Source organism: Accipiter gentilis, chromosome 9 (assembly GCF_929443795.1).
Source record: "Accipiter gentilis chromosome 9, bAccGen1.1, whole genome shotgun sequence".
NCBI lineage: Eukaryota > Metazoa > Chordata > Aves > Accipitriformes > Accipitridae > Astur > Astur gentilis.
Genome location: NC_064888.1, coordinates 37,436,899 through 37,579,309, shown reverse-complemented (window position 1 = coordinate 37,579,309; position 142,411 = coordinate 37,436,899). Strand labels below are relative to the sequence as shown.

The 142,411-nt window shown below is 43.5% G+C and overlaps 6 protein-coding genes and 1 non-coding gene across 9 annotated transcripts in view; 4 read left to right on the top strand and 3 right to left on the bottom strand.

Moving 5' to 3' along the window:
* Nucleotides 1-46,176, bottom strand: part of GRK5 (G protein-coupled receptor kinase 5) — a 161,175-nt gene extending 114,999 nt beyond the window's left edge. The window contains exon 1 of the mRNA XM_049810454.1: nt 45,997-46,176. Within this exon, the coding sequence (XP_049666411.1) occupies nt 45,997-46,048 (52 nt within the window). The 5' untranslated portion in view covers nt 46,049-46,176. The remainder of the gene's footprint in view (nt 1-45,996) is intronic.
* Nucleotides 46,177-54,180: 8,004 nt separating this feature from the next.
* Nucleotides 54,181-59,459, top strand: PRDX3 (peroxiredoxin 3). Its single transcript, XM_049810819.1, has 7 exons — nt 54,181-54,249; nt 54,325-54,406; nt 54,587-54,728; nt 55,500-55,635; nt 57,428-57,531; nt 58,583-58,748; nt 59,259-59,459. Exons 1-7 carry the CDS (start codon nt 54,214-54,216, stop codon nt 59,310-59,312), a joined length of 720 nt encoding a protein of 239 aa, XP_049666776.1. The 5' UTR covers nt 54,181-54,213; the 3' UTR covers nt 59,313-59,459.
* Nucleotides 59,460-61,084: 1,625 nt separating this feature from the next.
* On the top strand, nt 61,085-74,399 carry SFXN4 (sideroflexin 4). The gene is made up of 14 exons (XM_049810164.1): nt 61,085-61,185; nt 61,279-61,344; nt 62,930-63,004; nt 63,964-63,990; nt 64,084-64,138; nt 64,938-64,963; nt 66,996-67,046; nt 67,132-67,197; nt 67,313-67,381; nt 68,628-68,718; nt 70,383-70,498; nt 71,492-71,577; nt 72,683-72,797; nt 74,000-74,399. The coding sequence occupies exons 1-14, from the start codon at nt 61,147-61,149 to the stop codon at nt 74,075-74,077; spliced, it is 960 nt and encodes a 319-aa protein (XP_049666121.1). The 5' UTR covers nt 61,085-61,146; the 3' UTR covers nt 74,078-74,399.
* Nucleotides 74,400-79,146: 4,747 nt separating this feature from the next.
* On the bottom strand, nt 79,147-91,572 carry DENND10 (DENN domain containing 10). Of its 3 annotated transcripts, none has more exons than XM_049810161.1 (9): nt 91,428-91,572; nt 87,971-88,161; nt 86,659-86,738; nt 84,952-85,100; nt 84,649-84,760; nt 84,184-84,284; nt 82,921-83,028; nt 82,232-82,326; nt 79,147-81,562 (listed from the first exon to the last, which is right to left on the bottom strand). In XM_049810161.1, the coding sequence occupies exons 3-9, from the start codon at nt 86,712-86,714 to the stop codon at nt 81,386-81,388; spliced, it is 798 nt and encodes a 265-aa protein (XP_049666118.1). In that variant the 5' UTR covers nt 86,715-86,738; nt 87,971-88,161; nt 91,428-91,572; the 3' UTR covers nt 79,147-81,385. The 3 variants fall into 3 exon arrangements, with proteins under 3 accessions (XP_049666118.1, XP_049666117.1, XP_049666120.1); XM_049810160.1 differs by lacking the exon at nt 91,428-91,572 and adding an exon at nt 88,774-88,845 and having other exon boundaries at nt 87,971-88,167; XM_049810163.1 differs by lacking the exons at nt 87,971-88,161; nt 91,428-91,572 and having other exon boundaries at nt 86,663-86,738.
* A 100-nt stretch (nt 91,573-91,672) lies between these two features.
* On the top strand, nt 91,673-127,527 carry EIF3A (eukaryotic translation initiation factor 3 subunit A). The gene is made up of 22 exons (XM_049810206.1): nt 91,673-91,804; nt 95,618-95,808; nt 96,003-96,139; nt 99,279-99,442; nt 100,447-100,646; nt 101,648-101,856; nt 102,872-103,043; nt 104,081-104,185; nt 104,988-105,086; nt 105,789-105,905; nt 106,961-107,146; nt 109,926-110,273; nt 110,824-110,928; nt 112,730-112,843; nt 113,130-113,252; nt 114,253-114,406; nt 115,448-115,632; nt 117,367-117,455; nt 121,961-122,751; nt 124,051-124,225; nt 124,666-124,835; nt 126,230-127,527. Exons 1-22 carry the CDS (start codon nt 91,756-91,758, stop codon nt 126,469-126,471), a joined length of 4,125 nt encoding a protein of 1,374 aa, XP_049666163.1. The 5' UTR covers nt 91,673-91,755; the 3' UTR covers nt 126,472-127,527.
* LOC126043263 (small nucleolar RNA SNORA19) lies at nt 105,449-105,581 on the top strand. Its single transcript, XR_007507383.1, has one exon. It is a non-coding gene; the product is annotated as a small nucleolar RNA SNORA19 (small nucleolar RNA).
* Nucleotides 127,528-134,506: 6,979 nt separating the features above from the next.
* Nucleotides 134,507-135,629, bottom strand: NANOS1 (nanos C2HC-type zinc finger 1). The gene has a single exon (XM_049810405.1). It carries the CDS (start codon nt 135,543-135,545, stop codon nt 134,742-134,744), a length of 804 nt encoding a protein of 267 aa, XP_049666362.1. The 5' UTR covers nt 135,546-135,629; the 3' UTR covers nt 134,507-134,741.
* Between the last annotated feature and the right edge of the window lie 6,782 nt (nt 135,630-142,411).

Here is a 142,411-nt window from a genome sequence, read left to right as displayed (position 1 = left end):
TGCCCCTCAGCCATTAGAGACTAATGCTTCAGGCAGATGTCGGCACAGCAGCCCTTGGGCTCCTCTAATTTATTTCTCAGGACGGGACCAACACAGTGCAGATCCAGGGAGGGGGAGCTTTGAATCCACGTTGTACCCATCTCCACATTCTCCTTCTGCTTTAAAAACCCCTCAGCCGTAGGTGAGATCCTGTTTCTCAAGAACATGACAGATGCAGGCAGCGATAGCTGGAGGGACAGGGTGTCAAATGGGTTCCTCGTTGATTTAAAGAAATCCCGCCAGTAACTCGATTCACCAGGTTACACTTTTCATATTCTAGTTCTCTGGTCTTTGCACTGCAACTCTTGGCAGTGTAGGACATTCCTCATAGGGTTTCCTTAGCTCCTCTCCTGAGACGTTGGTCAGTGCCGTGAGATGTGCTCGCTGCAGAGCGAAGGCCGTGTTGGAACAGCTGCTCCACAGAAGATAAAGTTTCAAAGGGCAGAGCTGGCCACCCCACCCCGGTCAGGGGCTAGCAGGTACTGGATCATGAAAGTCCCTTCTGTGAATCACACAAATTTCTCAGGCCTTCAAAAGCCAGATGTTTCAATTCAGACTCATTCTCTTCTGTTGCTATAAATCAAAGAGAGAAGTGTAGCGGTGTGCAGCCAAGAAATAACTGTCTCAGAAAGTGGGAGTTACAGCACTTCGAGATGTACCTGTCTACAGAATCAAATACGCATGTATTGGGTATTCCCAAGCATTCTCTCGACCAGGACACCCTGAGAAGCGTGAGCCTTCAAATACTACCAAGAAGGTGGGACACAGCCATTGGGATGGCCTCCAAAGCACGGCTGTGATGGTCAAGAAGGCAAAGGGAGATAATGTATTTGAGGTGGTGACTTTGCTGGAAAGCACGGCTCAAAGCAAAAGAGGGTCTATCGGTTGCTCCCTGTCCAAGGGCTTGCTTTCCAGATGGCAGTGCCCCTTCCACGTCCTTCGGGCTCGCTTCAGGGGGCAATGCCTGACGGAGCAGTGCAGAGGTGTACGTCTAAAACCCCTCTGCTGTGATACCTTTCCCTAGTCACACAAGTACGCTTCTCATAGCTTGTTTATGTGAAATCCTGCAGGGCAACATAATTGCGCTCCTGTTAATTTCCTGTTCATCATTTATTAGCGTCTTGTGTCCCGTAGAGAGAGCTCTTCGTATCCCGTAGGCAGGATGCTGGTCAGTGAAGTGAGGAAGCTTGCAGGCTGCCATAATCTATCTCTGGCTGAGGCTCTCCCGAATGCCCTGACGCAAACCCAAGGAGGGCTATTTCAAGAACTTGTGTGGTCTTATTTGTTATTGAATGTGGAGATGACACTAGGTGTCATATTCACCTCCGGTGCCGCTCTCACCTCGGACGAGTGACAGTCAGGGTGGATTCATCCCCAGCCTGTCCTCATCTGAGATGTGGGTCCCACACCCAGACGATAGAGAAGCTGAAAGCTCTTTGGGGCTCTTTTCACACTTTATGTTAAGCAGCGGTGTCCCATCCTCTCCCAGAAGCTCTCTGGGGTTTTTTATACTCTGTTGATCTCTTCACACCAAACTCAGCCGGGCTGGAGCAGCTCACTGCAGCCAGACGCAAGGGAGACTTCCCACAGCAAGCTCCAAGAGGAGGTGAAGAATTTATGACAGCTCCCCCCTGAGCCCAGATAAACCAAGAGGGAGAAACGACTCGCACAGCCACTGCTGGATGGCAGCAAGTTCAGACAGACACGTGATGGGCCACAGCCACAAAAGGCTGGGAAGGAGAGCCGTGTTTCTAGCTCCAGGTGTGAGCTCTTTCCCCAGAAAACAGATTTCACGCTCCTCAGTGGTTTTTTGGCAGCCTGCGCCGAGGCCCGCTGGCAAGAACAGCGAGGTGCCTGGTCAGGAGCTGGCTCCGGGCCTGTCCCCGGCCAGGCGTGCCAAGTCGGATCTGACTGCTCGTCTCAGACAGCTCCTCGGCCACGGCACGGCCACGGCTCTTCCTCCACACGTATGCAGCAAACGTACATCGTTCCATGGAAAGATGCGTCTTCGGACCTCCCAGGCTGCGACAGGTTTGGCAAGAGGTGGTTTTCAAATACGGGACTCAAAAAAACCAATAAAGTCTCAGGTCTGAAATGGCAGGCAGGATGAATGCAGGTGGACCTTCCCTGGGGAGGTTTCAGGCTGGTTATGAAGAAGTGGAACACGTCGAGCAAAGATGGACCAGCTCAACCTGCTAAAATTGCCCAGGGATTTGTCTCTTCAGGCAGGACAATGAGGTTACCTACCCCACAGAGGTTACAGGGGTCGTTTTGAAAGGAAACGCTGTTGGTATACAAAGGATACCAGACATGAGACTGAAGACGACAGGCCGCTCGGCTGTTCCTCAACAGTCGTCTTGGGGAAGGGACACCACTTCTGCCGATTTGGCAAGTCTAAGGAACAGAGCGGTGCTTCCACGTGAAAAGATCAAGTGTGACAAGCTGCACCTAGTGCCCCAGCTCCCTCCAGGTCTGTTTTCATCCCTGGGCCTGAGGGGGAAAGCGGGTTCTTTGTGCTGTGTGGAACCAGCTCAACCTCTGCCGGCAGAGTCAGCACTTCAAGGATATCGTTTGGCTGCTGGTCCCCCATTTAGCTGTACGGCAGCAGGAACAGGTCCCAGACAAAGGAAACGTTTTTCCTACGGTTCTGCCTTCAACACCTGCTGAGATTTCAGCATCACGTTCCTGAACCAAAGGCACACACCTTAGGAGAGCCCACGCACCACAACGAATACGCAGTCACGGGGAAAGGGCGACAAGCACTTCAGACGCCGTGACTTGCATAGTACAGTCACCGCGTGTGGTGACTTTGGCACTTTGAAGTTTAAATCTCGGTGACAAGGAGGGGATGCGGGCTCTCTGCCTACGGAGGCACGTTGAAAATGTTGCCCAAAGCCTCAAAGATTATTCTTAAGAGGATTGGATGAGTCAGGGCCACCGGTGCTGACACACAACATCTTCACCAGTATAAAGCCAGTTCAGACTGGCAGACCATCGTTTTAATGCAGAGAGCCTCCTGCTATTGTCTCAGTGTCATTCAGAAAACCCAGGTGCTAACTTCAGCACTCATAAAAGCCTTATTCAATGACCAAAGGTGTTATTTTGAAATAAACGGGAGACATCATGAAGATGCTACGTAGAAAACACCCGAAACAGGCTTTAAGAATAGGATTACCTATTGAAACAGGCTAGATGGTATTTGGGGTGCTCCTGGTGTGTCACTCTTGGCCCTGCTCTGGTCTCGCCAGGACCACCACTACCCTTGATGAGCCCACTCATGCGGTAGAAAGGGGACGGAGGTTTTACCATTAAACTTCTAGTTAAGATTTACACAGAAGGACCGAAACAAAGAGAAAATTCACACTCACCAACTGATAAAGCACTAAAAAGCAATAAACTGTGATGTGCCAGTGGTAGGAATTAAGAGTGGCTGAAGAGAAAGAAAACATCTAAAAGGCAGGGAACAGCACTAGGGGAAGGAGACAGATCCTCTACAAAGACAGCGGCAGGCAAATTAGAGAAAGAACACAGAGGCGGATGTTAGAAAAATATAATGTTCCTGTGGGTGTATCACTTATCAGCCATTCTTGCACATAAAACACATTTTTTCAACATTTAGAAAAGAAAAAGAATGACTGATCTGTAATTAACAGAAATAAAGGCCTGGCCCAGATCCTAGGCTAGAATAACATTGTTGCAAAAGTGAATTTTGCTGAAATATCCGCATTAGACAGGGCAGGGCTGCTGCAGGAAGAGGGCAAATCCAGAATAATTGGACCAGTCTGCCCACTAAGAGCCACCCAGCTGGGGACCCCATTTAATAAGCCATTTAAATCCTATTTAACAAGCCATTTAACAACAATATGACCCCACTGAAGGGAAATCCTGGGGGAACAATTTTGCATATTTGATACGGGCACCTTTTGCATATCCTGCTGCCAATGTTTCCCTCTACATCCTCCGTCCTGGGGCTCGCTATGGAAAGAAATCCCACAGCATAGCCACAGACACGGTTTGGAGTTTAAACGGGAATTGCCTTGACAGTCTCCCTTGTCCTCCTCTCTCGCTGGCATGAACCCACGCTCCGTAGGAAGAAGATATCTAACTTTATAGTTCCTCTGTCTCTCTCTGCAGCCTGCAGCCTCACAGGCCTATTTGTTTTGATGGTCATCAGTTTATGTCAAGCCAAGTCTTTCCTACCGTTAATCTGCCCCCGAATCTGCTGATTCTGAATGACAAACGGCGACTCTAAGCACTCATGGCTCTAGATGACACCATCATCAGAGCAGCAGCACGTCTTTAATTACCGTGCCAACTTTACCTCTACTACATGGTCTTCTACCTCCTCCTCCTGTCTCAGCCTCCTCTTTTCATCCCCAAACAGTGTCAGCCGATGGAAAGCCAGGAACGCGGGCAAAGCTACCACCCCCTTAAGTGGGCTGATTCTTCAAAGCGACTAGAACAACAAAGGGTAGCAATTTATCAAGAAAATATCAGCTGTCAAGAAAAGCAAACGCAAATCATTTCTCTGCTGACTGTTCTTTTCAGGACTGCTGTGCAATTGTCTTGTTGATTCCCACAGCTGGATGCTGAGCTTTCTCCTTGGCATATGTAATTGAAAGCGACGCTAGAACAACTTGAGTAAATTGAAATTGATTTCATCAACTGTGTATGTGTGTGTCAATGACACATGTGTCCTTTTTTCGTCCCCTCCCATTGTCCACTAGCATGTTCCCCAGCCCAGCAGCTGTTGACATTTTGTTTGATGGCACATTTTCCCACTGGGAAACGATGCTTCCATTAAACTCAAGTTTTCCATGAGAAGGTACACAATTTGTCAATATTTTCACTAAAAATGATCAAAACAATTCAGACTTGACTGGTCTGGAATACTGCAATTTGATAAGGTCAAAATGCATCATCTTAGCTCCATCATTTAGATTTCTACATTATTATAAAGTCATATAACTGAACACCAGCTGATACAGGTGGAAAGCTAAATATCTCAGTCTCATCAAAGTATTTCACTGAAATACTAACCAAGGACAAAATATGAGAGAGGAGAAACTTTTTCTAAAAAGAAATTGCACAATTTGCGTCCGTGGGAAGTTTCACAGCTTTCAGTATTTGTTCTAATTGGAAATTCATTTGCTTCAATACTGCCCATGGAATAGGATTTCCGTGTTCCAGCCAGATCACAGCAGCCTGCAGTCCCAAGCATGGGATTACTAGACAGGGACATCTGCAAAATGGATTGCTGAAGAAACTTTTCTCTTGTTGCCCTCACACATAGACACAAATCTTCATTGCTTCAAGGCAAAAGAAGAATGGATGGACTCTATCAGAGGTTCTGGGCTTTGCTGCAACCAACTTGCCTGGTGCCTCGCTGCTCTTGTCCTTCTTTTGCCTCCTCATCCATCTCCTCCTCCATCCTTCCCTTTCCTGCCCTAGAAGCCACAGTCTATACTTGATTGTTTTGCTCTTTTCCAGTTCAGAAGTGGGCTGGGGGTCTTGCAACAGGGTTTGCGGTTGTGCTGTCTTTGTCCTAACGCACGCAAGGAGAAGTATGTTGCACAGCCACGTTCTTGGCTACCCATGCCTCAGGCTCAATAAGAGCCATGTATTTAACTGCACCCTTCTTTCATCAGCTTTCACTTCTAATTTCACCTTTCTACATCCATTTTGGAAATTCTCCACATCTTCAGAGGACACTCTCTGACACCACCACACACACACACACCCCCCCCCCGAAGATATTTGCACTTTCTCTAACAGTTTTTGCAAAAGTTTAAAGAATTTTCATTTAAAATAGTTTTATAGGCACCTACCTCCTGCTCCATTAACCTTTAGTGACTCCATTTTTTTCACCATGTTTTGTGAGTGCATGCATTGGTCTGGGCAAATGCAAATGAAAGCAAAGCATCTCTGTACCTGGGGGCTTCTCATATGGCAGTGTCAAGAGTCTAACTACCTAGGAGGGTCCTTCAAGAAATTTGTCTCTTATGAAAATTTTTCTTACAACTGATGTTTTAACATGTAATAGCTGTATTTAAAACAACAAGTAAACAAAGCACCAATTGTTTTGGTGCACCTGAGCAAACAATTGAAGTTTAACCTAGACCAAAAATTTTTAATTATGGTATTAAAAAAGGCATTATCAACTAAATACAGCAACTAGAAAAATTACAGCTCATGAATATGCAAATTACCTGACAAAACCTTTCTGTAAATGCTTCAGTAATTTTCAGAGATAAACCTCGAACAAGCTGCCTCTTTCCTTTGCAGTTTTATTTGTTGATACATCTCCAGTGCTCTCTACCTTATTTTTAGGAAATATTTTTAATGCAGTCATCAATTTAAAAGCAATTCTTGTAGATGAAATGCATTAAATGTACCTGAGGTTCTCCTCCTGCATTAAAGGGCATTTTGAAGCCTGAAGTACAAGAATTTTTATTTCCTTTTAATGTTCAATACAGTAAGTGAAGACGAGTCACTTCAGTCCTCAACATCTGGCAGTCCATGATGTAGCAAAAGTCATAAAACCAAACGAAATCAAACACCAAAATTTTATGGCCATCTAGGACAAAACTTGGGCAAATAAAGACCTCAGGGAATTTTAAGAAGCTGCGCTGACGTTGCCCCACAGACTCCAGCGGCAGCTTCACCTTTCTGCTCAACTGAAAGAGTGGGAGGAACCGAAGATGGGGAATATCCAGTGTCACAGCTCTGCTCAAACCCTTTGCTAAAACACTTCAGATTGCCCTGAAGATGAGCGTCAGGCTGCTCTCAGCGAGGAGGAGTGCTTTGGAGATGTCAGATGACTGTTTACTAAGTCAATGGGAACCTTTCAGTTGCTCGGAAGGGAGACTGGTTCCTACCTGACCCGCTCGCCCTGAGACTCCCAGCACTGTGGTCAAGTGCCGTATGTCCTATTCTAAGGGGATGCAGATAGTGTCCCCAAGATCAAATGTATGAGATGGCATCTCCCCTCTCTCACCCGCGACTATAATCATCCCTGCTCTTGACACAAGACTCATTAGAGAAGGAATTAGAAAAAAGTGACCAATTCATATGTGTTCCGAAGAGAGCTTGCTTTGCAATCCCTCGTCTTCATTTAAGAAGGTACTGAGCAGATCCCCACCTGCCCGCAGCATGGAAACCCGGTGCTGCTGAAGGAGAACCACCTCTTTTCTCCCAGCCGGAGCCGCTTTCTGTTTAGCTGCAGGAGCCTCGGCGGGGAAGTGAGAACAGCCAGAGTCTGACTCACGGCAACAGCCGCGGCGAGCGAGCGTGGGTCCGGTCTTGGTTTCACAACACGCATATTTGCGATGGCCGTGCGTGCTTCCACAGCATCGGCAGCGCTCCCTCGCCTCCTGCGTCCCACCTGCCCTTTTAACAGACTAGCCCTTGGGCTGGGCTTTGCCACGCGGGGAACATTTAATCCACCTGGTATGAAAATACAAGTGGATTGCCTAGCTCTCACCTACTAGCAGACTACACTGGTTTTTATTCTGGTCACTATAAGCAAGAAAACTTTAACATATCACCTAGATCTCGCCTGGGGAAAAGGAGCTTTAGCAGAGTTAGTTTGCCTTAGCACAGGGACTTCCCTAACGCGGTCCCAGGGCCTCCTTGGAAGCCGCTCAAGAGCCTTTTGTTTTCACGCTTCCTCCACTGCACCCCGAACAGCCGTCACATACGTAATCCCAGCCTGAGACCCAACATGACTATTCACATCCAAGGGTCCCAAGGGCAGCCAAGGCCAGGCTGAAGGGCGTGTGAATTATTTAGGTGGGATGTGTGTGATACTAGGCTGGGGACCTTTATCGTCTCTGGGCTGTAAGCCTACAGCCCAAGCCTTAAATTGCAAGGTCATGTCACATGGTGATTGATTATTCTGTTACGCTCCAAGTCTTGTTTTATCAGTAAAGAGGAAGCGTACCATATATATAAATGAATGTACGTATATTCATATATATACAAAAGGCCAAGTATTTATTGTTAGAATAACTGAAGTCTTAAGACCCTCATCAGTATTAGCCCAGATCTACTTTTTATTTTATTTACAGAAAAAGAATTAATATTAGCATGGCGAGGACTGTTACATACACACACTTAGTTTCTACCCTGTTTCCTGGTGCTATCCTCTCCCTTTCCCAGTCTCTCTGGGTCCCAAAGCCAGAGGTTTCATTCTGGCATTTGGGGGTGAGGGGATGTTCCAGTGAATCCCCACCACCTAGAGTCCTCCCCCAGCAGGAATATGATGTTCATGTTGATGGGTTTTTTTCTTCCTCACACTGGGATCCACTTAGGGTCATTTTTATATGTTTGCTAACATGCTTTTACACCTTTACTCTTTCTTCATTGGTCGCCAGCTCCACACTACATGTGCATTTACTATATATGATGGATTTTATGTGTGCTAGATACCATTTCTTTGTTACCCCTAAACCCAGTTTTGTCCAGCTCCAGGTCTGCCTTTCTTTAACTGACCATAGGGGAGTTGTTAAGGGCTGCGGGGTCTCCAGTGCCACCTCTGTGCCCTGCCGCTTATCATCCCCTGCCCGTACTCCTCTACACCACATCCTCCGTCTCCACTTCCCAAGGCTCCTGTTATCATACCAGGCCTGTATTTCTCTATACTACGTCATTATGGCAGAGTCATAAAACCACGGTGGTATCATACAAAGATAAACAAAAGTAAAACAGATTAGCCATAGGCATGTGGCCCATTAGAAAAATTGCTGTTAAAACTAAAAAAAAGTAGAAGAAAGCCACGGGCAGGTCAAGAAAAGTTCAAACAGAGCAAGCCTGGCAAGCCTTTGCCCTGAGCCCTTGCGAACTCAGTGCAGAGGACGTGCATTTATTAGGCCACGTCAAGGCATTGGAGGGAACCAGAAGAGGTTAGTGAAGCATTTGAAAACATGAGTCCTGGCCCAGAGTATCAGTGGGGTAAGCAAGAGGGGAGAGAAGGATGGTTTGAGTCAGAGGACGGTGCTGGCACAGGAACAAACGGGTGTGGAGTGGCTGTGGATAAATTCAGGTTAGAAAAAGAAGAAAAGCACTTAGGATCTGGAACAATAAGAGCAGTGAAGGAAAAAATCTAAGTAGTTTTAAGATGGACTGCCATCAGGTTAGAAAGGGAGGACATTATATGGTAGCAGCAGGGACTGGACACAGTAACGCAGGGAAGGCTTCTCCAGGCTTACTGATTTGAGGACGGGGAAGAGAAGGGGAACCAAAGACAAGTTTTCACAAAACATTTACAAAATCTAAGTAATGGTCTACCCCCCTAACCTGGATGATTTTTAACACACTCTTTGGAGGTTTATATATTCTGCATAATATGAGGAGCCCCAGGAACTGTAAGAACATAGAAAAGGGACAAAACCCAAGCACTTCAAAATGCAATTGAAATCCCTCTACCTAGGGACTGCTCTTCTGCAAGCAGGTATCAGGTACTAGCCACAGTTATAATGTATTTCATTTCACGAACCATATTTTTGCACAGAGGTTTTCCACCATTTCCTCTAGCATTCCCTCTCATGGAGTCCACCTCACCCCACCGCCTCCAACAAATGCATCAGTAAAAGCATCAGTGCAGCCAGAAAATATCACCAACAACCCACACAAACCTACAGCTTTGTCAAAGAGCTGCTGGGTTACACTGTTTTGGAGCTGAGGCACATAGGAAAGGATCCCAGGTAAATTACCCTGATTTCTGGAAATCTGTGTCTTCCTTAGGAGTATTTCTATATGCAACTATTGTGCATATCAGAAGCTTCAAACATGTTTGTTTAAGCTGCTGTTTTACAGCTTGACCGCAGCCTCGCTCTTTACAAGAGGAAGCAAAGCTTCAGAAGGTGGCAATTAAGCTCTGTAGCCCCAAGACACACGTGGCTTTGGTAATTTTGTAGAAGCTCTCCATGATCTGGAAATGCCTGTAGCCTGTACTGGCAGTTCCAGCCCCTGTTTGGTGGGTAGGGAGGGAAAGGAAGAAACTCTGGTCTAAAACAAGAATGGTAAGGAATGCTTTGGGATTTGAAAAGAAGAGAGGACAACGTCTCACCTTGCCTTGCTATGGTTTCAAGCCTTTGGATGATGAGGACATTAGAAAATTTAAGAACAAAAAAAAATGGAAAAAGGCAATATTTGCAATGCATCTGTTCCTCCTCTATGCAAACAAAGCATGCACACGTGCACATAATGCACAGACATATGGATGCCTGAACAGATCCTTTCCCTCTCCTCTACCTGTTATTTTTTTTTATCGCCTCAGACGGCAAACTATTTGGTCATAAATAGTTTATTCCTATGTTTTTCCACAGCAGCAGGACGGCAGGGCTCCAGTTTTGTTTAGGTCTTGGAGTGACAGCTACGATGAACACACTACACAAAATAAAAACCTCCATCATTTAGTAACGTGGCGCTTATGTAGACGCACATGTGAGATCCAGAGGAGACTCAGGCAGAGCCTGTGATACTCGTATCGCCGGAAACCGAGAATATCCTGACTATGTGCAGTTTCTCAAGAAAAGAATGTGTGTGTAATTGTCCTGCTGCCCAGTAAACTTATTTGTTCATTTTCCACCTCTGAAGTAGGATGTGCATTTCCCACCTCACAGAGATGGAAAAAACCCCCAGCGACTTTCTTTTCCGGCTCTGACTGCCAGGCGACTGTCAGATCGAGGGATTAAGATACATTTTCCCCAAGATCCAGCCAATCTCATCTGGCTTTGCACACAGTTATTTGTAATTACTTTTCTTTTCCCTTAAAGCCAACATAGCTTTCCCCTAGAATTAGAGTCAGTTATACATATTAACGCAGAAAGCAAATGTTTTTTAACATAAAGTTCATTCTGCTCTTAAAAATAATTTTCAGCACTGAAGGGAGAACAAAGGACTTCGTATCAGAGCGGTAACATAACAGAAGAGGACTACAGTGCTGAGGCAAAGGTCCTGAGCGACAAATAAAACAGAGTTGATTTTTTACATTCCATTTCAATATTTAGCATTTTAAGGCAGCACTTGGTACACGTCTTGAGAGGTATGCTAAACTCAGGAGGACTTAAAGATCTGGCTGTAAGTGGCACTGGCATGAAGCAGAATATCCCGAGCACTCCCTGTCTCCCAGGGAAGAGAAATGACTTTTCAGCCATCTTTCCAGTAAACCCGTCCCAGCCTGGCCCAGGCACGTGACTTTCTATCAGTGCAATGAGTATGAAATGCAGAGATATTGATGGGTAATTTTATGAGTGCTTCTGCCAATAGATGCTTCTACGGTGCATTTGATGGAGGGAGTGCTGAGCAATGCCGACTGTCTGCAACACCCCATCAATTTACTGGGATGAAAAAGCACTCAGGACCTCTCAGGATGTGTCCTCACTGACAAAGAGTGAAATGCCCTTTTCAGCTTGCTGGGAAGAAAAATAATAAAAGGCAAAAGCAATCTCCCCAACAGGGTAAGGTTCAGAGAATGGCTGTAAGACTGTGTAGTTAGAAGTCGTAATTAGCAGACAAGTCCTTGGCATCCACAAGCTCTGACTCCCTCTGATTGGAGACAGTGTTGTCGCTTACTCGTGACTCATTTCCTAATAGGGAAAAATAAATAACACCGGAATCCCCAAATATCTATTTTCAGCCTTCTGATTAAACTGAGGATGTGGAAGAAGAAATGTCTCCTCTCTTGAAAGATGACAACAAAGGAATGAAACGCTCAAATATCTAACACAGATCAGTTCTTCCAAAAAAAAAAGTTGAAAGCTTAATATTAAACAGGTCCAGCTGGCCCTGTCCCAAGCAGTGGGGATCCGCTATGCTCCAGAACAGCCTGAAGATCTATTTCTGCAAGCAGAAGATTTTTTTTTTTTATTTTTTTTTTATAGCTTTTCTAAAATCCTAAAATGCTCCTGGATGGAAGGACAACGTGAGTGCAACTGATACTACTGTGCTTGCGGGGATGGAGGGGGAAAGCGTCAGCAGAAATTGGGGGTCTCTGCATGCCCAGACTCAAAGGCAAAGCGATGCGCCAGCCTGTAGAAGATGTGCCCACCCCGGTGACTGCACCGTGGTTCCTTTGTGCCCACCCCGGTGACTGCACCGTGGTTCCTTTGTAGAGCAACAGACAACACCACATCAGCCGTCTAACACTGACGCAGGAACCGGCAGGTCTCTGCCTACATATACGTGCTCTGGTTTTGGGGAGGAGGGGTGTTGGGGGGAGGCAGGGTGAGTTTCCTGATGTACATAGACTTAGCAAATTAAGATTATTCAATCAAAATTTGGATTCTGATTTTAAACGCCGGATCTCCGCGCTGACCTAAATGAAAGGCATCCAAGCCTTTAAATTCACCTATTGCTGGATACAACATTGCCTTCAGGTCTTTTAAAAAAAGGCTCTACCACAAAGCAGGGAAATGGAAAACACTTAAAAAAAAAAAAAAAAAAAAAAAGTCTGCAGATGTTCTAAATTGCTCATTACCGACACATATAACCCTCCCCACTCAATCTGCGGGCACCATAATTTTCGTCCTCCTTCTCCCCCCTGGCTTATATAACGCTTCGCGTATTTACTTTCATTGAAGTCTGGTAGCAATAGAATTAACCCCGGGCCAGACGACCTTTACGTAATGTGGGGCCGGTGGTGGCCAAGCCGCTTGCACCTAGCAGCTTAACTGCAGGCAGAACCACACTCTATCCAGTCCCTCGCAGCCACGCACTCGAGCACCGGGCTGCTGGGTGCTTGCACAAAGGCGTTGCCGCTAAACACCGCTTTTTCTCTCCTCCGCCCTCGCATTCTCATTTTCCAGCGGTAACACAGAAGAAAGCACAAATAAGCGTTTAATACTGTCAGTTCAGCCTCACACTGCGGAACTTGAATATCTTCCTCCCACTCTTTTTTTTTTTTTTTTTTTTTTTTTTTTTTCAGTAATACTGAAATGTCCCTACCAGCCAGAGCTGGAAGGGTGAATTCATGAAGCGCTACCAAGCCCTCACCCAGCGCAGCAAGGGAAGCCTGGTGAGTAGCTCGCAAAAAGGAGCTGGGCATTTTGTTTCCAGTCTGGAGAAAGAATATGAGCCTGGATTGCGAGGCAGCTTGGTGTAAGGGAACTCTGGCTACAGAGACCTGGGCAGAGACAAACAACGGGGTGCACTCGGTTTTTATAATGTACAAATGCATAAAAGCACTCCTGTAGGTACAGCCTGAATCCCACCGGCAACGGCAGCCACAGAATAAACATGACAACTAGGACTTGACATTACGCACAAGCGAATATTTCTAATGTTATAAAGCAGTATCAGAGAGCAGCCGGACTGAGCTCAATCAGCACATACCACAAAGTACATATACACACCGTGCGCTCACAGGGTACGGCACAGCCTGCACCTAAAATATGGGCCATTCAGCCGAAAGGTTTTCGAGGGGCTGCAGATAATGAGAGAAAGGAGTTTAATGTGGCAGATGCTAGTTTGGGTCCCTGAGCGGCTGTTAAGTGTCAAGATACCCGCTCGGATGCCAGCGGAGATCGCGGGTATGGGAGGCACAGCCTCCTGTGAAGGCTCAGGAATGGTCCCTGGTAAAGCATCCCAGGACCATCGATGGGGAATGTAGAGCAGCCGAGGCACTGGTCACTGGAAAGCTGAGCTGGCAGGAAGGGGATTTCTGCAATCAAAGGTGAGTCAACAGCTCAGGGCTTTAAAATGCCAAGCTCTCCATTACAGAAGTGGCAAGGAGGAAGGATTTATTGCAGCTGGCATTTCTAGAGGAAAATAATTTACCTTAGCCTTTTAGTGTTAAGCAATGCATACAGAGCTTGCTAAAAAAAACACCCCAAAATGACGTGAAATATCACGCTATTATCTTTAGGAGGAGATTAGCTGACTGAGCCTTTGCTGTTTTGTTCAGACCCTAAGGTCTGGATGATGCATTAGGAAGCACGCTTTTGAAATCGTATTTTCCTCAGGCACGACACGTAAAGGTACGTCTAGAATGTATGCCTATGGATGTCTACCACCTCACATGATCAACACAATGTACTGAACTCTGTTTTGTTCCTTATTTTTACCTTTTTTTTTGTTCCAGTGCTGATAACATCAAGAAACTGGTTCAGCATTACAAGAAGCACTAACCACGGTCCCTCTGAGCTGATCTGGCTTTCTCCTGACAGGCCTCTAAAGTTAATACAGATATGAACCTCACCGAAAGAAAGAACACGGAGAACATCCTAAGCCCAAAATTGAGCTACGGATCCCCTCCCGGCTCAGGAATGTTTTGCATTTCTTCCAGCGACCCAGGCCAGGTCTTCAGCTGCTGCAAACGAGCAGCGGCGGGGCTGCTGTGCCCGAGCTCCCGTTCCCCGTCCTCTCCCGAGGAAAAGGCACGGAGCCAGGTCCCGCCGCGGGTCAGGTCCAAGCCCACAAGCCTCCAGCTGCAGCTCCGCGGTCTCTCCTGACCACGGAGCATTTGCAAGACTCTCTGCCGAATTCCCTGCCATCCCTGCCAAGGCGCCCGCAGAGCGGAGCCCACCGCGGGGCTGGGTGCCGTGCCAGCCCCGTCCCCGCGGCTCCGAGGAGGTGCGGCGAAGGGGACGACGCTGAAAGCCGAGGTACGCCGCGGCTGGGCACGGTTTTGCCCGCAGAGAGGCTGATGAGGAGGCTCTCGGTGGGGAGAAAGGGAGAACCACGAGCCGTGCTGCAGAGCCAGGCAGGAGAGAGGAAAATCAGCTCAACGTTCCTTCGCCTGCGCCAGCCCCGCGCGTCCCGGAGACACGTAAGCACGTTCCACCTTCCCCTTGAGCAGATCCAGTTGCTGTGGTCCTCAAAGGACTTCAACGTCAACTTCCCGGGGAGGCCTCTTTAATCTTTGTTTATAAAGGGGGTAAACAGAAAGGTTAAAGAGAAATGCCTGTGAGCTGACTTTTCGGAAAGGCAGAAGTTAGCTGCTGCAGAGGAGCGCTGAAAATGCTCGCACGCTTCTCAAAAATAAACAATCGGGGAAATTAGGCTGTCATCTGTCAAGGAACAAACTAGTATCAAAACAAAAAAGTTCACCACTGGGCCCTCAAGTCCTCCTCTAGCTATCTGGTAGCATTTAACGTTTTCCTTAAACACTGCACACACACTAGGGACTTCCCTATAACACATAGAGTCTGGCATGCAATGGGCCTTGTGTATCAAAGATTCAATAGCACACGAGTCTCCAAAGGGAAAGCATTAGATGGACACTTAAGATGTTTAGCTTCAGATGTCAGACCAATTTAAAATTAAAACCATATCACCAGTTATTTTTTCCAAGAATGGCATATAAAAGTATGCATCTCTCTCCGCAGGACAAAACAAAACAAAAAAAGGCTTGAAGCCTATAAACAAACTTTAAGTCTACAACTGCATCAATTCTTCGTCTCACTACAGAGGTGAAAACCAAAAATCAAAGGGGAAAATATCAGCTTCCTCCGTATTAGATACTCCATGAATCGAAGCCACATATATGAAAGGATCTGGGAAAAGAAAAATCTGTAGAGAAACCTGACTTGCATTTGCAAAGTCCTAAGAAGGGTTGCAAACAATGGAGATGAAAAAAAATGAAACTCCTTCAAAAGAAAGTAAAGCTTTTGACTCTAAAGGAGTTTTAATCCCAGGCACGTTCGGTTTCATTTCATTCAGAGCTTGAGCCAAACCACAAAATTTGGGTCTGACCATTTCCCAAAGTTCAGAGCATTTTGAATCCAAAGATTTTGGTTTGGACCCAGTGCTAATGCTGTTATTGTATGGGTCAAATATCTTATTATAAAGATAGTAAACAGCAAGAGAAAGCTCTCCAACTGGCCAGGGCTCCCTCTGCCAGTTAATCACAGAAAATGTTCACAGCAGTGGAATGAAGGATGATGCTGTGGATACCAGAACCGGCCACAAACACTGGAGCACTTACGCAGCAGATCAGTGAAGTAGTATCTGTACCTTACGTTAAGCAAATGCAAAGACTGAAGCAAAAATGCCTATTAACGACTGTTATCGAGGTGTCAAAAAGAGCCTTCGAGCTATTGTTGTATTCAAACCTACTCCTGACCCCGTCGATTTGGCCACCCGCTTTCAGAAGTTTCCATTCATATGTCTATGCAGACGAAGACATCTTCCATTCACCTCCCACTGCCTTACCAATACTGAGTGGAAGGAAGCTAAGATCATGCGCAATTGAACTGAATTTGAATTCAACTGCACATAAACTCTAGGGTGAATGGAATGACTGTCAAATGTGGAACGGCCCCGATTCCTGCAAGAACGTAAACAGGAGAAACAACTACAAGCAGGGACTGCCGTAAAAAGCATAAGAGAGGTACACAAAGCTGAAGAATGTACCACAGCAACAACCACATACAGAAGTAAATACTTTTTATTCTTCTGTAGAAGCGTAAGCGTTCCTATGAAGATCTTAAAGCACTCCTAAAATGCATTAGTCCTGGTGGGAAACTGGGTTCATTATCATCTTATCAACAGGGAAATAGAAGCAAAGGTGACAAGATGCCTTGCTACAGGCTCAGCAGGGCACGGATGGAGTTTGCACATGAAACACAACTGGACCTCTCCCCAGCCCCTTCACTGCATACTCACACTTGCCTAGATGAGACGTAGCTATAATATAGGTAAACCACAAAAATGCCAGTTGCCTGAAAACTTCTCTCATCACTAAGCCCAGCCCATGACTTCTAAAGCCTAATCACTTGGCTTTTAATTTAATTTTTATGCATCAGCAGGACTGCAATTTTTTAATCCTGCTTTAACTTGCGACGCTCCCCCTGCAATAAGCTGATTCAGCGGAGGGTCTCTGCCCGCACGCAAATGAAGAGCTTGACCTGGCGAGTACAAATGAGCCCAGGCTTTGTCTGCAGGAACAAGTTGTTATGGTTCATTTTAAAACCCCGAAGGAGGCCCAGGATGTCTAAGGAAAACGTACTGTAGGGCTGAATGAATGGGGCATCAATTTCATTGACAGAGATGTCCTGCCTGGCTGCTTTGCTCTTCTTGTATTTTCGATACACAGTTTGGTGCCTTCATTCTGTGATAGTGGGACCTCTGCCAGGTGTTGTTGCAGACATTCATAGGGAATGGTTGCAAGTGTGAAATCAACCCAGTTTTCTCTTTTTACAGAGTAGGGAACTCTCTTTGTGATCCAAATAAACCTTGAAGAAGGCTTCAAGCCAACTTCGTCACTGTTTGTTCTTACGTAACCAGACCAGGAACACTCAGTACCCAGAAGTAACAACAATTCTTCTATATAACTAAAAAACTGCATTTACTTTGAACTTATCAGCAGCAAAAGCCTGTCATCTTTGGACATCATCCACCAGAACTGCCCAAGACAACTTATCTATTATTTTTGGGTGCCAACAACAATGGACTTGATATTGTCTGCGTTTATCAGAACGGATTTGTTACCCAAGATGCAGATAATAAGAAACAATTCCTTGCCTAGTGGATCCAAATATTATTCTGCTGAACTAAAGTGACTTTTTATACTATATCCACACAAAATCCGTGGCTTTAGGAATCCAAAGCAATAATCCTCTGCATTCATTCCTCAGGGCCCACATGAGCACAGCCAAAACCTGTCCACGGGGATCAGCTCCCACCTTTACTTATGGTTAGAGCAAACAATGCAGAAGCCAGAGCCACCTCTCGTCTCCACACTGCTGTTCTTTCAGATGGCACCACACCCTAAATAGCTGCGTTACCCTCGGCACCAGAATCGCAGCCCATTTGCAGCAGGAGCACCTGAAGATTTCAAGCTCAAGGACTACGGGACTGAGGTCCTCCCGACGGAGCTCCAGAGCGATGGATCCTGCCAACATCAGCCCCAGCCCAGACAGTGCTGCCACTGAGGGACTCCCACAGCCAAATCCCCTCCCGTGCCCGCCAAGGTCATCCTGACCACTACAGGCTTAGCCTAAATCCTGGTTGGCATCCACTGCTAAAAAAATATAGGAGAAAATTAAAAAAAAAAAAAAAAAAAAAAAAATTGCCACCCATGTTGTGGAGTTATCACTGGAGAGTTATCTCCCCAGGGAAGGAGGGGCGGCAGGTCTCCCTGCTCCGACAGCGTTGCTCCTCCACATCCAGCCACAGGGACAGAAATGGGCTCCGGCAGCTCAGCGGAGGCTTCGCACCACCCGATTTAAGCATCCGACTTGGGGGGTCATTGGAAACACAGCCGAGTGAACAAGCTGTATTTGCCGTCAGGGAGTTCCCGGTACAGAAGTCCCCCGTGAGGTGGGGTGGGTGCTTCAAAAGACCTCAACGGGTGCCTGGCAGAGCCCACAGCGGACCGAGCGCCCTGCAGCGAAGCAGCCCTGATTTCAGGCAACAGAGAGCAGCTGCTCGCCAGGTATTGCAATTGCTCTTAAATGGCTGGTTTGTTTTTTTCCTTAGTGGCTTACAAAAATCTGACGAGCATCTGTGAGCAGCTGCCATCCTGAGCCAGCAAAGGCACTGCAGGGCGACCCTCGAGCACGGGCTGCTTCTGGGCAAGCTGCGAAGCCAGGCTCTCCTCCTGAAGCTGTTAACAAATTTATAACTGCTCCAGACCAGGCACAGAGGGAGAACTGTAACACGTACTCACCGCCGGGTTACGCATACACGGCCGAAGCTGCTGGGTGACAGTCAAGCACAAGTCCCAGAATGTCTAACCTGCATAAAGGGCTTTAAGTTTCAAATGAAATGGAATAAAAACAGCATTTTACTGCACATACAGCTTGCTACCACCTCTGGTGGCCAAGCCAAAAGTATTAGGTAGAGTTAACTTTGGCTGACACCACAGCATTTACTGTTTAATTTCCTGATACTTAAAAAATAATTTTTTAAAAATATCTGTATCTTGAATATATCTGTGTTACTGGGAACAGCTCCTTATTTCTTTAACAACAGCTGTGTTTTTGAATTCACATTTCACAGATATTTTTCTCCTTCTAAACTCAACTCCATACAGCAGCACCCACAGCATCTTGGCAAAAACCTCCCTCCCTCGGACAAATATGTCACCAGACATTTCTGGCAGGCTGTCCTCTCACAGATAACTAGCATGCCGAGCTAAGAATAGGATTAGCTGCTTCTCTAGCTACTTTGTCCAGGTGCCTGCAGAAGGTCTCTTGGTGTGGCAGTTCAGCTTCTCAGAGAAAGAACGCAGGACTGGGCTGTATCTCTAGCAAATTATTAGGAAGCATGCGGAAGCACGTGTGGGTGTTTGGGTCAAACACATCAAAAATCAGTGCTAAGAGTCAGACTTCAGCTGTCCGGTGACCCCTGGCTACTGTGACAAAAAAACCTCCCCAAATATTTTATTATGGGACAGTCAAAGCATTACGCCTTCCTCTGAGCCTCCTGGCTCTAGTTGTTGTCACAAAAAAATATATCCAGATTATAGAGATCAGTAGTACAGTCCAAGACGTGACTTCTTTTTAGGCACAATCACCTACAGTTGCTATGTGCCTAATACGATACGCAAGCACTCCAAATTTTATATATAATTAAAAAGTAAAACACTTCAGGCAAATAAGTTAAGCCTTCACTGGAGACCCAGATGTAGTGCAGGTGCGCTCAGAAGACTCCTGAGTAGTATTTATCATAAAACGTTTACAACAGGTCCTAAAGCTTTGTGGTCTTTTGTAGTATTCTGCAAAACATCGCTTTTTTTTTTTTTTTTTTTTTTTTTTTTTTTTTTAATTGTGAACGTATCAAGTGGCAGGAGATAAAAGAGGTCGCACTCCTTGAAGAGATGCCTGCGGGGAAATAAGGAGAGAGGGGTTTCATACAGGAATCAAGTGTTACGAAAGGCACAAAGCAAAGGAGAAGGTTACGTACATGTCGGGCTGTACCGTGAGGCAGACGAGAGGCAACGGCACTGGGGGAAGAGCTCGTGGACCTTGAGCTAGAGAAGTAAGAGCTGGAGTTTACCGTGGTGAGGCCAGCGCAGAGCCCTGGGAAAGGCTGCAGCGAAGGAAGAGGAATCACAGCTGGGAAAAAACAATTGGTGTCTCCCCCAGGAATTTCAAGAGGTTTCAGCAGTGCAAGGGGACTAATTCTCTGCAACTATCTGTTACATAGGTGGCTGCATATTTCTGTGTGCGCGTACGTATGTCTAACGCACATCTGTCACGCAGAGACAGTATGGAAACGCAGTTATTCAGTGATTAGCCATTTTGATTCCTTTCTTTACATTTACTTCCTCCGACTACTTTTAGAGACCTGCAGTCTCTTTGCCAATACTCAATGGCAGCACTGGAAGAAAATAACCGCATGCAAAAAATATCCACTTTGTCAAGTGGAGGCTTCCTCTCTCTGTGTGCGTGCGAGTACGTCATTCCCCTCCCATTGTGTCCCGGGGACATCGATTGTCCCCCAGCACAGCCGACTGGCCGGTCTCTGATTAGGCTCCAGCCACCTTATCAGCTTGCCAAGCACGCACAATTAAGATCTCAACACCAGCCTACGTCCTCGTCTTATCCCCGATCCAATATTTCCCTGATGTTTTTTTTTTTCTTACGTGACTGCCTGCCGCGCTTCAGGTCCAAAGTTTTGGTGGGGACACGAGCCCGCTTAAAGAGAGAAAACAAAGCAAAAGCTCCCTGCAGCTTGGCCCCGCTCCCAGCAAGATAAGGCTCCCCGAGCTGCGCGGGGATCGACGCGCCCACGATTGCCCTCACAATATCACTATCTGCTGCGGCCAGCGAGGCTTTCCTTGCTGCGGGGCTGCACACCGTGGCTGCTCCTGGCTTGACGATAAATTATGTGGCCGCAGCTGCTTCCACGTACACAAAGGAACCAAGGGCTACGATAAGGGACTGAAATTCTCCGCGCCAAAAGGGAGATGCAGACGGAAAAGCTGGAGGGGGCACCACTTCAGATGGCCAAACACACACAGTTAAACAACTGTTTCCAACAGGTAGGAGGAAGGGATAGAAAAATGACCTTTCCCATTAGGAATTACATGTTTGTTTTGTTTCCCTACAAGTTAATTTTTCTGGCATCGTGACACATAAAACATTTTGAACTTTCTAAGGAAACTGCTATTAAAGCACTGAACGTTACTGCGAGGGTGCATTTGAAAAACAGAACAATTAGGCATTACAAAGTTTATCTAACAGTCCCCAGTACCTTTCAGATTCGTCACGGCAAAACGCAGACAGTTTGGGGGCCAGTTTAACGATTCCTGTATACGATACCCTTGCCTATAGGAAGAAGAGACCTCTCGAAAATTTATCATTGTCTACAAGCTACCCTCCACCTCCCTGCTGCAGTCTATTAGTGCACATCTTGGAAAAAGGAAGGCTTTCCGAGACAAGGGCGTTTTGTTTGAGCCTCAAGAGCCCAAACCCTTAGGGACTCACTGAGAGCAGCCCTGCGGAGCTGGGGGTCCAGCAGCCCCAGGTATGCACACAGAGGCACAATGCTGGCAAAGCCACAGCAGAAACCGAGTCTCACGGGGAATGACGCGATGTTATGTTCTTTACTTTCATTATAATTCACCATTTCAGCTCAACTACTACCAAGTTCCCCAGAAAAATTTTGCAGAGCCACTGCCAGCGTTTAAGGCTCTCCAAAAATTCAGCCAGACAGAAGAGGAAATTCCACGCAGCGTGCAGAAAGTCTGCAGGAGGGGTTTCTGCTAGATAACGGGAAAGATGTGGCTGGGCTTGCGCTAGCACTTCCCTAACCACTTGCGTGAATTTCTCAAAGGTGTTCAAATAGGAGGTTTCCTATTGATGCCAAGGGACTGCCTGAACAGAAAGATAATTGCTAAAAAAGTACAGAAGAATTAGAAAGGAAACATGTTTCACTAAACGAGAAAATTATTGTCTTCTGAGTTGCTCCATGAGAACAGTAATGGGGAATTCCTTAGCTTGTTCCTACTGGGAGGGTATTAAAGGGTAGGATTCTGCCACATTTCAAGCAGTCTATGTAAGCCAATCCATCCTGTCTTATCTGAAGCCAGATCACCTTAACCTCTTTTAAAATAAAATGCAGAAAGTCTATTTGAATTTTATTCAAGGTCTTGAAGAGCACAGGGCAGCACGGTGAAGATCCTGCTATGCCTGGAACGTGAGGCATCTCTGACCAGAAACACGATGGAGGCGCAGAGATAAATGCCACGACGGCACTGCATCGCTTATTAGTTTCTCAAACCAGTAAACTCGCGAGTAACCGTAGCTGACGAAAGGACAGAGGACCTGATGGCATTTTTCACAGAGAAGCAGAAGAGAAACAGAACCGACGTGACTGCCAATGGCCCAGACCTGGTGTACAGCCAGGTTTGCAAGTGGGTGCCTGTTTTAGCTTGAGAAAGAGAGAGACGCAGGTGCCGCGGAGGAGCGCGCGGGTGATAGCACGGTGCCGAAAGGCACTGCTCCGAGCCTGCCAAGCCTCGCGTGCAACGCTGGTTTTAGGAACTGAAGCGAGAAGCTAAAATGACGGGGGGAGATAACAGCAAAAGAAGCTGGGACCTAGCTTTGATCCAAGGGATGGAAAGTCGTGAGTCATGGACGGAGGCTCCACGGCTGCCGGGAGGAAGGGGAGCTTTGATTCCAGAACAAGGGGTGGTTGCTGGAAGCAGAGCACACCGGAGACGTGGCCCGAAATCCACGGGAGGAGAAGGAGGCTTGGCACGCCGAGGGGCTGCAGCCGCCCGTGGGAGCATCTGCACAAAGAAAGGTTCCACCTGGAGTTGTTGGGTGGAAAAAAGTCATTGCGCTCCCAGCGTACGGCGCTTTCAGATAGACGATAAAATTCACGTCGTATCTGGCAGCCAGCTGAGTCCCAGCACTTCTTCGGCGTCGCTCCTCAGCGGGCAGCAGAGCCCTGCCGGTGGGCTGGCCGCGGGCTCCGTCGAGCGGCGGTGGGTTCTGCACCTCTTCGGCCAGGCCGGGGGTGTTCCAGCCCCCACGAGGAGCCAGCGTTACCGGCGCGGGCTCTTTTAAGTGCCATTTTGCGGGCACGGGGATGAATTACCTCCCGAAACGACCCGGAGGCAATCGATTCAACTCACAACGATTTCAGGATTTCCCTAATAACGTCAGGCAAATACCGGATCAGATGCCTCCGACTGAGGTTTGAGAAGGCTCAGGTTAGGGTTTTATGACCGTAGCTGCCTAGAAACGGGAACTTCAATGCAAGCTTTCCAGCAAGTAATGTGGCTACAGAAATCCAGAAATGGGATCCCATCTCCTAACAGGTTTAAACAAACACGTAAAACAAAAAAACCCCCAAGAAACCCATGGAGACGCCGCACCATGTATGGAACCACAAAGGGCTTTAGAGTGCAAAATCCAAACTGGGAACCCAAATAACTAGGATTTCCAAAGAATCCTGGTGCTTTCATTCCCATTCAATGCTAAAAGTCTTCTCCATACAGGAAAAGGATCTATTTATGTTTCATTAGTGCCAGTTTTGTATATACCAATAGACTGTGTGTATATAGGAGAGAGGGGAGTACGCTACGCAGCTGTGAGCTTTCTTGGCTAATTACTTGTTTTCTCTTTCTGAGCAAAATAAATACAACAACAAAATTCAACAGGGCATAACAGCACATCTATTAAGGCTGTACATTTTCCATCAGACTCCACTAGTATTTGTCTTAGCCACACTTAGGCTGAGAAACCCAGTCTGTGGTATCATTCATAAACAGGAGGTGCAATGACCTGCACAGATTCATATAGTAAACCAAATAAAATAATACTCTGACTTGACATGAAGCAATGTAACGTAGTGATGCCAGAATGCCAGTTAAAGAGACGTTAAAGTATTTAAGAAAGAATTGCCTCTTCGGCATCAGCAGCATCAAAACATTTTGTCCTAAGTCTGGAAGCCTGTTACATCCCCCCAGCTTGAAAGGTTTTATAGAAAACTATAGTCTGAGCTGGGTTACGTACTTTTTAAACAAAACAAAACAAAACTGTTTATTTCAGCATCAGTTTTGGTAATGAGAAATGTTCCATGTTCTGAGAATGCTTTTGGAGTTCAAAACACCTAAACCGCATTAAAGCTGTGACTTTAAAACAAAACCATTGCAGCACTTAATACCCTCAAGCTTAACAACACTCTGGGCAGCAGCCGAATTACAAAGTTTTACAAGATGAAACAAAAGCAAGTTTTCAGAGATGATTTGCAAACACTAACCTTCTAAATCACAGACTGTAGCATGGTGTACTTGCACAAAGAAGTAACAGATATTTCGGGTCCCAGGCTGCCAACTGGCAAAACCTCCTGCTGTTCATATATTTTGGAAACAGGTCCCAGACTAGTCCTTAAAGCAGACTGACTTGTGGATGATTGCCTCATGGAACAACGATTTAACACGAATTCCCGACACTCTTACAGATTTTGCTTGCGAGTTACCTTTCAGAGGTTGACTCCGCAGTCACATATGTTCTACTTTGAAGCTGGATGAACCATGCGTATGTACACATTTCCCCATGCGTAAGGGTTTGGGGAACTAATTCAGACTCATAGATGAAAATCAAATATCTTTAATAACCTGTCGATACACTAGTTTTTTTCCTCTGCAGTAAAGAACAGTGTCCCTAAATGTTTAAATTAAGTTATAAATCAGAAAACAGAAAAGGAAATATTTTCCATATGTTTAATTTTACGCCATAATTATTTATTAACAAAGTCTACAGATACATGTTGTTACCCTTATGGGAGTTCAAACAATATTCTTACTATTTAAAATATGTTCTTCAATTTGCCGCTAACTGGAGACATTTATTAGTTCCATATTTCACTAGCAGTAATTATTGCTGGGAGCCATACATTCACAATCTATACAGATCACAGGGAGACACCTGTGTGGATTTAAGGCTTAGCTAGCCCTAACATTACTCAACTGTCTGAAAACGTTCAATCCATTTAAAAGAGCAGGTTGCAAATAGAACTTGCTATCACCACTTCTTTTTTTTTTTTTTTTTTTCCAATACATGCTAGTATTTGATACAGCCTCACAGGAGCCAATGGGCTAACGAACTCTAACTATTAACAAGTGGAAACTGTACTTCAACAGAGGAGAACCCCGCTCTCTGCTCTGAGGACAGGCACAATCCACCACGTACCGGGACGCTATTCAATCTCCCAGACCGGGAACGGGTGGAGTTTTGAGTTTTCTCCTTTGAGAAGTCCCCAAACCTTCTCTCTTCCTTCTTTCTACTCCGTCCCCCTGACCTGGCCAATCTGACCTCCCTGGTGGACTGTGTGACCTGTCCCTAAAGGGACTTTCCTGCACAAAACAAGCTGCAGCACATGAAATAGCGGGACACTAGGTTACCTTCCTCCAACCCCAGGGGACGGGACATCCTACCCAGCGCTGAACCTTCCTCCACCTATTCCTCTCCTGGATGCCCCAAAGGCCGTCACTGATCCCATCGGCCGTGCTTTGCTCCAGCACCTCGCTAGGAAGCAGGAGAGAAGCCACGGCTCCCTGGCACTGTCCGGGCTGCAGGTTGGGATGTAACGTGGGGAGGGAGAGCAGGAGGGAAGCTCAGCGCAACTGCTTTGTCCCATACATCCTACTGCAAGAGAAGGCAAAAGCCGAGCATCGTGGGTCAGGAGAGAGCCGGGCCAGATCTGGCATGTTTAGTTGGCCTCGTACCATGCTGGGACTCGATTTATTGCCTGTCACTAGGTTTTAAATGTCCCGTAAGCGCATTACCACCAGGACAGTTGTTGCTCTGTGGACCCTGGAGAACACCATAATGCCTGATGGAAGTGAAAAACTCACTGTAACAGCTCCAGTCAGCTATGGCAGAGGTGATGTTGTTTGTCCAAAACCTTTCCCTCAGGACTTGCAGAGTCCTGGCTTTTTCCAGTGCCCCCTAAAGCCCCTCATGAGAGAAGAGGCTGTTAATGAAGCCAACCTGTTCTTCGTTTCCCTCTGTACCCTCCGTGTCTGATGCGAGGGGTCACCACTGAACTCGGTGCAAGCGTTTTGAGCCATCGGTCACATGCTGTGACCAGGAGAAATATCAGTGCGAGTGAAAAACCATGTCACAACTGTGATTCACTTCTGCATTATTAATCTTCAACTTACTAATTTTGCCACCAAGTATTTTGATTCCGATTTTTAATTGCATCTGAAAAGCCAATTTATGCAGCATGAGCCCAACTTAAGATGTAGAAATTTTAAACCAGCTGACAGTGAAAGCCTACATTACTATTTCAGTGTGAGACTTGTGTTGCTGGAATGCATGCACATCATCAAATTAAGTTTAGCTTTGAAACCATTTGTTTTAAACAGGGTACACATTGACTTTTTTTTTTTTTTTTTGGCTGGAGTGGTGATATTTCAGCTGGCCTTCCTGCTTGCAACAGCGTCCCAACGCAGTACTCATTTCTGCTACTCTGTATAAAAAGTTGAGATAACATTTTACCTGTATGTTTCCTACAGAGCCAAAATATTTAATCTTAGTTGGATGGGATGAAGGAGCATATGTTTGGAGCATAATATCACTGATGAATGATATACTTGGATAAATTTTAAGGTATGGATAAGAGGGAAAAAAAAAAAAAAAAAAAGGGTCCTGAGAAGGTGTGGGTTCCCACATAACAGTTACTTCTTCAATGCTTTCCAGAGAAGTTCTTTTGTTTTTCATGTAAATGGCTTTGTTGATGAAAACCAAGCATTTGAGTCCCACTGCTTTCATACGGGGTTGCCAACATGTTCCATCTCAATTTAGTTGTGAGCTCAATAGGTAGCTACCGTAGCAGCAGCTCTTGCTTTCCACTGTATTTTATCATGTTTATATTTTGGAAAATCTCAGATCTTACTCTGCTTGGGTAAATCATCTGTAGGAAACAAGCAGCTCTCTACAACCGACATAGACTTTTTTCCTACATCATGTCACGGCAACTATGGCAAAACTCCTTCACAGTTGCAGAAATAATTGCAAGAATTCAAACAAGCAGAAGTTTGCTGCATGAGAGGACAACTTTCTCTGCAGGTTGTAGCGCAGAGGTGAGGCGAAATAACATGAATTAACCTCATGGGCTGCAAACGCCTGCTACAACTGGGAGCTGAGGTCAGGAGTGAGTGTCTCAAGGGACCTGCTGCGTTCTGCTTGCCCAGACCCCCCCTGCGACCACACGCAAGGTGCTTCTCCTGACCCTGGTACTCTGCCTACCTGGGTCTGTAGATTAGTTCAGCTTTATGTTGCTCGGAGAAGAGACTGCATCATCTCTCACTGTGCTTTGCCAATACCGAGTAGCACTAAAGGATTCTGCATCGGCACTACTACTATCATCAGGAGTAAACAATGAATATTTTTAAAGTTCATAAGGAGGACAGGAAACACTAACGGCTACTTCTGTGAAGCTACTGAGCTGTCAACGTAGCTGCTAGCAGCTAACTTTGCAAGAGACTCTTAAGTCCCTATATAAGGATTTTCATACCTATATGCTTTTAACTATTGCTGAATGCAAAATATGAGAGTTTGCTGTGAGGTCGTAAACTTTGCAGGAGGATACTATCAACTTTAAGGCATGCACATATTTCTTTTCACATGTAAGCACAGAGCAGCCCAAAACTTAGAAGGCAAAGCAGGATTTTCAAAAGCTTTCAGAACACTTTCAAGAATTTAATTAAGCCACTCCTATAAAGAAACAATACAAATTTTGGTGATCAAATAAGGATACTTAAGAACACGTGAGGCATGCTTGCTTTCAGTTTCTTGGAAAGAACATGATATGCTACAACAAATAAAGCAGTCACCTTAAAAAAATATCATGAAGAAGCAGGAAGAATTCACCTGGATTACCTAACTTTGAGAAGAAAGAAAGATCTGGACAGAGTCCTGAGGTTTTCAACCAGCCAAAGTCTACGGTGACTTCGAAGGGAAATTTGCCTGGCTGTCAGCTATAGGAATGTTCCTTGATCTGCTTGGACACTAGTGTGGCATTAGTCATGATTCCTCCATAAGATAATTAATGATGATGATGACATGCATTTTTTTGCTTCATTACATGGCACAGCTAACGGAAGAACGAGGCTGAAAAATTAGTCATAACAATTAAATAGGGGATGATTCCTGAATAATTAGGGCAAGTTACTGTAGAATACACTGATCCATGTATTACCAATTACTACAAAACAAATAAAATACACTGATTTATACACAGAAAATAAAAAACACGTGCAGCTCTACAACAGAAGGGAACGTCATTGCATACTCTATGTTTTCCATGTAATAGGAACACCTGCATTAATACTCCCCTTATTAGATCCATAAGTTCAGCTGCTTTACAGAATAGAGGTCTGTTGCAGAAGAGATTTTGACTGTGAAAGATTAAACAGCTGACTTAGATGCGCAAAGCTAACTGGTGGTAGAAACCATTCTCCTGTTCTCTAGCCTGGTCTGTCACGACTTACAAGACGAAAAAAATAAAGTCTCGTATGCCAGTGCTGGGACACACAACTCAAAATGGTGCTTGGTGGCGTGCTCCCCCTCCCGTTTCAGTCTCCTGAGTCCTCTCCTCTTTCCAGGTGCAGGATTTACTCACGGTTAGAAAATTGCTCACCTTCTTACTGATCCCAGCCGCCTCTTAAACAGCTGCAGGTCCCTGCTACGTCTCCCAGGCCTGGAAGTTTCTTGTTCCAGGGGCACCAGGGACCCTCGGCTGCGCAGGAAGGGTGCTGAGCCTTCACCGGGGGGTACCCGGCACTGCACGTTAGCGGTGATGCAGCAGAGGGAAAGCAGTTTCCACCATTCACCCTGCCCAAAGCCCAGTTACAGCATCCCCTCAGGGAGCTTTACTCAAAATTACAGCAGGCTGCAAACTTTCCAACAACTCAAGGCACTGCACAATCCCCAGGCAGCTCAGTCTGCCTTGCGAGCAAAGCCAGGACGAAGAAACACAAGTTAGATCCACCAAGGACTGGATTATAACTTTAATATTCAGCTGCAGGAAGGGGCAGAGGAGGACAAGCCCCAAGTCACAGCTCGGTCTTTTCTAACCCCTACAGCGGCGAGAGGAGCTCACCCGAAACTGTATTTTCTCTGCCTTGCGGAGGCAGGGTAGTAAGTTATCTGTATTTGGCTCGCTTCTCTGCAAGGGACTGCAGAGGTGACGAGTCCACAGCACTCGGGAACACCTTGTAGCCCCTGCATGGCTGCACGGCAATGTGATTAACGTTTCAATTCCGATTAAACAGTTACCAGAGAAAAGACCATTTCCAAACAATTTCTAAGCAGAGCACAGCTAGGCAGAGGAATAAGCTCTGCAATACTAGAAGATACACAATATTATGTCTTCACAAAAAACACACGGAACAGCACCACAGGCAGACATAGATAGCTACAGACAGGAATATTTATAAGTGATAGCATGTTCACAATCACGGGTCGCGTCCCATCGCTTCTCACTACGTCGTAATGGTTGGTATGCAGAATACCCCTCGCCAGAAAGGGAGCTGCTGGTCAAGTAACGCTGCTTCGTTTTTAAAAACCAGGTAGAGTCAGAGCACAAATTACCATCAGGTCTGTGCCAGTTCTTACAGATTTTGTCACGGAAGCCTAGGCATGTTGACCAGTCTGGTCAACTAGACTGATTCTTCCCATAGGCAGGTTACTGTATAGAGATGAGTTAACAGATTCTTGTCTTTAGTCTAAAAACAGAGGTTCAAGACTCTGCAAGAATGGTAAAAACAGTAAAACAAAAAGTTGAGGAGAAAATTCAGAAATCCTACAGACTCACACAGTTCTACTGCTCTGGTTGTACCTGCCCACTTCCCAAAGGAATACAGAAAGGTATATTTAGGGTTTTAAAGAACATCAGGTGCACAAGCCAAATAAGACAGGGCTTCAGAGAGAGCCCAGAGGCTGAGCGGCCAAGGCTCACATCTGTGCCAGTGCACATCATCAGGTGCAGCCCAGGACAGAAAACTTGTAATGATCTTCACATTGTTCACGACTTCCAGCTTTCGATGAACTTCTTTCAGGTGAGTCTTTATACCTGCTCTGACATACCACCTGCTTGCTCCAGCCTGGAAAGGTCGCTGGAGACAGACCACAGCAAACTGTATTTATGATCTCTCTGCTTACCCCATTGATACAAAGTGATTACTATTATTCTTGCATAAGCAGTTAAGGAGGGCCTTTGGCTTATTTGTCAAAAGTGAAAGGAGCTGGCACCCAAATATGTTTTCTTGTGCTTTCAGCTAAAAAAAAAAAAAAAAAAAAAAAAAAAAGACATTCACGGCCAGTGATAGAAAACGATGGTGATTCTGCTGTGTTCCATTAAATAAAACTTAATATCATTGAACTTAAATTGAGCCTTTGGCTCCTGCCAAAATTTGGAGGCTTCCTTCTTTTGAAAGAAAACAAATATACGCTTCATGCAGAAGATCAGGACAGTGGAATAAGACAGGAGCTGTTGGGAAGATAGCCACAAAGCTGCGTCGAGCCAAAGAAAGCTTCTCTCTGATACTGAAAAGAATGAATAAAAATTACAAGACCTGAGGTTATGAAAGAGAAGAGGAAAGTCATTCCCCTTCCTTCAAATGAAGAGTGAAGTACAGCATCAGACTAAGCCTTAAGCACAATCAAAACTGGGGGGGGGGAGGAAAAAAAAATCACAAGATCTTTTCAGTGACTCACACCAAGGAGTACTTTCTAGACTGCAAAACCCTGAGGTAAGTAGGTAGAAAAGGAGGGGCATGTCAATTGTGGCTCCTTTTCTAATTGTTATTACTAACTGACTGCAGCAAATGTATCCAGCAGGGTTTGTGGTGTAGAGGATGGCTTAAATGGAAGAGATTAATATTTTATACAGTAAAAGTATCATAAAGGTATTACAAAGGATGGACAAAACATGCAAACAAAAATGCAACTGTGGCCACTTTTAAAATCTATTTAAAAATCTATTTAAGAGGTGAATTCGTGCCCACTGAATAGTGCCGTGGAGTGCAGTGGCATTATTCTCAGACTAAGACAAAGAGTACAAGACTCTAGTCCTAAAATTAATAGCTGTGTTTACAAGCTCTTTAAGATGCTGCCTATTTTTACTCAGTGAATCATTGCCCTTCTTTACGAAGTATATTTCATTAATCTTGGCGATGCACACAAATCTCAGTGGAGTTGCTCTGCTTACATACCAAATCTGAAGTTCTAAGTCTAAACTATTTGTCACAGTATTCAACTTTAATAAAATCTGTATTTATTGGAAGATGCCATTTCCTCATATTCTCTTAAAGCAAAACAACTGATTCCTGTCAAGCTGTTCCTTTCCCTCTGCCCCCTCCCCAGAGGAAAACAGTAAGATTTATAAAAAGCAAAACTCACTCCTGCGCAAAATTATGCACAAATTAATTAATCCTAAAAAAAAATTAATCCTAAAAATTAGCTTTATCCTCCAGCCGAACTGCATCTACTGAGATCAAATGAAACTTCATCTGCTGTGAGATATTAGAGAAGTTAATACATCACTTGTGTTTTTAAAGCCCACATTCATTATGATTCGCAATCAACCCAGATTAAAAGATCCAACACTAATAGTGCAGATCTACGCTAGTGAAGAGAAGTGTCTGCAAATCTCATCACGTTTTTAACAAAACAAGCAAAACCTTCTTAAAAAATGGTCTTCCCACAATTATCTGCTGGATATAGGCCCTCTAACTACTTAGGCAAAATGCGACTTTCTTTATACAAGCAGGCAAGAGCCTGGGATGTAAAGCATCTACTTTCACTGATGAGCAATTGCTCACACTGCTTCTGTCAACAAATCGTTCACCTTAGGGGACTGTTCACGTCTGAAATTTCTTTACCTGCGTTAGTGTTTCTAGGATGGCATCTTCAGCTTGCACCTGCACCAGCAGATTCATGCGGGCAGCGCTGCAGCCTCCTCCGCTCCCTTTTTGGAAACGTGGTGCTGCACCCTAACATCTGAGTGATAACCTCGAGCACGGAGATTAACCAAGGGCAGGGATCAAAGCTTCGCCGCCGGCCCTCCTCGGTATCTGGCCCTAGAAACATGCCAGACCTCTTACATTTGGCTCTTCCCTGCACAGAATATACATTTGAATGGAGCTTAATATCCAGTATTTCATTCGCAATTTTAGTTCCTTCTCAATTCATTGTATCTAAAAACCAAAATATATATTGAAAAAATAAAAATCACTAAGTATTTTCGAAAATTTAGGCCAGTGTCTCCGAACAAAAGCATGCTCTGTCCTCACCTTGTAAAACATTTCTGGGCTTCTAAACAAGCTTCATGCCTTCACACAGCTGGTCAATGTTTGCTTAAAAATATATTCAAACAATCCCTTTGCAACAGACTCGCAGCATATAGACTTGAGCTTAATTTTGGAAGGCTCATTTACATAGCACATCCATAAGTTTTAAAAAGCTGCCTTCTATTTATTCTAAACTTTCCAATTACCAGTTTGTTTATACCAACCACCACAAGGAGGTCTTAGAGAGGTCATTCAAGAAATAACATATTTCTCTATCTGCTTTCCCAACTATGCTCACAGAGCCAGAGCTCACTTCCTTCACTTGACTCCATGAATAATCCCAGTGTCATGGTATTATTCAACCTGTAAACTGCTAATAAGCAAGAAAAAAACCCGTTAGCAACTTGAAATCATAGCAAGGTTAAACGTTAAAGCGTTGTGCCATCATATTATGCCGTTACTTTTAGGCAATCTGTTTGCAGTACAGACTGCCGTGAAAGGGCCGCAAGCAGAGCATGGCTCATACCTGTGCTACAAACACTGCCAGTCGTTCGAGGCATCTAATATTTATGATATACAGAAAAAGAGATGTGTTCCCCATGAGAGCTGGAGGCAAACAGCATCGCAAAAAAGGAAAACAATATGCTGAATCCATCAAAGTTTGCTACTTCATAGACTTTTCACAGCCAAATAAACATTTTGCAGCTGGAGGTCTGCATGAGCCAGAGTGACAAACGTCCCGAGACCTGCTAGAGATTTCAGATGAGGCTGTCTGATGAGAGAGATTGATCCTGTGCACGTATACAGGACAGAGGCGAGTATTTAGTGTACAGGTCCTGAAGAATAATGACCTGAAACCACCTTTTTTTTTTCCCTTTTTTTTTTTTTTTTTTTTTTTTTTTTTTTTTTTTTCCCCCAGGATTGGCAGGGTTTGGGGGAAGGCTGGGAGATTTGGGTTGGGTTTATTTTTTTTGAAGCACATTGTGGCCAGCGGCCTACTGGCACGTATCGCACTCCTCCACGGCATGAGAAGTGATCGCTGACCTTACGACAGCTTCAGATGGTCAGAGATTTGACGGGTAAATTCGAGCAGCGCCCATTTTAACAGTGTTCACCTGGGAGGGACCTTCTCTTTCAGCCCTTGGCGCGACCCTGATTTTTTTGCCAATCCTCAGATGTCACAGGGATGGCTCCTTCGAATACTGCCATCAGCTGGCAAATTCCAACATTTCTCATTCACAGGTTTTTGCTTTTCTTCTCCACCCCTGGAACAAGTTGGCTGTGGTCAAAGCTGCTTAGGCAGGTGGGTTTTGACACTTTTGAACAGGTTTTTTTGGGCAGTGACCTCCACCAACAATTCTTAAGAAACTAATCTGTTTCTGGAGAGGAGACCCTCTTGTGGGTCAGTAGCAGCTGATGAGATGGGAAATCAGGGATAAGAATTTGACAGCGGAGCAAGGCCGCTAGTGGGGTGCTACGGATCTGCAATAGGACTTGGACTATTCAGTGTATTCCAAAATGGTCTGGAAAAGAGATAAATAGCAAGATGACATTTGCTGCCAAGATTAATTTCTTCAGGACAGTTGTAACAAGAGTTGCAGGAATATGTTGCAGTATTGAATCACTTAAGAGTTAGGAAGGAGAAAAAAAAAAAAAAGAGAGATTAAATTCTGTATCAGACAGCACAGTATCGCACATGAAGGAAAACAACTCTTGCTATATACACCAAACGATGGGCTCTAAATTAAACATTGCAGCTCGGGAGACAAATTTCTGAGGTTGCTGTCAGTAGGCCTAGTAATGAACACTTGTGACAGTGGGGAAAAAAGCAAACAAACATCAAGTTAAGGTTGTGACAACGAAAAAGTACGAAGTGGTCGGCATCACTGTGCCACTGCCCATGGTGCACACACACACTGTGTAGTTTTGGTCACCCGTTTCAAAAAGGATACAGAATTAGAAGATGCAAAGGGACAGAGACGATAGACTTGGACCTTTCTGCCTGGAGAAAGGCTACTGAGGGGATGTGATAAAGGGTTGTAAAATCATGAATGACCTAATAGAAATTAGGGCAGAAGCAATGAAATCAACATGTTAAAAAACAAACAAACAAAACCACAATAAAACCCAGAAGTATTTGACTGATTTGCAGATAATTCCCTTTCTTTCACCTCCAAGACACTTCCACATCTCCACGACGACTGCTTTCTGGGGTTGCCAAAACATAAGTCATACATCAACCCCCATGAAGTACACATGTGGGGAAGTTCGCAGGCTTTTGTTACGTGGTGGAACTCATTGCCACAGGAAGCTGCTCAGGCCAAAATTACAAGTGTGGTCAAAAAATGGATTAAATAAATTCTTAAAGGATAGATCCCTCTATTAAGTACCATAGGGCAAAGCCACCTTCTGCTCAAGAAGTCCCTAGAGCAGGAGGCTGAAAAGATGGGGTCGGGGAAGGATTGTTGTATCCATGCCTTTCCATAGGCACCTGCTGCTATTCAGTGTCAGGCAATGACAGGTGGCAAGAAGGAGCTTGACTCCAAACGCTTTTTTGTTCTATTTCCAGCTCTCCAAACCAGAGAGCTAGTGGTTTTTTTTAATTCCTGAACCATTCTTATGTTTCTCATTGAGCAAATAGTGAAAGGAGATGCACACTAAACGTGCAAGGCTTCCAGGAAAAGGTGGACTGTAGCCTTGAGAGAAGCTTACATCATACGCAAGTCATCCGGATAGCTCTTCCTAAAACTCGGCTGCTGGTGAAATAAACAAAGCACAAACTTTCCCAGATGTGTGCTTCATGAGGAATTCTCAGTCAACGTATGATTTATAACTTGGCATCCTCGGAAAACACAAAATCATGATTCAGCGATGAAGTGTAGATGTGGATTTGCTACGGAGGGAGACAGAAAGGGTTTGTTCATATATTAGTCCAAACTGCTGTATTTGTAAGCTTTTTCACTGCTTCCAAATGTTGCACTGGACAACTGTTCTTCCTTTAATAGTGGGAAGATTAAGGCTGAGTGTTCAGATTCGCTTAATTTTCCATAACTGTTAGCTGAGTAAAATTTCCTCTGCAAACCTTACAGGGTGAGCAATTGCATTTTTGCATCATGCTTCACAACAAAAGCGCAGAGGTAGGTTGTTCCACTGGATTTCTGCTGGAGAAAGGTTTGCCATGCAAGTAGCAAGATCAACCCTACAGAAAACAACCCTATTGATTTCTAGCGTGCTTATCACTAGAATCTCTCCTGCTGGACCAAGGGCAACCAACTTCATAGGGACCCAGAGCACTGGGGGAAAAAAAAAAACCCCAAAACAACTGTAACAACCAAAACTAAAGAAGATGGAAGAAGGCACATTGACTGAAAGGAATTCCCAATCTAACCTTCATCCCCAGTAAGAAACAAAACCAAACCTGTGAGGGAGCAGGAAGGAAAGCAATGGGAAGATGAAATCAGCAGAAACCTAAGACAAAAATCGAATGACAAGCATTGAACAGCACCCATAAGAAATATATCTATCTGCCACCAATATTTTGGCAACCTCGGCTAAATAACGGTTCTTTCAAACTCATCTGCTTTTTAAAGACTTCAGTTCCCTTACCCTGCCTACAGGAGTATTTTGACAGAAATGTCACTGGGGACTCATTGGTGGTGTTTTCACTTGGCATCATTGACATCTTCCCTTTGTTTCTGAATCTCCTCTTCTAGCTGCGTTTCTCTCTTTTTTCACTTTTTTCACAAGATGAGATTCTCCACCAGTGCCTTCTGCAGATGCTGCCAAGTGAACGCAACTGGCACAGAGTTTCTCCATTCTCCTGGCAGGTAGTCCCTTTTCTGGGACGCACTAGATGGCTAGACAGAATTGAGGGAGCACGCTCGGTCAGGCAGAGTCTAAAGCTTTCACTGTAAATAAAGACTTGCCATAGAATTATGGTCTCCCATAATACATGCAGAACAGTTTCAGTCATTTTAGATAGGAGTCTTGTCATATAGACTAAACACTGACCAAGGAACAACTGAGGATAATACAAGAAAGAAAATACATAAAGCCTTAGATGTGTCCGGCAAACTGACATTTAATCCAATCTAATTAAATATGTTTTAAACAGTACATCAAAGCCTTGTCAAATTCAAAGGTGGTGTCAGAAACAGAGGACAAGGAAAATAAACCAGAAAGATTAGAAGAGCGGGAAGAATAAAATATGGGAATTTCGGTCCAGAAAAATTTAGACTACTGCAACAGAGAGAGGAAACAAAATCATCCAAATTTATTCACTGACAGAACGATGCTAGGAAAAGGGGAATGGTCCAGGAGCATTGGGAGCTAGTAAACAGCATCCCAAAAGTCACCATGCTACATGCCCACACAAGGTAGAGATTGGCTCTTTGAGTAGTTAAGCAAAAGAGGTATTGTACCAAAAATAAGGTAACTTCTAGAACTTGTAACATAACCTCAGCCTACCAGGAAAAGCCAAGCTCACAGTGAAATCATGTATTCAATGGGACCCAAGAGAATACTCAACCAATGCGAAAATAGCTGCTACTGCTTATTAACTGCCTCTTTGGCATCCTCAGGACAACAGGGAACTCCATAAGCAACCTCACTGACGGAAACTACTCTGAAATACCCTGATGTATCCTCTTCGGTGCTGCCTCTTTCCTAGGGCTCCTCCCCATTTGACCAGCTATTTCAGCTGATTTTTTTGGTGGGCCAGGGTGAGGACCACATTCAACTGCCCGCACGGCCAACTCCGTCCCCAGGCACACCTCCCAGCACCCACCGCTGGGAGCGAGCTTGGCCTGAGGCCTGACCGCATAAAATTTGAGGTGGCCCATCCAAGCTGACGTGCTCGAAGAAAGAAGGAACAAAGCCTGTTAAACTTGGCAAGGCTACAGCCGGTGAGACACAGAAAGTGCCTGGAGAACGAAAACTGTACAAAAGGGATTAGACGAGTAAGGAGATGAGAGTAAGGAAAATTTAATCAGAAAAACCAAGATTTCTTGGACTGCAAAAAGACTTTGAGAGATAGACCCCCATATGGAGTCATTTTTATACCAAAACTGTTTCAAACCTCGAAAAGAGCATGGCGAACAAGGGACAAAATGACACAGCAGGCCTTTTCCGATGGCTGCTAGTAGTTTGTTTCACTTCGGTTATATTGGTGCAGTTTTACTGACTGGAACAGCAGTGCAGCAGTGAGAACAGACCGATCCCAGAGCGCAAACAAGCTGCATGTCCAACCACCAAGCAGTCCCCCCATTGAGTCCATGGGACTACTCATGCATAGCAAGCACACCTGTAGGTGCTGGAAATGATGGATATACAAATTTTTCAGCCTTCGCTGTGCCACTGAGAAGGTACTGTGAATAACTATTTTCATCCTAGAGCACAGACAGCCGCCCTTCCTTCATTAATATTATTTGCATTATTCACTCCCAGGTCCGAATTGAGTCTCGAGTACTTGTGTGTATGTCGTGGTTTAACCCCAGCCAGTAACTAAGCACCATGCAGCCGCTCACTCACTTCCCCCCCCTCCTGAGAATCGGGAAAAAAAGTGAAACTCGTGGGTTGAGATAAGAACAGTTTAATAGAACAGAAAGGAAGAAACTAATAATGACAATAATAACAATAACAAAATGACTACTAATAAAAGGATTGGAATATACAGAACAAGTGATGCACAAGGCAATTGCTCACCGCTCGCTGACTGATGCCCAGCCAGTTCCCGAGCTGCGATCCCCCCCAGGCCAACCACCCCCAGTTTATATACTGGGCATGACGTCCCATGGTGTGGAATATCCCTTTGGCCAGTTTGGGTCAGCTGCCCTGGCTGTGTCCCCTCCCAACTCCTTGTGCCCCTCCAGCCTTCTCACTGGCTGGGCATCAGAAGCTGAAAAATCCTTGTCTTAAGTCTAAACTCTACTTAGCAACAACTGAAAACATCAGGGTGTTATCAACATTATTCTCATACTGAACCCAAAACATAACACTAGACCAGCTTCTAGAAAGAAAATTAACTCTATCCCAGCTGGAACCAGGACAGTGTATTTCTACTCCTTTTAGCCTGCCCTTCTTCCCTGAATAAATGCTTGTGACAGTTGCTTCAGCTATATCTGAAGAGACATTATATGACCTAGGAGCAGCTGAGCTGGTTCTACAGACTTCGCAGCCTCATCCATCTTCCCCCTGCGTTTTGTTCCATCCTTTCATTTTAACAGGCAACTCTGGGGGGGGGGGGGGTGTCCCCAAAATTGAGTAAAATACCCATCATCTTTGCAATATTTTCTTCATAATGTTTACTGTAATTTTGGTTTCCCTGCCTAATCTTTCTCACAAAGCAGTATGCATTTTTTAAATCTTCCAACCAAAATAATTACAACGATAATCCAGCTGAGTGTAATCAAACTGCAGGGTTCTTTATTTTCCTGGCCTTTTAATTTAATTTCACATCCTGTGGTCTTAAAGAAATATTAGGATTGTATCATCTTGTTATTGTTTAGATTATGTGCCTGTAAAAATAAGGAGCAATAGATTCTCTTCTCACCCACTGCCACACAGAAAATGTATACAGCATATAGAATATTTTTTAAATAGATATCCAGGGGAAGATCTCATAGATGAGCACAAGTCAGATGCTTAGCTCTCATTTTCATTCACACACACACACACACACACACACAAAAAAAAAAAAAAAAAAAAAAAAAAAAAAAAGGAAGGGTAGTATTTCCTATCCAGAACCCTTGTTTACTTGGTTGGATTTGACTAATATTTTATAAAGACAGTAACTGCTTTGATTAAATAAAAAAAAATAATTTAAAACTTTTTCAATGCACCAACATGGATCCTGATGTGATTTTGTGGATATTTTAGCCATGGAACTAATCCCATTGACTTTAGCACCACTACTTGCACTTAAATTAGAGCTTCACTAGCTTTCTTTGGATCAATACAAACCAGAAGTCATTCACAGAGTAACACTGGCATAAGAATAGTGTAGGAGAAGAATCACCTACATGCCTAAACACATAAAGTCGGCCAAGCAATAAAAATACAAGTTCTATCTCTACAAATGCAGAAGGACCCTGCCTACATCCTAGCAGTCAGCTTTGGGATTTAGGAGGATCAGAGCACATCTGTATTAATAAGTCTGAATACCCGACTGGGGCTTCAGACCCTTCACTGCAAGCATCAAAGTCCTCAGCACGCAGATGTTCATCTTCGGAGTTAGGGAAAGAGATCATTAACAGATCGTAGCTAGCAAAGCGGTACCTGGAAAGGGAGATCGTATTCCAAGAAGTAAGACTGAAATGATGCAGGGGTGGTTTTGGGGTTGGGGTTTTTTTTTTGTTAGGGGTTTTTTGGTTTTTCTTTCAGTAGTAACCCATTTTACTGTCCACAGGTATAAAGGAAAAAGGAAACAAGGTCAGCCACCAAACAGGTATAACATACCCCCAGGGCCTAGAAACAGCAAAGTCAGAGCTGTTGCATCCCTCTTTCGCTCTTTCTTCTGCATTGCCCTCAAAATGGGGCAGCGCACACCCGTCCACCAACTCGCTGGTGACAAAGGCATGGACACTTGTGCTAGAGCCCATCTCAGGGCGAGACTGGGGTTGAGGCTTTCACTCTGGAGCTCTTTATCACAAAGGCACACGTGTTAGTTCGGTTCAAGTGCTGCTGGCCTGGTAGCGCTCTCAGTAAAGCATCCCTAAAACCACCTCTTTCAGACATTTTTCCCCAAGTTATCTCAGAATATTCTTAATTAATACAAAAAGCTAGATACAGTCACAAAATTATACCTATGTCTTGCATAAATACTGAAAATTCTTTTCTGAGTGGACAATTTCAGCAACACCAAGTTAAAACCTTCTCAGAAAAGGAACATACTGATAACAAAGACAGGCAGTCTCTTCCTAGATTTATTATTTTGCACTTGAGGAAAGCAATCACAGGAGATTAATGGAGCAGATGTAAGTAGCTCTATTCAAACCTCCATAGTTAACATTTATTCTAGAAGTTTTACTAGGTAATAGCTTCTATGTGTTAATAACCTGAGAGACCATCACAGCTCAGTACTAAATATTTTTTAAACACCTACAAACCCAACAAGCTAGATAGCAATTAGGCCATAACATCACAGTTCCACAGCAATAACACACGTGAAGGGGCACAGTCCTCTCTTCACTAACGAAGTTTTGGGTGGAAAAGGTCTCGGTTTCTCCAGCATTGGTACATCCCAAGACCTGCTGTCCGTGCCTGCAAACTGGTGTAGTTGGCCACAGAGAGAACCCCAGAAGAACAGTGCCCACCAAGGGCACAGCTACAGCAGCTCTAACTTGCTCTGCATCAGCCCTGCTACCAAAAAAAAACCCAACACGGAAAGGGATTTCAAGCCAGTTCTACACACACACACACACACACACACACATGCTTGCTCTAAGCCAGGTATGGCTACCAAAATAACTCCTTTCTGTAAAAAGGAGATCTTGAAGTCATTCAGACTTCCACATTCTTTTCACAAAGGCCTGAAGAAATCCATTTTCTGAATTTCCTTGATTAAAATAAAATGAAATGTTCTGGACTCTTCTGGCTATTTTTTTCTTCCAGAAAGAAATGGTTACAGGCTTGAAAAGGAATTTATTTTTTTTTTTAAACTACTGCTTAAAAGCACCCCATTGCATCTTAAGTAATGGCTAGTTTCATTCTTGAAATATTTTTTTTAAGCTATTGCAGTGGTGAGAGCTTCTCTTGAACTCCAAAAAGAAAACCAAACCAGAGAAACTGCATGCAAGCTTCCTCTGCTTACAGAGACAACATTTTCCTTACAAAGTACTTTGTTTTTATATCAAGAGATACGGGACAGGACCTTAGATTCTGCATTCAAAGCACTGGTTAACAAAGTTGCTAAAGTTTAAGTTGCAATAACCATATTCTCCATGGGGGTTCGGCTGTCACTACAGTCACCTACTTTCCTTCAAAATATGCTTTTCATTGTTCTACTGCCCCTTTTCCAATTGCTCCGCAGCCAAGTTCTTGGAAAGCAATCACGCTTCTTGTTTAGGATTTATTGCTAGTCTTTTGCCAATAAGGACACGCACAATCTCCCCTGTGATCATCCTGCAAGAGCAAGCTAAAAATACAGCAATTTATGAACAGGCACATTTTGCATGTTATATGGCATTCGGTGCGCGTTCATCAAAAAATTCCGAGAGTTATATATAAAAGAAGGTCGCCCCTTTTGGCTAGGGTGATCAAAGGCTCTGCTTGGGTGCCATAAATAAGCTTATTTTAGAATTCCAGTCTACCTAAAAAGGGAAAAAAAAAAAAAAGCATTTGTGTTGTGTTTTAGTGGTTGGAGAGGCTTTTTTTCCTTTTACCAGATTTACATGGTAACCTTTGCACTTTAGAAACCCGAGGTCTGAAAAAAACAATAGTTGATCTTCCAAATTGCCTGGTTTAAACCTAATAACTGTGATGACTAATTTAGCGACCTCTAAAACTTTAAAGTGGTGGGAATTGACTGTCTGTGCAAATTCGTAACGGATTTTGCGATTTCAGAGTCAAGTTGTATTCGGGTTTTGAAACGCGTTTCAGGTTGTCCGAGAAAGCTCGTGCACACAGAAGCAGCAGGTAGCGTGAGAGACGACTGATCCCTCCTTATAGACAGGAATGGATCATGAGGAAGAGTATCTAGGTAATCACCATGCCTTGGCCATGCTTATCTGACCATATTGTTTGTTTGTCATACAAACATCACCGTTCAATCATCAGCCTCTTTGAAAGACTTGTCTTTTATCAGCTTATTGCTTTTGACAGGCAGGGGTAGATTCATGACTCTCTGGATGTGTTTTAAAGCTTGTCTGGGTTAGGGCTGTTAAAGTTCCTCTGAAATGCCGGGAGACTCAGGCCTCGGTCTCTCCTGGACTCTGCCAGTGGCTCCGCGGTTCTGATGATGTCCTCTGTCACACAACCTTAAATTGGGATAATTAATTGGGATTCATTCACCAACCTGGAGCTGCTGCTAGCAGCATGGTGTATCTCCGTTACTAATGGCTAGATGATTCTGTGGTTCAGACCCAATTGCTGAGACTCAGAAACCAGAAGGCTAATGAAAAGATCTAGATAAATGTTTCACCACTTTGTAATTTGGGGTTCTTACTCAACCCGAAACAACTGCAACTGTTATTATTTTGCTTTTCTTTTTATGACTCTCACCTTTCTTGTCTTCCCTTCTCTGCTTATTTTTTTCCCCGGGCAACACAAGACAGTCCCAACTACCTATTTGGTTCCTATAATTAAACCAGAAGTATTTTCTGCTCAGTCCTAAAAGGGACTAGTGGTTTGTGAAATGGGATTTTGCATCCAAGAAATGAGAAATGATAATTGCGGAAACAGCATAAATTTATTCCTAATGAATTATAAATGAACTTTCAAATGCAATAAAACGCCATTTTTTACATGTTCAGACTGGCAGACTTCTGAGTATAACAAGTAACTTATGTGTAATTTTGTGTCAAGAACTTCATATTCTGCAAAAAGATGAAGATTTCCTGAACTTTATTCTCTGCTCAAAATTATTCATTGAGATACATTTTTGTATGTGAACTGCATTTACTCTTTTTGTTGCTCTAATAAGATTACTCATGTCTCACATGGCATCAGTTAATTCTGGGTGTGCTTCTCATTGTAATCATCGGGATTCGAGTGCAAGTATTTGTATAACAGTTATAAAACTTGCTTCCTGGTATTTCAGCTCAAAAGTTCACTTTGCATCGGGGGCTGCTTTAGTACAACTTAGTCACAAAGGAATTTACACAAGGGACCACAGAAAAAAAACGCTACCAAGGCCAAAGCAAATGAGTTGCAAAATTTAAACCAATATTTGCTAGAAAATGTTTGTGGTGGTCACTCAGCCCTACTTCTGAGTCCCTTACAAAAGTCCTCACCGCTGGACTTAACGTTGCAGATCTACCTAAACCTCCCTTTGAAACTAATCTGAAATTTCCCTTTCGCTACTGATATTGGGTTCGTGTTCCCCTTGCAATTATGGTAAAACTTCTGCTTCTGCTAACGTTTGCAGAGTGGATCCCATCGTTTTCCTTCTTCTGACATTAAGTACCACGTTGCAGGCACCAACCACCATGCAATTGAGCTAATATAGCTTTTACTTTTGACTTAACAAGTGGAAACGCACATGCCTGTACTTGGCTTTGGCTACACGTTCACCCAACTAAATGTACTGATGGAGTCTGCAGGACCTGGAACAAGCTTATTTTTAGATACCATAATCCTCAGTATATTAACTTGCTTTTGCTCTTGGTCTTCCATATGCTGTCCATCATCTTCATCTGCAACGAAATCCACCTAAATTACTCCCTGCAAATTTTAAAAACACTTTACTCACAGCGGCCTGCAATGATAACTCGAAATCTGGAAACGTACACGGTACAGGCATACTACTTGTGGCTCTGATGTCAGGTACGTAACTTGTCCTTTGTTCTTCATTTTAAAAACTTTCACGCCCCCTCCAAAAAAGCTTTAAAAATAAATAAGCACCAGGCCACAAAAACAATGTCGTTGGAGCTTCATACGTGGCTAAAAGAAAAGTTGGAGTATAGTTTGGAGTAAATCTTGATAAAGTTCTGCCATTTGGATCGTAGCTAACAGCGTCTTTAGTACGATTTTAACACAATAAAACAACATTACTGTTACCGTCTTGCTGAGGATGGTAGAAAAAGACCATAAAACTGAATGGCACATTTAAAATTACTTGCAAAATATTGGCTCTCTGAAAACAGCACACAATAACTGTAATTAGTACCAGTCCTTTAAAGTATTCCTAAAGTCTGCTGAAATCTAAAGCAGTACTGTATTGCCGGTAGCAACAACTGCATCCTAAACAATATTAAAAATGACAACCGAAAATAAAAATTCTCCATCCTAAGTCAGAAAGTTGTCATTCACTGATCTGCTGAATGGAATAACACCTTTGCCCTTATTATTTATAGAGCTTTTTTGGGAGGATCTCGGGACTTTACTCTTTAGCTAAGCCTCACAAGTTCAACAGCCCGTGAGTTATATAAACATTATTTTACAATTTGAACTATTTTCCCAGCAAAAGGATCGCTCCAGGGGAGGACCACTTGAATTATTTCTTTTACAAAACTAATATTGCTTTACTCGCGCTTCCTTAGCTTCAGAGAGAGCAAAACGCAAGTCCACCCGAGCGGTCCCTGGCCTCGCTAGCAAGGCGATTCCAGGCACCCCAGAGGACAGTAGGAAAAAAAAAGAAAAAGAAAAAGGAAAAAAAAAAAAAAAAAAAAAAAAAAGGCTGCAGGTTATACCGCACCTAAAAACGCCTAGCCAGTATTTTCAGGGAATAGAAACTCGAATAAAGGCGTGGGAAAAGGTCTTATTTTAAACGGCAACCAAGGGAAAAAAAAAATACACGGACGACCCGGGGCTGCAGCCGGCAGAAAACGATGGCATCTTGGCAGCGATGCTGCAACCGTGAGACGTGTTGCTTGTGCGTGGCCCACGCTCATCCTCCTCCAGCCGGGGGTGGTGGTGATGGGGGGGGGGGGGGTGGGAAGATGATGCTCCCGGCTGGTGGACGGGGTCTCCGCGGGGAAACCGGGACAAGCCCCGAGCCCGTCCCCGTCCCCGGCTCCGCGGCAACGGGAGGATATCCGAGCCCCCCCCCCCCCCCCCCCCCCGGGCACCCACCGCCCTGCGCGGAGAGAGGAAACCACGTCCCCTCCCGAAACGAGGAAAAAAAAAAAACCAAACAAACGAAAAAAAAAAAACCCAAAAATGCCCTCCGAGGGCGATCCGCTGGCGGCTATCGGGGTTCGGCTTTGCGGGTCCGCGGGGGGATGTTCGGGAGAGCCCCCATCCGAGCGGATTTTTTAGCGGCTGCTCCGTGCCGGAGGCACCGGCATCTCCCGGAGCATCCAGCTGCCCGTCCACGGCCGCGGCTGGCAGCCAGCTCCCCCCCCCCCACCCCCACCCCAACCACCACCAAGCCCCAGCCCCAGGTCGGTGAGACACCCCCCCCCCCACCACCACCTCCCGGCCGGCCCCGCTCCCCGGGGCACCGGCAGGCTGGGTGGTGCTGAGCCCCCGGTTCTTCTGCCCGGCTCCGGTTGGGGACAAACAAGAGTGTCTCAACAATGGGGCATGTTTGCAGCAACATGATATCACCTAATAACGCCGAATAAGGCAATGACTGTACGTTGAAGCGTATACGATCCTGCCGGTCTCACCACCCGGCGCGGAAAGCTATTTGCAGATTTGCTAAAGCCCTTTTTGAATGAATGCATCTGCAGCTGACCTTTAACAATAGACGCTGAAATAGCACAATCTGTGGGACCAGATTTGAAAGGGGGGCTGGGGGGGGGGGGAAGGGGGAAGGAAGAGATGGGTGAAAATTGTAATCTCTGCAATCTCATTCACTTCCTTTCCCAAACCTCCGCGCACAGCGGGGGAAAGCGGTATTTTCCTTCTCCCCGGGGCTCTTCTCCCAACCGAACCGCTTCCAACCCCGGCTCGGCCACATGGCACCCCGAAAAGCCGGCGGGACCCGCCGCGCAGCCCCGCCGGTGCCCGCCCGCCCCCCCCCCCCCCCCCCCCCCCGCGGGCATCGCTCCGCGGAGGGGCGACTGCGACAGGGATGCTCCGGTCCCGGCGTCCGTGTGTCCGTCCGTTTCCCCCCACCCCACCCCTCCGCTCCACTCCCGCCGCTCTCTCACCTTCCCTGGCTTTCAGCAAGACGGTGTTGGCAACGATGTTTTCCAGCTCCATTGACGAGCTCGGGCAGCGTAGGCAGGCGGCGGCACTGCAGCAGGACGTCGCTCCCGAGGTGCGGAGTCTCCGGGCGACCACCCGCCTCCTGCCCCTAGCGCCTTATCCCCCCGTGCATGACCCCGCTGCCTTCCTCCCTTCTCCTCCGCGCTCCCCCCCACCCCCCCCCCCCCACCCCCGGCGGAGGCGGCGCTCCCCCACCCACCCACCCCCCCCCTCCGCCCGATCTCGCCTCTCGCCTCGCCCCGCTTACTCCATCCTCCGCCCCGCGGGCTCCCCGCCGGTTTGAGGGCTCGGGCGCTCCTCTGCCTCCCTCCCCCGGGGGTGTGGCACCGCGGAGCGGCCCCGCAACCCCCGCGCAGGCGCCATCCCCGCCGGCTCCGCGGAGCCCCGGGCACGCCGGGACGTGTAGTCCTCGGGGCCGGCTCCCGACGCACCTTTACCGGCCGCCCGGTCCCCGCCGCGGACGGGCAGCGGCTCCGCCGAGGGGCAGGGAGGGGACGCGGGACAGGGCGGCGGGAGCCGAGCGGTGGGCGAGGGTGGTGGTGGGGGGGGTGGGGGGGTGGTTCGGTGCAGCGAAGAGGTGGGGGGGGGAGGCCGCGGAGCGATGCGCGGAGCGATGCGCGGGGCTCCCCGCAGCGCAGCCCCTGGTGCCGGGCGCCACCCCGCGGCGGCGGCCCCGGAGCGGAGCGGGACCCCCAGGGCTCCCCGGCCCGTCTCCGTGCTCGTCGCCGCCGGCTGACAGGTGCTGACACCCGAGGGAAGGAGACGCCGGCAACCGGCGGACTTTCATCCCCTGCCGTGGGATGCGCAGCCTCCTCCTCGGGCCGGGCTGCTCGCCTTTCTGGAGGGAGATTTGGGGGAGTCCCCGAGGGAATCCCATCTTTTCTGCCGCACCATTATTTATTTTTTTAATTCTTTTTTTGGTTTTTTAATCCCGCTAAGGGGCTGCGTGAGACGTCAGCCACTTGTGGAAAGTTTGTGAATTTTAAGCGCTAGATTGCAACATAAATTCTCTCTTGTCTATAGAGGACAGATGCTCGTGTCAGCATGATCCTGATTTTCCTGGCAACGGGGTAGATCGATTCAGCAGGTCAAGCAAAGAAAGAGGAATAAAAACGACCCGTTACTCTCACTAACACTTCCCCCATCTGTATTTCCATTGATTAAATCCACGTGAAGCGAACCAAATGAACATGCACCTCCCTGTAAGGCGAGCGCAGGCACTACTTTTTCATTTTTCTTCTTTTTTGTATCGCACCAATCTGATTTCTTTCTACAGCCAGGCAGAAATGGCTTGCAACAGCAGGACTTGCAGACTGCCTAGAACACATTTTCTGAACCTAGGAAAGAAAGGAGAAATGCATTTAATGAGTAATACCTTGGGCATTGGGATAAAAATGGCTATAATAAATGCCTTTTGTACCCGATTAAGTGTCAAAGGTTAGAACTTTGAAAGTTACTGTGCGTAGCAGGTGGCACTGCTATGTACGCTCTTCCACATCCTCTCTCCTGTCACTTCAGAAAATGTTCAGTCTCCGGAAGCCATGCTGTGTTGTGGTTACTTTCTTTGTAATGCCAAGTTCTATATAGCGGCAGTTGTGTCTGTAAGTACCGGAAGATTTTGCTCTGATTAAATAATTCTTAAGGGAAAAATTGCTTCCTGGAAACCAGAGCCTTAGCATAGAGATGAGGTTCCTAAGGAATGTCTGCCCTGCTTGTTGTTTGACCGCTTCTGTGCAAGGACTGATGCTCGCTTGTAAACAGAGCAAATCACGCTCAGGTTGTAAGTGCACTTCACACCCCTGCCCGGCCTCCCACTAACGATCATCATCGCAAGGACAACACTGGCATCACAACATGGCTGATGTTGGAAGGCGTGCCTTTTATTGTAAACAATGTTTTTAATGCTACAAGCAACTCCTCTCTCCAAAGGAAAAATGAACACACGGGTGTCAGTCCCCGTTTTGTGAAGCAGCACGCGCTGCAGCAGCGAGCTAACTTCTGCTGACAGCGATGGGATATCGGTGTGCTTGACACACCTCGGGATGGGGCTGTTCAGTGAGGAGGGATTTACCTTCATGGGAGACTCCGCAGGGAGCGCGGGCTGTGTTTGGTGTGCAACTTTTACACGGCTGCCTGAATGAAGAGGGCAGATCTTGGAAATCGGCATGTGCACCTGACAGCTCTACTGCTCCTCTTTTATCTGATATCTATATTTATCTCTATATACACAGAGTCATCTGCGGTGTCACCCTGCGAGACAAAAGTATGACTTGTAAGTGCCTCACTGTCTATACTGTGTGAATGTTTATTTAATTCTTGAAAGGGTAAATAGGTTTATCAAAAGAGTTACAATGGATCTATACGGTGTTTGGAAATCCCATGGAGCTACCTAGTGTTCATGAACGGCGCAGCTCTGAAGCACTTCACGTTCCTGGCAACCAAAGGCACAGTTACACAGTCCCTTCAGAAACCGGGGCAGCAACTGAACAGAGTGCTGTGTGGCTGCCAGAGTGGTTATTTTAACTAAGCTGGATGACTTTGCATTGAAGTGGACTAGGAGCAGTCACATAATGTAAATGTGGCTGAGTGCAGGGAGTGGAAAGCTGAGCTCTGCTACCAGATTGCTGAGATTCTGCAATAACACGTTTGTCTTAGTTACACATCTACACAGAGGGCAGCAATTCTGACGTCACGTTTATCGGTAAGAACAACGGAGTGGGTTTTCTTCATTATTCTTACAGTATTTAACGAAATAAAACTTGTTTCCAATAAATCTGAGTCTATGTGGTGCACTAGGACGGAAGGAAGTGTGTTCGCTAACACAATGCCCTACTTTGAAAAACAAAATCAAGACAATCAGTCCTCACCGCATCTCTTTTCTACTACAGTTTTTTAAGCCTGAATGTACCACTGATAGATGACAAGGGGCTGCTTCAGCGCAGGCCTCAGATGGATGGCCCCTTTCAAGGATGTGGCTCCCCATCGGATGCCAAAGCAAGTGCCACTGCACAGACCTACTTGCCTTAAAGTCCGTCAATTGGTCTTTGCAAAACCCACTTTGGAGTCTTGCCTCACGATTTCTTCATAGCTGTCGGTATCTTCATTTTTGTGTCACCTGGAACCTTTAACTTCAAGGTATGTCCACACCTGATTTAGTGGAGCAGTCAGGTTCTCTGTGAGTGAGGGAGAAAGAAACAGGAGACCTGTAAGTCTGTTCCACTGCTTGTCTTACTCTACTCACTGTCGTAAACTCTGATGCTGAAATACTCAAGCATGGGCTCAAAGACAGGGTGGCAGGGAAGGAACACAGGTCTTTTTTTGCTGGCCTAAAAATCCTGATTCAGTGCTTGCTGGGAGAAAAGGGAAAATTTACTCTGAATCATATGCAGAAGCAGCCAATTTTGGAAGGAAAAAAAAAAAAAAAAAAAAGGAGAGGCTACCAAAAAACAGTTAAACTCTGAAAAATATGCTTTCTAAGGTGCTTAATGTGTTTGGTTGTTCTGCTTTCTAAAAAAATCTTCATCTGAAGTCATTCAGGAAAGGCCCAGAAAAAAAAACCCCGAGTGCTGAACATCGGGGTAAAGCAGGGCTGGCGGCCATCTTCCCTTTATGGGAAAAGAGAGGTTTGTAAATGAAACACCAACACCGTGCGAGACCCAAATGCAGCAGTGTAATAGGAATAGGAAAGCAGCAAGGCAGAGTGTGATATTCTGAGCCACTCTAAGGGATGAGTCATCGGCAGGGTGGGCTCCTGCAGCTCCAGCCAGAAACACAGCAGCAACACACCCAGTTTTATCCTGCCACCAGAGGAAAACCACTTGGCCTCAGTACCGCCTGCTGGAAATGTCAGGATAAGACCCCCAGTGAACCAGATGTCGAAAGGGCTTTTGCCTATACTTATCAATTGGAAACATACCCTAACAGCACCTATCTCCTAAATCCATGGTATAACATGCAATTAATGCAGTAAAGCCTGTTCATGGTTAGCTCTAAGCTGGATTATGTTTGGAATTCCTTCTGAAACTTATTGCTACAAACGGGCAAATTCTTTTGCCTCCTGCTGAGATTCGCTATCAGCAGGTGGGAGCACACAGGCCTATGAGAAAGTATTTGCAGGCAGCTGTAACCTTTTACAGAGCCCCTTTGCGTAAGGACAGAGGCTGCCATCTATCAACAGCCATGGGGTGATGCATCGTGTTGTCTAAACCAAACTTTTTGCTTTGGTTTAGATAAAAATGTTTACGCCTCCCTCGTTTCTTCCCATTTCCAAACCTTTTTTTCAGTTATCTATTTCCTCAAGGTAGAGGACAAATGATTGTTACAGCATTTGAGCACATGGAATAAAATAACCTTCTAGAAGATGAGCAGATTTTATTTTTTAAACAAGCAGATGTAAACATCCCGTACTCTTCACAGAGTCTGCCATTTAATGACCCACAGCAGCAGATCTGATTTGGGATTTGCTTACCCCTTTCATCAAGTTTAGAGAGAAGCAACTACTCCTTCACTAATATTTGGTTGTGTTAATGACAATCTTTCAAAGAGCTCTTTAGAACCTAGCTCTCACAAAACAATAATAGTAACAACACACAAGCATTATCTAGCACTTTTTATCAACAGACCTCAGAGTTTTTCACCAGAGAGGCATATTTACTTATACCCAGATAGGAAAAAAGAGGCACAAGGTGAGAGCAGGCAGATAAGTACCCTAACCAAAAATAAAATTTACATCTCCCATTATCCGTTCAAGCATCTTATCCACTGCTCTGCACCTTGTAGCAATACAAACTTCTCCCTAGAGTCTGCTGAAATTCCTGGAGAGTCCTTCACCAACTTCAGATGTCTCAGTTTGTATCGGGTTTAAAGACTCTAACCCTTCACATGCAAACACATCTCTGCACTACTGAGCTTGCACTGCACCAGTACGAACAAGCACTCCCTCACTGCAGGATGAGATATGAGGCTGGGGCCTGTCTGGCCAGGTGAAAGCCTGTGGGAGACGGCAAAGCAGACAACCAACAAGATTTGGAAAAAGATGCACATATGGTACCGCTCGGTAGATTTATTTTGACCTTTGTATGGCAAGAAGAACTGGGTTTAGCAGCTGCTCTAGCTTGTGCCAGAGCCAGAGCTGAGGAAAAAGGAACAACTCTTTCGCCAGGTGTGCTTTGGCAGTGACGAGGTCGATCTTCAAATTGTAGGGATGCCCGGTAAAAAGCAAAATGGAAAATAAACCCCCTGTTAAATCACAGTAGTTCAAGCTCTTGCCCATAATTCTGAGAAGCTGAATTGCGCTGCCTTCACAACAAAGCATGAGCAATATTTCCCCACCTGCAAGCCAAGTGTTTAAACAAAGAGTTTTAAACAAATACAACTTTCCAGGGAGGGGGAAAGGACATCGTTTTAGAATATATCAACTTAGAAGTTGTGAATAATCATCTGAGGGTGAGACAACCATCCTCAGGAAATCCTAGCAATAGCCCTTTTCTTGCTGCCACAATACAGCTCCCACAGCTGAGGGAAAGGAACCGCTGTGGCCCAGCTGTCCCTGGGTGCACAATTTGCTTCTCAGCCGCATGGGACTCAGCTGGGCGAGTAAGTGTCTCCATTCAAGGGGATGCGCCAGTCCAGCAGATGTGAACGCAGACGTGCCATTCTGCACTGCTATTGAGGGAACGGGCCCAGGTAATGGTTTATGTTTCTTTGCTACTCTTCACCGACAGTCACTGCTCTGCAGGTGTCCTGGGCTCAGCTCCACTGCTCACTGCTCCGCTGGCAGCCCTCAGCAGTGACACGAAGACCTCCCACACCTCTACTGTGGACACATGTCTCGACAACTGCTCCTACCCTCTCCATCTCCAGGGCTGCAGGCTACAGCATGGCTCACCCACACTGCTGTCATATTTTCTAAACATACAAATAGTTTACTCATTTCCACTTTTAGGCTTTGAGGGGTTTTTAAGCAAGAATGCCCCTAACTTTTAGGCAACAGACATGCAAATAAGCTGAGTAGGTCAGCCAGCCCCCCCTTGCTCAGCCAGTAACCTTCCCAGCAGAGTCCCCATCCAGCTGGCACTTTCAAACAGCCCTGGTTCATCAGCAAGAGTCAAAACTGAACTTCTCTCTCACGCACCTTCAGGTTTCCCTTAACGAAGCACTAATGAGAAACAAGGGGTACAGAAGGTTGCTTAACTCAGAACCTGACAGTTCACTGACCCAGCACTGCACTTGCGCACACCTACGCACACATGCTCAGATGCACACTCAGAGCTTGTTAGGGGGTGTTGAGTCTGGAGGGAACAGCTTCAAAATCAAAAGCAATAGTGAAGTCTATTTGAATTCAAGGAAATCAGTGGATCCAGGAAGCAGTTAGACTACTATGCGGGTAGACCCCATACTGGGGTATCTGTATCCTTTAGTATCCACATTTTCTTCGCCCTCATCTCACCACGGCTATAGGAACAGTTCATCTCTTGCACCCTTGTGCAGAACGCCTCCATCTTCATCACAAGCCCAGCCAGCCACACAGTATGTCTGTGCACGTATGAGTAGATAACATTATTCTGTGTGCTCTTCTGGGAACTACAGTTTTTGAGAAGGTTATCAGAGACACATTTCCAGCTGTCATTGGCTCCATCTGGATTAATAAATTCAGGAGTGCCCCAGAAAGGTACCAGAAACTGAAACTGGTGATGACGTTAAATGCTCAGAAAGATCTTAGCATGCTTTTGGACAATGCTGACTTACACTGCCCCAAACGGTTCTTGGGCATAGTAGAGAGTTAATACTGGCTAGCGACCACCCCTAACAGGCAGGTTGCACACAACCTCCCTCTCTTGAAGGCTCAGAGAGTTTACTATTGCAGAGGTGACCAGACCACGCCAGCCAGATCAGTACCAGAAATAAATTTGATTATTTGTTCAGAAATACAGATTCAGCATCCATTGAGCTCGTCCCGGGGGCCTGGGATTAGCTGATGTTGCTCTATTTGCCTTTGGCTTTGGCCCTGATGCTGATGGCTGAGCTTATCCTGCGAGTGGAGCCAGACTTCTCTCCAGTTCACAAGGTGGGATCTCCCCTTCGTAAAAGTCTGTGGATATTTATAAATATTAATGGACTTTTAGGGAGTGTTTGTTTCATTTTCAGTACTCTGGGTTGTGCACACCGCTTGTGCTGCTCCAAAGCACATGGCCTAACCAGGGCAGGCAGCGGGCACTTCTTTGGTGAAGGTGATCTCTGTTGCTGCCACCATCAGGTAGTCAACAAAAATAGCCTGAGAAAACCTTGTACTGCTCGACTGACTGTCAAAGTAGCTCCGTTAGCTCCAGTTGTGGGGGCCTGGGCTTCAACAGCAGACTCGCTGAAGACCCCAGCTTCAGGGCAACAGAAAGACTTACACATCTCAGGTGTGGTCCCTTCCACCAGCTGGACACCTGTCCTGCACTTGATTTCGTCTGGCAGGAGACGGGAGGCCTGCGATGGGTTTCTTTGCGACTCTCCTACCTCCCCTAGAGCAAATGCGTGCCCTAACTGCTCTTCCTAGGGCTGGACCCGTGGCTCTCCAGTGCAGCCAAGGGAACTGGGGGTGACCAGCGATGCTCCGTGCAGCCACGGGAACTGGGACAAACCTGCAGAGCAGACGGAGGCCACAGACACACATTCAGCTCAACGCAGCACTGCCTCTGTGGGAAATTAGGTAATGACTTTGCATCAGCTCACGGCCGAGAAGAGCTAAGCAGGCACGCGGCTATCGCACCGTAATTGCTTAATTAACAGCTATAACCTGAGCGAGTCCGATAAAGTCAGCGCCAACGGCACGTGAAAAGTTTGCGTGCCCGAGAGGTTTCCACGCTGTTCGCTCCGTGTCGGTCTGTACCCGCACACACCACAACTAGGTCCCACAGTCAGTCCCGGCAGCGGGAACCACCCCCCGCCTCAGCACGGGGACCGGCGGCGCCCACAGGCTGAGCCCAGGGCAGGTCCCCCTCATCGCCCCGTTCCGAATCACGGAACCGCTGCCGGGAGGAAGGAGGCCGGCCGGAGCGAGGGGAAGGTGAGATACGGCCGGCCGGCCGGCGGCAGCCCTCCCGGCGGGGGCGGACCCGGAGCCGCCCCGTCCCTCAGAGCGCCCGGCTCCGCCCGCCTGTGAGGCGCTCAAGATGGCGGCCGCGCTGGGAAGGCTCCTGCGGAACGCGGTGAGTGAGTGACCCTCCCCGGCCGCCCCCGCGCCCCAACCCCCGGCCCTTCTGACCCTCCTTCTCCCCCCGCAGGTGCCCGCCGCCGCTGCTGCCGCCGCCGGGAGGAGGCTGACGGCGCGGTCCCTGCCCTGCGCCCGCCGCCAATTCAGCCTCGGTAAGCGTGGGGGAGGGCGGCGGGGACGCGCACACCCGCCTCAGGGCTCACCCCGGGCCAGGCGGCGGGAACGTCTCCGCCGGACCCGGCCGACCTTGTGGCTGCGACCGGGAGGAGGAGGAGGAGGAGGAGGCTCGGCCGGCGGCCTTCAGCTCTGTTTTCTCTCCCCCACCTCCGCAGGCTCGTCGCGGTTTGCTCCAGCCGTTACACAACACGCCCCGTTTTTTAAAGGAACGGCCGTTGTTAACGGGGAGTTCAAAGAGCTGAGCCTGGATGATTTCAAGGGGAAATACCTGGTTCTCTTCTTCTACCCCCTGGACTTGTGAGTGCGGGTTTGTCCCCTTTCACATGGGCCTTCTGCCTTGCTGAAGGTCATCAGAAGCGCTGCAGATCATCGCTGTCTGAAGTGGCAGGTTTTACCTCATTTGGGGGAGTCTTGCAAGGCAGATATGTCTGTTTCTAGAGCGTGAGAGATAAAACTTGGGGGCAAACGGCCACTGTGTTTTAAATCAATGGAACTGGTGGCTGGAGAGCATCTTCTAGCTGCGGGGACTGCTTCAGAAGTGGCCTTGCAAGCGTGGTTCCCCTTACAGTCAGATCCCAGGGGCGAGGGCATTGCCTTGAAGCGTGGGGTCATGTTGGAGACTCTCTCCTTTTAGGCAGCTGGGCCAGCAGAACTGCAGCTGGATGGCTTCAAAGCAAAAGGTGAACAGATGGGGCTGCGCTTGTCCAGAAGACTTGAATCACCAAAAGCATCCTGGTGTATTTGGGCACGTGGGGGAGGATTTAACCTGCAGTCCTTTCTGCTATAGTTTCCAAAAACTGTCTGTCTAGAGAGTGTCTAGCAGAGATAGTTTCTCTCCAAAGTCTGTCTAGAACTGAGAGTTGGAAACTTGTATGCCAGCGAGGTGGCTATGGCTGTTGCTTTGAGACTGACTGAAACCAATTTTGAGCAGGAAATATGGTTAAAGTTATCAGGCTAAAGAAAATGCTCTGTTGCGTTAGTGCCTAGAAACAGACACAAGAGTCTTTTCTAAAAAATTCTGTGAAAAGATTGCAGAAACATTACAACCTGTTCTCTCTTCCCACCCAGCACCTTTGTCTGCCCCACAGAAATTGTGGCTTTCAGCAACAAAGCAAATGAATTTCATGATGTGAACTGTGACGTGGTGGCAGTTTCTGTGGATTCTCATTTTTGTCATCTGGCCTGGATAAATACGCCACGAAAGGTACGCATTGAGCAGCTGTTTGGGGCTTTCTCTGTTGGTTTGTTTTCTTTTCACAAGAGCTCCTGAAAAGAAGAGTTGAATAAACAATTGTGAAAACACTGATTTCTGTAGACTGCCTAAGTGATGGACTTCTACCTTTGATGACATAAACAAAGATTGAGGTCAGAATTTCTTGCTCTTTAATATTTGTGGGGGTTTTTTCATCTTTGTTTTGCTCTCTTGATAGTCTTGTAGGTTACATCATATTGTTGTATGTTTATCCTGAAAGACAAATACTTAGTGTACATGTCACCTGAGCTGCTTGTTACAGCTGATGGTTTGTGTGCACCATCGCAGAAAATGAACAGCAGCTGTTTAGTCACTATTGTTAACCAATACCTAACAGTGGTGGCTTCAGAATGGAAGCAGAATAATAACCAGCTTGTTGGAGCACTGGTATTATTAACTCTCACTTGCTTGAAATGGTTCTGCTTTTGCAATACAAATGGATGTCCTCGGCTTTCTTCAGGGAAAGAAAGTGATAAAGACGGCCTTTTACTGGAGAGGAGCCTCTTTCAGATGTATATAAAAATACATGCTTTTGATCACGTAAAGCATCTCACTAGTTTGGTTAGTTGTAGAGAGTCAGAAGCATCACAGGAAGGTGCAGAAGTGCCTGAGCCATCAGTTGTTACCCATGGGGTTGTGGGGGCAGCAGTCTGCAGCAGTGCTTGCAGACTGAGGTTCCTTCAGGTGCATAGCTCTGCCGTTGTAACATACAGGGGAGGGAGAAGAGTTTCCTAGATTTAATATGGCTTGGCTGAGTCTGTGAAGAGTATTTAATTTTCTGTGTGCTTTGTTCAAAGCTCTAAAATGTGATTGTGGACTGACTTCACCACTTTATGCGAAAGCTGTTCAGTGTATGCCAGTCAGGCACTGCTCGGTGCATGTGTAGCAAAATGCCCTGCAAAGGGTGGGAAGAATTCCATGGTGGCGCAGACAGGAAACCGACACCCGGAGAAACTAAGGCCTTGGTTTCTCCGACATCTGTGTTCAAAGCTCTGGGTATGAGAACTTGATTGCAGGCAAGCATTTGCAGGATCAGGGTCTGAGTGATTGAGATTACACAATGATTCACTGATGATGCCAGGAATAGAAAAGCTAACAAACTCCGGGCTTGTTTCAAGGATACAGAGCTTATCTCTCTCACAGTTCCACTATGTTGCAAAACTGAAAGAAATCTTAGTTGACTCTCCAAATGGTATTTAAATTGATTTGGGGGAGGAAAAAAAAATACTACGTACAGTATATAGAGAGCAGAAGAACTCTGACATACCTAGTGTGGCTGTTAGAAGCCTTGAGTTTTGTCTATTCATAGTACGCAGGTTTGTTTTCCCTTCTCTCCCTGCCATATTCATCTTGTTTAATTTTGAACACTTAAATATGCAGTAGAAATTCTTGTATTCAAAGCTTCTGAATAGGCTACAAGGGAAATCTTCCTGAAAATTTATGACTGTTGTCATAGGTAGTTTTTTACCACCAAAAATGCAGTTCTAAAATGCTTGGTGCAAAAGAAGTTTTCATGTACCAAGGAAGCCAAATGTGCCTGACTAGTTTAAAAAAAACCAACAAACAAAACAAAACCAACCAACCAACAACACCCCCCCCCCGCCCCGTGGTTCCTTTCATGGAGCGAATGACATGAATATGTTTTGTTGTTAGTATACCTTCAAGAGCACTGTATCCTGCGACTCCAGAAAGACAATCCTAAAAAGCATTTTGTAACAAAATGGAATCTTACTTTGTCTTCTAGAGCGGCGGTTTGGGCAAAATGAATATTCCAGTTCTGTCAGACCTCACAAAACAAATCTCCCGTGATTATGGGGTGCTACTAGAAGGACCTGGCATAGCACTAAGGTAATGCATGATTGCCGATAACTCAGTTACGACACAACCCAGTCTAAAACAATCTGAGCCGTACTGTCTCCTCCTGCAGGGGAAACTGCACAAGTATCAAATGAAGACTGTAAGGTGTTACTTTTTCTGCAGAACTTCTGCTGGATCCCACCCTAGGAAAAGGGCTCATGGCCATTATGGCCATTAAGTTGGGGGTGGTTCCAGGCCCCTCTGAGAATGCATGCAGGGGAAAGCCAGCTATTCTGCTCTGAGTTGGAGAACTCTGTGTCACTAAGGAAAACGAGTAGGCTAGAAGACCATTGTGCAATTTCTTACATTTTTTCACAATTTAGGTCTGTCCCTTTTTTACGTTTGTTTGTTTTCTTTCTTCTGAAGGGAGAAGAGACTGCCTTGATTTCTGTGTGAGAAGTTTCTAAAGTGGTTGTCCTAGAGGCCACTACAGTCAATACCATAATTGCCTAGAATAAAAAAATTAACATTTCCTTCTCCACTATGGGAATACTTATTGAAAGGAAATAGTGGTCCCTGAGAAACACTGCATTGGGTAGGAGTCTTCTGGAGACCTTCGGTTCCTGATCTCTTTGAGTCAGGAACTTCTGACATTTGTTTGTTGACAAATTAAGTTAATTAGTATGGTACAACTGGGACTTTTGTTTTTCACAAATGTTTATATGCAACAGGATTTAATTTAGTAGCTTAATGTATAAGCAGCTCTTCACTCAATACCTTCAGATTTTCCTGTCAAAAAGACAGGGGAAAGATGCTAGCTATCAACTTTGAAACATAGGTGGAATTAGAAGTTATACCTTTGTTATACATCTGTCTCAATAGTCTTTATGTATACTTTGTAATTTCACGACAGCATACCAGTTGACTGGTTCTTGGCTTTTGATCACTTCACTAACAAACAATATTGTCAAACGCTGTATTGCTACTCCTAACTCTGATACGTGCATCTAAGAATAACTACCTTGCTGAAATAGTTCATCCAGTTTCTTGTGTTTGCTCTTGGAACGTGATTTGCATTTCCTAAATTCTTGCTCAATTACAGAGGTCTCTTCATCATTGATCCAAATGGGATCATCAAGCATCTGAGTATCAATGATCTCCCCGTCGGTCGTAGTGTGGAAGAGACCCTCCGTTTGGTGAAAGCATTCCAGTATGTGGAAACACATGGAGAGGTTTGCCCAGCAAACTGGACTCCAGACTCCCCTACAGTAAGTGTCTGCTAAATATCACTTTTCTAAATATAGACACTGGCATGTTTCTCATGTCTGAAGGGCTGACAACCACTTTTAAGATGAGGTGCTTGACTGAATCTGTGCCTGTTGTCTAAATCTGAGGCTTTTATCGGTTGGACCAGTTCAGTCTATTTGTATGATACTGAGTGAGTCATTTCTGTGAAGAAAGTCACCAATTTCCTTTTAGAAGGCACGAATTGTATTCAAAACTCTAAATTTGACTTGCACTCTCCACCAGTTGTCTTCAGATTTCTTACTTATTAAATACCCTTCTGGATATTTAGCAGGAAAAAGTGTCATATACTTGAAATTTGCAAGTAGGAGCTTGTACATCATTTAGGCTTTCATCTTGCAACCAAGTGTAGAAACAGAAATAACCTATTGTTTTTATAAAGTATGCATGGATTTTCTTGGATAAAGTGTTAAATCTGTAATTTTTTTAATCTTAGTTATAGCATATAATAACTAAACTTTTTTTCTTGACAGATCAAGCCAAGCCCAGAAGCTTCTAAAGAATATTTTGAGAAAGTGCATACATAAATGCTCAAATAAGTGGACAAAACTCTTAGTTACCATAAACTGAAGACATCAGGAAAGCAGCTGTGATTGTATGAAAAAAAAAAAATCAAATTAAAGGTCTCATTTTCTCATGTTTAAGAAGAAATTAAATGTTGAAATATTTACTGACTCCCTTGTCTTACTTTAAAAAGGGTAAAAACTAAGGCTTCTCCCTGCCCTCCCCCCCCCCCCTTTTCTTTTTTTTTTGCAACTTCAGTTACATGAACTTCTGTGACCACTAGTCTTCTTCCTGAATACAACAAGTACACAAAATACTGTTGTCTTCCACTGGGTTTTTCCTTCTTCCTTAACTAGTTTTGGACCAGAAAGTGTCCCACATTTTCTTTTCTCACATGAAAAAAATTCTGTAATGAGTTGGAAACAATGGTGACAATACAGAAAACAGAATTTTGATATGTGGTTTCTAATTAACTTTGCAGAGGAAGAGATGAATGTAACAAGTAAAAAATTTCAAAAATCTCCATTTTTTTTGTGGGTAGATGCACTATAACTTGAATGTAAATATGTGCCATTTTAATCCTGCATATAGTCAAAGATGCAGTGCAGCTACATAGCAGTAACAAGCATGAAGAACTTTCATTCCACTTGGGAGATGGTAAAAACTTGAACCCCAAAAGCGTATTTACTGGAGCTTAATGACAGTCTACTGTCATTTAAAGCATTGCTTATTTGCTTAATCTGTCTCCAGGAAAAACTTAAAAGGTGACATGTTGTACTGCTTGAAAACAATGTAGCACATCTCTAGCTGTAATAATAAATCTTAATGTTGACTAGCAGTGGGTGTGTTGCTTTTCTTTTCTTTCACTTTATCCCTAAAGAGTCCCGTTTCTCTATTTTGAAGAAGTTGGATAAGTTGCATTGCCATAGAAATTATCTTCTGTACCTTTCCTCGCAGCCCCTGCCTTTGTGTGCATAGGCCATAGATGGTAAGTAGCGGGTGTGCTGCTGAAGGGCTGGATAAATCGATACAATACTGAATGGGTTTGTATTTTTCATTTTCTGCCCTTTTGAGCCGAGGAAAGGACTGTAAGATAAACGGAAGCACGAGGGAACCACCTTGTCAAAGTGGTATTTGTGTCCGAGGTCAGCTTTACAATGGATATCGGCGCTGCAACGTAAGGGGAAGGATGAAAAAACTGAGCCTGATGTTGTGGGGTGCCCAGTGATGCTTCAGGTGTCCCTACTTGCAAATCTCCCTTCGGTCCCAGTACTTCAGTTCTGTTTTGTGTAAATCCACTAGCATCCATGCAATTTTTCCAATACACCTGATCTCCTGGACCTACAGTACTGTGAAGCGAAGCCCTTGCGTGGCTCAGCGACGTTGGTGTTGGCGGCAGACATCTGTGCACGCAGACCTTTCACCTGGCTGTTCTCTTTCTCCTACCTTCATCATTTTAAGTCAGCGTGGAGGGGCGCAGGCGGTTTCTCTGCAGTCCCGCTCCTCGACTCTGCCTTCCCGGGTCGCGCAGGGGGGGAAACCGAGGGAAGGGGAAAAGGCGATCGGACCTTTCCTCACCGCGGTCCGCCTCCCCTCCCTCCGGGGCTTGCCCTGAGGGGACTCCCGGGCTGCAGACCGCGGCCCCTCGCTGCCTCTCGGCCCCGGGCCCAGCCGACGGCAGGCAGCCTCCCTCCCTCCCTCCGTCCCTCCTCGGCGGCGCCTCAGGGCGGGAAGGCGGCCCAGGCGCCAAGCCGAGCCGGCCGGTGAGGGGGATCCCGGCGCGGCAGCACCGCGCCCGGGCGGAGCGTGTAGCAGCCGGACCGTCCCCCCACGGCGCCTTCCGCTTGCGGCGGCTCCATGGACCCCAACCTGCGGTTCTGGAGGACGGAGGGCCAGGTCAGGGGCTGGGGGGAGCCGCGGGGGGAGGGCGAGGGTGGGCGGGCTGCCTCCGAAATAACGCCTCGCCTCCCTGAAACGTGTCTCCGTCAGTCTTTTTTCCAGAGGTTTCTTCGCTGGGTGGACGTCTTGGATCCCCTGCTGCTCCTGAAGTCCTCCGTGAGTACCGCGGCTCGGCCTCGTCCGTCGGGGTGTCCTTCGGAGCCGTGGCCGGTGACGGGAGGCTTGGCCGTCGACCTGAACCAGCTTTGAGTTTGCTGAGGGCAGAACACAGCGGGGCAGGCTGTTCTTAAATAATCTGCCACTCGGCTGGGGGACTGAGGGGTGATGGGGAGCTGTGGCAGCGCCGGGGAAGGCAGGGTTGCTGAAATGCGTCGCAGGCACCCAAAATCTCTGCTGGCTAATCCGCGCGCCCATCCCTAATCTGGAGGTCGTGAGGCAATTTGACTCTCCTCCGAGTGAAAGGAATCCTGCCCTAAGAGGGAGCACAGCTGGTTTGCAGGCCCTTTTTATACCAGAGAACGATTATTACAACTTTAACGTTGACTGTTTAAAGTGTGGCACTAAACACGTTGTCGGTCACAAAGTGTAGCTTCTAAACTTCAGGGACTGGCATGACAGCAAAATTCTGGGGAAGATGCGCTTTTCTGTCAACCCACTCCTCTATAGTTTTGCCAGGGGTGACAGAGGAAGAAGCACAGCACATTGTATGAGAGTCGGCTGGCTGGTCAGTGTGTTAAAGGAATTTTTGTTTATTGATTTGTTATTTATTTTTTAAGGGAAAGCTCCATTAAAGCCAAAGAACGCTGTCAAAATGTGCATACATGAGATATGTCCTTGCCACTTGCAGTGTGTGTTGTGTGTATCTATTCCTCTGTCTCTTTGTAGGTGTATATATGGTACAAATATATACCTCCGTCTATATTTACATATACAAATAATAAAATTTAGTAAATGTACATTACATATATGTAAACTCGAACAAGAAAATTTTATAGTACATTCAGGGATTTGGAGATCTGGGATTAGTTCACACCTCCTTAAATTCAAATACACTGTTGCAAAGAGAGGTGTGCCTCTTGAAGAAAAGTCAGATCATCTCACAAATTCTCCTAAGTGGGGCAGCTTTTTGTGTAGGCTATGGATAAATACATGAGGTTACAGTTCTATTGGCTTTGTTTAAGAGTACCTGTTTTCCATAATTAAAAGCTTAAGCCAAGCTTAAAGGAAGAGTGTAAGATGCAAAACTTATTCACTTGATATTTGTGAACAGGCAGGAACATCTAATGATGTTGTGACTCATTTCTGGTAATTTTAAAAGTCTGCTTTGGATTTTCTTTTTTAAAATAGTCGTATAGGTGCTTGTGGGGATATCAGATAGTTGCTTTGGTGGCAAATCTTTGAATTTGCCAGCACACATGGATAACTTTAAGTACAAGAATAACGCTCTTGATTTCAGTGAGGTTTTTTGTGTGCTTAAAGTTCAGGTGCATTTATGTAATGGGTTGAAGGGTTGCTACTTAAGGGGACCAAGGGGGGCTGAATATTCTAAAAGTTTTTATGACTCTGAATTAGTTGTGTGTCCAGGTGTGTTCTTGCTTTAACTGCTTTGGTGAAGGACAGGTGCATTAGCTTGATGTTCTAGATTTGTATTTAAAGTATCTTATAACTGATACATTGCACCATAGAATATTGAGATCTTAGTCATTTTCTTCCCCTTGGTTTGTTTTTTTCTCAAATATAGGATGAAATAAGAAGAAGCAGGTTATTGCTACAAAACAGTGGAAGGACGCTAAGTGAGCCCATACAGAATGATCAGGTATTTTAGAGTGCAGTTTGTAGAAAATAGAGGTGTCTTTTTTTCATGGCTGAAATAGTTGCTATTAGTATAATATCTAGCAGACGGAGTACTGAGATGCAGATACAAGGGATTACACAAGAAAAACTCATTACTACTGATATTTTTCTAATCTATGAATCTAGTAGCAATTTCTTTGGATGACTACTGGTGCCAAATTGCACTATTTTTATCCTGAAGAATGCTAGGTTGTATATCATATAGCTGAGTTTAAAAGACACTCTTGGATCACTCTAGGAATCATTATGTTAAGCCTGACTGTCCTCAGCTGGGATGATATAGGTGGGTGATAAATATGTAAAATGCTTACTGAGCTCATTTTGAATCTTTGATGTTGCATTGTCATATAGAGGGTAGACTGGTTTGGTTTCACATCTCATAAAAAGAGCAGTAGCAGTACTTGGGTGGAAAACTTACTTGTGGAATTGCAGGAATTGTACTACTTTTGTGCTTAGACCTCGCTTCGTTAGGAGGAGTCTTTCTTTTGATTCACTGTGGGCTTGGCTCTTCCCATGTGGCATTTTGTACCTTCTCTGTCAAAGTCTGATGGGAGAAATAAAAAATTCCGTGATTCCAGAAAAGCTGAAGTCTTAACAGAATTGTTTAGGCTTTTAGCTGTATTTAAGAATTGTTGTTTTCTGTTTTAGGATATCTACTAGCTTAACTTTTAAAAATTAAGTTTCTGTTCTGCTATGATGTGTACTTTGGTCCTGTTACACAGCACATGGGATGTGAGTTAGTTATATTCAACAAGGAGAATATGGAGAGAAATTTTAGGGAAAAAATAATTAAAGGGGTATACAGCATTCCATATAAAAGTAAGTTATTGGGGAAAGAAAAAGATATAATAAATTTAGAAAGAAGATTTTACCCAGTCTCTTCTGAAACTTGATTACTAACCTACTTTTCAAATTGTTTAGACAAAACAAGCCTTCCTACTAAGCCTGGTAAGTTTACAAAATATTTAGAATTTTTTTTTTTTCTTATTCAAGTATGCAAAGGTGGTCTAATTTGACTTTTTTTTCATGTTTTTTTTTAAGTCCAGTGTACATCCTGATACAGACAAGATAATTCCTGTTTTGTTTAGACCTCCTGGTAAGTTCCCTAAAGTGAAGTTTTGTGTATGTGACTGAATCACTGAAGGGGAATAGCTCATAGTAAATAGCCACTATGATAATACACTGATACTCTTCTGCATATGGAAAAACAGGTAGACTCTTACTTCTGTTAGTTGCATTGTCATGTCTGTTGAATATTTGTTTATTTCTACGGTCCTCCTGAGGAATTTTTCCCACAGTTCATCTGCTCAGCTAGGTGGAAACAGTCTGACCGGTCTCTGGTTTTTGTCACTACAGAATGAATTCCCAGATCCCCCCGCATGTAAAACAGTCTACTATAAGCTAAGTTTTCACTTGATGAATGTGGCTACTGCATGAGTTTACTTGATGTGATGGCAGATAAAGTCTGCTTGGGGTGATGTTTAGGGAGCTAAGACAGCACAGGTTGTTAATCAGATATAACGGTACTTAGGCTATTTACTCATTATCTCGTATAACCACTCACAGCTGTGATGGCCTTTGTTGCTGCCTATCTCTCTTTGAACAGAGTGAGGAAAAGCAATTCTGTTCAGAGCTCAGTTATGTAGGTGCTGAGTAGCCAGGTTGAGTGGAGTTCACAAGGGCTCCTTTTGGCTATAAGCTGTGGCCAGGTATTCTGGCTTCTCGAATGAAGAATGAGAGGCAAAGGTTAGAATTCAAGTCCATGATGGATGTTTTTTTTGTGGGCAGTGTTTTACATAGACCTGAAACTAGAGGGGGGAAGTAAGGGGAATTTTCTGCTCAAAATCTAGACTTGGCAGTTATTTTTACTGAAATTAAGTTTTCTTTCTTTTTAGCCTTCATGCCCATATCTCTTCCATTGGTGAGTAATCATAAAAGATGCTAGTGTACCACAGGGCTTACATTTTTCCAAAGCCAGGGGTTGGAGGGAGGGAGGGAATAGAAGGTTTTAGGCTTTAGGTATTTTCAGCACAATCTTTTTAAAAGACATCTATTTTATGGGGACTGCTGAATAATCTCAAAATCGAGCCCTTGGGGAATGACATTAGAAGTCCAAACCTGTTAGCTACCTTCTTCAGCAGTATTCAAAGAGATTGTTTGTGCATGAAGGTCAGCTTTCTGATGCAAGGTGAAATTTGCTAGGTGTTAAGAGCAAGGCCTGGTTTTAGCCTGTTTAACCTAAAAAAACCTGGAACTGCAGTAGGAAGGAGTCAGAGCCTTGTGTTCTGTGTTTCAGACCCAGAATACAAATTTTTTCTTACGTAGGCTGTGTACTTGCAAGTAAGGAGTGGAGGTGTCAAGAAATTATAAAAGATGTAAAAATAAACTCTTGTTACAGTGCTTAAAAATTGTACCATTTTGTTTGATAAAATTTGTAGGTGCAATTATATACATGTTTATTTATTTAGACGTGTTTGCCTTTGGTTTTGGCATGTGAATATACATACTGAGATATGTCATTCCATATAGAGATTACAGCATGAACTTATATGGCACTACTAGAAAGTATAACTGCCATCAAGACTTCCATTAAATTCACTAAGAACAGTAATAGGATTAACAGAAGTATTTCTTTTTGATGTTTACAGCTTAATGCTCTTTCACAGATGTGGTTAGATTCAGCACTGGCATTAATAATAAAGGTAGCTGATCCACTAATATTAAATTAACTGCTGAACCTTCTCTGAGGCTTTGGACATTATATGCCCTCCTCTTATTCAATAGTTGCCATATCTTGATTGACTCTGTACTTTAAGAGTGTTCCGCACCTGGTAGGCCAGACCTCAAGAAAGGCTGTGGTTTATTAAAACCGAAGTTCTTATTTGCTGTCTGAATTGGGAAGTAGAATCTTTTATCTTGGATCAGGTAATCTAGTATTTATATCCCCACTAGCCAAAACAATCTGACCCTTTCTCATTTGCTACGTTAATTACATTTTTACTAACTCTACATTATTTTATTTGCATCTATTTAAGCTTCTGTCGTGGTTTAACCCCAGCCAGTAACTAAGCACCACGCAGCTGCTCACTCACTCCCCACCCCGCAGTGGGATGGGGGAGAGAATCGGGGGGGGGGGGGGGGGGGGGGAATAAAAAAAGTAAAACTTGTGGGGTGAAATAAGAACAGTTTAATAGAACAGAAAGGAAGAAACTAATAATGACAATAATAACAATAACAAAATGACTACTAATAAAAGGATTGGAATATACAGAACAAGTGATGCACAAGGCAATTGCTCACCACTCACTGACTGATGCCCAGCCAGTTCCTGAGCTGCGATCCCCCCCAGGCCAACTCCCCCCAGTTTATATACTGGGCATGACATCATATGGTATGGAATAGCCCTTTGGCCAGTTTGGGTCAGCTGCCCTGGCTGTGTCCCCTCCCAACTTCTTGTGCCCCTCCAGCCTTCTCACTGGCTGGGCATCAGAAGCTGAAAAATCCTTGAGTTAGTCTAAACTCTACTTAGCAACAACTGAAAACATCAGGGTGTTATCAACATTCTTCTCATACTGAACCCAAAACATAACACTATACCAGCTACTAGAAAAAAAATTAACTCTATCCTAGCTGAAACCAGGATAGCTTCACAGGTACAAATGCATTTTTTTATTTTGGGTAAGAAAGCATCTTGGCCAAATATTTTTGCACACAGTGTTTTAGTCACTGTGTCTCTGTGTTTTATACTGGATAGAAAAAGTGAATATGTCACATCTGTGGCAAAAAAGTGAGTTAACCTAGAATCAAGGGAAATGGCTTCAGGTGCTGACTGGAGCCTTTGACGCTGCTGCAAAGAGTAACATAGCAGTTCTCTTTGTACTCTAGCCCACCACTGCTCACCAAGAACTTCTAGACTCATCAAACCTAATTTTCTTGTGGGGTTTTCCTCTTAGGTTATTATTTCATCTCTTCAGCACCGGGCAAAGCAAACTTTTTTTAGTCAGGTAATTACCTCTTCCTTTCTGCATTTACAAGTCTTCTAGTCTCAATCCCAAATTCATTTTTGCTTATAATCTCTCCTTTCTGCAGTTCGTGTTTCACACGTATACCACAGGATTTGCCCTAGTAAATGGAAATGGTACCACAAAGGCTGAAGTATGTGTCAATTTTTATTTTTTAAATCATCTGAGTTGTACAAGACCATTTTGAACATGATTTACAAGTGCTTTACAAATGCACTTACAGAGTATGTTTCTTCTGTCCTTCTTAGGAGTACATGCTTCAACAAAAGCAGATCTTCTGCGGCTTGGGAGCCATTACCTATGCAGCATGTATTGGTGTATGTATTTGCTTAACGATTGCTTTCCTAATAAACTCTCTTGGGAAGGACTAGATGCCGAGATAATCACACTGCCAGATATCCTTCAGGATTGTGCTTTAACGCTCTGCTCTGATGTCTTGCCCCAGACCTGTTGAGAATAAGAATTTTCCTGATCATCTGTCAGCCAATACCTTGCTTGGCTTCCTCTGATGCTTCCTCTTGTGTCCTTTTCTTTATTATTCTGCAAACTTAGAAAATGGGTGGTGAGAGGTAATGGCCAGGGATTTACAAATACAGAGTAACCCACTGGGTTGTTGTAGTTGATTTTTTGATGTGGTGCTGTGAAAGAGATCTGTCTAGCTCAAAAAAAGTGGTGACATCTGCAGGTATCCGTACTGGATTGAGTTAGCTCAGATCCCAGAAGCAGCACAGTCATGAAAATACTGCACTGGAGGGCTACCTGGCTAGCTCTGTGCTGTGCAGGAGTAGGAATTCGTGGTTTCCTACATCAGAATGAGCTCTGGTATCCTTGTGACACTCATTGCAAGTGTAGATGCCCCTGTAATTCATTTCCTCACTCTCCATACTAAACAGTGATTTTTATAAGCCTTCTCACAGAAAATTATGGCTGTTCCTGCTTTTGTTAGATGGCCTTTCGCCTCTGTCCAGTGGGCAAAAAACAGTTGGGCTAGCAGTGCTCAGGACTTCACAGAGGTCTGATAAGGCAGCTATGCCTGTGGGTGAATGTGGGAGTTCTTCCCCTTTGTCCTCCAAAGGAAACTCTGAGCACTTGCTGGTGTCCTGGCCATTTATTCCTAAATGAAACTTCCTGCAAGTGTATTATGGGACTATAGAAACTGCAGAGAATGAGGAACAACCGCACAAGTGGCCCAGGTGTCCTGTTTGGCAGAGAGAGCAGTATGTGTCACAAGGCAATTGGACAGATGTCCAAGGAATATTAGTCAGAGGTAATTGTTTTCCATTTTCTGTCTTTGTATTCATACTGCTATTGTCCTATACATAATAATGTTTAATGCTTTTTTTTATTTTGTATTCTTATCTAAAAGAGCGATTACAGATACCTTCAGTAACTAGAGAAGATACGTATTTTGTTAGAATGTTAAACCAAGGCATTTCTTTATTTTTATAGGTGGTAACTATGTACTAAGTCACAGATTTATTTTCCTAAACGGTTGCATGTACCGAAATACCGCACATATTTTTTTAATAAAAGGTGCCTGTTTGTTTCCTCCCAATGCCTTAGGCTCTTCCTCTTGTCTTCATGAATCGATACACATTGAAGAGTTCGTTAACACAACTAGTCGTCAAAAAACTTCTGCCTGCTCCTCTCTTTGGTGAGTATAAAGAAACTGTACATCGTGCAGCTGGTCCGAGGGCCATATGCTGCCTCCATCTGCCTGCAGAATTTTCTCGCCCTTGCACAGATGTGGTCTGACTGTTTCCTAGCCTTCTTCTCTGTCTGCCTTTGCTGGGTACCGTCCTTTCTGTGTGAGAGTTAATACTCACTGATCAGTGTAGCTGACCTCTATTTGATGCTTGCTGTTTTTTAGGTTTAGAGCTGCAGAGCACTTTTTTGACCTTTGTATGCATGACACGCAACTGTTTCTCCGAAGATATCCAGGGACGCAGTTGGCATTTTTCTTTGGCTTGGACATTACACCAGAAACTATCAGGACTGCCAGGAGGGATCAGAGGGCAGTAGCTCTCGAACTGGCATGGCCTGGTGTGGCACACACATGACACTAGAGTGCAACACAGCTCTAGGCGTGCACTGGCATAGTTCCTTACTCAGGTTGGGGCTGTTGCTGGCTACCTAACTGCTGACAGTGTAGAAAGTGAGAGTTGTTACAACAGAATATTATTAACCTTGCAAGGTAATGGGACTCAGTTCAGTACTGGAACAGCTCTACTGACATGGTGAAGTTTCACCAGGACAAGTTTAACTATTTGATGTCATTAACTGTTTTTCTAATGCTGTTAAAGAAATTCTTGGCCGTTCCTAGGGTGGAACTGGGAAAATTAAAACACGTTATCTCCTTTGTTCCAGGTTATGTGAGATGGCTCCCCAGATCTTTCCAAGGATCTGGATTAGAGCTTTCTGACTTGTTTCCCTTGGAGCAGGTGTTAAAATGTGCTTCCATTTTTCTTAAATGTAGAGAGAAGCCTGAGGGTAATTGATTAATATTAGTCCAGCATTTGAAAAGTGTCATCTGTTACACTGATGTCTTTATTGAATAGCCATGCCAAAACCTAATAAAAAGTCTACTATTTCAAGTAAGGTCAGTTTGCCAGACTATGCCCTGTTATGCCTAGACCTTGGTCTAGAAAAGAAAGGAGAAAACCAGCTAGATGACTAACTCCCATTTGATATGGCCTTTATAAGTGCCAGTGGTTTAGGCTTGTGTTTTCAGTGACTGACTGTGGGATGGATGTTTTCAGGTACCTTGTAAAGCTGGGTCTGGAGGAAACTGAAACATTCTCATCTAGGATCCAGCTGAAGCGCTGCCACTTGTGACAGACACACAGCTGGGCAGAGAAGTGCCATAACAGAACATAGTAGAGCGAGCCAGTGTTCCCCTGGTACCCTCCCTTTCAAATCAGGGATGCAGCCTTTACTTAAAAGTCTGTTCCCTTCAGGGTGTTTTCTTCTGTGCTGGATTTTGTGCTGACCAGTACAAAACCCATCCACAATGCAAATCCCTCCCCTTTCTCTTAAGAACAAAGTACTTCTGGTTTGAGCTGGATGGCAGTGATTGAAAGCTCCAAGTCCATAATGATAAAGCACCTTTTAGGACTGGGGCCTTAAAATCTTGCTCAAGCTTCTGAAAAAAAGATTAAGATCCCAAGCAGATTTTTATAGGGCAGTATCTTCTTAAGCTGCCAGGTTATTCAGCTGTGAACTGTTGAAATGGAAATGTAAAATGCACATAATTATTAATGTTATTATTGAGATAGTCCTTTTGGATCTTTTAAAGCAAAATCCTCTTTAACTCTGCAGGCTTGATGAGTGCATTTACTGTGGTGGTGGTGAGAAGCCCAGAATTTGAGAATGGAATTGAAGTGATGGACAGCAATGGCAAGGTTGTAGGAGTGTCACAGAAGGCTGGTGAGAAGGTAGGTGGGGGCGTGGAGGCCTCTCTTGACTTGCCTTTCATTCCCTGCTAAGAGCTGAATGTGATGCTGAGAGTAGATACAGTTGGATATATTGAAATGAGGAATCCCAGATTAGGTGCTGAATCCTTGGGTAGGCTTGGACTAGGTCTCTGGAACCAGGTTCCACAACCTTTGTGTCTTCAAGAGTTAGCAGCCTCCCCAGACCAATATACCGAGCGCTTGAGTTGAGTCACAGAGACACCAGTACAGGCATTTCTGCTTTCCCTGGTCACCTCAGGAGGAAGGCAAGACTCTTGGACCTTCTTCTGCTGGGACACCTCAGAGAAAAGCTCTGCATTGTACATATCGCATATACCTTCTACAGTGGGATTATTAGGCTGTGTCTTCCAAAGGGTAATGCCCTGATCTACAGTGTGCTAGTGCATGTTATCCTTGGGCTCCAGTTGCTGACTAAGCTGATTCTATTTGCTCCTTGCCTTGCTCATCAACATCCACTGTAGAGCCTGGCACAGGAACTAAAGCAAGAAGTCCTATTTCATGTGCTATCAGTGACCCTCCCTTTCTATGCTTCTGTCCAGCGAGGAGGAAATGGCTAGATGAGCATAAAGATTTATGGACAGCTGGAGAGAAAACTTCAAACTTAACACAGGATAGTTAGGATATCCAGAAATTATAACCATTTGGAAGAAGTTCAGCACAACTTAAAAAAAAGCAAGTATCATCAAAAATCATTATCGTGCTAGGAAAACCCAATATGGCATCAGTAGTATCACCCCCCTTTTAAGGAATTTCTTAGTCACAGGTGGAATATTTGCCACTTGTAGTTTAGTTTCTATTTAAGAAAGAATTCCTCTAACAAATGTTTTTATTGCTCATTAACCTGTTGCTTGCAACTCCAGAGTATTACACAAAAAAGTGCTCACAGAAGCATGCAGTATTTGAAGCTGCACAGAGCACTGCTTTAACAACATTTATTTTCCTCTCTCCCTGGAGGCCGTTAAAGAAACAGCATTGTCAAGAGCAGTCTTGTTTGGGACAACATTCTTCCTGCCAGATGTGCTTATGTACTTTGTGGAAAGGTAGGAGGTACCGCAAAAGGGCTGGGGGTGCCTGGTTGGTGTGTATTCTGTTTTTTAGTCTGGCTCTTGCCACTTGCCAATTTTTACTTCTGTTTGCAGTATTACTTGGCTTGGTAGAACTGATTATCTGGGAAGTTTCTGTTCAGCTACTGTGATTCATTTAGATAAGTAAATTAGTCTGGTTATGCCCACATCCATGCTTTGAGGGTTTGCAGGAGGTTGTGTAAAATTATGAGGATTTCCTCTCTCCTCTCATGCAGGAAACATGTTTGTGCTCTCCTGACAGTCTGTTTTCCAGCACCTAGGTTCCCTAACTTGATTTGACTCCCAGTGTCTGATGTCAAGGTTGTTCACAGCACTTAGCTTAGATTTGTTATTTCTGAAGAGATAATACAGTACTTGAATTTGCAAGTAAAGCTGGATCCCAACTTCCAAAAAGCTTTCCATATATTGTGAAACATTTTATTGCTTTTGCAACATTTAGAAACCCTTTATCATAAAAAGGATTCATTGTATGCTTTATCAGAGAGTTCTTAGCCTGCCCTGAGCTTTTGGTAGGGGTCATCTATGTCATGTAAATAATACAGGTAATTTGGTATTGCCTAAATCAATTCCCTATCCCCTTTTATTAGCTTAAGGGACTCCTGTTATCAGAAGACATAAATGCAGAGGTAACATAAAATTTTAAAAATATATCAAGTAGTAAATCTTGCACAACGCAAAGGAGGACTGCCAAGAGGAAGTAAATCTGAAAAGAAAGAGGATAATGCAAGAAAAATCTTAGTCAAAGGACCGAGACATTTTAAAGCACTAATACCCCTTCTCTAGTCATTTTGATCTTGTTGCTTATTTTCTAATCTTGTATTGACAATCTGGGCCTGGAAAATGCTGCAGCTAAATAAAAAACAAAGGGCATGAACAGGAAGTTAAGAGTAAGAACATAGGAAGTAAAGTAAAGAAACATCTTGAGGTTTCATAAGCCTAGGTTATTACCAACTTCAGTGCAATTTGAACCACTAAAATAGTAGCTAATGCTGTTTGTCTCACTGTCAGATTATTTTTCAAGACCAAACTGACATACTTACCTTTTCAATGTCTTGGACAGAGCAAAATTTGCAAAAACTCCACATGCTTTGGCTTCATTGAGAACGTTTGTGGTGACGTCAGTACTAGCAGGGATGCTACCAGTCTCACTTAGTATGTTCCCGCAGTGTGGGGTGGTAAGTCCTTTCATCAGAATTGATTTAGGATTATTGTTATATTAAATAGTAATTCCAGAATGATGGCCAGCAGTCGTAAGGCCACGCACCAGAAATCAATAGATTTAATGTGGTTGTGCATCTGAAATGGGGCAGCGGAGAGGCTGCTTGTGAAGGCCCATGTACTGGCCAGAGGCTTACAGGACTTTCTAGGTCTAAGCTGCATTGTGTGTAATTTATATTTATACTTTTCAATGTAGATTTATCAGATTTTTCACAACAGTCTGAAGCAAGCAAGGTCCCAAGAACCAAGGCTCTTCCAGCACTGTTTTCAGTCCTGCTGGAGATAGGAAGGATGTAGATGAGAATTTTTTCTTTCATGCAAAATCAGCATGAGCTCATGGGAGGGGTAAACTAACTCACACGCGACATCTCTTCGTCTTGCCTTACCGAACTGTGAAGTGTAGTCTGTTCCCTGGGAAAGTACACCTTCCTGGCAGGTTTTAAATGGAGGGTGTAGCCCTTGAACCTTGGGCTTTGGAGAAGGCCAAGTGAGAGAGGAGCTTGGGGTTCCTTTCTGCATTTATTTCCTCTCCCTTATCGGCACCGTATGAATATTCTCAGAAAATCACAGACTGGGCTCTTAAAATTTTCAGTGGTTTCTTTTATTTGCCTAAACTTTATGGCATTGTAATGTCTCTTTTTAGATTTCTTAATCTTTTATGGCAACAAAGGTAAACTGAACATAAATGAGGGGACTTGTGAGAAATTATGTACGGAGAGTATGGCTGGTTGGTTCCCTTTGAGCTTCACAATTGCTCAGCCCACAGCAGAAGTTCTCCTGGGTGAGTCACCCAAATACATTTACAGTTGGACTCCATGATCTTTGAAGGTCTTTTCCAGCCTAAATGATTCTACAGTGAATGGAGATAATGTCACTAATGCTCTGTTTAGATCTCAAAAGTACCTCTAATTTTAAATAAAACATATTTCTTCCCTATGTGTGTGTGTGCATGTAGGGAATGTCAGAGAAGCAAAAAAAAAAAGAAGCCCCAAAACAAAAAAAATCCCTCAAGCCCCCAAATAAACAAAGAACTCCAAATCCCATACAGTCTTGCTTCTGAACACAGTATTTCAAGTTGTGCAAAGTTCAATGCAGTAAAGAGGACTTTATATATACTTACCAGGATATGGTGTTGATTCCCTTTTTCTATATATTGCAGATAAAGCGAGCAGACCTTGAACCAGAAATTCTGTCCTCTACAGAAGAAACTGAGTTATTCTACAATAGGGGAATTTAGAGATTGGCTTTAATATATAAATGTGTGCTCTGACTGAAGTGAATTCTGAATGTATCAACAAATTCAGTTGGCATATGTGATCGAATCGTGAATTTATGATGGTTTATGTACCAGATTTGGTGTACAGCGCTGTGGTCTGTAAAGAGGCAGACTGCAAAATGATTTTGCAAGTCCCAGCCCACAGGCAGGTATGTACACATAACTTAATGCTGTAAATGATATTTGTACCAGAAAGCACTGTAACACAGCGTTTGTCACAAACTGTGTTCTGTATGCTTCCTTGTGTGATTGATTTCATAATTAAAAGACTATTGAATACAAAAGTTTGTTCTGTTGTTGCTGCAGCTTTTGACATGCTGCTTTCCAGGACCACAGCTGGTAAAGGCATTAACATCAGTAGTCCTTTGGGTAAAGTCAGGCTGGTGGTTCTCAGAATACTTACTTTGTATGTTTCATTGTATTTAGTAGCACTCATTTCAAGGACGAGACATGTGTGAGGTAGCTATTAGACAAAGCAACCCTGATGGCAATATAATACCAGTTAAATTTAGTTGTTTAAGAAATGTTCAGGAACCGGGTGTCAAACTTGGCTACAAAGTGACTCCTGGCTTTCTCAACATCCTTGAAGGAGTTGTGAGGCCTGATGCCCGCCTTGAGCTTTAGAACTTGTTTTTTACATTGAAGCCACTGGGAAGTCCTGTGGCTTTCTGACCTTGTGCTGGCCAATGAGGAATCCCCACTTTTGCAGGTTAACAGTGTTTATCCAAACAAAAAAAAAAAGCTCTCTTTTGAGATGTGGCATAAGGATTAGCCTGTTGATCAGTGCAGTGATAAATTTTGCTGATCATATGAAATTATTCAAGGGACCAGGGTTGTCTGCAAAGAGCTGCAGGAAGACCTTCAACTACCAGATGTAAAAACAGGTGAAATACCCAATGGATAAGGGAAAAGTAATGAGCTTGGCAGAGGGGATAATCCAGCTTCATGAGTGGACTGTTAACTCTAGGAGCAGAATTAAGGGTAGTAGCAGATAGCTCAACATGTAGTTGAATTTTGAAGTTCTTGCCAAAGGGCATTATGGATATTAAAAGCTGACATGAATTTAAAAGAATGAGCATTTCCATCAAAGGTAATCCATTGAAGGATACTAAATTCATGGAAATTACACCAGCAAAAGAAGATCATAAGCTCCATACTACCGGAGAGCGGAAGGGGTAAACAGCTTATTTGCCTGCTCTCACTCTCTTATGTCTACTTTTGGTGGCCACTGGGATATGACATTTGGCTGACTAGATCTTTGGTCTGGCCTAGTACAGCTGTTTTCATATGGTTCGCTGACCTGCCACAAAATCAAGATCAGACCTTCTCCTGGGGCAACAAGATAGAACGAAGCTCCACAACTGGTAGGAGACCCTGTGGTTGTGATAACTGTAGGCAGGGGTCATGGGAGAGATGGCTCCAAGATCACTGAAGATGTTATGTGAGACACTGCTAAGGCTGTGTGTGACAAGGATAAATATGCACTAAATAACATAATAATCACATTCACAGGAATAATTTTACGTGTACAGCCTCCAAAGTCTGCCATAACTTATCTTCCTTAAGAGTGCAATACACAGGTCACTGCTCTCCTGTTGCTGGAGGATTAGATTTCTTTTTGTTGTGTGAGAAAACCAATGATTTCCCCATCCACTCCATCCCTACAGGAAGACAGTAGCATAGAGCAAAGGAAGGAAAAATAGCAGGCCTGGTCTCTTGCAGGAAAACAGTTCCTGCTGTGCTTTTGGCACTGAACAAAAGCAGGAAGTAGGGGGTTGAGTTTAGTTTCTTGTCCGAGTTCTGCCTTTTTTGAGCCTTCCTCTAACAACTTATGCAGCAAAGGGTCAAACAAGGAAAGAGGAAAGGGGAGTAGCAGCCCACCCTGATGACCTGTAACTTGAGGGGAGCGTGCTATAAAGCTGTTCCAGGGAGACATTATGGATACTATCCGTAAGTTGCCAAGGCTAAGAATGGCAAACCTCCACTGGAGGACTGTAGTGAATTTTTAAAGGTAAAAGATCATTTACACCTACTGAACTCAACAGGGATCGCTTAGCCTTGCCTTTGTGGGTCACGTTCGTAAGTACATAGTAAAATCCCATTGGGGTCAACAACGTAAAAGCAATTGTGCTGCATCAGACCAAAAGTCTGCCTAGCCAAATGTCATCTCCAGTGGCAGCCAAAAGGGAAGACAAAAAGAAAAGGTCACATCAGCCTCAGCTCTCTTGAGCTGGGAGGACACTAGGGAGGAGGCTTGCCCTGCTCTTTTTCCTTAGATACCACAGGGTCAAGTGGAACAGGCTTACAGTCTCTGCCTGCCTCTCTCAAGGAAATGTTTGTATCCTTCCAAATCTTTAATAAAGGTGGCACAGCTAACATCCTACAGTTAAATTCTCTAAAACCCCATTTCTCTATTAATCCTACTTCAATAACATACCAAAGGCAAACTCAGATGGGGCCTAATTCCACTCTCAGTAAACATTAATTGGCACTGCAATGAAGACACAGACCTCTCCCCACTCCTTTTTTAAACATAATTTAAGAATGGTTAAAGTAAATGCTAGTTATGTGAACCACAGTGGGAGCAAAGAGAAAAAAACAAAACAACCAACAATAGAGCAAAGCCAACAAATTGAAGATAACGCATTCATGAACTTTGAATTGTCATCGTAACTAGACAAGCTATAAATTCTCTGGCACCATACTTGGAAGTTTTAAGCAAATTGATGTCATTACAACTCTGTGAGTAAGGCGTATGGACTAGGTCTGGTAATAGTGTCTGTTATTACAGCTTCCCATTACAAAACTCTACCAGCTTCTTACTGAATACTTGAGTTGAAGTTTGCCATATTAAACCCAGCCCCCTCAGAGTTATTAAAATACCTCTTCCCCCATTCTCTGAAATGTTTCTATTGCCCTAACCAGAATTTTCCAGAAGAGAAGGGCGGGTATCTGCCATTTAAATTGTCAGCCTGGGTGACTCAGCTGCTTCCCAAATCCCCAAATCAGGGCTGGGAAAATATGTTGCTAAAAAGGCCCTGTCTTCCTTGGTCTTGAAATAAAGTCATTATGAGACTAGAACTGCCAGTCACCTGGTAGTCCAAAGGGATGAGATAAGTGAGGGGAACAAGACAGGAACAAGCAGAAAAGCATCATGTTGGAAAGACTTAAGAGGAGCATCAGCACCTACAGGAAAACCTCCCCCTTTGTAACTCGGAATACATTAACAACATACCAGCCCAAGGCAGGTCTGTCTCCTGCCTTTAGCACTGGCCAGCAGGTGTGTTAAGTGACGACAGTGCATTAGTGGTGGCACCAGTTTAAGGTGTGGTAAACTACAATAGATGGAAGCTTTCAGCTTCAAGGAAAGCCTGTCTCAGTATAGCACAATACGGTAGCAGTTCCCTGCCTACCCAGCTTGTCATCTTGAAATTTAGGAATATACAATGAGGCTTCCATATCCCTTTAATGTAGCTTAAAAAAAAAAAAAAATACAACCAGCCACTCCCATGTTTGGAAATACTGAGATCAAAGCATATCCTCAGCTGGAGCTTGTGTCCCTGTGTTACTCCCAAGCCTGTAACACAGCCGTGCTCTTTTTCCCTGCAGGCCATAGGGGTGGAGGAAGGAAGGATGCAGGTGGGGAGGGAGCCCTGCACGGCAGCTCCTTCTCTATCAGACAGCAAACACCAGGCCACGTGCTGCACAGTGTCACTTGGGAAGGAGCTGTTGCCCAGTCTTTGGAGTCTCCTCCCGAGACTCACATCATTTGGCAGCTACAAGGAATGACCTCACCTGACCAAAGATTCCTCTGACTCAAGACTCCAGCCAGAGAGCTCCCTAGGGAAGGGTGTAAGGCAGTACAAGGCAACTGCGAACTTCTTACACTGAGCTTTACAGCTTGTTTTTTATCTAGAAATTTAGCTGCTGCAAACAACATCTCACAACACGCTATTAACAAATTCTCATCAGCCCCTTTTGGTAGCAGTCAGAGGTTGAAAGCAGAAGCAGCCTGTAGTTCTAAGATGGATGCTATCAGATGTCCTGCATCAGTTTTTTCCAGGTTACACAGCAAAATTATAGTGCTCTCAATCAGAACATTCCCCCACGTGCTTGTCTGCAGGGGAAACCAGGCAGGCCAGCTTATACCAGGGACTAAAACCCCAGGGATGGCAGCATCACAAACAACACAGTTAGCCTTAAGCGACTAGTCTAATTTACTCAGCAAAATCACAGCTGAAGGGATTGATCATTTATCCCTCTCCCCTTTGCAAGCCTTTGCTGTGTTCGCTATCTACCTTCCAGTATCTGCAAATGTAGTGCAGATGTTATGCTACAGCTGTCATCACACTAACCAGCTCACATGGGCAGCGAGCGAGGCAGAGTGCACAGGGAGTAACTTTTGCCTCAACTAAGGAAGGAGTGGTGCTACTATGTTCATTTGAATTCAAGGCTTTCAATTATTCTACGTGCTGCATGACTTTTGGAGGCATGTCTCTTAGCAGGTCGACAGGAACCATCATTCACCATTTCATATTTATCAAAGAACAGAAAGGAAGCAAGATGAGAAGGTATGAATGAAAATTTCATTTTACAGTCTTTGCTTCTAGGAGGAAGAATAAAAGGATGTCATCTGACTGTGCAAAACCAGCAACTGTACACACAGTCTGCTTGTATGCATCCTGGGGAAAGGGAAGTGAGAAATAAGCAGAAATCTTTCCCTGTCCTGACCTTCCAGATTTTTCTATTTTATTCTAAACCATTTTGAGAGGAAACAGTGTCAAAAGTCAGTAAGAAAATGCAAGAACATTAGGACAGTCTTTTGAAGGTACTGAAGCTGAGGGAGGCCAATACACCTTTGTCAGCACCGACAAAAAAAAAAATCAGCACAGATGACAAAACTGTTTGAATGTGTAGTAGTACATTTCTGACCTAAACATCGAGCTGTAGCTTAATCCCAGTATTGCAAAACTAAGAGCTAAGGCCTGTGACTCAGTGGTCACAACTACTGAAAAATAAATTTACATAAATTAAAGGGTCGTCTATTCAGGATTTTAATAGACATAAGCATGCTATGAGTCCAGTTCCTTAAGTGCAAAATTATATTTCATTTGTTTCGCACAAACGTCAGAATACAAGATCTAACACAACACCAAGATTTTCAACTTAAACATTTCCAAAACAGAAAGCAAAGTAAGCATTCAATATTTAGTTTGTAACTGAGCTTCTCTGCTTTTTGTGGTTGTCTCTAACACCCATACTACCTTAATGATACACCTTAAGGCTTTTTTGTTAATAAGAAACTATGTGAATTTCTTCACAGTTACAATGTGGTGTTAAGACAGCTGACTGAAAGCATGTTCAGATTTTTCTTGGTGAAAGACTTCAGTTTCAGTGGACATTAAAGTAGGTCCTGAATGGAATTTTCAGCATAATTTTGTATTTCTGCTATTCCAACTGTTGTGGAAATCCCAAAACAGAAGCAGCAAGACTAAAGAACCATTAAGAAAAAACAGTAATGGGCAAGTGGGCAAAAAAAGCCACAGAGCACTTACAGATAAATGAAGGCAATTGCAGTATTTTTCTCAAAAGTTAGGAAAAAAAAAAGGCCCACTCTTCTGTGTTCAGAACTTAAATTGCAGAGTTAAGTATTTAGAATCTTACACCCCTGAAAATAGGGGATTATTCTGAAGCACTTTCATTTACTGACTGTAATAACTAGCCATTTTATACATAGATGCCACATTCCTTATCAACATTCTAAAATAGACTTCCTTAACATATGATACATAGCAAAAGGACAACCCTTTTTCAAACCAATATTGCTTGCACATAGTTATTGATAAGCTCCACCAGTTCAGAATAGCAAACATCCAATTATTTAACAATATAAATATTGATTACTAAAGTTTTAATCATAAGTATAAAATCTCTATGTAAAACCACATGCTACACCCTATCTGTACAAAGGCCCGGAAAAAGGTTATTTTTTTCTTATAACAAAGTGCTACTGCAGAACTGACTGATTTGTCATGGACATTTCTGAAGAAATACAGATCATTTGGCTCAGTGTATTTCCCTACAAAGAATCGAAGTTCTTCTCAGAAGATTACAAAGCAGTTAGTTTCAGGCTGCTCAATGAAAAAACAAACTCTTGAGTTATGGCTATGCAACCAAACAAGTAGGCAAATTTTAATTTTCTCTAAACTATTTCCCAGTTTTTCACTATTACTTCAAAAGTTTCCATCTACATTTAGTCTACACAGAGCACCATCAGATAGTACCTGTGTTACAGCTCAAGCAGTTTAAGAGGTTGATGCTCTACCAGTGGTACCTGGCCATTTGAACACTTCTAGTCCCACTAGGCTTTAACTCATCTGATTTTCTGTCAAATGGATCAGGAATGAATGGCCAAGTATCTCCTCAGCTGACAAACCTAACAACTTCTTAAATGACTCCAGCTGTAAAGCAGCACTTGTCTGTGATCCCCCTAAGAAGCTGCATTTTAAATATAGTAATCCTCTCCTCTTTTTCCCTCCATCAGAGGCATGGGATGGAGTGAAAGGGGGAAAGATCGCTAAGGCAAGAGTCCAAAAGAGGTGCTCAACTCCCACTTGAGCTTTAAAATACCTCTTCCTTTATATACTAAGGCTACCACGTCAGACCTTCCCAGACATCCTTTTTAACACCTAGACACTTTCAAGTAGAAAGAAGAGAACTTGTCCATTTATTTGGGATTTCCAGGTATTGGGCAGTCCAGAGCACGAGCAGTATCGACAGGCCGACATACCTGAAAGCCCAGAACACATGCGCTCAGACCAACTGTGTGTTCAGTGCATCCTTGTGCAGAGACTAGCACACCCAAACTGCGCTGGTTTTAGACCACATGTGCTGCAGCCCACGTTCCAGACCTCAGGAAGACATGTCAGAGCAAGAACAGAGCTGTCCGACATCTGGAACCTGCAGGACAAATGGCCACTGTAATAATGTCTGGCACAGCCTGCTACTTGTATATGCACCCACATTGTGATATGAAATACAGGAGCCATACATACAAAGTTATAGTTGGGGAAGATAATGACACCAGGAATGTTCTCAAATATGCCTCCATATGTTCCGCGTCAAGCTCCAATATTCTGCATTACATCACGGTAAATATGACATTCACTCTTATACCTTTAATTTTTCCATATAAAATACCAAGTATTCCTATCTGTATGGCAAAGACAGTATTTTTGAGTTGGTCCGTAACACTGCAGTGCATCAAAATCAGATTTTGAGCATTTGTTCAGCAGCTGCTAAATGAAAAAGAAAGTTTTCTGTAGCTGGTGGAAATCGCTTTTGTTTCAGGGCCTCAGAATTAAGGGTTGGTTTTTCATTGCCATCAGAAACTTCAGTAAGTGAGGCTAAAGTAGCCAAGATTTCTTTTGTCTTCAGAGAAATATCCTTCAGGAACAGAAAAACAAGCAACCATGAATATAGTATTAGGTATTAAAATGTTTTAACATACACTTAATAAAAAAATCAATACAGAACAAAAAGAAAATAAAGATAAATAGTTAACTTTATTTAAAGACCCCAATTATTTTAAGGCAAAATTGCAACAGCCACTCCACACACTCCTCTCACTGGCCCGAGTGAGCTCTTTTAACTGAGGCACTCAGCTGTGAAATATCTAATAATCTATTAGATAGGGGAGGAAGTGAAAAAACCCATCATCTTAAAAAAAATAATAATCAGGCTTTACAGCCGAGAAGCCGTATCTCAGTAGGACTCTTTGAAAGGTATTGACAATACTATTGACAAGGTATTGAGCAAAATACATGCTTTGTAGACTAAAACTGGGAAACTAATTTTACTGGAAGTCTTACAATCAATAAAACTTCTGACATTTCTTCAGCAATGTGGTTACCCAAGAGACAATATAAACCAAGTATGTCATCCTTAAAAACCTATATGAAGAATAAAAATGCTCATTTGTAAAGAAGCAGAGGGTAGAAGAGATCGACTGATTCTCAGGGACAATCTTCCCCCTACTCCTCCCGTTCCGCCAAGATTTAGCAATAGAAGTAATTTAACTAGATTTAAAAATAAAAATGAAAATAAAATATTAACCTTAATGACTTGGCTGTCTGATTTATCTGGATCTTCTGCAGATTGAACAATTAGTTGTCCAATTTCTTTGTGAAGTTTTCCCATTGTCATTGCCTCTGAGTAAGAAAAAAACCCAAAACACAAAAGCACACATTCACATAAAATGACCATTTCTGTGACATCTAGAAATATATAGATATGAGTAACAAGCCAAAACAAGAAGACCTCTTCATGACTGCCATTTGAAATCTATCAGTAAAGGCAGTAACCTGACATATCAACAGGCAAATTATCTGCCTCTGAAGAGGCCATAAGCAGATGACAAGGAGCAGCAAGATGACAAACAACATACAAGCTTTCCTTTCAAAGAGCCCCCAGTCTCCAAGTATTTAGTGCATTGTTTTTCTAAAGACTCATGTGGTATCTCTGCATTCAGCTGAATGTCTCTTCCATGTAATTGTCTAACATGGATGGATGTTTTGAAATCTCAGTTGTACGTTTGTTGGAAGACAAAGCATGTCTTTCCAAATTCCAACTTTCACCAGTCTTCCAGGGTCTCAATAAAACTGGAAGACAGAAGTCTGTATACTGACTTTTCAGAACCTGAATGGAAGAAGGATCAAGATTGCTTGACCAATTGCAAGGTTCACCAATTACTATCACCTCTGAAATAAATGACCTCTAAATCCAAAATATGAAAAGCAACCAACCTTTTACTACAGGGGAAATAGTGATCTCACTATCTGCCAAATTCACATACACATCATAGAGGTCTGGTCTACTGTTCACTTCAGAATCTGTAAATCCAGCAATGTAACCTAAAGAGCAGAATTTTGGAAAGATTAGGATCTTCATAAACAAAACCAAAACAAAACCAAGATACTGCAGAAAAATCACAGTCCTAAAGTCTGTTCTAAGAGTATTTGACACAATACTCATTGAACCCATGAAGTTGCCTTCTTGATATTATCAGTCATTTAACAAGCACATCCAGCAGAATGCTTCACTTCCGAGGAGCTTAAAAATCAACTTCTAAAATTGCCTTGAACATGAATGAACCCCTAACACTCCATGCAATATAAAAAGGTTACCCATTTGAAATTTTAAACTCCCTTCCCAACTTGCTACTAAAATTATTCATTCACAAATGAAAAAGCCACTGAACTACTTCTTTAAAAGAAATCTCCACTCCGGAGCCGCTAGTCACTAAGTCAGTATTAGATTGGAACAGAGGAATAAAACCAGCAGATTTTCTTATTTGTAGCATGCCAGGTGAGCAAACTTGGAGCAGCTTTTCTCTGTGGAAGATGTTTAGTGAGCTGAAACAAGCACTGTTGGTAATGCAGTAGAAATATTAAAGATGAGTAGTCTTCTTGCTCATTATTCTGTGTAGAGAAGCCTTTTAATTGCCACATTATGCGTCAAGCTAACCTTTGCATAAACCAAGGGCCTCTTCCTGGATTATGCGTTAAGTACTACGCATACACAGCAATGTGTCACACAGATCAAACTCCTACATAGCTGGTAAATAGGAGCCAGAGACTTCACTGGCAACAGTCAGCATAAAAATTTGGAACTGAAAAAAAAAAGAAAAAAAATCCTAAAAATTCAGTTACTTGCTATGTGTAGAAGCTGGAAAAAAAAGGTACCTTATCTAAAGTGAGCTGCTTTTGTATAACAGTAAGACTTTCAACCCCTCTAATCACAACATCAGTAAAGTCTCAGAGCTGCTTTGCATCTGTGATTAGGGGTAGACTACGGCGGATCCACCCAGAAACACCAGATTAACTAGTTATGTTCTAACATGCTTGTTTAGTTGATTTGCCTTTTCTAAAGGAAATGATGCTGTTCGAACAATAACATTAATAGCAAAGTAATTGTTTTTTCCCTCCCAAAGAGTAGTGGTGCAAGACCTTGCAATAGAAACTGAAATTAAATTTTCTTTATGTTTTTGATTATTAAATTATCACTACCTGTGCAGGCTTTTAAGGCTTCCACTTCCTCCTCATTTAGATGTACATATGAATGAAGAATTGACCAGTCTTGTCGATGCCACACTAAAGCAGGCAAAGTCCTAGGGAAATTAGATTGGTATTTGACACACTGCAGATTTTTTACTTACACTGATTAAAGTCTCACGGTGTGAAATGCATGTCATAAGAAAGAACTAGGATGACTAGGTCTCATTTGGCATGCATATACATGAACTACAGAGATTTCTACTAGCAGTGCAAGCAGAGTTTATCACTCACTCTACAGTTAAATTTCTCTAAGTTTATGAATACATGGCTAAAGCCTTAAGAGGGATTTAGCAGGATTTCAATAAACAGATTTTAAAAAGATTTTTTTTCCCTAAAATACTGGCATTTCTCTCAGTGAAGGTTCAAAATTTGTTGGACTTTTGGGGGTGGGTGGGGAGGTAGGGATTAACAAAGTACCTGGTAAACTCCTGGACAGCTTCTATTCTAGGATGGTACACTACAATTCTCTTCTTTAACATCAGTGCCGTATACAAGATAACTGTTTCCATTCCAAACTGAGATACTATATCTAGAAAAGCAGGGAAAATTATTTTATAGAAGATATCCATGCTGATATTACCATTTGTTTTTTGAAGAAGCTTAATAGTAACAGCACAAATAATACTGTTAACACTATTTACTTGAAGTACACATGAAAACTGGATTGTATTTTATATTGTACAACAGAAATCAGAATAGAGACTTCTGGTATTAATTAACCTTTGATGGAACCAGCAAGATAAGCCTTCCGAGCATCAAAATCCTTGCTGAGGAAAGATCCGTTTTCTTCGCTTTGGCAGATCCCCTTTGTAAGGACTGCAATGTAGCTCTCCATCATTTTAACTGGACTTCCATGCTTCAAGTAGATTCTGTGTGAAAAGAAAAGAGTCTGGTATTTTGACTGCAAACAGTGCCAGCAGACATATTGGGGGGAAAAAAAATTAAATAAATCACAGTATCACAAACAGCAATATTATTGGCAAGAATTCTTATTTTGGACACCTGGTTAAGGTTTTAAATACTAAACTAGAAGTCTTTCAACATGCACACAGAAACATGTCTTTTAGGATAAAAAAAACCCCTACATTGGTTTTTTTGGGGTTTTTTTGAGTTTCCTATTTTATGAAAAAACAACATTTACCAATATGGAAACATAGCACAAAGGTGTAAGAAAGTATCCAGACTAAAGAGTCTTTGCAGACTCGGAAGGTACCTGCTTTATGAAAAGGCAACTATTACCGTAACTCCTGTTATTACATGCAGACCATGTGACTAGTTAGTTTTTCATTTTTTTTCCAAGTATCATTAGACATTCTTCTGGACTCTTTGTTAAATGATGAAAGAAAAATATAAACATATGTCCTTGATACTCATAAAAACCCAACCAAACAAAAAAACCACAGCACAAAACCACCACACACCAACAAATCCCATGCACTTTTAGCTGTCTTCCACACAGCAGAGAGACACTATAACTTATTTTACAGGTTAAGGTACTTCAGGAACAGCACTGAAGCTCTCAACTATCTGTTTTCCATACTAGCTATAGTACAGAGCTATGTCACATTTGAAACTCAATTATCATATTCAGAGGAATTCATTCTGGATTTGAAAACAAGTATTAGCTGATAAATCAGCAGTAATGTGATCCACAGCAAATCTAAATATTTCATGTATCAGTGAAAAAGAATAACCTGTTTTTCAGTACCCTGCAGAACTAGTAAGCCTGATGGCATTCCCAAGTCTGTTATACAATAATCTCACAACTGCATCCAATTAGATGCAAAAATCTCAGGGAATACTCTTGGTATCAAGAATCGGGACCCAACTAATTTGGGAACTGAAGGAAAAGCAAAGAAAGATGCAGAGAGATGATGATAATGGGGATGTGGAAGAAAGTGAGTAAACGGGACAAGGGAAGCAGAAGATGGCAGTCTAGTTGGAAAAAGGGAGAAGACTGAGCCGCAGACCTCGAGAGGCAGAGGGCTCTTGTTTTCCCAGAGGAAAAGCAAGAATGTCCCTGCATGCTGTGCTTAGTTCTGAGGAGCTGCAAGAAGCATCTGTAATAGAGATGTTGTGGAGGGACGCAAGTTGTCCACCATACACATGGTGACCTTGACTACACAGCACTGATCTCTTCCCAAATGTTTATACTTTTTAAAAGTATGTTCTCAGAGAAAATGAGTGTGTGTCTGGAGAAGACACATTAAAACCTACTGGGCATCTGACATTCACCCAACACCTATCGCATGAACTCAAGGTTAGCTCAAAACAAGGACTTACATAATCTGATTCACAGTTTGTAGGACTGAATTTCCAGCAGATTTTTAGACCAAATGCAAACACAACACAATGAAATTTAATCTTTTGCCTTGGCAAGATCTAAACATGCACACAGCAGTACCTCAAATCAGCTTTTATACAGACCTACACAGTATCCTAGTGAAGGCTGCATATTTCTCTGGGTTGAAGTCTTTGGCCATCAGAACAATGGAGAAATGGGTCACCTGGGTAAGACACACACACAGGAAAATATACAACTTATTTAATGACACCATATGAACAGTCTTCTTCACATTATTGAACTTACTGCAGTACTCTGACAAGGTGTTTCAATTTAAAAAAAAAAAGTGAGCAGTAGCAGCAGATCCAAGTTACTAACTGCAGAAAAGCCCTGGTTAACGGATTTCTGATGTGACTCATTTCCATTGAGTCAGCTTTAGTACATACTATCTTTTGCTTAATCTACTCTGTAAGAGTTGCTTTCCTTTAATCTCATGAGATTATTTTAAAAGAGAAAAAGGCATTTTTCTTCCCTACAGGAGGTAGGAAACTTCCAGAATTTGTTGCCCAAGGAGACTGTGGAAGCAGACAGCATCAACATATTTAGAAGGAGACTGGAAAAAAATTAATGGATAGCAGGCCCCCACACAGAAATACTCTTTAACTTCCGTAATCGAGTGATTGTGGGCTGGGACAGTATGAGGCTAAAGTCTGCAGACAGCGACCAGGCTCACGTGACCTCCTTAAATAGCATCTTCCACTGCACTGTCAGGGACAGCACCAGGATGCATTATTTCATTATTATTTTTTACACCTTTAAGGTTCATAGGAGATGTAAGCTTGGAGTGAGGAAAGGCAAGCAATGTTCTGCTGTGGGCATGCAAAATTACCACGTTATCTTTCTACTTAATATAGCATGAAATATGAAAACTGAATAAACTTAACAGACAATTTAATGATCTTCATAATAGGGAAAGTATAGAAGATACAAGCATATTTGCAGTCTTTCAGTTATCAATGGAAAAGAAAGTACCTATATAACTCAACCCTTTGGAAAAAAAAAAAAGCATTAAGTTCTATACGAAGAAGATTTTGCAGACTATGAAAGACCCTTTGTAGAACTTTTTGACAGAAAGAAAATGAACTGCTGAACCTGAAATGCAAAGTAACTAGAAATGATGGCATGAAATTGCATTTCTGTTTCAATACAAAGAATCTAAATTGGGTAACGAGTATCTCAATCCCTCTGCAATTCCATCCAATATGTATCTTGGTGAAAAATGAAACGTGGACTGGTTAGACAGCTGGGTAAGAACTGCCTCTGGGAGCACACAAAACCTTACATCCCTTCCCTTCCTCATAGCATACACTGGGAAAACACTGCTTAAACTGCCAGAGGAAGCTCTGCAGAAGTCTTCCCTGTACTCTACTGAAAAAACAGCTGGCCAAGTCCTACCTTTTTCAAGGCTGGAGAGTCTTGAACTTCCACAGTTGTAATGTAGAACCACGACCTTTTATACTGGCCAAATACAAATGTATGAAGCAATTTATTTTCATCTGTAAGGCAGCACTTTCGAAGCAACAGACTCCTCACTTCAGCTGTTACGGACGGATAACACCAAACCCACAACGCATCTCCATTGGTGTCTTTTTCTATGGTGGAAAGATGTTCACTGTGAGAATGCCAAACAGCAGCAAGGAAGTAAATCGATGGGTTAATCAGGTTTGTTTCCGGGAATCAGATTAAAATTCCACCTTACCCTGACCCTCGACATCCAGTTCTGCCGCTACAGTTTAAGTTGTAGGGCAGCACTTGTGCTACGGGTTATATTTTTTAAACGTTAACAAGTATCCACTCTTGACATGCTTCACGAGGTCAAAAAAGCACCAGGAGTTCGAATATACATTCATCTGAGCAACGCGTTGACCAACAAGCACCCAGACCAGCTGACCTATGATTTTCCCTGCTTCTCCTATTTCTGATTTCATAGCAAAAACCTCAGAAGCCGTGAATTTAAGACACTGCGGCCGGTTTAGCTCTGCAACAAGCAGACCGAGGCGCCGACCTCAGCCAGCGGGCACCCCTCGGCACAACCACAGGCTGGCAAGCGCCCGGCCGGGACAGGCCCTGCGCCTGCTGCTCGGCGGGCTGCTGGTAACCGGCACCCCCCGCCCCCAACCGGCCCCGAAGCCCCGGCCCAGTCCCCGCCAGCAGCTCCCCGCGGCCCAGCGCTTCCCCAAGACCGGGAGGGCCCTCACCGATCAGCCCCACAGCCAGCAGCAGCTGCGCCTCCGGCTCTGCCATCTTCCCTACTCTTCCCTTCCCCGCCCGGCCCCGCCGCCTTCCGCCCGCCGCAAGCCCCGCCCCCGCCGGGGCCCCGCCCGCCGCTAGCCCCGCCCCCGCCCGCCATTTTCTCAGCCCTCCTCTTTTCCCGCCCTCGGCCGCCTTGGCGGGGCTCCAGCTGCCTCCCTCACACCTTCTGTGGTACCTGCCAGCCTGCTTTCCAGGGGTAACTGGGTGGGGGGGAAAGGCTTTTAAAAAAAATATAGTCTTTTTTCATTGCCTGCGCTATCTCGCTTTCTAAGTCACAAGGCACGATTTACGTTGTGGTGTTACACAAAAGGAGGTGGCCCTGCTGGCAGCGGCCTCCCGAAGTCATGGCCAGAAGCTGTACCCCTGAACAAAGGCCGAAATACAGACCTCCCTACAGAGCACACGTAAAGGCTGGTTTGTGCCTGAAAGGCGGCCTGAGAAAGGTGAGGAGTATTGATAAAGCGTAACAGGTATTCCTGAGTAACTCCATGCATCAACAAGTTTACTGGAGAATGAAAAGATCTCTTTTTCAAGTTTGGATCAACAATAGTACCTGAATACCACGTACGGAAGGCATAGTGCGCAAACTCTGCTAATGGCACAAAGCAGCTGCTGATGAGGAAGAAGAAATAGATTAGGAAGAAGAAAACTTTCAAAATACCTGGGATAACTACAGAAGCACCAGAAACTGCTAAAAGAAAACGTGCAGTCCTGGGAGAGAGGCCAGGCCCGTCAAGGATCACGCCTGGCTAGGGAACACACCAAAGGGTAGCCTATCCTATGATTTTCATAAAGTCAAAGCACACACTTTCAATATACTTGGCTATCGTGTAAAAAGAGACATGCAGAGTCAGCCCATAAAAGCTGCTCCCGACAGAAAATCGTCTGATTCATTCAAGCCTGGAGGGCTTTCAGGAACTTCAGAGAGATTCTAAAAAGTGGAGCAGGCTCCCAAAGAGCAAATGCTGTTCTAAAACAGCGATAAATACCAGGCAGCGCACCTGCGGTCCCCTGCCAGAGTGCAGATGCCCCCCAGGGAAGGCTCTGCAAGGCCTTAGGCAGAGGCAGCCTTCAGATGGTGGGAAGCTGCCACCCAGACCTGGGCGGTGTCTCTGGTACTCATCTGACAGACTTTTAAATTAGTTTTACAAAGACAAGAAAAGGACTTGTTCAGCACTATAAATAGCTTACTGAAGACTCTACTGAATGTATCACAGTGGTTTGAAACGGAAACAACTAGGCTGCCAGAGACAGTTCGGAACACAGACCGAACTAAAATACCGTCATATAAATCAATAGTGTGGCCTGATGGAGAACACTGTGTACAATACTGCTCACCAGATCTCAAAGGGAGACTGGGGACACAAGGACATGAAGACACTCCCAAGTGAAGAGAGCCTGAAAAAGCAAAGTTGCTTTTTTCCCCCCCTTTTTTTAACTCTAGAACGGAGGCTCACGCAATAGAGTGGAAAGGGATCAGTGTTACAGGGATACAGTGATGGTGCTAAAGCTTCCAAACAGTGACTGCGTCTTGTTCTTAGTTTTAACTATTTTTCTGTTTAGCAATAAACTCTGATTACAAGCCAACGTTAAAAGTAAATTTTTAAATATGTTGTGTAACAGTTATAAAGCTTTCTGGTAGCCACGCAAGTTGGTTAACATGAACAGTATGCAAAAAGAAACCAAGCAACAAGTGTACAGAAAGAAATGTACCAAACCAGAAATTCAAAAAATAAGAACACGCTGTCTTTAGTCATCATAAACAGACTTCCTCTCCACCTCCCTATGTATTTTTTGAAAAATTATGCTTGGATATACTTAAGAAACAAGTGTGAGACAGCCGGGGTTGCAGAGGGTCACAGCTACAGTGACGATGTCATCAATGATCTAGCTGCAGAAGTGTGCCTTTCTGCTGAAAGCCTGAAAAGCATACCGTGTTCAATGCCTTACGTGGAGACGCACTATTCTGGCGTGTACTCCTCCGGTACCCCGTTAGTCACACGTTCACTTGCTGCTGTTCTACTGCTTTTTCTACTGCTATTACAGAACTTTTGTGTGTAATTCACACACCTTTATAGAACTTCCATTGCCCTTCCATATACCAATAGAAATTTTCACATCAGTGGTTTTGAAAAATATACACTGGCACTAGTGGTACACTTGTATGAATACATTGCTATTACTATTGCTCTTAAGAGGAACCGGTGAGTTCCTCTGCAGTAGTTCCCCAAGTTTTTAAGATCAAGAATGAAATCTGCAGCTGATGGTGACTACGTGCACACAGAAGGGCCTTTCTGCATAACTGCCCCCGAGTACAATTTCTGAACCGGCTGAACAAGTTGCAAAGAGCAAAGGCTCAGCACACGGTGATGACTTCTTTGCCAAAATGTTCTCCTGCACTGAACTACTTAGTTAACCTAAAAGCTTCGAGTCTGTCAGCCAAACGGCTTCACGGAGCTCCACAAGCCGGCTTCCCGACTTGGAGGGCCACCGCCACCCACCACCGAGGCTCCGATCACCCTCAAGTGACGGGTACGCGGGGCTGGCGCCACCCACCCCCGGACACCCCGTTGTGACCGGCCCCTGCCTCGGCGGCGACCCTATCCGGGTGCCTGCACCGTCACCCCTCCACCCCCGAACCTCCAGCCGGGACGCCCGGCACAGCACGGGACGTCATTTGGGCGCTAACATGGAAACCAGCCGCGCCGTTAGCCTGAAGCCACGGCTCCCCGCCGGTCCCTCACGATCGCCTCACCGACCCCGCCTCCGCCCCGCCGGGAGGGAGGGAGGGAGGGGTTTCCGCTTCCGCCGACGTCAGCGCGCGCGGGTGACCGGCCGCCCTCCCTTTCCGGCCTCGCAGGCTGCCTGGCTGGAGCACGGAGCGAGCCGCCGCCGCCGCCGCCCTGTGAGGAGAGGCCGCCGCCATCATGCCGGTGTACTTCCAGCGGCCCGAGAATGCCCTGAAGCGGGCGAACGGTCAGTGCGGGCCGCCCCACTCCTACCCACACACACACCGCCGGTTCGCCTCCCGCTCCCCTCGCCGCGGCGGGCAGCCCGCACCGCTCCTCTTCCCTCTCTCCTCCCCAGGCCGCGCCGGGCCGGGCCCGCCCCCGGAGCTCCTCGGGCGGCCCCGCGGCGCGGAGCCTCGGCCGGCGCCTTCCTGGCGCTGAGGAGAGGCCGCCTGGGAGCGGCGCGGCGCCACCTTGCCGCGAAGAAATGGCCGAGGCCTGCGGGCGCCGGCCGCGCCGCATGGCGGAGGCCAGGCCCGGGCGGCCGCGGGGAGCGGGCCCGGCCCGGCTCCGCCTCCCTCTCCCCGGCGGGGCCCCCGGCCGCCCGCGGGCGGAGACGGGTGGGCAGGCTCTGGGGGAAGGGGATGGTCGCGGCGGTCGGGGCCTGTTCTGCCGAGCGCAGCGCGGCCCGGGCCCCGCGGCGCCTCAGGCTGCGGCCCTGCGCCTGCGGGAGCCGCCGCAAAGTCGCCGCCGTGGCCGCCGACGGGAAGGGGCTCTCCGCTGGCCGGGGGCTTTGGCGTGAGGTGTCCGGCCCGCATCTCGCACCCGCTCCGGGATGAGTTCCAAACCGGTCTGATCCCGGGCCCTGTTTTTCCATGTGTGCTTCGTATGTAGTAGTCCCGTCCTTCCTGTGCCTCTGGTGAGAAGACAAATGATTAAACTTATTAAATGTTGCACGGGCTGATGCATAAGTTTGCCCCTGGAATGGAAACCAAGGATGATTGTGCTGTAGCTGGCTCTCGCTGACTGCCACATGTAAAGCTGGACTGGTTATATTTATCAGCTCTCTCCTTTCGGGCTAAATATATGGCTTTGACGCTTCTTTTTTTTATGGTATCCTCTTTTAAGCTCTTAGCAAGACCGTTTAGACCTTTCATTGTTACAGAGCTGATTGCAGGATGACACTTAAAGACATCCAAAAATTACAGATGATGGACGGGTCTTGAAATGACAGCTGAAGAGGCTGCATAGTTTGGGGGCTATACATAATGCAAGTCCTTGGTGTTTTAATAAGAAAACGTTAAATAAAGTACTGCACGTCCTCAAGATTTCTAATCTAAAATTCGTTGTAAAAATCATTCATGCAAAGATAAAAAAGATGAAAGATAAAATCAGCTTCAGTCAGCTTCCAAAGATGAAGTTGTGTTTTAGCAGTCCTTTTACTGGAAAGGATGTACATACAGTAGTATATAAACTTCAGTTAAACTTCAGAAGTCTTGGGTAGAGTAAGTTGTACTTACTTGGTGAGCAAGTCATGTTGTTGGAATATTGACCTTAAACTGTTTAAATCTGACGTTCTATCGTTGCTCTCCTGGTATTGAAGAGCAGATTTAAATTCACATCTCTTGCACTGCTGCAAGTCTGCTAAATTCAGACAAACTGAAAGAGTAGAGTTGAACTGAAGGGAGCATTCTCTAGACAAATGTTAGCAATAATGAGTCTCAGCAGACTGAGTCAAGTCTTGCAAACTGCAGGGGCTCAGTCTCACCATGGCTGAGTATAATAAAGGGTGAGAAGTTGTACCTAAGGCAGATTGTATGTTGCAGGAAGCAGTTTAATGTCAAACTGACATTTCAAATTGGAACATTCAGTGCAGTTTCCAGACTTTTAAATGTTTGCATTTTATACATAAGGCTCAAGCGAGCATTTAGGAGCACTTTATGCTTGAGGTTCTCAGGACCTTAACATACATAGAAGATGTTTGGAAATAGAAGAGCTTGAATGATTGTAAATATGTACAGATATGTAAGAAAGGCTGGTTTTCCTTATAAATGATAAATGTAGGTCAAAGCCAACCCTTAGTTGTTAATATCTGGCATTGCTTTGTAGTCAAGGATGTAATACAACTTTTGGGAGTGTTTTATTGTTGCAGATACTGAGTTTGCTTTCTGTTAGAGATATCGGATAACACATGACTTCTTGGTCACCTTCTGTAAAGACATACATTTTCTCAGATTGAAAATTTAGCTTAATTCTGGATTTTGGGTTAGCAGTAGATGTCAATGTGTATCAGGTGAGTTCTTGTCACTCAGAGCTTCAGTTGCTGTTTTGGCTGCCATTTAGCATTTTAAAGTGGCATAACAAAAAACAATAGAAAAAAAATGTAATTCTGACAGCTATTCAGGGGCTAAGGCTTTACATTTTGTCTGTTAGAAACCTTTGTTTCCATAACTTAGAGTTTCTACTGTAAGGCATGGTGATGTGTGCTGTATTTGACTCTTCATGTTCACTTTGTGTGTGCTTTTACTACAGTGTCTGTTAAATTAGCCTTAATTATTTGACTTACTCGTAAGAACTTGCTTGACCAGAGTTAATTAGAAGTTTCAAAACAATATGAATTAATTTTGTGCTTTGTCCAGTTGGTTATCGACCACCAAGAGCTGTGGTTGGAATGGCCTGGCATTGTTGCAAGATTAAACTTGCCTTTCAAGTTTATTTTCATAAATAAGGAATTGTAAAGCTGAGCAGTAATTGTCTCAAAAGCAGCACTGAGATAGAATAACAGTGTAAATTATGGATGAAGGATAGCTTTATTAAAATTTGCTTGGTGAATAAAAAGTGCTGCTGAATACTGTCACCCTTTAACCTTAATTATCTTTAAATGTAACGCTATGTTTTTTCTAGAAAGGAACTTGCTCATCTTATGCAAGCTCATTATTTACATGAACTAAGTCCTGAATACATGCTCTTGTGGTCCTTAAATTAAAACCGCACTGCTGCTTTCAAAATACATCTCAGCTATGTTTAACTTACAATTTGAAGATTCCAAAACTTAGAAGCTCTGTGATGGCTGAGCACCTTGAGCAGGCCCCTACTTTAATCCTTTCTGCCATTATTTCTTCAGGAATGTAGTGATTTCTGAAGTGCGTAATGGGAAATTCTGACTACAACCCTCAGCCTTTAAGAATACACACATTTCCTTTTAGCTGTATTCGACTTCTCTTTATCTTTTAAACCTGTTTGCTTCCCATTCTCATTATTCTTTTGTCTTGCTTTTCTGCGGTTAAGAGTACTTAGAGTAGGGCCTATGTGTCTGCCGGTAGCTGGCTGTGCTGTTTTGGTATTTGCTTGTGGATGGTTTGCTGTGTTTTGTACTGAGCAGAAAGTGTGGTATATCATAGATGGGAATTGCTGTGAAGCTGAGAGATCCTGTTAGTAACAGCAGCTGCTTAGGTAATGAATAAATGGGGGACTGGTTTCAGCAGCAAGGCTGATTTAAAAAATGTCTGACCTTTCAACTGGGCTGTAGCAGCTTGTGGTGTAAGTGTTCTACAAACTGAATCTCTAGACCATTGAGTTTAAAAAAAAAATCAGAACAACTTTTCTGAGGGAAGTTTGTTTCTTTCTTGGCTTGAGGGCAGGGCTTTTTTTTAAGTCAAATTCACCGGATGGTTTGCATCTTGTTGAGTGACATTGGTAGGTGCTGTACAACAAGGCTTGTGGTGTGTATTCGTTGTCCTTCTTGATGAAACTAGCTTTAAAAGTGGATGTATATATTAATATGTATGAAGTGCCCAGTCATGCCTTGATGGGTGGAGAAACTTCTCTGCTATCCTGAAATTTTCATGTTAAGGGAGAGGTCTGCATTCGCTTGCCAGTTGTGTCATTGAAAGACTGCCACTGCAGTTGCATCTGCCAACATTTTTGATAAGGCCAGCTAAATCTAACCATCAATGAACTTTGGTTAGAGTTGATTAAATTCTGGAATTTTACAGTGTTAAGCATAAAAACATACATCTTCTGGTTTGCAAGTCTTTTGCTAATTGGATTTTACTTTCAGAATTCCTTGAGGTCGGCAAAAAGCAGCCTGCCCTTGATGTTCTCTATGATGTTATGAAAAGTAAAAAACACCGAACATGGCAGAAAATCCACGAGCCAATTATGCTGAAGTACCTGGAACTCTGTGTGGATCTCCGCAAGAGTCATCTGGCAAAAGAAGGACTGTACCAGTACAAGAATATTTGCCAGCAGGTATGGCTTTATTTTTTTTTTTTTTTTTAGCAAGCATGGTATATGTCAGCTGATATGATCTAAAGGTAACTGATTGGTCTTGAGTGAAAATTAATTTGCCTTTTAGATGTTCCTGAGTTTGTAGCATTTACATTTTAAATATTTGCTGCCTATTATGGGTGGAAACATCTTCTCATTTTCTGCCTTTGATGTAGGTGAACATCAAATCTTTGGAGGATGTTGTTCGAGCCTATTTAAAATTAGCTGAAGAAAAAACAGAAGCAGCTAAGGAAGAATCCCAGCAGATGGTACTGGACATAGAAGACTTAGATAACATTCAAACTCCAGAAAGGTAGGTGGCCTGTCTTTAAAATGTAGCAATTCACAGCAAAATATCCTTATGTTCATGAAGGAAGTATCCTTATTTTCATGAAGGATGTTGGCAGTTCAGAGAACCGAGATATAAAGGTGGTGGATTTGAAATGGAATGCTAGGGGTGTTCTAGAGGTTTGAAGGGTAGGAAGAAAAACAGGAATTTTGCATTGAAGAAAATCCTAAGTCCAAGTAAAGAAAGTAAGTAGTAAAGAATAGAAAACATAGACACAGTAGGAGTGGTTCTGGGAGTCAGGTCACCGCTTTCTAGGGTCTACTCAGATGTGCATCTGTAGTGGTATAGGAGAGTTTATTATTGAAAGCTTCTCATTATCAGTTGATGTACAAATGCTATTAATTATATTGGACCAATTTAATTCCTGTATGTGATAACCTCCAGTCTTTCTGACCACATTGTGCACGTACAAACAAAAGGAAATGTTAGTTTATACTGGGTCGGGTAACTGATGAGATAATAGAAGAAATGGCATAAAAAGTAAATTAAGAGTGTTATAATTAATTGGATGGATAATGAGAATGTAGAAGGAATAGAAAAAAAGGATCAGTAAATATATCTGCTTTAGGTTGTGTATAGACCTTCACTGGCAAGTAGTGTCAGGTTAGGCTGAAACCACTCTCCAGCTCTGCGAGAAGTCACTATTCTGTTGTCAGAATGTTTTGTAGGAGAACTTCCTAATCTGCTTCAGGCAAAGTGAGGTTAGCTCCAATTCCATATTTATGTTCTTCAGCTGAATCTATTGGTTTAGGGAATGGTCACGTACAGGTACGTATGTGGTGACATCTGTGGAAGAGGGGTGACAAGATGGGGGTGATGAAATGTTTTAAAGCATTCCAGTTGAGTTTGGAAGAGGCCATCTACCCATATCCTTTAAAAAAATCAAAAGGTGTAGGGAATAAATTAAAATTTCCATAAGTCAAACCAAATTAAAACTTGCATAAGATATCAAAAGAAATAACAAAAGGATCTTCAGCCATAAGTGGAGAATTCTAGAAAAAATGGTGGCAAAATTCTGAGGAAGTGGGTTGAAATTAGCCATCCTAGGTGTGGTCTGAAGATTAAAGTAATACTTTGCTACTGATTTTTGTAAGAATATTGATTCTGAAATAAAAGAAAGAGGTAGGATTTTAGAGCATGGCAATTACCCTGTCTGAGGTGAACAGAAAAGTTCTCTTTCTCTTCGTGTTGGGTGACAGTGTAATTCCTATCCTAGAGTTTTGAAAATATCAGCAGATATTGTGGGTACTAAAGCTCTGCAGATACTCATCTGAGCACACAGTGTGTTTTCTCATCATCCGTATGCAGGACTGCGTAGTGGTCTGAACAGTTGCAGATGTGTTATCTTCTTGATCGTAATAACATTTGGGTCTTTAGTATGAGTTTTGAAAGAAGGAAGTAGTATGTGGAGTTAAAAATAAGATAATATTCAGCACAGGCTTGCCAAAGGGTAGATGTTATATGATTATGTTAGAATTTTCTTTGGTAATTTAATTTTTTAGATTTAAGAAATGCCAGAGATATAACCTGGGAAAAAGTAAAGCTGTTGATACCATACCAGAAGGGATGTTTGCAGTTGAATTGGAAGGGAACTAAGACATTACCCAATGAGAAACTGATGACATGTAATGACGAAAGAAGATATGGAGCAAAAGTGAAGTTAGTGGGAATTCTTTCAATTAAAGTCTTGGCACAGAAACTAAAAAAAGTCAAAGTTGTATCTGCTGATGATAGAAAATTGGAAGAAAATATGAAAGTATGGGACATTTTGTCTTGTGTAGGCGACTGTGAGGAATGGAGTTACAGTAGTCAAATACTACTCACAAAGACATGGAGTTACATGTTAACAGCAAGGCTCTGGTAGAAGTTGGGAACTCACTGGTTGCAAAAAAACCTGAAACGGTTACAGACCTGCCTTCAGTAGTTGTTCCAGGATGGCAATACTATTCATGTTATTTCCAGTGCCTGAAATAGTCTTTGTTACAGAGGAATCCCACTAATAGACATTGAAGATTGACAGCTCTTTTCCTTGTTCCCTTTTATGTAACTGAGGACTAGAAAATGTGTGTTTTCAGTCACACTCCTTTATCTGAACAGCCACAGTTTCTTTTGTGTTTTTTAGGTTCTGTTTTCTAGACTTCTTGTACTTTTTTGCTGGATTCACTGTTTGATCTGTTAAACAAGGCACTGGTGAAATGTCATCTTTAATATTGTATGTAGTACTAGCGCTCAAGGAAGGAAAATAGAACTGGAAGCGGTGTAGTAGAAGAGTTAAAAGAGTTGAGAGTCTATATTAGAAGCATAATTCAAAAAGGATTTTAAAATTGAAAGCTTAGGGAAGATGATTCTTTGTAAGTTTGTCATGCTGGGTGGACTGTTTAGCAGAAAGGGATCGTGTGGGCTGTAGCACTGAATTTGTCTCAGTGTCTTGGGAATCCTTTCCAGTCTTGTATTTCTGTGAATGAGAGAATGCAGTTATGGCGACTAAATGCAAGATTATCATATCTTAATTCTGATATCTTTAAGCATCTTTTTTCGTGTCAGAATTTTTAAAGGATTTGATAGTTCAGGTATTCTAGTTTTTGATGTCTGCAGATTGTAAAGCACACATTGCTTCTGCGTCATATGTCAACAACAACTGAGCGCTCTCTGGCAGCATTGCTGGTGACTGAAAAGGAAGTTTCAGCAAGTAGGAAAGTATCTGAGTAGACAGTGATATTTGAATCCTAACAGAGGTACAGTGCACAGCTCCCTGGCAGAAGAGGGAAGGTGAAAATCCTAGAATTAGTTTCCTTTGGCTTACTCATGTGAAGGATACTAAAGCTCCTGATGTCCCTTACCTCTGGAGCTTGTACATTTCAGTCATATATGTAGGGGCCAAAGTTTGAAACTTAACAGCAAGAAAAGTTGTCTCCCTTTTTCTTTAAAGGATGTAGATATCTGAGGGACCAATTTGAAAATAAGCAATAGACTGTTCAGCAGCAATTAGCTGTTCAGATTCATTCAGTCTCATCTTAGAACTTGATAAGAAAAGTTGGTGAGAATTGTGGGGAATAAAACACTTGTTTTCTCCCCTCCCCTTTACTCCCCTACCCAACTGTAGTGTTCTTTTGAGTGCTGTAAGTGGAGAAGACACTCAGGATCGTACTGACCGACTGCTTTTGACACCTTGGGTTAAATTTCTGTGGGAATCGTATAGACAATGTTTGGATCTTCTCCGAAATAATTCTCGAGTGGAACGCCTGTACCATGATATTGCGCAGCAAGGTAAGTGGAAAAGATGGAAACTTGATGAGATCTAGGACTTCTATACTGCATCCTGTAAAACTAGAAAATTAAAGGTTATTTCTATTTGAATATTGCTTCAGAGTTGGAAGTACATTAATCTCCTAAGCATGGGTATGTACACACATATTATTCTTAAAATTACAGAGGTTCCTTAAAATTACTGAGGTTTCTGGACACGGATCTTTTCTTGTAACAGAACCTGCACATACTGAGAATATGAGAATTACTCATGCTGTCTTTATTTTTTCTAACTTACTGATCAAAATTAATAGTGTTTTCACTTTGTTATCCTGAATGGCTAATGTGTCTTCAATTAACGTATTCTATGTCAGCTAACATCAAAAACTAGTGTACACAAAAGGGTACTGTAAAATTACGATGTGCTATCAATTTTGACAGATGTAACTTAGCAAAATATAATGCAGAAGGTAATAGGAAAAAGTCTAGTCCAATTCTTTCTGGCAATATTCTGCAAAAATTTATGTTATAAGAATGAATGCTTATGTGTTAATCTTTTCTTAAGGGTGTGAGATGATCAGAAAAATGTTTTCCTTTGTATGTATAACTTAGGGCTCTGTATTTTTGAAAGAGAGTCTCTTAGATTTTTAATTCAGATTGTGCAAGTACATTAGGAAAGATGACTGTCAGATGAGTTCTAGGTGCTTTAGTGTATTTGCACTTAGTTGAAAGTAAAAGCTAGAATCACTGCTTAAATTAGAACATTTTTAAAGAGACCCAAAGTATTCCCTTTGCTCCTTAAGCTTAATTATGTAGAAGCATCTTCATTTTTTGAGGTCAAGATGGAAGTGTTCTGTGTTGTCACTTATTCACTATGTGTGACAGATTGCATCTTGTTTGATGTGGTTTTGGACTGTAAATGAAGATTCTTTAAACGTACTGGTTTACTTATTTGAATGCCATTTAGAACTACCATGAAGTCACCATTAGTGAGCATTCTTAATTTACATCATTCATTTTTGCAGCTTTTAAGTTCTGCCTGCAGTACACTCGTAAAGCTGAGTTCCGTAAACTCTGTGATAACCTGCGAATGCATTTGGGGCAGATCCAGCGTCATCATAACCAAAGCACAGCAATCAACCTCAACAATCCTGACAGTCAGTCAATGCACTTGGAGACCAGGCTTGTGCAACTTGACAGTGCTATTAGCATGGAGCTGTGGCAGGTATGCAGCAGGGCTCCTGTAATGACACTGTAGTCTACAGCTTTTCCAGAGTCTGTTCCACGCAGATCATGTTTCATGGTATATACTCCAAGGTAAAGACAGGATAATAGCTAAAGAATGAAGTTTTAGTGTCTAGAATGTGGTACTATATGCGTACTGAATACTTAGTCTAATGTTGCTGCATAGCATTTCAAACCAAGCTTCTGCTGGTAGTAGTAAATGGTAAAGTAGCTGAAGTCACTTAGAGTTGTGAAAGTGAGAAGTTAATGATGACACCTTCACCTCTACCATCTTCAATTCTCATGAAGACCTTCTACTGGGAGGTGATTGGTAAACATTAAAGCCTGCTATTAGGCTGGGGCTCCAGCATTGCTGGTTGAATTATGTTAGTGTCTAGCCAGTGAGGGCACTCCAAAGCAAGTTTTTCAAAGAGTTGCTTTGGTTTTCCAACCTTTCTAATGTCAAATTCCTTAAAAAGCCAGGGTTGTCATTTTTGGTTTTGTGAATTAGGAGAATGTGTTGTTTCCTTTTTAGGTATGTAAGCAATTACATGTAAGGCATTTCCAAGATAATATGTATTTTTAGGGAAACTATATCCATTTTTGATCACAAAAACTATTTTTATGAAAAACGGTAAAACCAGTAAATAGTATAATCAGTATAACAGTAAAATAGTAGAGTTTTTATAATTCTGGTTTAGGGGGGGTTTTTTCCCCCTTGGTTTGTAGCTTGAAAATCTGAAAGAAACCAGTTTGCAAAAAACTACATGAACTAATCATTAACCACTAAATTCTAAGCAGATAGTTAATGGATTTGCAGTATGTCCAAATTTCTTTATTAAGAAAGAAGTATTTCATTTCATGTAGCTGGCGAAACTGAAGATCGTATCTCCCAGTGTTATTAAATATATTATACTCTTATAACCTTCAGTGAATGTATATTTTTCCCTTTTTTGGGGCTTGCAAAAAACTTCCTAAAAGTAGTGTGTTTGGTTTTTTTAGGAAGCTTTCAAAGCAGTGGAGGATATTCATGGGCTTTTTGCACTGTCTAAGAAACCACCCAAACCACAACTGATGGCAAATTACTATCACAAAGTTTCAACTGTCTTCTGGAAATCAGGCAATGCTCTTTTTCATGCATCCACACTTCACCGACTTTATCACTTATCAAGAGAAATGCGAAAGAATCTCACACAAGAGGAGATGCAGAGGTGGGAAAGATACTTAATGTGATCTTAGATTCTATTTTTAACTCTGTATGTCCAAAAATAAACTTAATTGTACCCCAAAAGAAGCAGCTGACATGTATGGCTATGAGCAGCTCTGCTTAAAGTGGCCAGTACTAATTGCCTCAAAAGAAACCTAGAGCAAGAAGAATATTTTACAAAGCTACAGTGTAAATAATGTAAACATCAGGATCACTCTAGTTAAGTTTCCTTCTCTGTTATTGACTGGGAAGCTAAGCAAGTTGATAAGTATCTGTGGTTTGCTTCCTTTTTCTCTTCCGAGTGGTGATATTTACTTCACAAGATTTCATTATAACTATTATAAACTTTTCCTTAATACATAAAAGTCTGTGTAGCCAAATGGCTTTTAAATTTTTTGGTAATAAGTATGATACTGGCAAGGCTTTTGAGGCATGCAGAATCATTGACTGCATTAACCTCTGAAGTTCATGTACAGGCGCTTATAGAATCAGAATCTGGTGGGAATAAACACTCTATGGAAATTCTTATATTCATGTTCATCTGGGTACTAAGGTAAAAATTTAAATATTTAATGTCATTTGTATTGTTAGATCAAAAAGTACACCTGGCTTGCACAGTAAATTTTAAAAATCAATGCTATCAAAATAATTGGTATGGATTTGCAGCTCAAATAGCTTGAAAAGGTGCTGCTTTCTGCTGTTTTCATTATTTTATAGGATTTTGATATTTACAGAGGCAGCTTAAGTTTCTTAGCATTCCTCTGTGTGTGTGTATATAAATCTAAATACACACATACCTAAGTAATGAAAAAATATTATCAGGCTTCCCCCTGGTTACTGAAGAACACTGCATTCTGTACTTTCATTGTGCAGCTGGCATCTTTTCTGTTATTGCTGGTATTTTTACACAGTTTTGCATCATGAATGTTACTCATTCCTACTCTTGAATTGGTATGTATATGAAAAGGAATTAATTAGTGTTCTGCAGTTCATCTTTTGTGGTTATACTTTGTCAACAGGATGTCTACTCGAGTCCTTTTGGCCACTCTGTCAATTCCTATAACTCCTGAGAGAACTGATATTGCTCGCCTTCTGGATATGGATGGCATCATTGTTGAGAAACAGCGACGTCTGGCAACCCTGTTGGGTCTTCAGGCCCCACCTACACGTGGCAGTCTCATTAATGATATGGTAGGCAGTGGTGTTTAGACAAGTGGCTTTTAAACACTGAGTGCTCTTTCTGGACTATTTTCATTCTAAAGCACTGTACTTGTTATGGGACACAGTTTAAAAGTTAAAATGGCTATATGTTTAATTGTATGACTTAGGGTATAGTGTAAAAATTTCAGATTTACAAGAAGGACTGTTTGGAAATGGCAGCAATAACGGGAGGCCTGAATGCTTGTATGCACTAAAGAGTCAGATTCAATATTGTCCTTTATGTCACGTAAACAGCAAATGTTGTTTTGAAACTGAGAGGTCTGAAAAGGGTTGTGAGCTAGAACTTTGGGGTTTTTCCCCTACTCTAAGGTGAGTAATTAACTGAACCAAGTACTTATTTTTCTGTTTTAAATGTATTTTGGATAACCATAGGTCAGATAACAACTAGTGGGCTGTAAGGACCTAAGTGGTTATGAAAACTTCCTTGTGTTTGATTTGAAGGGAGGTTAGGTTTACCTATCTTCACACCTTCCCAGATATTCATAAACAAATTAGGCATTCATTCATTGGTAGGTATTTTCAGAGGATCTGTGAATTTCTTGCAGTCATTTGCATGCATGCCTAAAACTTTCATTCAATGTTCATTTTACATTTTGCGTTAATTCTTCTGGTACCTCTCCAGTTTGCCTTAAACCCACAATTTAAAGCTTCAGAAGTTTACTCATGAACTGAGATGTGTGGTTTTAGTTTGGATGTGGACCTACCTGTGTATAGTAGGACTTGTGTCTTAGAAATGGCTAATAAGTTGAGGGTGGTACTCTATTCTAAATATTTATCTTGTTTATATGGGTTTTGTCTACTATTCCACTTTTAAATACAGTTAAGTGGTGTAGTGTAGAGTTACTGTCACTGCAATTAAGAATGCTGTAATAAAGAGTAATTAGGCTTCTGTATTAAAAGGTACATGTGGTGCCTGTTTAACTTATTGAATATAAAATTCTTATAGCATAACGATTTGTTAGTATTATATTTATTTTAAGATCTTTGGATTTTTTTGTTGACTGTAGGTAAGGTTCAACGTAGTGCAATATGTTGTTCCAGAAGTGAAAGAACTTTACAATTGGCTTGAAGTAGACTTTCATCCGCTCAAGTTATGTAGCCGTGTCAGCAAGGTAAGTTTTGTAGCTCTGTTTGTATGTAGCAACAGGTATTGACTAATAGTCTGTTATTTGAGTATTGATTTGTGGTAAATACCAACTAGCTGCTTCTGTTGCCAGAATTTTCAATGATAGGCTTTATTTGGTCAAATTCCATTACAATGACAAATACATAGCATCTGATACACATAGTACACCAGGTTATTGAAATAGAATGAAAATTCATTCAGGTCTCTAGGGTGCTATTCAGAGGGCCCCTATTAAGGTGCAGAGTTTTGGGAACATATCAGAAGGTCTTGTGGGTGTGGAGATGATACTGAGTTTAAAGGTGCAGAAATGAGAAAACTGTGTGTGCACATGTGCATATGCATACAAGTGGGTTGTGTGGGAAGTGGAAAAATATATCAATGATTGTTTTTACTGTTAAAATGTAGAGTATTGGGAGGTAAAATAATGTGAGAGCTGTTGATTAGGTTAATGAAAATTCTGCAATTGATGAAGCACATCATGTTCTTTTTCTTTGATGGTGGGAACAAAGATATTTGAGGTGCTAAAAAGAACTTGAAGGTAAATTAGCAGTGCGGTAAATGTTGCCAGTACTGTCAGTCGCCTTCATACAAAAAATGTTAGCTATCCATTATAAATAAAAGTGTTCTCATTAAAAGATACACTTCAATAAAACTCTGTAGTATCTGGACGGAAGTGCTGTTGTTTCATGAGCTGTAAACTGAAAGTATGTAAGAGCCATGCTTTGTACTTCAATGCTGAAATTTTTAAAGGTTGATGCAGGTAGAGTAACGTTTCAGAATTTTTATAGGTTCTGAACTGGGTGAAAGACCAAGCTGAAAAGGAACCTGAACTGCAGCTGTATGTTCCTCACCTGCAAAACAATACCATTCTTCGCCTTCTGCAGCAGGTATGAGTAAAGAAAATATATGTTCCTAAGTATACATAAGTTAGAAAATGCTCTGGAAGAACATGAAGTTGGAAACTTCCATGCCAAAGTAAATGTTATCCATCAAATAGAAGACCATCATGATTTTAAAATAATTTTTTCCAGTATATAACCTGTATCTTCAGGTTTGTATATCATTTAGGTACAGCTGTAGTAGCTATACTTAATAGTGGTTGCATACAGTGGCGTGATCTCTTGCCTAAATTTTCTTCATTATGGATATATGATGTCTTATTTAAGGTAATTCATCGTTTCTTAAAACTTTTTGTTGGAGTAAGGTCTGGGTGGAGGTTTTGGGTTTTTGTGTCTAGGTGTTTTATAAAATGCACATTTCATTGACCTGCTTTCGTTACAAGTGACAAGCAGTGTTATTTCTGATGTGCAAAAGGAACAGTTGAAGGCTAATTAGCAGCATAGCTTTAAGTAGTTACTGCTGCCAGTCTCCTTCATACAAAGAAGCCATTCAGGAACGGCATTTAATCTCAGGTTAAGACTGAATACAGTACAGACATAAAATCCTGAAACTGTATTTGTAATTATATTAATAAGTATACATTCATTTATTGGTGGTTTAGTAAGTTAGCTTTAGAGCCCATACAACAACTTTTATTTCTGATCTCTTTTTAATGAGGAAAAATACCTAATGTTTCTGTTCACATACAGGTGGCCCAGATTTATCAAAGCATTGAATTTTCTCGTCTGGCTACCCTGGTTCCTTTTGTTGATGCTTTCCAGCTGGAACGTAGTATCGTTGACGCAGCCAGACATTGTGACTTACAAGTAAGTGTTGTGAAGAGACTTCTGTGAAATGATGTATGGATTCATGTGTATTACCTTGGATAAAAACTAACTCGTTGACATTGAACCCAGGGAAGACAATTGATTCTGACAGATGGAGATAAACTAGAGTAAAAGATGCATGTGACAATATATTAAGAACTGACAATTGTTTGGATTCTGGTGTGTATTTTTTATTTAGGTCAACCACCATTAATGTAAGTCCAATAGAAGTAAAAGTTGAAATTAAATTCACTGAAACTTGCCCTGTGAGCCAGAGTCATTTAGTCCAGCATATCCTGAAGGAAGTCTAACAAACAGGGTTGCGAATTTCTGACTATGCTGAATTAGTTGTGCAAGACTAAAGAGCTAGCAGTCACTGATGTTGGTTTTTATGCAACCAAGTGACTGAAGTAAAACACCAGTGCCTGAGATGCGCACTGATGTCTGAGATGTTTCAGCTGCTGTTGAAGATCGCATTGTTGGTAAAGTTGTCTGTATTGAAAGAACAACTGCCTGTAGTGAAATGTTTAAGCTGGTGATGAGATGCAAGTAGTTTTTAGCTGAGGTTGCTTAGTATTATCCATTTAGGTTTTTAGTTGAGAATGCCAGTAATTACCCATTTAGGTTTTTAGATAAAGCTGACTTAATTCATTTAGGTTAACACACGATGTTAGCTTATATTTTAGATGAGTTGAAATAGTCTGCCTTAAAGTCAGGATTCTTGTTCCGTGTATTGCTAATGTGGAGGAACAGGCAAGAATGATTTGTCCTGCAGTGCTTATTTCATAGAATCATTGATAGTTCAGCCTCTTCCAGTGATTGATTTTTTTAATTTTTTTTTCATAAACTGTGGAAATCAAACAAACTTTTGTTCACAGTGCTATTTTTCTTCCACTAATTTGACATTTCTCATCGTGTGGTATAGCTAAAACTTCTTAAAGTAATTTCTGCTTAGAGCTTCTGTTGACTCATATTGGTCATAGGCAGAGCAACAGAGAAATTGTTTAATAAATGACACAATCCTTTTCCTTCCTTTTTTTTTTTTTTTTGCAAAGGTTCGCCTTGATCATACTACCCGGACACTGAGTTTTGGCTCAGATTTGAATTACAGTACCAGAGAAGATGCACCACTAGGCCCTCAACTACAAAGCATGCCTTCTGAGCAAATTAGAAATCAATTGACTGCTATGTCCTCAGCTCTGGCTAAGGCTCTTGCAGTCATTAAGCCTCCTCACTTACTGGTAAGTCATTTTAAGTCTTCTGAAAACATTGACAAATTCTGACATTTCCCCCATGTGCATTGTGTGATATTTATATGTTGCCCTTTTGCAGGCTTTTGTTATTTTTTTTTGCCTTTTGTTATTTTTTTGCTTGTCTGATCAAGTGCTCCTTCCAGTAGTTTGTTCTCAGTGCGGTGGTAATCAATATTGTTATTGCTGTCCCCTCCCTTCAGAACAAATAATTGATCCTTGAGGTGTTAATATATACAAATGTAGTGTAGCATTAATGTATTTATTAATGACAAAGTATCCTTCTGCATCTGTTACTTACTTACCTGTTCTAATAGATCTAAATTTTCTGGTTTAGCAAGACAAGCTTGTTTTGAAATTGTGGGATCATACTTGAAGGAGTTACTTGGTTTACCTTTCCTTGACATAGGAAAGGCATTGAGCTATCTAATGATTAATTTAATGTGACATTGCAAGGATTTGAGTAGGCAGCAATTGGTGCATTTGTATGTTTGTTTATTTTCAGAAGTGTGTTGCTCTGTTTTTCACAGCATTGTGGTAACAATCTCTGATCTAATTTGGCAGTAGTGATGGGCTGCATTTATATACTTGTGGATTGAGTAGAAATCTAAACTAGTAACTTGACACTTTATACCAAATCTTACATTTTAATTAATGTGTTTTCTCAGATTAGATGTACCTTTTCATTTAATTTTTTTCCAGCCTGGTGGTAGTCAGCTATTTATGCTTGTGAAGAAGAATAAGTCATTCTTAAATGCACCTAACCAGTTAGTGTTTGGTCGTAACTAAAATCACGTCAAAATGTTCACAAAAGGCCTGAGTTTAAATTGCCAGTCTTGCATATATCAGGGTTAGGATATACCAAATAATAACTTACCCATAGGTGGGCCTACAGAGCTAGGATTTGTTGAAAATTTTGCATGCATTTTTGAAAATCCAAGAGCCTGCTTTCTTTGTTCTTCCTGGAGAAACTGCTGTTGTGAAGAACCTGGAATGTAACTTCATAGTGGAATCTAAAAACACGAACAAAAGATCCCCCCAGCTCAAGAACTGACCTGTCCTTGTCACTCCCTGTCCTCCTCACTGGGGCTGTTGGCTTCGAGGTCGGACTCACCGATGAGCTCACATTTCAGGTTCTCCAGAGCCCTGTAGGAGCAAGGTGTAAATCAGTCTCGGATTTCCAGCATGCTTTGGTTGTGGCAAGTTAAACCTTCACTTCTCTTAAAAGAGCAGTGGTAATTTTTTCTTTTGCTTTATGTTTATGAAAGATTTCATAGCAAACATATCAAATAATTTTTTGCATATGGAAAAAAGGCTGATAGCAAGATATCCATGTTAGATTCTTTATACAGGTTGAAATACTAAGTAATATTCTTAAAATAGAAACACACAAAGTAGGACTGTATCATGACACCTAACTTAACATTACTTTGAACATATATTAGCTGTTTTATAGCATTTAAGATAAAAATATTTCCATGTAGGTTTTCCCCTAAAAAGATTTTATTAGTGATTGGTATTAGATGGATTGTTGGTTTGAAAGAAAAAACATGCTTTATCTGTACATTCATAGATAGAAATGGCAAATAGTCTTATACTTGACATGTTAGTGCAATTAGCTGAATAAGATATAAATGCTAGTAATTATGCTTGTAAAATTGGAGGACAGTATCAAGGTTAATATCGATCTGTCTGGTTAGAGAAGCTACAGAACAAGTTGAGACCCTTTTTTCCTTCGCTATTTAGATCAAAACTCACCTTTTTCAGGTGCTTAAAAATTTTAATTTCTGTCAAATTTGTTATAGTTCACAAAATCATTAAATTCATCTAAAGCTGTTAATTTTTGTGTTTCTGGCACCTCCATTGAGCTTTAAATGCTTGCAGATCTGCAACAAAGTATGGATTTTTGTTGAATGCCCTAGAAGTGACAGATTACTAAAAATACCTCTAAGCCAGCTCACATTTCAAGAGCAGCATAACTGAAGGAGTGTAGTGAGCTTATTGGGCTGCAGTGTTTTGCTGCTTGTTGGACTGATTAAAATAGGCAGCTCCCTGACCTGGCACAATTATAACTCTTCATGTGTACAGCATGAATCTCTACAAAGAACTGTTTATGTACTCTGGAGGAGAATGGTGAGGTGGTTAGAAGGATGCTTAAAGAATGTTAGAGAATAGGCTATATGCTAGTGTGTAGAAGTCTAGTGCTTTTTATTATTTAATTAAAGTGGTATTATATGCAATGTTTATACCTAAATTGTTGAGAGACAATAATCAGGTTTTTATCATCTCACAGATAGCGCTTTGTGTCAGTTAGGATACTTTTCTCTTATGTTAGTGTGTTTGAAAAAAACCAAAACTTTACAGACAAGGGAGCTTTGGTGAAATACAGTACATGTGGTGCTATACTTGCTAACACTTGCAGAGACAAATAGGATTGGCCCCTTACCCCTATTTCATGTCACTAGCATGTGGGTGTGCAATATTTTTGGACAGAGAAAAGCATGCAACTATCATACTTAAAATGTGTTGCAGAATGTTGTCTTTTACAGACAACTTTTTCCATTTACATGTGGTTCTAGTCAGTTGATACTACCTTGCATGCCACTGGGATGAGTGATTAGACTTGCCATTAAAGTTGTATTTCCATGCAGTTGGCAAGTTTGGAGAATAAAACTAACCTTGAGTTTTCTTTGAGAAACATTTGCTATGCTTTTTGCCTTCTTAAAGAGACGATACTTACATCATAGTCCTATCCTTAATTTAAATTTAGCAAGAGAAGGAAGAACAACATCAGCTGGCAGTCACTGCCTTCCTAAAAAATTCAAGGAAGGAGCATCAGCGTATTCTTGCACGTCGTCAAACTATAGAGGAAAGAAAAGAGCGCCTTGAAAGTTTAAACATACAGCGTGAAAAAGAAGAACTGGAACAACGTGAAGCAGAATTACAAAAAGTCCGGAAAGCTGAAGAAGAGAGACTGCGCCAGGAGGCAAAGGAAAGAGAGAAGGAGCGTATCCTGCAAGAGCATGAGCAAATCAAAAAGAAGACTGTTCGTGAGCGCTTGGAGCAGATTAAGAAGACTGAACTGGGAGCCAAAGCATTTAAAGACATTGATATTGAGGTAGACAACTTATTATTGAAGTTTTGAGTTATTTTTTATGCTTTTGGTGTTACATTGCTAGGCTGCCTGAATTTCATGTTCTTTACTAGTTTTATACTGTAACTGGTCTTATAAACAGCCTCTCTTAAAAATGAGACAGTTTGACACTTAAATATTTCATTGGCTCAACAGTGTAAGTAAACCTTAATTCTGAGTTTGGATAGGACCTTTTTCACCTGGACTAATTAAGTGCAGCTGTTTGGTTCCTTCTTCCCCACCTTGTTGCTTGAACAGTATCTGAAACACAATATGGACCTGCAGGTCCAAATTTGTACTACCTGGACAGTGTCTCAATTGAAAATCAAGATACAAATGCTTTAGAGAGTTTTTTAAAAATAAAATACAAGTTATCCAGAAGAGATGAAAAGACAGTGAGAATGTTTGTTTCTGAAGCAAATTAGCTTAAAAATTAAGGGGAGAACTGCAGAGAAGCTTAAATAAATAAATAAACCACATTTGTAACAAAAAAATGTTTGCTTTGTTTTGTATTGATCACTTTACTTGGTTGTAGGATCTTGAAGAATTGGATCCTGACTTTATTATGGCTAAACAAGTTGAACAGCTTGAAAAAGAAAAGAAGGAACTTCAAGAACGCCTGAAGAACCAGGAGAAAAAGGTACAAAGTAGGGGGGGGTACAAAACCACATCCATACAATGCCTTAGTGAGTATGAACTCCTGTGTTGATGATACATATATATATACACACACATATATAATACTGGTGTTGAAAATGTTATTGTATGAAACTAAAGATGAATGTGTTAAAAACCAACTGAGTTTCTAGTATCAGTATACAAATCTGTTCTAATTAATAGAGTTGATTTGAAAACGGACCCTTAAGCTGTGTGTGAACTGAGTCTTAGTTGGCAAGACTTGTAATTGGAAAATGTTCAGAAAAGATTAAATGCTCACAGAAGGTGAGGCCATTACAGAGAAGCTAAATTTAATTAGTTGTAATAGTCATCACTGAAACGGAGGAAATTCCACTGCTAGAGCCCTTTTAAGATGGCAGAATAGGATCTCCCTGAAACTTGAGTGACTATAAAAGTGTGAGGAACATGTTGTTGTAGTAAATAGAAATATATAACCTGGGCAAGGTGAAATCACCGAGGGCTTCTGACAGTATTGAAGAATGAAACAGAGGTTATAGGATACAGTTGGTAATTCAGTTCACTTGAAACTGGCTTGATGCTAGGAAGTGGCAAGTTACTTAAAAGATCCTTACTGGAACCTTTTTATGCTGCAGGTTTGTAAGCCTGATGCTCATACTGGGAAAAGTAGCAGAAGATTAAACAGTAGAATTAGTAGTCACCTGGGTAAATGTGATCTACCTGGAAAGGTCAGCACAGCTTCTATAAAAGAATTGTAAGCCAAGGCTTCCTCTTGGAGTTCTCTGAAGCTGCCAGAACAAACATATGAGTAAGGGTGGTCTGGTTGGTGTAACTAAGTTGTATTTTCCAAAAAGCTTTTTAGAGTTCTTCACCAAAGAAAACTTAGCAGCTGTGGGATAAAAGGAAAAGTCTTTGAATGAAGTTCAATTTACAGATATAAAATACTTTGTGTAGGGAAAGCAGAAAAAAACCCCTATCTCCCAATCTTTAGCTTTACATATTAAATGACGGGCGCCAAACTTTTTAGTCAGCAATGAGAAACTGGTGGTTCTGCATCTCGAGCACTGTGTGCAGTTCTAGTCTCTTTATCTCAAATAGAACATGGTTGAACTGGAAGTTTGAGAGGAGGCCAACAAGAATTATCAATGATGTGGCTTGGCTTCTGTGTAAGAAATAGCTATGTAAATTAGTACCCCTATGTCTGAAAGACTTCTGGAGAGAGGATGCGGTAGCAGTCTATAACAGTGTACCTGTTGTAACAGCTGACGATGGGGAGCAGTTCTTTCACTGACTGCAAGGGATAGTGAACTAGGAAGCATCAAATGAAGCTAGTAGGAGCCATATCCAGAACTCTTTGTAGGTAGAAGATGGGACTTCATGCTGTGAGCCATAGACACACAGGATTTCTTTCCAAAGTACATTGTTGTATATGAAAAGCTTCTTTGAGTTGAAAAGGACAAGAAGAGAAATCCACCAATGCCTACTAAATACAAAAAAACTTCAACATGGGAAATGCTGGGAGCTGAAAATTGGTAATGCTGAGAGAGTATTGTATATATGTCTGCCTCTATTCTTGCATCCTTGCCTAGGAGTGCACTTAGTTGCCAGTGGTAGAGGCAGGTTCTAGGCTAGGTGGATTTTTGATGTGGTCCAGTGTGGTTGTTTTTATGTAACAATAATTATATATCAGATGTATTAGAGAAGTCTCCAGATACTGGGGTTTTCTTTGGGGGATGCTGAAGATTGAGTCTTCCAGCTTTGGTCTTTGTATTATGACATGCTAAAGGTACATTATCTTTATTTAGATTGACTATTTTGAAAGAGCAAAGCGCTTAGAAGAAATTCCTTTAATAAAGACTGCATATGAGGAGCAAAGAGTGCATGATATGGAGCTGTGGGAGCAACAGGAAGAAGAAAGGGTAAGAACTTTTTGTTCATATGATAAAATCCATTAGCGATAAATGAAAAATAGTGGGGTTTGCACTGCCTTTTTTCCCCCAGTTTAATCCAAGGGAAGAAAGGAAAAAGTTGATATGAAATGAAGCATTAGTTTCACAATTTCATTGTGCTAGTGGACAGCAGTATCTTCTGTTTAGGATCTGAAAGAGGAAAAGATAATTTCTCTTTCTAGTGGCTGAAGTAGATTGAATGCAAATATATAGTAAGATTTTAATTTGTAATACTTTTAATATTGTCTATTTTTAGATCACCACTTTGCAGTTGGAGCGCGAGAAAGCTCTTGAGCATAAGAACAGACTCTCAAGGATGTTGGAGGATAGAGATTTATTTGAAGCCAGGCTCAAAGCATCGCGACGAACAGTTTATGAGGTACATGAGATATGGTATTGTAATAAAATACTGCCCTTAAGTAAGGAACTAAACTTGTGACCCAGTGATTCTTCATGAAAACTAGAAACAAATTAGTATCTAGATTGGTTCAGAATTATGGAATTGTTTATTTTCTGTTTTGACTAAAAAAAAAAAACGAAGCAAAGTATTCTTGCACCCATTCCTAGATATTATCACTTAGACTTTTTGACAACTTCTGGAATAGCTTATATGGAAAATAAAAGATAGGTAAATTACTTTTTTCAATGCAGCTGTTAGTAAGAGATCATTGGGTAACATATGAGCAGCCAGCTGTATCTGTACAAGTACTTGGATTTACTGTGGTGATGGAATAATACTGAAGTAATACTGAAGTGGAGAAATAGACAGAAATACTTTTCTATTATTTTTAATCTTTTTGTTTGAATCTGGAAATTATTTTGATAGTCTAAGTATTTGGAACTTCAAGTTATGCTTTTTATGTTTGCAAAATTTAATAACAAATTTAGACCACAAAGGCAGGGAAGGAACTGTGCCTTTGTTTCTTGCTCTGCATTTTAAAAATTCTACATTTGCTGAGGCTGTTTATAGCTTTGATTATTTGGCTATGTTGCAGTAAGAACTGGTTTTAAAAAAAAAGCCAAAGAGGTATTATGTTAAAATAAGTAACTGCATATTATTCTTTGCAACAATATAGGTTAATTTTAAGTAATGTATTTTAGGTATAGGTAGGTTATTATTCAGGTAGTTACTTTCCTGAAAAAGCAGATGAAGGACTAAAATTGTGCATGGTGACTGTCTTTCTTCTAAGTAGGAGTATATTCCCTTATGCAAAATTTCTTGCAGAAAAGGTTGAAATGGCAAACAGGTAGTTGTTTTTCAGCGGAGCAAAGTTAATATGTTGGTTTGTGTTTCTGTGCAGCTTTATTTAGCAATTTGTGTAACTGTCTAACTCCTAAACTTTACAGATCTGGTGTTTTCATGTGTATTTGTATTTCAGGATAAACTGAAGCAGTTCCAGGAACGGTTAGCAGAAGAGAGGCGTATTCGTTTGGAGGAACGCAAGAAACAACGCAAAGAAGAGAGGCGCATTACTTATTACAGAGAAAAAGAGGAAGAAGAACAAAGATTACGAGAAGAACAGCTGCTTAAAGGTATAATCAAGAACATGATTATTTTATCCTTTGCGTCCTTGACCCAGTCCAGGTGTGTACACAGCTAACTTCTCGTTCCACTGTTTCATGATATTGGAGGAAGTCTTCAGTCAGTGGCAAAGACTGTGTTCGTTGCTATCAGACACTGTACCTTTACATTTTACCTAATGCACCTTCTGAATGTTTACCTTTGCAGCATAGAGATGAAAGTAAAGCTTTATAGGAGGAAGGGAAAATGAAAGCAGATGAATGCTTCCTGCCCTCCGCTTCTCCCAGGCATAAATAAAGGAGGAGATAAAGTAAGAGAGGCTAATGACTAAAATCAAAGACTCAATTTTTTGTTTAGTTTGAGTTCTGTCCACTTTTTTGTGCATATCTTGAAGAGAATAGAAAAGGAACATTGGTGTCAGATCAAGAGCTCAAGAATTGTAGGTGACTCACACACCTTTCTTTGTGAATTGCTTTGTCTGGTAGCCTGTTTCAAGGCTTGAGAAGAGATGATAGGCATCCTGTAAGGTAAATTTCTGTCCTGCTTGCCAGTTGGTGGATGAAGATTTTATGTATCAGAGTTCATAATCATGCAATATTTAAAACCCAACCAAACAAAAACCAAGCAGTCCTGAATATCAAATTTCTGACACTGCTAGCTGATTTTTTTTTTTTTGTTTGACATTTTCTAAGGAAGGGATCCTCTACTATGCTCAAGGTGATTACTGATACTTTAGCTGGCACATTTGTGGTCTGTACATGGAATTAATGTGCAGGTATTGGAACATTCTGTTTCCTTTCTCGCTATCTGTTGTTCAAGATGTCACATTAATGGATGTATCAGGGTTCCTTTTCCTATTGCTTTTGAGTTAGGATACTTCCAGAAAACAGGTTCTATGGTTAGTCAAACTCATCCTGTGAAATGCTTGGATTTTTTTTCCTGTTTTTCGCAAGGAGTCAAAGGGGAGCGACTATTTTGTAACCCTTCTGTAGATACAGCAAAGTAATAATCTGTATTGGTAATACATTCTGTGTACGTTTGCAACTCTGTAGAGCGTGAGGAAAAGGAACGCATTGAGCGTGAGAAACGTGAACAGGAACAGCGTGAATACCAGGAACGTGTGAAAAAACTAGAAGAACTGGAGAAGAAAAAACGTCAAAGAGAAATGGAGATAGAAGAAAGAGAGCGTCGTCGAGAAGAAGAAAGGAGAGGTCTGGATGACCCGTTTTCAAGAAAGGTAGGTAATACCTGCAAGTTTGTTTTCTTTTTGACTGCTGCTTCTTCTGTAGGTTATTTGGAAGAAGATGATAGCGTTGCGGAATCATAGGGTAACATTTTTTTTTTAAGTTGTAGCATATAAGTGGCTACTTTAATAGTTAAGTTATTCTCACTTAGTTTCACTTCAATATCAGCATTCTGGAGTCTGTAGTTTAGTAATAAAGTGAAACAAAGAAACTACTAAGATCTCCAAGCTGTTTAAAAACTAAACAAATAAAGACTAAAAAGAATATTGAATAAAATTTTCTTTAACACAAAAGAAGGAAAGCTGTGTTGGGAGCAAGTATAGTGACTCATGCCAAAGCCGGGAATTAAGAGTAGATATTGAAGGAAAATCCCAGACTAAACATAAAAGCATAGTTTTATATTTTATAAGAAATACACAGTTAGATAAAACATAAAAACAAGAGGTGTGTGCAACTTCCCATTTACAAATATAAGTATTAGGGAAAATCATTATCCCAATCCAACAGGCAATAAAGTAAAAGCTATTTGCAAATAAATGTTTAATGATTTAAAAGAATGTAACCAAGTACCACAAACTTTCTACGTCCCACTTTTTCAGCACTTATCAATAAGGCAACTAGTTTTAAATTTCATCCGCCATAGCCATTGTCTTTGTTTAATGCGTACTTCATTGAGTAACACTATGAAGATAAGTGATCAGAGCTCGTATAAATTGTTTTGATAGTCTATCAGGTAAATAATCATCACTGATATTTTTCACATAAGAGGTACTCCTAGCCATGGGCACTTGATTATATGGAAAAGGTGATTCGGGTTCTGAGAGAGATGGCCATACCACTTGAAAAATATTACTTGCAGGTTTAGGATTCTTTCTTTGCTCACCCTTGTTTGTTGGGGTCATTTCAAAAGCGTTTTAAGTAGACAATCATGGAGTAGTGGATATGCAAGATGTTGTGTAACCTGTGTATTCCCCATATTGAAGCGTAGACTTTGACATATAAAAACACTTTTCAAAGAGTGGTTTAAAACTGGAATACCCTTCTATAAAGAGGTTGTGTGATTATGTGAAATCAGGTATTTAATATGGTTTGCCTAATTTGCTCCTCGTGATGGAATTAAGGAATAAACAACTGTGTTAGAAATTGTTTAAATGGTTTGTCTTTGTCCAGCAAAGGGGAGAGACATTTTGCCTTTATTAAAAAAAAAAGAAAATTATTGCTCTGCCCTGCATCTACGCAACCTGTGTGAATCACAAATACCTCACCTGTTCTGTGCATTGAGGTAGTTGGAACAAAATGGTCTCTGCTTCAGAGAGCTTCCAGTTTATGCAGTTACATTTTCTGATCTAATTAGAAAGCACAGAAAGAAATAATTCTTTGAATTCTTTCCTACTGTCATTAAGCAGCAGGAAAGTGAAATTGTTAGAACCTTTTTCATGTTAAGAGGTGATAGCTGTGGCTCACTGTCGCTATTGTTCATACACTTGTTCGTAAAATCTTTAGTGGCACAAAGGGAACCATGTTGTTTTTTAAACTGTGCCAGAAACAATGAAGTTAGTCAGTTAAGACCATACTCAAGTTATTCAAACTCATAGTTCAGGATTCTCTACAGTGGAACAAGTGAGTTTTTAATGACATAGTGTGCTCCAAAAGGAGTAGATGATATGTTGAAAACCTTTGGTTTAAAGTATTCAGAGAGAATGTTCCTTATTTCTTTTGACATACAGGAATCTCGTTGGGGTGATAGGGAGTCTGAAAGCTCCTGGAGAAGAGGTGGCGAGACAGAATCTGAATGGCGACGAGCACCAGTGGAAAGGTAATCATTGTGTTAATAAGCACCAGTTGTATTCGGCTCAAAATATGTAGGCTCCCTTTTTGTTGCTGCTGCTAAAGCTGCACTGTCTGAATATCTCATGCCTTTACATCTGTGAAAGTTACCTTCTATTAAAAAATTGCTTTGTAAGGATCATGAGAGAGAGGTTTTATCTTCGAACTGCATTCAGATAACATTCCTGTTTTATTTAGCTTAGATATGTGAAAGCTAGCAGATACCTTCTGCATGTGATAACTTGCTTGCTTGGTTTCTTTTTTTAAGTTAATTTCTGTCCCACTCAAACATTGGTGTCAGTTGTATAAATACAGAATGGGGAAGGATGACAAGCAAATGCAGGGTTCCTGGATGATGAAACTGAGATTTCCATTTAGAGAACTGACAGTAATATATAAGAATAGTAAAGTCAAAGTTCAGAGTCTTAAACTATTCAAGTCCCAGAGTGAGTCACAGAGCAGAAAATATATGCCATAAACTAAAACAAAGTTCTGAAAGACTATTGAACAGAGAAGGAAGGATTTCTGAAGGAAGACTATTCTGAAGGTACTTGGCACTTTAAAAAAAAAACAAACAAAACAAAACCAAAAAACCTGCTTGTTCACATCTATGTATTTTAGGAGTTTTAGGTATGTTCACTAATCATAATGAAGACTGTTTATACAGTTGTAGAAAATAAGATCTTTAATGTTTGTCCATCCCTCTGCTCTGCAACAGCATGAGCTAACAAAACTATTTCTGATGGTGCACATCTAGTTGTTCTTGAAAGCCTGTGCTGATGGAGATACCACTGCATGTTCCAATTGGCACTATGTTTTATTGCTTAATTAGCTTTCCAGATAGATAGATTTTTATAAATATCTAACCTTAATTTCCAGTGCAGCAATTTAAATCCATTACAGCTTACTCTGACTCCAGTGGAAGCAAATTAATTTACTCTTTCTCTCTCTAGTAATTTCTTCTAATGTATTGGAAGAGTATGATTTCTCAATAAACAAAATAGTCTTTCAGTCTTTCTTTAGAAGCTGTGTTGCCATTGTTGGTAGTGAGCCACTTTCTCGTGAATTGCAAAATCACAAATTGGATGAAACTCCTGGATGAAGCCTTTAACTATTAACATATTGCCTAAGTGTATAATGCATCTCTTTATATGCTTCAATGTGATACTTTTTTTCAGACAGAATGATACAGGTGACCCATATTCATTTTTTAATCATTATAGCAGAGAGTTTTTCTGAATAAGTGTTGTGTTAGTCATTTCTCATTCAACTTCTATAGCAATTGAGCCAAGTGACTGCTGAGGAGTTAAAATTAGGCATATTTGGGGTTATTATGTAGCATGTTTGGTGAAACTTTCCTTCTTTTGACTAAAAGGAATATACTGAGAATACTAAAAGGAAATACTGACAGCAGTCAAAATTAATATCTCTATGGAATTTTAAGTAAAGCAATGGTTCTTGATTATTTTCTTTTTGCTGAGCTTAGGAAATAACAAAGTAAAAGTGATGATACTCAGACATAATTGCAGAAGAAAGGTGTAATTCTGCATTCTTCAGTAGCCCCTAGTCTACCTTCAGTTGGATTTTAACCCTAAAGGGAAAATGTGTTGCATACAAAGACAGCGGTGCAAGCCTAACTGAGAGTAAAGTAATTTCAAAACATGTTTCTGAATTGCATGATAAAGGCAGTAACATAGAGGACAGAGCATCAGATTTAATTTGCAGCATATATCTAGCTGTAACTACAGCTATTGGATATATGCATTAAAAAGTAGTTATGAATGCTAGTACAAGGAGAGACGCTATAAAATTTGTCTCGCAGACAATTTCTTATTGGAAATGGCACATTTTTGGCATACGCCCCATATTGGTACACAAGTCCTTACAGTCATGGAGCAACCAATTGTACTGTGCAGCAATCCCCAGAGTGCTGGATTCCAGGTGATCAGCATGTTGCAGTGTTCTCAGATTTCCATACCATGGTCCCAGTTACAAGAAAAAATGGATTACGGAAAAGCAGAAGAGTCCAGCAAGGGCTGTCTGTCTCTTGGACAGCTAGTGGCTTTATTATGAGGTATAACTAGACTGTGAGTATTTGCTTTGTTCCTTCACTGTGCAAGAAAGGTAGTGTTAAGAAATAAAAGAGGAAAATAAAGCTAATTACATAATAAATTTTATAAGGAAGAGAAGAAAATTAGTCGTAATATAAAAAATATTACAAATACTGTGATTGCAGGAAAAAGAGGTTAACATAGAAGTGCTATGTAGGAGTTAAGTTAAAAGCCAGTTATTTAGTAGAAGAGTCATTTTATGGTCATACCTCTTGTTCTTTCTCTAGATCACAGAAAATCCATAAAATGCTGTCAGGAATTGGGCACTTGCTCATTGAAACAATGAAATGGCAACTAATACAGACCTGGTATTCACTAAAAGTGGTGGGGCAGTGCTGCAGGCTGTCATACTTGGTGCAGCTCATTAGAGTTATTACTGCCACAGATTGCTATCCCAAAGTATCAACAAATGGTTATGTGCTTATGGTCAAGAAATACTAAAAAGCCAAAATGCATCGAAAAGGGGGATTGACCTCTATTGTATGTCTGCGCTGTTTGTGCCTGAGTTAAGATGAGCAAAAAACCAAAAGTTACAAACCTGTAACAGTGGTAGACACTATAGCATGAACTTTGCCAGCAAATTTCTGCTTTAACTGGTAAAGCTGTCTGCATACTTTCAGTTCATGTAGATCTGTGTGTAGGGTTTTTAGAGGTTAATGAAAAATGGGCTATGTAATAGAAACTGGATTGCATTACTACCAGTGACTGCCATTCAATAATATTCTTAATATTCATGAATCCTTCTGTTTTTACTAATTTATCAGGTACTGTTTGACTCTATTTCAGTAATCTTTTAAAGTGAGAGTTAGGATTTCTAAGAGGGAAAGGACAAAAGCTGATGAACACTAAAGTTGTCAAACGAGAAAAAAATGTAAAAAACAGAGGCATAATTTCACCTGCAGTAATAGTTTAAAAATCAGAGTAGTAGTGGTTTAAACATAGATTTAAAAATCCTAAACCCCTGAAACATTACCTAAGTATGAATGAATTAAGGACTTGTTCATTTGATGAACTTTATAGCCATTTCTCTACGTCTTTTATGTCAAAATAATCAGATTTTTCAAAGGAGACGATTATCCAATTTGAGTGTAAATGGAAGCTGACATTCTCCGTGTCTTGTTTTTATCTCACAGCTCAATGGTAATTGCATTCTCCCTTACTCTTCCAAAAACAGGAAGTATGCTGCTCACAGGTCCTCGAAATTCTTGAGATGCAGAGACAGTGTCTTTGTTCTCAACTCTTGGAGTCCTACATCTGTTGTTTTGTAGCAAGTAATTGCTGTTCTTTTGTTTATGTTATACTAGCATAGTGGATTTCTAAACCTGTGGGGGGTTTTTGTTTTGTTTTGGTTTTGATTCTATTTTTTGAATCTGTGAGATTCAACCCAGTGCAGCTTCTCTTCTCGTGCCAAGAAGCAGGTACCAGTACATCTCTCTGATGTAGTATTCCTTGTTTCTTTTTATTGCTGAGGAACTAGTTTAGGAAGGTTAATTTCCTAAAATAAAGAAATTAATCTGGTGACAAAGCCACAGTTTGTGGTCTAAATGTATGTCTAAAACCCTGTAGACATTAAACTAAATGGTGTGTCCAGAGAAGTGACAACAGTGGAAGGCTCTAACCGTTGTTCAGCAGTGTCTGATCTTTTCAGTGTTACAAATTCAAACACATTTCAAAGATGAACTGATGACTCAATAGCCCAGGGAAAATTCTCACCGATTCTTTACTTCCCATGTACATCCTAGTAAGGAGAGTCCTCTCTGTGCAAGCACTGATAGCCTGCCAGAGCCTGGCGCACCCTGCTTGGATGTCAGGCAGTAGCAGCGGATCGAGTCATGAGTTTACTACGTTGTCCTGCCGTATCTAGTTGTGGATCCTTGTCAGTGAAAGTATTGCCAATCTTTTGGGCTGGAACTGTGCCAAAGCATATGAAAACAGTGATTGGACTGTAGGGTTGGAATGTGTGTGAAGAAGGGAGATGCTTACTTGATGGTTGTGGGGTTTTTTTAATACTGGTTCTTTGAGACGTAGCTTGAGTTTGTCAAATTAGGCTTGGTGTAGAAGCCAAACCTCTTCTCTGCTGTGTTGCAGCAGATAACCAACAGGGGACTGTAGTTATCCCCTTCAAACTATAGTTTTGAAGGAGATAGTAAACCATTCAGTCTTTACTGAAGCTTTAGGGATGGTGACCTACCACTTTCCCATAGCAATGAAGGCAATTAGAAAGTGCATTTGAAAACTGCAAGCTCTGTACATGTGTTTGCAACCACACATCAAGTGGATGCATTCAGAAATGGCCTTGAGGGGTTTGATACTGTCAATCTAATATATAAAGCTTTCCTGGATGTCAGCTTTACTTTTTGCTTATTCCCTGTGGTTTTTATAGAGATTGGCGTCGAGGAGAAGCAAGAGATGATGAAAGACCTTTCCGACGAGGGGATGATCTGCCCCGACGAGGGGATGATCTGCCGCGACGTGGTGCTGCAGAAGAAAAGGAACGTCCTTCTATGGAATCAACAGAGGACAGGCCGCCTAGGCGTGAAGGGGATGAGGACAGGCCACCTAGGCGCGAAGGGGATGAGGACAGGCCGCCCAGACGTGGATTGGATGAGGACAGGCCGCCCAGGCGTGGTTTGGATGATGATAGAGGGAGCTGGCGGGCTGCAGATGACGACAGGGGTCCCAGGCGTGCTTTGGATGATGACAGGCCACCTAGACGTGCTTTGGATGATGACAGGCCACCTAGACGTGCTTTGGATGACGACAGGCCACCCAGGCGCAGCTTGGACGATGACAGAGGCAGTTGGCGTGCAGCAGATGACGACAGAGGACCCAGACGTGGGCTGGATGACGACAGGCCGCCCAGACGGGCTTTGGATGATGACAGGCCACCCAGGCGTGGGCTGGATGACGACCGGGGCAGCTGGCGTGCTGCAGATGATGACAGGGGTCCCAGGCGTGGGCTAGATGATGACAGAGGTCCCAGGCGGGGGATGGATGATGACAGAGGTCCCAGGCGTGGGATGGATGATGACAGGATGTCAAGGCGTGATGATGACAGGGGACCATGGCGTAGCGCAGATGATGACAGGCTCTCCAGACGAGATGATGACAGGGGTCCATGGCGTAGCAGTGATGATTCAAGGCCAGGTCCTTGGAGACCGTTTGGTAAACCAGGTAAAATACAATAATATAATAATCTTCCCTCCAAAGCATGTGTTAATCTAGTAGATAATGGATGTAATGTACTTGGTGCCAGAGATGGGAGAATCAACTTTGAAAATGTCTGGATTAATTTGGCTAATGCAGACACTCCTTTACTTAGTATAATTAAACCTTTTGATTTGGTTGAATTTAAGAAAAAAAAAAAATGCAGCAGTGTCTGTTGCTTACCTGGAAGATATCTAAAGGTCACATAATAATGCTAGTAATTTACCTATGTGCAGAAACAAAATATACAAGTTGAATGCTCTGATGGGAGAGAAACTTTCTGACTAGATTAGCACACCTTGGTCTCTTTCCCTGCCCCCTCTGTATGTCTGAAATTAACCTCCTTCGAAGGATTTTGATAACATCATTCAAGTATGTCTGGTTTTTATAAGCCTTTTTATGTGTACAAAGATACTCCTGTTTTTAGCATTCCTGTTTTCCTTTTGTGTCTACCTTTCTTTAAAATCCTGCTTTGAGCAGGAGCTTGGACTAGATAAACTTCTGAGGTCCCTTACAATCTGAATTATCCTATTCTTGTATAGTTTATTTCTAGTCTTAAGTCTTGTTGATGGTGACTAGAACAACTGTTTCTGATTCTTTTCAGAACTGTCGATGATGTTTAAATGTTAGGTATGATATTGATTTAGACACCAATTCTGTAATCCAGGCCTGTAGAAGTTACCATAAATCTCAAAACTCACACTCCAATAGCTTTCTCCTTTTTCCTATTTAAAGAAAAAGCAGGCTGCATAATAAAGAACTCCCATTCATAAATAACTGAACGATATTGCAGGATGCACTGTGTAAGTAGATGGTAAACGATAGTCATATTTTAAAGTAGTGCTTTAAAAAGCAGTAAATTCTTAAATAATTTGCTTGCTTAAAATCTCCTCACTTGCAGATTTTCACAAAGGAATCTCCTGTCTAAGCCCCCCCCTTACTTCCTCCTGCACTTGTTTTGCACAAGACTCTTGAGGAGTCTGTGGTTTCTGACTGAAAACTGCAGGGTGTAATCAACTCTGCTAAATTGTTACAGGCAGTCCTGATAGATGAGGTATATATTATTGTCTTTATATTAAGCAGTTTCTACATTGTTTTGTCTATGGCTCCCACTCAATGTGCACACTTTTTACAAGCATCTTGAGTTGGATCCTCAGGGATGAAAACTTGAAGAACCAGTTTCAGTGAGGGAAGTAAAGGATTCTTTGTCTACAGAGAGATCAGAGGTCAGTCACAAATTCCTTTGACTGTGTTTGTTTCTTACAGGGGGATGGAGAGAACGAGAAAAGGCTCGTGAGGACAGCTGGGGGCCTCCCCGAGACTCCAGACCTCCAGGAGACCGTGAATGGGATAGAGACAAAGATCGTGATGAAAATGAGAAAGACCGTGAATTTGACAGAGACAGAGATTTTGATCGAGATGATCGTTTCAGGCGTCCCAGGTTTGTTTAAATACCTCTAGAATGTTTCTGTATTTTAAAAAAAAAAAAAAAGTGCCCTGCTGATAAAGAAATAATATGATATTGCTGAGTGAAAGGAACAGTGGTTGGTTTGTATGAAATTAAGCACTTCAAGACAGTAAATGGATAGTGGCATTCTGGGGCCTTTTTGGTTTGTTATTTTTAAGGTGACATTAACTGTTTACAGAAGGAACCCCAAAATGCTTTACTGCTTTTGATATATTTTTTTTTTTAACCTGTTATCAGGAGAATTTTATGTTAGGCTCCAGAGAAAAAGAAGAGGTTTTGGAAGTATGTCAGTATGTTAAACAGAGACCCACTGGGCCTGGAAATATGCGTGTTGTGATTTATTATTGCTTCTTTCCATAGCAAAGTTAAAATCTTAACACTTAAGTTTTATTTTATGTTTTGAATGGCAAAAGGGATGATGCTGGTTGGAGAAGAGGACCAGCTGAGGAAAATTCTAGCTGGAGAGATTCAAGTCGTCGTGAAGAATGGGACAGAGGTGGTCGTGACATGAGAGATCGACGTACTGATGACAGAGATCCACCCCTCAGAAGAGGACCACCACTCAGATCTGACCGTGAAGAACGTATGTTTGTTTTAGTGTTCCTAAAGGCTTACAGTCATTTATAGGGCCTTCATGTTACTTGGACAGTGCTAGAATGTGGTAAAATGGGAATAAGTTACATTTTCAGCCACTTAAACTCCCTTTGCAGAAGCAAAGTAATAGAAAAAAGCGTTAGTGTCATTGAGAATTATTCCTTGAATCTTCTTTTAGTTGTATTCTTTTTCTGTCATAGTAGCATTTCACATCTGCAGAAGGATAACATTTTAAGTGTGCAGTTTTCATAGTAGGATTATGTTCAGGGTGAATGAAATTCTTGTACTTAAATTATCAAGATAGACATCCCAGAAAGTAATTTGTGGCTTATTTCCTAGAACCAATAAAATGTGAGGATAATATTTCCAAACCATAGTTTGGAAGGCCATATGGATTTCACACTATTAATGGTATTGATTTTGATGAATAACCTATTTTAATTACATACATTAACCTGTTTTAATTATGTACACTTATTAATCCTTTGCTGTGTTCTAAAACCAGAATAACAGCAAACACATTTAGCCTGAGATATCACGTCTTCCAATTCTGGCGTTCTTGCGTTCAGAATCTCATTTGGTCTCTGCCCCGATTGTGGCTGCTCCCTGAGCGTGGGTGCTGTCAGGCAGCCGGTCTCGGAGAGCAGACTGGAACAGAGCACAGCATGTCACACGGGACTTCAGCTTGGCAGAAAGACTGAGGGTTCTCAATGTGGAGGCTTTTTTTTTTCTTCTTCTTTTTTAACCTATCAAGACGTTTAGGTGTTTGATTGTCTGGTTTGGTATTTGACACAGCTTTGTTAACACATAGCTGGGGTAGAATTCCTAACATCCTCTTGCTGGAAATGAACAATTCTTCATATAGTAAAGGGAGGTGAATGCTGTTACCAGTGGAGTTGTGTAATCCGGTGCCGTTTATACCTCTGATTTCAGTAAGCTGAAGAGTAATTTGCTGTCTTTCAAGGCAGTGAACACCTAAACATTTTCCACAAGTGTTTTTAAGTTAGGATATTTCTGTTTTCGGGGTTCAGTCATTTCTAAGGAGATGCTTTTGTGCTTTTAATTCTGATAAGAATATAAGAATATATTTTTACATCATAAAACCACATACATCAATAGAACATTCTTATTGCAGTTATTGTATTTTAAAGATGACACTTGGGTTGCTCACAACAATCCTGAATCTGAAAAGAGGCTTGAGTAGTTCCTGTTACTTCACTGTAGAATTAGACTGTGCATTTGGCTGTCATCATCATCTTGCCTCTTGGCAAGATGGAGAATCAGTAAATCAGACTGTCTGTGCTGGGCATATTTGTTTAAACTCTTGCAGGCTGCTTGGTGGAGCATGACAAAGGTTGTTTTATTGTCCTTCTGTATTTGTAGCAAGCTCATGGCGGCGTGCTGATGATAGGAGAGAAGAACGTGGAGAAGAACGTGAAACAGTTCGGCGATCAGCTCCTGCTCCTGCTGCTCCTCCAGCTTCTGCTCCCGCACCAGCATCAAAAGATCGAGAAAGAGATGGGGAAAAGGAGAAAGGTTCCTGGAAAACAGAAAAGGAGCGTGAGCCCCTTCGCCGTACTAAAAATGAGACAGATGAAGAGGGGTGGACCACTGTACGACGTTAAGTGAAAATCAGAGTTTAACCAATGTTTTAGCTTTGATTTGATGGAATCCATGGATTATATTTGTGCTTATAAACATTCTGAATTGGAATTCTTTAACAAATGTTTTGAGGTAATGTGAAAGCATGAGCTTGAATTACTTACTCATATAGATTGATCATGCACAAAACTCACAGCAGAAGGTTGGAAATTGAATGCCAGATTTTGAAATTTCAAATGATGCTTATTTCATGGGTCATTTGTTGCTAAAATAAAAAGAAGCAAGCCCAACAGCTGTCTTGAGTAATGCTTCTGTCTTGCACCAAAACAGGCTGACCTTTCTATTTTTAGTCTTTCTTAATTTGGAAGGGGTATTATCGTTGCAGAACATGCATTTGAGAACTCCTCTGTTCACACAGTGGAATTATTGAAAAAGCAGAGCTAAATCAATTTCCATAATTAGCCAAAAAAAAAAAGGGGGGGGCGGGGGGGGGAAGCCCTCTCTTACATAGGTATCTTTGAGGGCAGGTGGTTTCTGACAGACTTATTTTATCACTATCTAAATTCAGTAAGTTGTTTAAATTTGAATTAAATACAATAAATATTATGAGCATTAGCTACACTGGGATATTTTCTGTAGATTTACTTGAATACATAACTCCTACGAGGCCATTTTGCAGTCATTGTTCCAGTAATGTATACTGCTGCAGTGTACAACCACAAAACTTCAAGCTTTTACAATTTTAAGTGTTTTGGTAAGCATATGACTATGTATTTTCTGTTGCCAATATCACAACTGCTTTTTCCATTACGGGATAATTCATGCCTTTCAAGGATTTATAAATATTGTCATATTTAAGATGTGTGGTTTTGGAGAAATTGTTGAATTTTCCCCCAATTCTTTGTCTTTAGGGTCAATTCTTTCCCTTTCCAAAAAAGTGATTTGTAGTAATGGCTGTGTTGACTTCAATTTTGGGGTGTGGTAACAACAATTAATTATCTGGTCATAGTGAAGCCAACACAGAACTTGCTGCTGTGTGTTTCTTCAATGATAAATAAACAACTTAAGGAATTAGCTGCTACAGTGTCTTGACTTTTTAGTAATTTCCTGTCATGTACGTTAATGCAGAACAGCTGTTGAACAACTCTTTTCTGTATGCATACCTGTTTCTGTGAGAATGTGAGAACACCTGGGACAGTTTCTTCTTGAGTAACCTGGTTTAATTTTAACATGTGTGAACAAAAGTTGTCATATTCCTCTTGTCCTTTTCCTGCCCTCTTCTGAGTTATCCAGGACCAGTAGGTTTTTCTGGAGAAACTTGCTCTCAGACTCATCTTCTGAGTTTTTGTGCCTTGAGAGCCTGTCATCTCACTGCTTGTTGAGTCACAGAATTCCTTCAGGGCAGTAGTGTTTTCTAAGTTTTGGGGGGGTTTTGCTATGGTTTTTTGTTCATCACGCACTCCTACAAAGCATGGAACTAGAGGACGGCAGCTATCCAGTAACAGAGAGCACTTACTGGATTTGGAGTAGTGGGTGCTACTGCTGTTTGGCTGCCTCTTGCTGTCCTTATGTTCTGTGTTGTAGGATCACAGGATTACTCCTGTTAAAAGGGACTTCAGGACCTCACTTCACCTCTGGCTGTCAAATGATTGTGTTACTCAGAACCATGTTTCTTCAGTGTGGTCTTGTACAGTCCACAGCCTTGAAGGTTTTCAACTTTTCTGGGCAGCCTCTGCCACTGCTTGACTGCTCCCACACCAAAAAATCATAGAATCATGGAATAGTTTGGGTTGGAAGGGACATTTAAAGGCCATCTAGTCCAACCCCCCTGCAATGAGCAGGGACATCTTCGACTAGGTCAGGTTGCTCAGAGCCCCGTCCAACCTGACCTTGAATGTTCCCAGGGATTGGGGCATCGACCACCTCTCTGGGCAGCCTGTGCCAGTGTTTCACCACCCGCATCATAAAAAATTTCTTCCTTATATCTAGTCTGAATCTACTTGTCCTATTGCTACAGACCCTACTACTGTCCCCATAAGCTCCCTTTAAGTATCAAAAGGCCACAATTGGGTCTCCCCAGAGCCTCTTCTCTCCAGGCTGAACAGCCCTGACTCTCTCAGCCTGTCTTCACATGAGAGGTGTTCCAGCCCTCTGATCATTTTTGTGGCCCTCAAAAAGCATAACCCTCTCTCTTTTCAGCTTCTACCCAGTGTCTCTCAACCTCCTGCCTATGCACAGCTATGAAAAAAGTCTGAATTTTCCCAGTAACTTCCTGCTAGGCACTGGGTGGCTGCCATTAGGTCTCCTGAAAGCCGCCTCTTCTCCAGGCTGAACAAGCCCTGTCCCCTCAGCCTTTCCTCCCAGGCAAGTGCTCCAGCCCCTGACTGTCGTGTCGGTCCTCTGCTGAACTTACTCAAATTCAGCCATATCCTCCTCGTATGGTGGCAATGGGACCCAAAACTGCACGCAGCAGTCAAGATGAGGTCTGCTGAGGGGGATGCTCTGCTCAGCTGCAGGCTATGGTCCTGTTCAAAACAGCCGGACATCTACTGACTCAGGCTCAGCTTTTTGCCTGCCAGGGACCCGGAGGCATCTGAGCCTCCCCGCAGTGTGGGGGGCTTCCTTGGCAGTGCAGGACTCTGCCCTTCTTGTTGAATTTCCCCAGGCTCCTGCCCAGCCTGTCTCAGTCCCTCCGGAGGGCAGCCCTGCCCCGGGCACGTTGGCTGGTCCCGCCGCTTCGGTGTCATCCACAAACCTGCTGATGCCTCCAGGTCCTCGAGAAAGACGTCAGGCCAGGTCCCAGGACAGACCCTTGTCATACCCCGCTCCAGGTGCAGCCCAGCCCATTGACCACGATGCTGAGCCTGAACATCCAACTATTTTTTCTGCCCACCTCATTATCTAGGCTGTAACATCCTAACTTGGGTAAAAGAATATTGTGTGAGACAGCATTGAAAGCCTCGCTAAAGTTGAGATGAGGAACATCTGCCGTTCCTTCCCTTGGCCACAAAGTTACTGTGTTGTAGAAGGCAGGATTTACCCTCATTCTGCCAGTCACCCAGCTGCTCCCACTCACCACCTCCTGCATGTGCCCAAAAACACGCTCAGAATTTACCTACCTCCTCCACGATTTCCCCAGGGGCTGAAGTGACACCATCTGGCCCGCAGTTTCTCTGATGGTCCTTTTGGCCTTTTTGGAAGATGGGTGCAACGTTTGCCTTTTTCCAGTCATCAGCAAGATGTAAAGAGTGATTATCCCTCCAGTTACATATTTTAATTTTTTTTCCAAAGCCATTTTTACATGGGGATAAATGCTAGTGATCATTGCACCGGCTAAGGCTCCATTCCCAAATCTGTGTTCTTAACTTCCATTATTTAAGATTGTGATAATATTGCCAACGCATGTAAAATTCTCAGGACTGGGCAGCTTGAGAAAAGATCTGCAAGATACAAGCTTTACAGACATGCCAGTGTGTTTATTTTACTCCTTGATCATTTTAGACAGGATACTAACTACAGTGATCAAAAACCACCACTGACCAAATCCAACAGCTAAAACCTCCACCTATTGCCGTAATTAATACATTAGCACAAAGTTTTGTTACCTGAAAATGTTGATGAAGTCAAATGAATTCTTGTCAGGCATGGCCGTGTTTGATCGATTCGTGTTCAGTTAAACATCTAAAATTTTCATGGACCTTAGAAGACGACAAAACTGTCACACGCTATATTTAGAAGGCAGAGCTGAAGGCTACTGCTGGTTAAACAGATGCAAATGTTGCTCAATTAGAACACATCTCCAGAGCAAGGCAGGCGATCAGGTACGAACAGTTCCTTTTCTTTCCTGCTCCGGGAGCAGCCCAGTGACTGACCCCAGCTGGTGAGCACGGATGAGGACCATCAGGGTGCTCAGCACAAGTAGGGTATACACATTTTAATTATATTTTCTCTCAAGTGCCTTTGTTCTAAACAAGAAAATCACTATTTGATCACAACTGGCAGACCAGGGTCGGGGCAACGGATGAAGTGGTGCCACTCCAGTCTGGGCACAGCCACGACTGCATCTCGGGAGACGTCCTGACCCTGGGGAGATGGGCCTCGGAGCGGGCAGGACCAGGAACAGGAGCACGCTGGGGACCTACGGTGCCGCTGGGCTGGTGGACAGCCAGGAGGTAATCTCAAACACGAAGAGTCCTGGAACTCTCGTCTTGCTGTAAATGAAATATATCTGTTGTTGTTTTAATATCCCTCGGCTGCAGTCATTGACAGCAACTGCTACATGTAAGGAAGTTTTCCTTCTGTAACTAAAAGGTACCGTTGAATTGTGTAAGCCTCCAAAGTGAAGGTGTTAGGTCAGTGAAATTTAAGATTCAAAATTTAGCTGTTATTCAGGCACCAGTACCCATCCTGTGTGGTTTACTACAGAATTGCAAGGAGTAGGCACGCGACTGGCCTAACAAGAACACCCAATTCTTCCTATTTTGCCAGGGCAGGACCAGCTAGAACTGAAGTGCTCTACACTCTCTGCGGTCCTCCTCTGAAAAGCAATTATTACTGCATTTAATTATGGTAGGCTGGAGATTCTACAAGCTATTCCACTGCTTTTTCCTAATGAAAATGTCCCTGCGGCAATTCAGGCTTTGTTAGTCCTTTCACTCTTGGGCAGGAGAACGGTCTGCTGGCTTTGCTACATCTTTTTCTGTATTTAGCATTATCAGTTCTGTTTTGCCCAGACAACAGGCATATTAGAAGTAATTATCTTCCTCCCCATGTGACTTAGCAAACTATCTTCATTATACGTTAACCTATATATTTGGTGGGTCAAACTGGCACATCTATGGGAAGAAAAGACACTTTATAACCATCATGGTTTAGCCCTACAACAAAGCAGCTACCTGAGGCACCCTGGTCTGCAGACTGAGACCAAACTCTGCCAAAATAAAAGAGGGTCCAGACTTAACTGACTTCAGCTGGACCAAGCTAGCTATGCATATGAAAGTAGTTTTTCATTAGAAGTAGCTTGCTTATTGCCAAGGCTAGTACCAGCTGAGGACGATTATAGGCTACCCAACACTGCGTTCACTCCTCTTACCAGAATATCACTACAGAAAAGATTCCATCGCTTACGTGCTTGGGAATATTTCCCTGTAATGAAGTAATTCCCTGAAGATAAAAGTATTTCATTTAAACAAGTGGCCATAATAGTTCAATTTGCAGATGCCTGTAGAATAAATGAAAATATCTGGCTTTTCTTAGACCTCTTCTGTGGAGCATACAACAGCTCCAACCAGGGCTGCTTTCAGATTAAGCTATTTGCTGTTCCTAGGATTTAAACTACTAATGTAAATGGTTTCCACTATTTAAGCAAAGTAACACTATAAGCACTATCTCTTGTAATAAGCGGTTCAGAATGACCAAGAACAAGCATGTTTCAGCTCACTCAGTGCCACAAGGAGTGTGCTGGTGCACAGCAAATGGCAGCAGCTCACTTAAAAAACCCTGAAATGTCCTTAAAGGTTCAGTCTTTGTAGACACTGACTTGGAAAACTTCAGAGGGCAAATTGTCCTGTTGAACAATCATGTAACTGAAGAGCCTTGCTCTCAGGCTGCCTTGTGCTGATGCTGAATCTCGTCCTCTCCTCTCTGGAATAGTTTGGGGTTCCCCCCCCCCAAAAAAAACACCCTGGTCTTTTGAAGCTGTTATTCTACCGCCTTACCTGTTACGACTTTGATCAGATGCTTAATGCCACGGAGGGGCTACGACAGGCAGCTCTCGGTCTTTCCACAGCAGCAAGGCTGCCCCAGTACGCGCGTAGGGCCGGAGAAGAACCAGGAGGGACAGGCAGCAGCAGAGGCCGTCGATACGACAGTTTTCCTCTTAGGCAGGCAGAGGGAAGAAACAGGCACTGCAGAAGGCCCGCGCCGTCCCAGGCAGGGCATCTTCTGGCGTCTTGATGAATTTCCAGGCATTGCAATAGGGCTGTTGCTACACAGTAGCTTAATGTACAGAGCAGAGAGGAGGGGTGGGTACATTGCAAATTCTGCCAGGATGACCTGGGATCCAGCCCTGCCGGAATTACCCCTCAGAAATCACCCGAGACGGATTTTCTCAGATCTTCCTTGCTTTTGCGTCCATAACAGTCAACTGCATTAAAACGCATGTACTGATCTTCAAACTTCCCACAAGGAGGTAACAAAAGTACAGAAGAAAACTCTTCCCATAGGATCACACTTGAGCTTGATTCTAAGGTGTGGTGGATACAGGTTCAACCTATGTGGACAAGGCATCACAAAACCGAACACATCTAACAGCTTCGAAGAGCCCGTGGTACAAGCCCCGCAGAATGACAGACAATGTACAACGGGTATTTAGCACGAGGAGAGGGTAACCCCAGCCGCTACAAAGTGCTGCCCCGTTGCAGTTGGTAATTAGACCCGACACCACCTTTGGAGCCATTTGGTGAAGGTTTAAGAAAACACTTCCACCCAAAATCAGTTTCTCCCTCCCAATTCCTGCAGCTGTGCATCAACAGCAGTGACAAATTAATGAACCCTGGGCCCCCCACCAGCCCACCCTGCACATTTTGACTCCATTCTCAACTGTCGGGCTCTCCCCTGCTCCTGCCCCCACCTACCACCCTGTCGAGCAGCATATCAAGAAGAATCCACGCAAGCGCACATCACCCCTCGCTTTCCTAGCTCCCTTTTTCTGCAGGACCCTTCTTTCTCATCCTTCTGGTGGTGCCCCAGCAGTTCCCACGGAAGGCTCTCCTCACCTCCCTGCTTTTGGCAGGGCCGACCGAGCACCCCTCCGTGTCCCGGGTGTCGGTAAAGCCAGCTACAGCATAAACCTCTCAAAGTTGGGCACCTGCCTTGCGGCTCCAGAGGACTCCTAAGCAAACTATGAACCTGCTGCTGCTCTTTGTCCTGCCTCCGAGTCACAATAAAAGATATTTCTGATCTCTTTGAGGATTAGAAGCAACGCAGCCCTGATATTTGGTACCAAGGAACTGCCATCACCTGGGGTCTAGCTCCTCAGCATCATTTTGTATAGTCTATGTAGTGTTAAGGATATTTGTTAACCACATGGGTAAATCCCTCCCACCTTGCGATGAGTTAAAGCCATGTTCTCTCAACTAACTCCTGAAAATGTCACCTCCCCTTCTACCATTCTGCTGCGGCTTTCTGCTTCGTCCGGGTCTTTTCTCTCCAAGGGCTTCCCAGCACCTCCCCGTTCCCCACCACGAACACCAGCCGCATCAAAGCTTATTCTCTGCCATACCTCCTGCCTTTCCTTCAGCAGGGAGGGCTCCGTTTGTACCTCGGCCCAGAGCCATTACGGTTTTGAACACGCAACTTTGATGCTTTCTCCTCTCAGACCTTCCCTAAAGCCGCGTATCGGACGCGGGGACCTGCGAGACCAGCGCCGTCCACGCTCGCTAGTGGAACGGTTCAGGGGTGACCGTGGGGCACGGCACCCCTCTCCCGTCGTGCCAGGTAGGATGCTGCGATTTTGGGGAGGAGGAGGAGGCGTTAAATCACGGAGCCAGTAACCCAGCTGCAGGTTTGATCCCAATTTGCTTCCCGCTTTTAAGACCGGCGAAGAAAATGGTACGGATATATACTTTTAAGAGCTGAAACGCGGAGCGTTGTACCCCAATTAAATACCCTGCTGGTAACAAGCAAGACAACAGCTCTCCCACCCGACACCCCCCCCCCCCCCCACCACCGGCAGCACCGACCCGGAGAACCCAACCGGCCCGGACCCCCCCCCCCCCGACGGCACGGAGCGGCTGCCACCGTTCCCCCCCCGCCTCGGGGAGGGAGGGGAACGGGACAACGGAGCCGGGCCGGGAGCGGCGGCAGAGGGCAGCGCTGACCCGCTACAAGCTCCCGGGGACCCCCCGGACCCCGTTCTCTGCCCGGTTCTTGCTTTAAATACCCCCTTCCCCCGCCCCCCCCCCCGCACGCATTCCTTGCAGTTAGTTCTCGCCGTAAATCCGTTTCCGTAAAAATCACATATATATATATATATTTGTGTGGGTTGGTTTGGTTTTTTTTTTGTTTTTTTTTTTCTTACAATAAACAAATACAGTGCATCTCAGCTGCGCAATTCCAGCGCGCGCCGGCCGCCGCTTTTTAATAATATATTAACGTGTGAAAGAACGAAACCGCCATCCGCTTTAAAAACAACAACAACAACAAAAAAAAAAAAACAAAAACCAAAACCCCCCAAAAACAAGCCCCCCAAAAGACAGGAGGAAGCCCGGGTCGTCCCCAGGGTCCCGGCGCCTTAACGACCCTTCTTCCCCAGGGCGGTCCGGGCGTGTTTGAGCTGTTTGGCCGCCTGCATTTTGGAGAGGGGACAGTACTTGATGGTGTGGGCATTGTCACCGCTGGCACCGCAGAGGGGGCAGGTGTAACGCCGCAGCACCGGGCAGAGGACGCGGCCGTCGGGTCCCTTGAGGATGTGGGTGGTGTAGAGAGCCACGGCCTCCTTGTTGTTTCGGCAGAAGACGCAGACCTGCAGCTCGGGTTTGAGCAACCGGGAGGAGACCCGCGGGTGGGTCGGTAACCGGCCAGCCACTACCACGCCGCCCCATGCGTGGGGCGAGCCCTCCCGGCCCGGGTGTTCTCCCGAGCAATCGAAAACGACGGCGGCGGGGCCGCCGCGGCCGGGGAAGGGGCTGAAGTCGGCGAAGCGCTCCTCCAGCAGACCCTCGCCGTGGTGGTGGTGGTGATGGTGATGATGGTGGTGGTGGTGGTGGTGATGCCCGCACAGGTCCAGGTCGTGCAAGTCCAGCGAGCCCTCGAAGTACGGCCCCGCCGCCTCTTCCTCCTCCTCCTCCTCCTCTTCCTCCTCCTCGGCCGGCGGCACTGCGGCCGCCACCACCACCGAGGGGGGCTCGGCTCCGAAACCCTTGCCGGGGCGCACGGCCTTGGTGATGAGCGTGGCCAACCCCAGGTAGTCGTTCCACGAGTTGAAGACGTTCCCGCAGGCGCTGTGACTCCGGCCGCCGTAGCGGGCGCCCGGCAGGCACTCCACGGGCGGGAGGTGCCGGTGCTGCTCCAGTTTGGCACCGGGAAAAGCCTCCATGGGGGTGGGTGCAGCCGCCCTAGGGAGCACCCGCTCCCCCGAGCGCGGTGCGGGGGGTTGGCGCCGGGCACCCTCCTCCCCGGCCCGGCCCACCCACCCCCCCCCCCCCAACCCCGCACCCCCAGCCCGGGACCGCAGCCGAGCGCCGGCCGCTCCGGTTCCCGCCGGCGCCTCTGCGAGCGCGCGGCGGCGCGCCGCGCCCTCAAATAGAGGGCGGTGGCGGGAGCGGGGGAGCTGGGTGGGGAAGGGAGGCGGCCGCCGCGCTCCTATTGGCCACCGGCCAGCGCCGGTTTCCCCCTCCTCCTCCCCGCCCTTCCCGCTCATTGGCTGGCGGGAGGAGAGGGGTGGAGCGCGGCGGCGGCGGGAGCGGGAGGGGTGGGGCGGGGCGGGGCGGGGCGGGGCGGGAGGCGCAGGTGTGGCGGCACGTGCGGGCGGGGCGGGGCCCGCGGAGCCCCCCCCCCACCCCCGAACCGTCGGGGCAGACCGGTGCGAGGGGGCGAACGCTTTTGGTAAAGGGCGACCCGCCACGGGCAGCGGTTCGGGGCTGGTAAGCCGTTAAAGGCAACGGATGCCGTCCCGTAGGTGCCCGTAAGCGGTACGGGGCGGAGGCGATCTCTTCTTCGGCCCCCCCCCCCGAATAGGTGGGGTGGGCGATTATCACCTCGAGCTAATAAAAGTTTGGGATCAGGCCTCAGGTCAGGTACGTGCGCTCGCTGGAGCGCTGCTCGGGTGCGTGGAACTGGTAGATTCGAGCCCCAAAAGGGACGGGGTTGACCTACAGTATGGCTGCGGGTGAACGCGGAGGGTGCCGTGCGAGGGAGCCCGGATGGCGGGATGGGCACGGGTGTCCCGCGGGCCGGGTTTCGGTGGTCCAGCTCTCAGCCTTCCGAGCGGTGGACGCTGGGCCGTGGTGGGGAGATGGAAATCCCCTTTTCCTGCCCCTGACGATTCCCCTCCGGTCTGGCTCCCCAGAAATCAGATGCTCTGGGAAGCATCACGTGCGTGCTCTTCCATTTGGGCAAGAGGAGTTAAAAATGCGGCCGCAATTAAAAATCCTATTAATTTCCAGCCCCTGGTAAGAGCTGCTGGGCTGAGCGCAGTGGGTGGAGTTTTGTCAGTAGTAAATCTGTCTCCCCTGTGCACGGCCTTGATTTGTAGGTCTGACGGGCGCTTCCCCGGCAGGTGAAGCAGCTTGACGACGTGGTTTGTTTGCAGCTGAAGTCGTCAGGTTTCAGAAGCTCAGATATCAGAAATACCTCCCGAGGGGCTGGTTTCTTGCACCGCAAAGCCTCGATATGGTTCTCCAGCCGCGTGAAGTGGCTGGGAAGCGGGCCTGCTGAGGACCGAGGAACAACGCGGACGGCTGCGGGGAGTAGAGCCGGCTGGAAGCAGCATTTCAGAGCGTGAATGTTCTGGTTGGGAAACGGGGCTCCTTTCAGGACTGAAAACATTTGCAAAACAAGTCCTGTTCCGGAGTCGTGCTCGTGGTGGGATGTGGTTCTGCAGCAGGTGACCGCGGGGACATTTCAGAGTTGTGCGGCGTCGGGCTCAGCCTAGAGCCTTTCTCCGAGACGCCGTTACGTGACAGGCCTTTTCTCTCTTCAGTGGAGCGTTTCAGGGCCTGTCCAGTGAGGCACAGGGACGTTGCCTCTCGGAACACAAACGGATGGCCCGGTTTTCACGAGGGCTGAGGGCTTGCAGGTCGCGCTGGAGCCGGTGGGGAATGGCAGAGGTGACAGATGGGTGAAATGGCACAGGGTGATCAGTCAGAGTGCTTGAGCGTCACATGCTGGGGCAATCGTTGTCGCTCAGCTTCTTCTCTAGACATTTTAAGAGGCAATCTTGGAGAGTGAATAATTTCAAATCACTTCATGCTGTAGCAGCGTAAGTAGCACAGGCAGAGAGGAAAATGGTCCTGTTCCCCTCACTGCTAATGCAGGGAGCAATGAAGAATGTGGAGAAGCATAAAAAATATCCGGACCAGAAAAATACTGTGAAGGATAGATACCTGTCACCAGCAGTGCAGTAACAGCACCCTCTATTTGACCAACAGCTCTGGCAGAGCCCGTGCGCGTCAGCAACCCAAGCGTACGAGCTATGTTGCACAAGTTATTCCGCTGCTTTCCCTGTCCAGACTTTTGCAAATGGCCCCTCACGTTCCAGGTGTTGAGCAGAGACTCAACAGCTTGACTCAGGGGTTGGGTCTCCCTAGTGCTATCAGGCGTCGTCAGACTTCAACCAACCTTGCACCGGCTCGTTGGGTGGCTTGTCACAGTGCCGGGTCAATAGTAGGGAACGCCACTGCTGACATTGGAACAAACCGATGTCTCAGTGAAACTCCTTCATCAGACAGATTCAAACAGAAAATATGGTCATGAAGAGCTGATGGGGAAGTAGCTGCTTCTAGGAAGGATGCAGCATTGGTGTTTTGGTTTTCTTTGAAAATGCTTTTCATTTGAAATGTTGAGAACTGCAAGAAAAACTACTGCTTTGTCCTTAACGGGAGGTTGGGAGTATTTCTGACTCTATCCCAAACTACCCTTTTGGCAACCTTTGTAAGGACTTTGACGGTGTAAGACCACAGCTGTCTTGGTGGTGGTGTCTTACGTGAGTTTTTGCAGCAAGGCTGCACAGTCAACCCTGGAAAACTACCGGCTGGAGCAGAAGTGACAAATAGCTGTTGGCACCGTAAACTCAACACCACGGGCCAAACTCTGCCCAGCGAAGGGGAAAGTTTTCTGCAGTCCCTCAAAGCAGCAAGAAGCCATGTCACACATTTAAGCTGATCCGAGTGCAGGAAGGCTTCAGATCTGCTGGGAGTGAGTAATCTGCTTGGGGGCACCAGTATGGGAGCTCCTGCCGGCCACAGGAATTTGTTGAGCCCAGGATTGCTCCTGGGAATATATATATGAAAACTATGGAGCTGTAGAGCCGTGGTAGTGGACACCAGTGTACGTGCCACCCTGCTCCCGAGGGATGGAGCAATGGTGCTCGGGGTCACCGAACCACGTCTGGCTGCTGACTGCCACGGGCAGAGCCTGTCTGGGCAGCGCTCCCCTGCGTGCCACGGGTTGCGGTGTCCCTGGACGTCGCTGCCTCCCCGGGACACCTCCAAAACCTGGGGGGGTCAAAGCAATGTGGTGCTGCTCTCGTGTATGCTAAAAGCAGGTCAGTGAGGTCTTTGTACAGGGTCGGAGGAAAGATTTATTTCTTCATGTTAAAGGAAAAATGATCTAATAAGTCATTTAACGTGAACGATAGAAGGGTTTAAGCGCAGGGGGTTTTGAATGCATGCAGGACAGCTGTCAAGTTTAGAGAGGAGATTAGCAGTTCATTTGAGATACACATTAGGAAAAAGAGCTTACTCCGGGGGCCTGTTAGCTCCCTTGAGGCTGGGGAGGATTTAGTGTCTGTAAGTGTTGATCTATTGTGCACGTTATGAAGCTTGCCATCCCAGCAGCTTTGATATGTTCCAGCTTTTCTTTAAAACCCCTGTGGATGTTAAAGTGACTTTCATTTAACGTGGGAGATGTTGACAAGCTCCCCCAGGAGGCTGGTGAGTTCTCGAAAGGGTCTTTTAAAATATTAGCTTCACCGCCACTTTTAGATGATTTTTTTTCCCCCTCTGGAATATCAAAGAGCGGTTTGTTTCTGACAGCACTAAAAATAAATGAGGTGTCTGCTGACACAGGGAAGATATGGCCTGTGCTGGTTGGACTCCCAGCCTAGTGTTCGGGGATCCTTTCTAAAGCTTTTGGCTTAGCGGGTGACGCTTGTGTTTGGAAAGCTGAAGTTTATAGCACAGAGTGATCCTTCTCTTTAGAAGATTGGAAGCAGCTGGTGGCACTAACACGGGCGAGTTGGGTTTCGGCGTTGGATGCAAACACAAGTCATGAAAGCAGAGCTTCAGCTTGGCGTCCGCTCAGCGGCTCCGGTGCCGACGTTCGATCCGCCCATGGGCTGACGGCTTTCCCCAGCGTTTCCCTTTTCAAAAGGGAGAAGTGCACGAGGGCTTGCGGGAGCGGCCGTGCTGGCGGGGGGCTCTGGGGAGGAAGCCCCTGCTCCACGTCACTGGTGTGGGGAAGGTGGGGGGCCCTGGGCACGGCGGCTGCCGGGCTTCGGGGCAAGGAGGGCTTGAGCTGGCACGAGGGTGTCGGTAATAAATGTAATGAAATGACTCCAGCCCTTTTTACTGGCAAAAATAGACTGGTATGGAGGGTTAGGGAAGTAAAAGCCAGCTGTGAAATACAGCTTTGCTTTCGGGAATCTTTCTTTGAAGACGTGCTTTTCCTTTTGTTGTGTGGAAGCAGCTGATCCTTCAAGGAGGCGGAATTCTGCTTGATTGCAAAGGAGGCAGTGGTGGTCTCACCTTCCTCGGATCTGTGCTGAGCCCAGTGGGCTACTTCTGCATAACCAAGCACCTTAGGTGTTTCTGTACCAGGGTATCGGACTTCTTCGTGGTGTAGACCGCAACTTTCATGCACCGCTCTGGAGGCAGGAGTGACTGTCTGGATCCGTCATCTTCAGCCGCTTTGGAGTTACATGACAGTCCTCAGGCAACTGCAGCAAATGTTTACCCAGGCAAACAGAGCTGGTGGGGGACGTCATGTATTTTTAGCTGCCTTTTAATTTGATTCAGCCCTCGAAAATGCAGAGCAGCACACAGCGGTAGCCAGCTCTCTAAGAACCGCCGCTCCACCTCTTTGCATGCAGACGACTGGAAAGAGCTGAGAGGAAAAAATGAAGGTGCTTCCAAGAATACATCATTGCCAGCACGATGTTAGTCTCCATTTCATGGGTGTAAAACCAGAGGAGGCGGTTGTAGGTCCCCAGTGAAGCAAAACTAGGCTGTTGGCTCCCAGGTCTTGACACCTAGCAAAACCTCCCAGCTGTCTGTGACTGCAGTGGTATCTGTTCCAGGTTCAAGTGAGGAACTGGGCTGCAAGAACTGGGGCTGTGATCCCAGACCAGCTCCTAGAGAACCATGCAGAAATGAATAATCCTATTTAACGACAGACTTTGACAAATGGCACCGGTTGAAAGACCTGGAGTAAAATACTGATGAGCTATCTCATAACCTGGGCACTGTACAACCTGGTCTTTGGATGGCATGGAGAACGCAAGTAGTGATCATGGAAGTAATGTGCACATCATAGCAGAAAGTTATATGGGCAACCTAAATATGGCTCTGCTTGACTGCTGAGTGCTCGATTCTCCAGCAAAATGACATCCTTTTCCCTATTTCATTTTATCTCTACCAGTGGCAACTTCTTGCATCCCATACGGTTTGAAGATGAGCCTTCAGCAGAGTCCGAACTGCGGTCTGGCAGCATCAGTCTGGCTGTGGCCGTAGCGGTAGGCGTGCATGCATGGGGGCTGCCGAGGAGAAGACAGCTGAGCCCTTTCCAGGGCTGACAGCAAATAGGAGGAGAGTAGACTTCATGTTTTGGGAGCTGACAGTGCAGGGAGGAGAGAAACTGGTTTTCCTCTCCCCCAGAAAAGTCTGTCAGCTGAAGCTGAACTAGTTTTCAGGATGTAAAGTGTTTTCTGGACACAGACCTTTTTTAAATCTTCAGATTCAGAGCACTGCTGAAAGTGTTGGAAATAGTAGCTGTTCAAGAAAGAAAATCCATTACAGGACTATTTTTGCAATCAAAAATGTATCCTCTCTAATTATCGTGGCTGATAAACAGAAGACACTATCAGCTTTTCCATCATCTCTTGCAAATGCATGGAATTTAAAGGAGAATGCAAAGGTCGTAGATGACCAGCCAGGGTTTTGACTTGCCCATCCAAACTACTGCAGAACACAAATACAAGCCAAGAATCAAATGTTTATCAGCAGAAGCATATTTTTCCTGAGGATATAGTAACTCACATTAATATCTCATGGAGAGGAATGTCAAAGTAGCATAGAAATTCATATATACTGTTTATGAGAAAATTAAACAGTTTTTATGAAAACTGAAAAGGTTTTTTGTTTAAGAACAATTCGTGTTTATGCATTTTATAAATACATCAGGGAAGCGTAATAAATGCTATAAGCATTTTGGTTTCTAAATGTCGAATGAGGTTTCCCTCTTACAGCAAATAAGACTCATGTTGAAACTGAGAATCAGGTTCTTCTGTAAAGATCCTGTGAACCTGAAATAGCACAGAAAAAGTGTTCGTTTTACAGTTTTATAATGAATGAAATCAAACTCAATATTATTGGACTTTACTATTACTGGATATCTCAAACTCAAGATGAAACGGCGAAGGCAGGATGGGTGTTTGGGGACCAGCAGCACTCTAATCTGTGCTGAGCTGCTTGACCACAGCTGATGCGACTGCACCCACCGACACCAGCCTGCGACCTGGGCTGTGAGTTTTGAAATGCCGCAGTTGAAATCCTGGCTCATCGGTCTCCGCTTTATCCTGGCTCATCGGTCTCCGCTCTATCTTTGGAGCTTATCGTGGCTGGCAGGTTATTATCGTGCACCTCTGTCAGAGTTTGCTCCAGCAGCTGTTGTGTCGGAGGTTCGTGCTGTCAGTGCCTCTTGGAGGGTCTGGTATTTTGGAGGTTTCACACATCTAAGTTTGAAGTGTTGGTCGGCTTTGCCTGCGTGTAATGCTGTTTCACGCTTTCTTTTAACTCCAGGGTAATAATAACTGAAAACCCAGTTCAGCAAACACTTAAGTACGTGCTTACCATTGCAGGCCTTGCTACAGTATTTGCAGTTTTTGTCGAAGTTGGCAGTTTCTGCTAGATTTCGGGAGACCGCAGAGTTTTTAAAGCACAGTGAGTTGTTACGATGACTTGCAATGGCAGGGTAAAAACCTGTTCGGTTGATCTCAGTGATGAAACTCTAGCTTACTTAAAGGGG

Coding starts and splice junctions, on each gene's coding strand:
- NANOS1 (XM_049810405.1), bottom strand. CDS start 135,545: ATGGAGGCTTTTCCCGGTGCCAAACTGGAGCAGCACCGGCACCTCCCG.
- EIF3A (XM_049810206.1), top strand. CDS start 91,756: ATGCCGGTGTACTTCCAGCGGCCCGAGAATGCCCTGAAGCGGGCGAAC. Junction 114,407..115,447: donor AGAAGAACAGCTGCTTAAAG/GTATAATCAAGA, acceptor GCAACTCTGTAG/AGCGTGAGGAAAAGGAACGC. Junction 115,633..117,366: donor ATGACCCGTTTTCAAGAAAG/GTAGGTAATACC, acceptor TTTGACATACAG/GAATCTCGTTGGGGTGATAG.
- SFXN4 (XM_049810164.1), top strand. CDS start 61,147: ATGGACCCCAACCTGCGGTTCTGGAGGACGGAGGGCCAG. Junction 61,345..62,929: donor TGCTGCTCCTGAAGTCCTCC/GTGAGTACCGCG, acceptor TCTCAAATATAG/GATGAAATAAGAAGAAGCAG. Junction 67,047..67,131: donor AGCAAACTTTTTTTAGTCAG/GTAATTACCTCT, acceptor TCCTTTCTGCAG/TTCGTGTTTCACACGTATAC.
- PRDX3 (XM_049810819.1), top strand. CDS start 54,214: ATGGCGGCCGCGCTGGGAAGGCTCCTGCGGAACGCG. Junction 54,729..55,499: donor TTCTTCTACCCCCTGGACTT/GTGAGTGCGGGT, acceptor CTTCCCACCCAG/CACCTTTGTCTGCCCCACAG. Junction 55,636..57,427: donor GGATAAATACGCCACGAAAG/GTACGCATTGAG, acceptor TTTGTCTTCTAG/AGCGGCGGTTTGGGCAAAAT.
- DENND10 (XM_049810160.1), bottom strand. CDS start 88,819: ATGGCAGAGCCGGAGGCGCAGCTGCTGCTGGCTGTGGGGCTGATCG. Junction 82,327..82,920: donor TATTTCCCCTGTAGTAAAAG/GTTGGTTGCTTT, acceptor TTTCTTACTCAG/AGGCAATGACAATGGGAAAA. Junction 81,563..82,231: donor CAGACAGCCAAGTCATTAAG/GTTAATATTTTA, acceptor CTGTTCCTGAAG/GATATTTCTCTGAAGACAAA.